Source organism: Astatotilapia calliptera, chromosome 1, assembly GCF_900246225.1.
Source record: "Astatotilapia calliptera chromosome 1, fAstCal1.2, whole genome shotgun sequence".
Lineage (NCBI taxonomy): Eukaryota > Metazoa > Chordata > Actinopteri > Cichliformes > Cichlidae > Astatotilapia > Astatotilapia calliptera.
Window position 1 is genome coordinate 29,469,064 of NC_039302.1, and position 144,179 is coordinate 29,613,242.

At 41.4% G+C, this 144,179-nt stretch overlaps 1 protein-coding gene across 3 annotated transcripts; it reads right to left on the reverse strand.

Annotated features, from left to right (window-relative positions):
- Positions 1–5,912: 5,912 nt before the first annotated feature.
- Positions 5,913–119,794, reverse strand: fto (FTO alpha-ketoglutarate dependent dioxygenase). Of its 3 annotated transcripts, XM_026173569.1 has the most exons (10): positions 119,465–119,792; positions 99,181–99,258; positions 97,943–98,978; positions 95,305–95,430; positions 91,652–91,731; positions 89,801–89,944; positions 83,563–83,682; positions 67,354–67,478; positions 7,271–7,411; positions 5,913–6,655 (listed from the first exon to the last, which is right to left on the reverse strand). In XM_026173569.1, the coding sequence occupies exons 1-10, from the start codon at positions 119,582–119,584 to the stop codon at positions 6,649–6,651; spliced, it is 1,977 nt and encodes a 658-aa protein (XP_026029354.1). In that variant the 5' UTR covers positions 119,585–119,792; the 3' UTR covers positions 5,913–6,648. The 3 variants fall into 3 exon arrangements, with proteins under 3 accessions (XP_026029354.1, XP_026029371.1, XP_026029363.1); XM_026173586.1 differs by lacking the exons at positions 5,913–6,655; positions 7,271–7,411 and adding an exon at positions 43,441–53,745 and having other exon boundaries at positions 119,465–119,793; XM_026173578.1 differs by lacking the exons at positions 5,913–6,655; positions 7,271–7,411 and adding an exon at positions 62,838–62,956 and having other exon boundaries at positions 119,465–119,794.
- Between the last annotated feature and the right edge of the window lie 24,385 nt (positions 119,795–144,179).

Sequence of the window (144,179 nt, forward strand, 5' to 3'; positions counted from 1 at the left end):
GAACTGACTGCTGTCAACATATGTATAAGTGGATATGCAGCATTGAGCTGAGCATGTATGTAGCAGATTTTATTTTAATGACAAAAAAGCATTAGCACCTTAGGGATGAATAGATGGATGGATGGATGGATGGATGGATGGATGGATGGATGGATGGATGGATGGATGGATGGATGGATGGATGGATGGATGGATGGATGGATGGATGGATGGATGGATGGATGGATGGATGGATAGATAGATAGATAGATAGATAGATAGATAGATAGATAGATAGATAGATAGATAGATAGATAGATAGATAGATAGATAGATAGATAGATAGATAGATAGATAGATAGATAGTCTTATGTCTGACATGAAGCTAAAGCTCTCTGTAGAACTCCTGTCAGAGGTCATCTCCATCATCTCTCCATCATCTATATTAATAAGTCTTTATCATCTACCTGCACTGTCTGCCAGCACACACCAACCACAATTGAACACAGAACAACTCACCCCTCCCCAGTCACCCCGCAGCCCCCTGCACAGGGACTGGCTGAGCTGTAGTGAGCCAGCGCCTTAAACCACCTACTGCCGAGGCAATTAAGAGTTTAACCTGGATGCAGCCTGGGGAATCCAGAGAGAGACTCCACTCGAATAGAGCAAGACTCCACAGAAAGACAGGCAGGCAGAGGGAAAAGTGAGGTAAGGATGTGTGAGAAATAGAAGACAAAGATCCTGCGAGAAGGGAAGGAATGGATGGAAATTGACAGAGAGCAGGTAAAAGTAAGGGAAGAAAACATGTCTGAGTACACAGCTAGACTGGAGAATGGCTGGTGGAGGCAGAGAGAGTGAATCTCAGCACAGTGTACACAGCCCTCTCCTCCAAGAGAAGAAGGTCACCAGCTCTCTCTGAGGACTGCCTTAAATAAAGTCCCCCATCCTGCACTTTTCTGGGCAAACAACCTCCTCTGCTCTTTATTAACTAAATATGAGGAGACTTTGACCGGGGGACAAAAATTCAATATTTTTCCCCCACCAAATATTTAAACCAAGCAAATAAACACACAAATAAATAGATCTCCTCTGCCACGGGAGAGGGGGCCAGCCAGTCCCCTGGATGTAATTTGACGGCCCACTTACTTGGAAGGCCAGAGCATAGTGCTACTCAGACACTCATTTGAAGGGCTGTCAATCAAGGGGCAGCAATGTTGGCGTTGGGGATATGTGTGTGTGTGTATGTGTGTGTGCCACCGAGTGTTTGAGTGTGTGTTTAAAGAAGCTGGCCAGCAATTCATTCTCAAGGTTGGAACAGATAAGGTGAGCATCTCTCCTGTCAAATACATCACACCTTCCTGCTTCCTTTACTACCCTTTTTAACTATTCCTCGTCCCTCCTTATTCCAATCTCTCACCTCTTGTACATCTAATGACCTAATATTTGCAGTTTTGTCTTGTCTGCCTCCTCGAGAAACATTAATCAGAATGACAGAATTGAAATAGAAAAATTAAGTTCGAAGGCCAGTGTGCTCCTACTTCTATTTTTTTTAACCCAAATATTTCTGCCTGCTATTATTGACTTTGAATATTCTCTTCTTCATCATCATCAAGATTTTTCTTTCATCTTTTTTTAAAATCTACATATTTGTCTGACATTTGCTTGTTGTTTTGTTATGGTCTATATCTTAAATATGACAAAAGCTGCAATACATGGCAGTATTTGAAAATAGACTGAATTAACTTAAAAATTGTCAATATGACATGTTTGTCCTCAACTGCCTCGAAGTATAATGCATCTCTTGTAAGGTATTTATTGCCAGCTGTGGTTCTTTTCATCTTGTGTTTTCATGTAAATGAAACTACCCTCTCTAGAAAAACACTATCACTGGTCATTTGCGCAAACAGCTTCAAACAATCTATATTAGTAGTTCGGGCCAAAGCTGTGTATTACAAGGTTCTTTGTAATACAGAGTACAGTGACTCAAAGGACGTTGTGAAAATTAATAGTTATAAAATGATGGTGCACAGGAGCTGCTTGCTGCTTGCTCTAAACCCCAGAAAAAAAAGAAAGAAAAAAAAAACGCGTATGTGTTCGTGTGTGTGTTTGCATGTGTGTGTATGAGTGGGAGAGGGAGTGCGATATCAAAAAGTCCTTTCATCCATTTTAGATGAGATGCAGATGACTCAATTATACTTGGCCTGACATCAAGACCACTTGGCGGAGAAGCTGCTAACGCTGGAAAACGATCTATTTAATCCCACTGATATGAATGGCATGGTGCTAACAGGGCTCACAACGACAAGAGAGGGAGACAGGTATGAGTGGAGACGCTTTGGTACCACTCTGGAGAAACAGGCCTCAGTGCGTGCTACGGTGAGACAGTGAGGAGGGGGATGATGTGTCTGCAGTGATGCTACGTGCAATATTTTCGTTTATACCAAACATAATATTTGTCACTAGGTTCTGTCCGCAATAACCACTAACAAGAACTTAAGTTAGCTAAAGGTGAAGCTGAAATGATACTACCATTCAGGAGATAAAGCTGAGCACTGACAACCAAAACAGCTCTGGACTGGTGCCCTAAAAGAATCCAGGTGATTTCAAATAAACGCATCGCATAGCGGAACAGGCACTTTAGTCTATAAATACTTTTGATCTTCTTGCTTCTTGAGTGATACTATAACTTTGAACAGTGAGTGAAAAACTTAACCAGAGGTGTACAGGAAGACTCGGGTAAAGATGAGGCATGAAAGGAAAAAATGGGTCATCCACTTCAGATTGAAAATGAGAGTGGAAGAACTAAAGAGATTGTGGTCCTGCAGGACAGATGATTTGGGGGGCTGCTGGTCACTAGAGCCAGGGCCACAGCAACGACCCACAAACATGCTCTACATTAGATCAGACTGCTGTTTGATCTGCGAGGCCTCTCTCTCTCCCTCAAGACTGCCTCTGCACTTTTCATCTACACACAGATAAATACACACACATTCATCATGACATACCCGCTGTTCATCAGAGCTGCTCAGTTGCCAGGCCCCCGACTACATCAACATCAGCATCATGGCATACCCATCACTTCACTCTCATTCTAACACTAAGTGAACTGTGGCCTGGGAAGACGTCAGTGGTGATGAGACTTCTAAAAGAGAGGACAGGTGCTTTGCAGGATCAGATGCTTCGGATTTTAGCAGCTCCACTTTGCCTGGGTTTGGTCTGGTCACGACCTGAAAGGAGAGAGAAGAAAGGAAAGGAGACTTTAAAAATTCATACATTTACACTTTAGTACTTTCACTCTTTCACAGACCCAGCTATATAAATTGAACATCAGTAGGGACTTTACACTAGTATTTTATCTTGACCTTATTGAGTAACATTTTGTAACATGTAACATATAAATTCCATTGATAAATCTAAATAAGATGGATATAATCAGGAAAATAATGGAGGGTGATAAAGTCAAAGTCATAATTTACAGTGACAGTCTTTTCATGTGCTGCCTTGTATTTATGCTGATGTGAATCTTCTCCAGCCTGCCTTTTTTATGACCTTTAGTGCAATTAACAGTTGCAAAACATTAGGGCTTGTGTTGCTTCACATGTAGTCAATCAAGTCAGTGTTTTGTCGGTGTTGAGTGGTGTTTGTCTGTGTTGGTGACAAATGAGCATGGCCCTTCCCACTGCTGACAGCCGCCCCAGAGCTGCGATACTATCTTCAGCTCTTCAGCCTGCTTCTACAATTACTACTGCTTCTCTGGCCTCAGGGCTTCCAACCACAACCAGCACCCTGGAACCTTGGACACACACACACAAACACACTGGGTCAGATACATTACACACATCTATTTCTTTGTACAGGCTCACGTTCAGTCATTTATATGCATGTATTCATTCTTGAACATACATTTTTAGCATGCATTGCACATGTACTGATAATGCACAAAGTCTCATCCAAACAGACTGTGACTTGTTCGGAGGGTAATCTAAACAGATCATGGTTAAGGTCAGATTTCCTTAGTTCTTAATAGAAATAGTCCTTCGCAGACATTGGTAGAATAATTTCTCACTTATACACATATAGAAATATATGTGTGTGTCTATATGTCTATATAATTGGATATAGACATCTTTAAATTTGAACCCATTCCCTTATATCATTCAACTACACCACAATCAGTCCCAGCCGTTCAAGCCACACACTGAAACATTTGACTGAGATATGACCCCAAACTGATACCTTTCCCAACCACACACCTGGTTATTTTATCTTTCCCTGCGCCTATTGTTGGCCTAATTGACGGTGGCTTGGCTGCTTGGCTGGCGGCTGACCCCGGTCAGAACAATGCATACCTGTGGCTCTTACCAGTGCTGTGTAATTGTCTCTTCAAGTGGTGACCTTTTTCAGTCGACCCCTGAGGGGAGAACGCTCCACACTCATCCATCACTCAGTCACTCAGCCACTACAGGAAGTAGTTAACATAAGCAACCTTTGGGATGGCGGCTTGTAAAAGGTGTGGAGTTGAGGTTTCAGAGTGGAATACAGAATATTAGCCATCACTTCGTTGCAGGGAATGACATCACTCAATCAATCAAGTTAATCCATCAATCAATCTGTTGTAGAAGATGTTTGCACTGCTACTCAAACCGTTTCCTTTGAGGTCTGAGTCAGAGGAAAACAGATAAAAATACCCGACACAAATGCTTCCTTTTTTTGTCTATAGAGAATTATTGGGCTTATTATCTTGTTATTCAAATGTTTTTATTATATTTAAGGTTCTGGATACAGTGCTGTGCTGAAACTAAATGGGACTTTTTTCACACTCTAAGCATCTTCAATATGATTTTTTAACTTCTTACTTATCAGGAAATACTGGTAGGACAACTGTGCATATAACGTGCATGCTCCTGTCAGTGAGCTTCACCATTACACTATGGATCTCTCTCATTGCTGCCTTATTTGTCTTGTGGAATCCTGAGTATTTAGAAAGTGGCTGCTTCAAAGCTCAGTAACTCACCTTCAACCCAGTGGGAAGGCATTGACACACATGCCTGCATGGATTGGATTGGTTTAAAGGTCAAAAATATTAGTAAAACTACAGTCGATCGACATTTGAACCTCACACACACGAATGAAGAAACATGTGCACCATATTTGTTGTCCATTTGCAATTTAGAAAAAATGAGAAGAATGGAGATCATTGGATAAAACACTGTTTTTTTTATTTACTGCCATTCCTATTGCTTCAGACAGACAAGCTGTGGCGCAGGGAGCACAGAGTGATTCAAACAAGTCAAAGCTACTGCCAATCTACAAACAAATCTCTCTGACAACAACAAACAACAAAGGCGCAGCAAAAGAAGAAGCAAGAAGAACAGCGTTTGGCAACCATTAACATCTTGGAAAAAACTTCAGAAGTAAAAAAAGGAGTGCATTCTGCATTTTTAATAGTAAACAGCATCTCTACTTCATCATGAACTAGATAGAGAAAGAAATCAAACGAGGAGGGCTGCTACACTGCTTTGACGTCGGCCCCCTTTTCCACCCTTTTTAGCTTTTTTGAATGTGGATTTTGTCAGAAGTGCCGGATCTTTCTCTCACTCTCTAGATGGCCTGCAGCATTACAGGGGAATGTGGTGCTCTACACACTTTAAGAGTAATTAAAAGCGATTGAACAGCTGTAATTATGAGAAACGGCGGTTGTGTTCCGGGTCATTCTATCAATGCTGCCTTTCATCAGAGCAGTAGCAGAGGGGCCCTGCTGCTAGTCTCTGTTTCTCCATATGCACATCTTCAAGAACAAACAACTGGCAGGCTGCCTACAGGCTCACACACTATCACATTCGTACACACACGCCTTCATGTAGACATTTGGGAGAGTGAAGGCTCTTATGCACGCACGCACGCACGCACGCACGCACGCACACACACACACACGCACACACACACACACACACACACACACACACACACACACACAGTTACACATTAATATGGCACAAGCACACCACTGCACCATAAACACTTAACAACACATTCTTCATGTACTCCATTGGATGACATTCATAACCATCCTCTTATAATCGTTCTTTGGTCTTTTCTGGCTCATTTCACTTCTTAACACAATAAAAGGGTTACACTATACACAAGTGAAGAATGCAATAGCCTGTGAGCAAAGTGAGTTTTCTTACCATTCTATACTGTATTATAACACTGTGTGACAAGTAGAAAGCATATATGTATGTACTGTACTATGACTACTGAGAATGAGAACAATCCACTGACAAAAGCATGTCTGGGTTACATGAGATTAGGTAACAAAGTACACTGAAATAATAAATAGTAACACAATGTTGTATGTTAACACTGAAATGCGGGTTCCAAATATGTTTTGTTAGACCGTTGTGACACTAGTGGCTTGGTACTAAGCATTGCGTTTGTTAGCATGTTACTGAAGCACTATTCTTGTGTTGGTTTCCTTCCAGCCAATCCAAGTTGAGGTGACTGAGATGCTGGGGTCAGCTGGGGTAGTGGAGGGTGGAGTCGGGGGTGATGTAGATGCCCTAATCAAAAGGAAATCAATCTTGTCTGTCCCCTCAGCTAATGTGGGGATCATTCAGAAAAGCTGGTGGGTCATTTTTTTTCTTGCTTCCTTGTTTCCTCTATCCATATTTACATCCTGTCAGAGAAAGAGAAGAAATGGACAGAGGTCAAATTTGATCAGATATCGTGTAAGTTCTCATGTGAAGTTAACTTGTGTTTTAGATGCAGGTCAACGAAAGACTATAGATGTCTCCATGCAAAATCAGCAGGACCTAGGATTCATGCCAACAGGAAGACCAATTACACCCAATGTCATGTATTTGCCAATGCAAATAGCAACTCCAAGAAATTCCTCACAATTTTTACAAGGGTCTATGACACGACTTGCGGAGCAGGTGCGCATATTTAAAGTATGACAACATGTAAGGTGTCTAGTTGTGCATGAAGTGACAAATCCATACCATTTTAAAAGCATGAGATTCCAAAGCTTAAAACTGAAACCAAAATACCAGTGTCTGTCAACGCCAATTAGAATTATTTATTTATTTTAACGTCATTTGGTTTACTTAATCATTTGGACAATTTAACTAATATTACATAACATTAAACAACAGCATTGTTCACAGATGACCACAGCTGGGTAATGAATGAATAAGTGAATCCTCTGCGACTAGATCTATGCTGCATGAGATAGATACATGTATTCAGTGTGTACATAAACACATTTCAACATGTCAAATCTTACACTCACCTCCAGAGCAGTGACTCCACTCTGTTAATGATGTCAGCCAGATCAAAGGGCAGAGGCATGCTGGGGTCATCCACACCCCAGAAGGGCCGGTCCACTGGGGCCTCCTCAGGGGGCAATGTCTGGGCCAGACTTGAGTGGCACCTGAGGCGACAGAACACAGGAAACAAAAAAAATCCCATTTACTCCTCCCTCCCGTTAAAGCACAAGTAGGTAGAGACTCATCACCAAAAGGCCACGTCTCATCCCACTCACAAAACTTTCTTCATGTTTTTATTTTTTATATTTATATTTGCATCCTACTACAGCTTGCCAAAGCCAGGCTTTCACCTGAAAGTTTTATGAGATGTGTTTACAAGTAAATACTAACACTAACTAATACTTGTCAATGATGGTGGAACTCTAGTAGACAAAGATAAACAGAGATCTTTCTATCGTGTTTTTATCTAGTCAATGAAGAGCAATTTAAGGGCGTAATTTCCAAAAAAAGTCAAGTTGTTTAGGCAATGATGTCTGTGTGTGAGCATGTGTGTGTTTAAACTTGTTTTTAAAGCCAAAATCTCTATTGTGAGTTTGACCAGAAGCAAGTTTTTTAACAGTTTTCTGCCTCCTTTTGTTTTCATGACTCACAGTAATACTTTGTCCAGGTAGAACCAGCAGGACAGGAGAGTAAGTTTGTCTCTGTATGATCCACAAAAGAAACAGCATGCAGTTTTATTACAAATAAACAAAGAAATGTTTTTCTCTTCACTAGATATTGTTGAGGGCATTTAAATGATGTGTCTGCATGCAATTTGGTTTGAAACTACTGAAATACTTGGAAACTCCCAAGCCAGTAAAACTTGAACTGAATGGAGATGAGAAAAACAGAGATGTGACACATCAGTGAAGTGTTGCAACAGCATTAAGGTGATGGGAAACCATGATATCATGTATCATGATTAATGCCCCATTCATCTTACAAACATACAGGCACACACTGCAGGATGCTTTCACAAGAACATCACTCTCTCTTGTTGCAATAATGACAGAGCAGTGAGAAATCCTGCCTCTTCATGTCACTGCGTGATTTTTGTATGATTAACAATCTGAGGTTAGTTGTAATTTCCACCATGCTTGGAACCCCTACAGACCTTAGCCACATCTTTTGTTAGACCTGTGTAAATATTTACTGCTGTGACTCTGTGTTGCTCTCTGCTGTCATTGTAAATCTACCCTCCCTCTGCTTCTTGACAGATGAGGGTGACCTCTGACCTCGAGGTGCAAGAGGGAGAGCTGGAGGATGGCATTTGTATGTTGCGTGTGTAGTGTGTCCTTGTGTGCTTGTGAATAGTGACCTAAGATTTCCTATCTACAGAAACGGGGTCAGTTATATTTTCCATTCAATCATTATGCCAGGGTCTGTCTTGTCATATCTCTTTACCCTATGCACACCCTAAAACCCCCCGAACAAACCCATAACACAGACAAATGCACACAGTCACCACCACCTTGTGGTTAGTGACTGAAGGAGGGGCCACAGAGAGCTGAACAGCAGGATATGAGGATCGGTTGTGGATGGGATGAGGGAATGTTCAAGTGTTAGGGGACAACCGAGGGCTGCCACAATTTGTGGTTATATATATTCACATGAGCCACTTAATGTTTAACTGGCCCTCTGCCTAAGTGCTGCATTTTGGTGCGGTTAGCCCTTTAAGGATCTCCTGCATTATGGTGGTGAGGAGCAGCATTAACATCCACTGTCCAATATATCTTCGGTGCTCTGGATCAGGGCCTGATAATAGCATCTGTTAACATGCACTAAGTACCATTATGTAGCACATCACTTCATAAATAATACGATTAGGCGACCTTGGGGCTTTGCGACGAGCCGTGTGTTTAAATGTTCTCATCATTTATTTAGGGTGCGAATTAAAGGAAGCACCACTTCAGAGAAGGAGGAGGAGGAGGGGGACATGGCTGGCATACGTATCTACAGAGTGTGCAAGTGCAAACTGACCCAGACAGCATGCACACACACACACAAACTGTGGTTCTGCTGACATCAGCTTGAGGACACCATAGACCAAGGGAACCCAGGCTTTTGATTTGGTGTGATTAAGTATTCAAACTCCAGAGCTATGAGAGAAAACACTTGCTTCTTCTCTACTTCCCTGACTCATAATGAAAGGCTACATACAATAAAAAAAAAACTGAGTAGCTCACTTCAACAGAGATACTGCATTTATTTGACAACAGATCTTGCAGCATTAGCTTGCAAATAGAAGGTGCCAGGTTTACCAGAGATATAAAAGATATCGAGACTGGAAGACTATCAAAGATAATATAGTGTAGGTAATTCAGCACGCACTTTTACACAGTCTATCACTGTTCACAGAGTACCGTCCCCTGACTGCTAAAATGGAACCAAACAAAAAGTCAATATCAAGCGAGGTGCTTTAAGCTCTCGTGGGCTCTTGCTAGAAATTCTGTCTAAGCCACAGTGGCGTACAAACAAGGCTCACCAAAAGACTTTCCCATGGCAGAACAGTCCACCTTAAAGTTAAGGTCAAAGACAAAGAGGTGTGTATGTGCGTGTGAGGGTGTGGGTGGAGGAGGGAGAGGTTGTGTTTGTGAGTCCAGGCTGTTCCAATGGATTAACCCCAGACAGATATGGGCCTAACTATCCCATCTGGCGCTCGGTCAAGAGAGATTGGCAATACAATCACTCATTTCAATTTGCCCTGAAACCTTATAGCCTAGCAGGCCCCCGCTAAAATGGTATGCTAATGTGAAAGGTATCTAGCATTCTATCGCCTCAATTCTTCAGAGGCCTTTCCCTTCTTGCAGTACAGTGCACTTGAACTGCGGCTGGGGTGGGAGCGCCACGGCCCTTGCTGCAATAAGGGCTGGAGCCCCCTTTGCGCTCAAACTAACCACTTTAGCTAAAGTGAGTGTTAATTATGGACAGGCAAAGCAGTCAATAAAAGGTTAATGTAAAAGTCAAAGGATAAATTCCTTTAAGCATTGCATCATTCCACCATCTCTGCGACCAACACACTGCTCGCAGGTCTCCTAATCAATACGTTTTACTGTAATGCGCTCCCTATCGATTTCCTCCCCCCCGCTCCATGGTCCGAGCTCCATCACTTGGTTAAAGAAAGGAAAGGCAGAAGGAGAGGTAGGGGAACGAGAGGGAGAGAAAAAGGGAGTAAATAAAATGATTAACCTCAGTTTCACTTTGTTGTTTCCCTCTTAGATGCTCTCTGAAAGGCTTGTTAGAAGAGTGCAGGGTGGTCCAATATCATCACTGCCATCAGCACCATCCCAATCAACAGCATCATCAGCCCACTCAATCTCTGGCCAGTGTGTAATTGTGTAGCAGTACACTCAACCAGGGCCATACATTAAAAGGCCCTCTGCTCTTAACAGGATGGAAATCCGCCTAATAGACAACATCAGTGCTTCCGACTCATGCAATTACACTGATAAATGCACAATTGTGTCAGGGCAAGTGAAAAAGTACCCAGAGAATGTAGATAGGAGACAACACTTATTGCATTATTTCTACAGAAGGTCATTTGTAATGACATGGGAATAGACAGCTTGGGCTGTTTGATTCGGTACATTCAGGACATGATTAGGCAATGGCAGATATCTTTTTAAAACTTGTGAGAACTTGAAGTTATATTTTTCCTACTTTTCATATTTGTATCGTTAGCAACTAAAAGAAAAACACAAGCTTAGAGAACAGTATTAGAATGGGTGGTGTACCGAGATTCACGACCAAAGCGTGTGCCAAGCCCTACGCAACGTTCAAACTGGACCTAAAAAGAAGGCTTTTGTAAAGATACAATGAACATCAATCAATCATGTCATTGCGATTATGATCAAGGGAAACAGCATACCTCAGATCACCTGCTTCCCCATGCTTTGCCTGATGTTCATCTGACTAGGAGTTCTGTGCAGGTGTGAATTTTTATGGTTTTGGCAGCCTATGTGCCCGATAGCTGAGAATGCAATCAAACAAGTCATGAAAAAACAGGCATGTGTCTCATAAATCAGCCTGCCCCTGAAGGTAAGGCATGCAATCAAGTCCCAAGGAGTGAGAAGAAAGAAGTATATTATCCATCTACATTCTATATATACAATATTGTGTAAGAAATGAGTGATTAAGCACATCTGTCTTTGTATGTGATTTGATACGGTACAATGGCTAAGAGATATGGGCAGACAGTATTTATTCATGTGCTGTGTTTTGCAAGCTGCAAGGGCAACAGACAGTTTGGTATATCTTTGGAATTAAGAGAATTTCTCATCAGCAGTGATGTGATCTTCCAAATCCTAATTATAGAAGATCTGACTAAACTAATAACACGCTGTTGTACCTTTCATGTTTCTATTAAACATATTGAGCAATCGGTTATGGAACAGGCTGTTAAAGGTAAATGAAAATCTGAATGTACCTGCATTTTTCTAACAAAAAAGAAAAAAAAATCCATCATTTTTTTTTCATCTGCAGTCAGCACATTTCCCTAGAAGATCAAGGCAATCTTGCACAAACCTGAGCTGTGTTGCAGTGGTTCTAACCTTTTTTGTGGTTTCTTTCTTTTGTGGTTTCTTTCACTGCTGTCTTTCCACTGACATCAATCTTTTTTTTGGTATGAATCTTATCCTGGCAAGATTTAAGTAAACCTATTAATGAGACAAGGATGAAAAAATGAACAACAAGATTATTCCACAGGAATAACCTTGTTGAAATCTAAAGACTGTCTTCCATAAACAAAGCATTGCAGTAGTCTTGGGGCGTCTAAGCCAAACACTGGACTTGAACTCAAAGGAATATTTCTGAGGAGACCTGAGAATGGCTGTGAATCAACATGTTATCAAATTTGGTTACAGAAATTCTTTCAAGAAAATAGGTGGAAACCTCCAACAAAAGGTTTGCTAAGCTTGCAGCTTAATGTGCAAGGAGACTCGAGGCTGCTACCACCAAAGGTACTTTATTCAAGTACTAATAATGGAAATGGGATATTTCAGCCTCTCATTTTAGCAAATTAGTAAAATATTACAAAAACCTTATTTTTGTGATGTAATTGTGGAACACTGTTGGTAAACTAATCCATGTCAAAAAGATTCTTAAATCCTTGAAAAGTTACTGGCACAGTGGTTTACATATTACATTAAGATTGCTTAGATTAAGATTGCTTAGATTAAGATCAGATTAAGGTTACAAGTAATTAACTGGAAAATGCAAAGGGTGCACAAACTTTTTCTTGGAAATTTTCTGTTAATGATGTTGTGTAGAGGCCAGTATAACAGGGGCATAATTTTCAGAACAACGTCCAACCTGTTAAGTGTCAGGCTTTAGATCTCAACATACACCACCCAGGACTCCAAGGTCCTGGGTGCTCTGAGGACTGTCCTCATTAGAGCGTGAACAGTGCCTTAGATCCCTAACCACCATCCTATTATCCCAATCACTGCCACATTCAGCGTTAAATGTAAAGTGGTGCAAAATGTGAGCCAGCCAGCCAGAAAGAAAGCGTGGGTAGGGCAGCGTCTTAACCGTTTCCTCAGGATCAATCAAATGCTATTGTGTCTGCAGACAGCTGCTGACTGTACACTTTGTGAATGTGTGAGGTGGGCAATTGTGGGGAGAGAAATGGAGAGGGAGGGGCATCATCAAATGCATGACATATGTTCCTTTCATTTTGATTCCCTCTAAGGAGCCTAGGCTAATAAAACTAACATCTGATGCACTCTTTTCCCCTTTAATTAATGGTTGCAGAAACCACGCAAAATTGCATGAGCAAGAAGGAGGGGCAAAAGATAAAGTGGGTGCCGCGTGGCCCTTTCAACACACCCACCCACTCACGTGCCACAATGGCTCTGCTGGTGCTGGGAACAATGATTCTGCCAGGGAACACGGGTACCTTCCTCAAACTCTGTGAGGTCTCCCTCTTGCCAGCTGCAGTCTGGACTGTTCATTAAACCACATGAAACAAATAAGGCTCATTACTGGTATCCCCAGCCAGTTGGAAACACAGGACCGTGAGCTTTCATCGGCCCATGTACTTTTAGTAGAGTTACTTGAAGTCAACAACAGAAACAGGGAAGTTTTGTTATACCTGCACAGTCTGTACCTGCTTCACACCCTAATTGTTTGATGCGGTTTGGCTGGCTGCCCCATTTAGAGCAGGGAGAACCAGATGTAACACAAAAACACACACAGAGTTAGGTAGCCTCTAAACAGACTTCATAATTGGCAGCAATAAAATACTATTGCAGTCTTGAGGTACAACAGAGGCAAGCCCCTGAACTACAGCTACTACTCTCAAAAACCAGGTGGATGTCCATTAGGTGCTTAACAGTGTAACAAATTACCAAACACCCTGGCCTGCTCTTTCTCCTCCTCAGGCAATGGGATGGAATGTGGTCTAATGTCAACACAGGCGCAAAATTTATGAGGAGACAACTATTGTTCAAATGCAAACAGGTTCCAATAAAAAAAAAAAAAAAAAGAGGGAGTTTTAGGACAAACAGAGAGGATCCTCCTGGCCGTTTCTTTTCCGGCAAGGGTTGAAGAGACAGATCACCGCTTAAGGCTGTGTGCATTTGTGTGTCAATGTCTGTGAGAGAACTTCACAGAGAGAAATTGTGTGTGTGTGTGTGTGTGTGTGTGTGTGTGTGTGCGTGCGTGCGTGCGTGCGTGCGTGCGTGTGTGTGTGTGTGAGGGAGAGAGAGAGAGAGCTAGAGAGCTAGAGAAACAGCAACAGGAAAATAAAGGTTATATATCTGTTTTGCATGCTCCACGTTGACTGGTTGTCCAGAGAGGAATGAGAGGAGCTGTGGCCTACTTGTACCAGGATACAAAATTGTTCAACAGGAAGAAAAGTAAAAAATACAAAGCAAATCAAAGAAAAAAAAGTTCATTCTGATCACTTTTAGTAAAACCACAAAGCTAACACTATGCAGGAATGCTGGCCTAGCTGAACACATGGACCAAAATCAGTTACACGTGGCTAAATACCAGGTTGAAACATTTCTATGTATACATGCAAAACCAATTAGAGATGGTTGTGAAAAGACACTAAAAGTTTTTCTTGATGATGCTGTTTATTTATGAAGCCCAGGAGAGAAAATGGAGCAACAAGGGGACTTGATGACGAGGGTAAAGAGGTTACAAGCCTGCGAGCAATTGCACTTTTTCGCAGCTCGCCGTTGGAAGGCTATAAATCTGCTGTCATGGAATACGGAAGATGGTTAATGTGGCATTGGGAGCGGTAACTCTTAGCTTTTCAGAGAAATGGCATACCATTGCTGTGAAAACTTGTTGTGCGGAAAGTGATCTTGTAAAACAATCATTTTTAACCCTTATCCCTCCCTACCCTGCACTGTATGCTCCCTCCCTCTTGGCCAAGTGTTAGTGCCTTGTGGGCATCATCTGAATGGTGCAATAAAGCTGATGATGAATGAGGCTTGCCTCAAAAGCAATACAACTGAGCCACTGGACAATACCTGACCCCAGTCATATGATAAGTTTGTTTCAGCCTAGGCACAATTCCCACCTGTCTTCAGGTGACAATGGCAGGGTCAACTTAGCAAAGCTAATTATAGTGTATTGTAACCTAAATTGCCTAGATACAAGTCATCCTTCTTTCTCTAGGGGATGTGTTGTTAAGTTTTGGAGTCTTTGTTTAAAGCACAACTGTGAGATAGAAGTTTTCAAACAGTTGCACAACAGATATTGGGTTTCATAAATGGGTATATTCCAGTTCTTTAAAGAAAGAAAGTGACTTTGCTATCCTCTTTAAACAAAGCATGGGAACAAACGAGCAACTTTTCAAGCGCAGGAAACATATTTGGATAAATATTACATTTTGTTAAAACTGCATTTAAACTGTCACATCAATGTTGACACAGCTTGTCATAATGAGATCACATAATAGGCACAGCAAACCAGTGATCGTAAACACGCCCCACTGAAACAGTCATAAATCTTCAAACTCATAAACTAGTCTAGTCCAGGAATAGGCTATAATGTGACAATCATTGAAACGTTCCTACAAAAACAAACAGCAAAGTGCTTGTTTTTAATGCTGTATGCATACAGCATTAAAAGCAGGATTTTTTTTTATATTTGGTAAACATATCTGCCATTTTTGTGTAACCTTTAAAATGAACAAACAAAGGAGTAGCACAAAGTAGGAGATGATGCACACATTCCCATATGGGCATTACTCACTCTGTTTACAGTAGAGGAAGAACTAATTCCAAAAATGTCAGACTGGGTATACAGTAACTAATGAGCTACACTTTTCCAGATGCCTTTTCCCACAGTAAACAAGAAAGTATGAACAAAAAAAAATTCCAAAAGTTGGTAAAGTGTCTAATCCAACCATGAAAGAAACCTCTAGTATTTGCATCACAGTATGTGAGTGTGTGTGTGCATTCATGCATGCACATGTGTATACTGTGCATCCGTGCCAGAGGAGTGCTTTTCGCCAGGTGTTTGAACTTCTGCATCACCTGGTACTCCTGCTGCGTGAACACGAGTTTTGTTTCACCCTATTAAGTAAATAGTGTAATTAGAGGGACTCAGCATTTAAAACGTTGTGAACAGCCAGCAATTTGTTTGGAAGACCAGCCAGGCTAGGCCCTGAGGCACTGCACAGAACAGGATGCAAAAGGTTCACACAGTGCAATACAATGGGGTGCATGTGTTTGGGTGGCACTATTCAAGTACCTGTCTATGTAGATAAGTTGATGCATGATGATGTGAATCACTCATTGAAATGTGTTCTGGGTGTTGAAAAAGAAGTGCTTTGTGGTCTAACAGGTACTTAATTATATTCTGTTTGTATTGACAATATCGGTACACAGTGTAATAACTACCACACTGGCAAAACTGAGGACTGTGTTTCATAGAACCTAACCCTTAGTCATAGTTTTATTGGTGTGTGAAAAAAGAAATATGCATGTGATGTTCATTGTTCAAGCAGTTACAAAGAAAAAATAAGAGCTGAAGCCAATACAGGTTGGGCTATCTGCCACAAAGACATCAAAGGTGATGAGCAGACTTCTTCATAATAAAAGCACAGGGATTACGGCTAACATGGTAACAGAGATCAACTTTATTAGTTTCCCCTCTTAATGATTTTTTTCACTCCACAAACATCCCCACTGTGTACCACCTATCCCAGCGAGGATGCTTCATACTAAATTCTCTGCTGTCACAGCTGATCCAGGGTCAGCTGTGGGGTGTAAGAGAGGGATAACCTCTTTCTGAGCCCCACAGACACCCAGATGGCTGTTCGGAAGCTCTGATCCAGAAACTAGCTTACAGCTCAATCACTGTGGCCACATCTCCAAGTCCACAGTTTAACCCTCGCTGATGTCAGCCAAGGTCACAGATGCACACTTGAGAGGCAAAAAGAGCCAGGAGTGAAGTGCTGCCAGAGTCGAAGGAATTAGATCCAGGCTGAGTGGCCCTCATCTGGCTAAGCCTGGTAAGTACCAAGACTAACAGGCTGAGGCACGGTGCTTTGGGTTTGCAGACACACATACTCACACTCATGCTTCTAAGCTTGCGCACAAATGGACACACACATAAATAGGGAGGTAAATACACACTGACATAGTCACACACACACACACACACACACACACACACGGAAGGACTCAGAGGGCTACAGATGGTGTGCCCTGGGCATGGTGAGTGGGGCTCTGATTGAGCTAGTTTTAGATCCAGTGTGGAAGCTGCCACAGCACACAGGGCTCAGGGGTTGGAAAGGAAGACAAAGAACAGCGGAAGGAGTGAATGAGGGGAAGAGAAGAGAGGGTGGGGACTAACTCTTTTCCCCACATGGGGGCTACTAACATTTTTAGTACAACATCAACATGGCACTGTCCATCCGTGTCCTTGCCTTTGTGACCATGTGCTACCCCGTTTCTGCACCTAACGCCTACCAGTGCAAGCACACATGCCATAAACCCACAGAAACCAACATTCACGTATAGACACATACACACGCACACAGAGCCAGCGGCCACTTCAGCTGTAATTCCGTCTGACTTCCGCTGTCTGACTGGCAGGAGACAGGGAGGGTGAGGACAACAAGCTGTGAATACGGGAAGAGACAGAAAATCATTGAGAACCTTGCCTTTATGAATCTTTGATGAGAAAGAGTGAGGGTTTGCGAGGGCTTTGCCTCTGGTTAAATCAGAGCATAGTGCGTGTGGTGTGTGTATGACTGCCAACAGAGGTTGAGATAAACAGGGCCTGGACTAGGCCCAGACAACTACAAACCCCACAGTCAGGAACATTTGTCCCTGCAATTAGTCCCTGTCCTCCCCATTCATGTTGCAGGTAAGTGCTATTGATAAGTAGATAAAAAGTTGCAGCTATGAGTAGCTAAGAGTCTCATATAAAGTGGAATGTTAAAACAGAGTTTTTTGAGTGCAGGTCAAAAGCATTCTCCATATTTCAATAAGTAGCATCTCTACAGTTTTACAGAAGATTAATATATCAATTAATTTCTATGTAGATGGTAGATATGATAACACTTTAAACAAAAGGGTCGAGCAGGGTGGCATGATTTTTAGCAGCAGTACTTGCCATGATCCTTTGACTGCATTTAATTATCATATTAATTACACATTTTAGGTAGTGTTAGTATCAGTGACTGATGTAATTCTTTCTTTTTAATACCTTCCATGTTTTCTGTTTTGTTTTTGCTGCTTTTTAAGACGTACTGGAATTTTGGACACTTTGGGTTAAATGGTAAATGGCCTGTATTTATATAGCGCTTTTCTAGTCCCTAAGGACCCCAAAGCGCTTTGCACAACCTGTCATCCACCCATTCACACACACATTCACACACTGGTGATGGCAAGCTACATTGTAGCCACAGCCACCCTGGGGCGCACTGACAGAGGCGAGGCTGCCGGACACTGGCGCCACCGGGCCCTCTGACCACCACCAGTAGGCAACGGGTGAAGCGTCTTGCCCAAGGACACAACGACCGAGACTGTCCAAGCCGGGGCTCGAACCGTCAACCTTCCGATTACAAGGCGAACTCCCAACTCTTGAGCCACGATCGCCCCCGGGTTGTCATGTGTAAAATGCTTCCAGTTTTGATTCAAACTATTATGAGTTTCGGTGCTTCTCCATTATCTTTTGTTGTGCGCATGAGTCAATCGGCATGCATTCTGTTTCAGTTGTTACATAATTTCCTCAGGGATGAATAAAGTATTCTGATTCTGATTTAATAAGAGTCCAGTAAAAATTGGATCAAAGGTTAGTAAAATGCTTTATGGTTCTACTGGTCACATTATTATTTTATTATTTTAATTGTGTTCAAACTACAGCATCTGAGCTGTTACTTTTGGCAGCTTTTGTTATGTCTTGACAAATTGCTGCAATGCATCGGAGAGAAAAAGGCAGTACATTTCTAACTATGCCACTGCACCAGAAAATATCTCGTAGTCTAAAAATTTACCATTCAAAATTATTGATATCCTTCATGATGCCTGTTCCATTCAGTTAAATTTTGCATGCAACCCTCAGCTACTGACATTGCTGGTAACAGCCTCAATTTCTCATCCAAGAGAGAACCAGTTTACCACACACTAACAGTTCTGGCTCTCTGCCATGATAAATGACACGTAACTAAGAGCAAAAGAAAAACAAACAATATGACAAGCTGGTATTTTGCTGTCCTACACTGTAGTTTTCTGATTAACAATGATATAGCATGTTGCAATGTCTTGTAAGGACATACTGGCTTACGATGCGTGGGAAGTTATGTTACACCCACACCCTTGTGGTATTCCTTTTCTTCACTGTTCTTTGTTTTACCTTCACACCTGTTCTGACTTCGGACACATGAAAAGCTGATGATGACTCAGAGGAGGTTGTTTTAATTAAAAATACAAGACATGCTACAACAGCCATCCCTCACATCTCAAACTGCTTTTTAATTGATGTCAAGCAGGTGCCAACTTTTTTTTCTCAACATGAGTTAGGTTATGTTACGAAACAAGCAGAGCGGCATAGTAGCTTTATCTCATCTGCCACCTGTGACAGCTCAGAATTCAGAGTCCTCTAGGAAGCTCGGCTCATGTTAATGTGTCATCGATGAAGCCTTTTGAAGACTTGATTCATCCATCTGTCAGTGAGCACTGAGGTGCTGCCGACTGACTTCCGATCACATAAGAACTTGGCAATGAGATGAACTGTCTTAGGCTGATCAAGAGTTGCCTTGGCTCCCATCTAAATCTGTCAGGTTCAAACCTTACACTTTGCTGCACATGTTGATCACATATACCAAAGTACAGGCACAATTTCAACTTACGGTTTGGACTAATCTACTTTAGGCTTGAATTAACACAGAATTTGTACTTTCTGGCATCCTGAAATGAAGGCGGATTGATTGACAGCTAAAGTCCCTTTTCTCACAGCTTGTAGACCTGCCACAGAATTGAACTCATGGCTTCCTACAGCTTCAGGATAAGACAATAGAGAAGTATGCTAGTTTAGGGTTGGGTCATTTATGGGGCAAGAGTGAGTCTCACAGTGCCCTGTGATGGCTTATACCTGCTTTATGCCATGGTTAAGTAGTGTTGGTAGAAAAAAAAAGTCTAAAGGAACATCAGCTAACATCAAATGGAACCAGTCTCCAGGATTTGTTTGCAGCCAAAGGGAGGTGAAAAGAGCAATACTTAGTAGAGCAGCTAACCTGTGGTCTTATCTAGTGGACAAATCAATAGCAGTGTCTGAGAGCAAACCAGAGTGTGCTGTGAGGGAGCTAGAGGGGCTACCCCTGGCCTGATGCCCCCAAGGTCCCTCCAGGGGGGTACCTGCTTGTCTCTTCACCCTCCATCTCTTCCGCATCAGTGCTCACACCCTGTGACTACTTGATCACACAAAGAAATACACAAAACAATGTATACTCTGAAACGGGCATCCAGTGACATATTATTGCACTAGCCATACTATGATAAACAGCAGGGAATCAACAATCTGTGTACAAGAGCATACAGAACCATATTCAAACATGTGCACACATGAGATTCAAGTGCACATGCTGTTTGTCCCCTGATAATCTATAGTACATGGACCTCAGCATTGATGAACTACAAATGGCTTTCCATTGCAGTGGTCTTTCACACAAGGGGGCAGAGGAAGCTGTTCCTAATGCACAACATAACGCCTACTCCCACCTGGCCAAAAGCCCCGGAGAACAGCCGTCCAGTACTGCAAGAACAGAATTCTTTAAAAACAGAGACCTTTCTCATCATTCCTCCTCCAGTTGCTGCTGCCTACTTACTTTCAATCACAGTTAACATCACAGAACATGAAGTGGAGGGATGGGAGGAGGCAAAACACAAGCCTGCTGCACAATGCACTTGTCTGGCAGCTGCTTGGTCTGACATTTGAGGCCATAGGGACCTTGTTGAAAGAGCAGATGCTCACTGATGTACAGGCACAGGAACATGGCAACTACACAAGTGGCTCAAGCTGAAAAAAATCGGCACAAACATATGATAAAAAAAGTACAAGGAGGAAAGCTGAAGATGGCAGACTCACACAGAGATGGGTATAACAAGAGTGTAAAAACAAGATCACAAATACACAAGCGGGCAGTGCCATATATTTAGTTCCATTCAGTTAAATTTTGTATGGGTTTAATTACTGACTCTTGGATCTCTCTAAGCAGCAACTCTCTTTTTATTTATTGATTTTGCTTTTAATTCTTCGCCCATCCTTATCAAAAATTAAGCTGATGTGTTATATATACTGTGTTGGGTAGCAATAAGTGATTCAAATAGATAGAAAAAGACAGAATTAAGGGGTTATGGCTGGAAGAAAGGCAAGAAAAAAAGTAGTTCATCAAGAGTTAGAAAAAAAAGAAACAGTAAATAAGGAGCGAGGATAAGATGAGAAAGGGAAAAAACCCCAGATAGAAACAAAAGAAAGAAACACAACATACAGAATACAAAGTGAGAGAGGTGCAGAACAGGCAACATCATGGTGCATCTCCGGCACAGATAAATTAGTTTCCGCGGAGGACCGCAGGCAGCATTATGGAAATGGGTGGCTGGTAGCTTCTTTGGCTGACTGTAAACAGGATCTTGATAAGGCATATAGCCTCTGGTTAGGCCTCTGGAGTCTGGCATCATCATGGTGCTGTGTTGAGCTGCAATACTCCCACGGTCGTCCTCCTTCTATCTATCTGGTTCCTTTACCAACCTGCCCAAACTCCAATTGTGAGTAATTTATGAAGTGGGGTGGGGGCGGTTGCGGAAGCGATACACACACATCCTGACACGAAATACATGACATGTTCCACATGTCTTCCCACAAAACTACAAAGAGCTCTTTTGTCTCTACAAAGAAAAGAAACATTAAGAAGTAATTTAGAGTGCTTGCATCACTTTATGCACTGCTGTGAACCAGGTAGTTAACAACAACCCAGGTTTAAAGGCTAAACTGGAATTACAGTATCCCTCTGTGCTGATGGATAGCTTGATTCCTAATGCAACTGTTCACTGAAATAATGTGACATTACCTGGCAGAACTGTCCTTTGACTATGGCAGGGCACAATTGTGATACACTGCCAAGTGATTGGAAGAAATACAGGCCAAATGACATGACAGGAGTTAAGGGACTTTCAACTTAAGAGTCATAGTCAGACTGATTCTTTTTTTGCCAATTGGTATTTTCTCAGATTACTTAAATAGCGCTCAAAACCAACATACAACAAAAATTTGTGAGAGTTATCATTAAAACATCCTTATCGTAAGTGTTGTTTGCACGGGTGTCAGACACAGATGCACAAGAGAGTCCCTACTTTCCTTTTCACAGTAGCTGGCACAAGTCTTTCTCTTTCCTCTCCCTAACAGCTGTAACTGGCACAATTAGGCCTGCATTGTCTCTTCCATTCTGCAAAACAAAAGTGTAGTGGCGCAATGCATGGTCTGACACAAAAGTAAACAACTTCATCTTGTGTCTGAAATATGTGTCACACTGATTGTGCAGAGCTGCCCATCGACACAGTCATGTTGGGTTGAAGGAGCATATCCTAATTAATGAGGGAGAGAAACAGAGAGAGAGAGAGAGTGAGAGTAAAAGGAAGAGAAACTCACTTCCACTGTTCTCCTTCAAACAAACACTTCCTATGGGACCCCATTGTTTGGACTGAGGCATCATGGGTAGCCTTATTTACAGATTTTAATTGCTCTGGTGATCTGTGGGTAAAACACCCTGTTGTAATCACCCCACAATAGAATTGTTACTCCTTCTGACAACTGTAATAAAATGCTCTACAGCGTCCAGGGGAAAACAAGGAGAAAGGAAACAGAGAAGGGCAGTGAAAGAGACACAGATGGAAGAAAAAAAAGAAAGAAAGAAAAGAAAACTGGAAATATAGTGAAAAAATAAATTAGGAGAAAATATTCTGGATGCAAATTTTCTTAGCAAGAGGAACTAATCCGAGCAGGCGGGAAGCAGGGATGAGGATGGGACTGTTGTCCAAGGAAATGATTGCTCTCACACCTCAAAGTGACAACCATGAGAAGCTCACCATTCCTGGACCTCCGAAGCGGAACCACAGAGGAGACATCCGCGGCAACCATCACACAACACAAACACACACATACACACACACCTATGCGCCGACAGATTTGGAAAGAGGAGGTAGGTCACCTACAGAAAGAGATTAGTGTCATCAGGCAGAGGTACGAACATGGGACCGTCAATGGCAGCTGTCCCTGATCTGGGTGGAGCTAGCACATCTAGCTCATATACTCTCTCATATATGCTCATACTCATGCAAGTGTCGGTAAAACACATTAGTTTTATTGTATAGAGTTAAGACAGAAGGATTTCCAAAATTTTAAATTGTTGAAAATATGAACAATCCTGAAATAAACAGTAGTAGTACTATAAATGTTCTACTGTTGTTGCAGCTTGTGTGCTCTCAACTGCAGTACCACAACTGCTATAGTTGTAGTAGTTATAGACGTTATATATTGTGCATAAATTACACTGGAGGTTTATTTTTTATTCGGTTATTATTATTCAGTTTATTATGTATTCAGCACTGAAAAATATAAATATTATACGCAGTTACAATGTAAGATGAAATCCATCACTGCATCTTCAGTACTTATTAGAAAGTGTAATCAACAAATTATATGAAACACACACCTATGCGCCGACAGATATATACATCTTTCTGTGATACCAATAGTATTGATCAGTTCAAATGATCATATGTCATATTGTATAGCCCATAAAAATATACTGACAGTCTATTGTGTTCATTTTTGCTCAAAAGAAGAGTAGCAATTCCTGTACTGTGAAAAAGCCTGTTTTACTTAAGTGAGTCAAAGCCTATCCTATTATTATGCCTGCTGATAAAGGTAATACAAACACCCAGTGCATCAAAGGTCCATGAAATATTAAACAGCCAATCAGCTGGCAATTATTCTCTTTAATCTCCTGGAGGCAGCCAATAGCAATGTGCCTCTGGTGGTGATGGCCTAGAAGGGAATCTTGCCTTCAGTTCTGCACATTTTTCAATCCTAACACTTTGCATTATGCTCAGCTCATGATAAAATAAAGTACAAGAAAACTTTTCTAGTTGTTTCACTTTTTCTTGCTTCCTTCAAGACATCGTGTTGTGTATTGATACTATTAATGCCAGATCAAGTGACTTTCTTTTGTTTCTCCTCAACTATATATCACTTAAACACATTTTAAATGGACATGAGAACACTGAGATTACATCATTCTTCAAAGGAACTAATCAATTGCTCATTTAAAGCTACAAGATGTGGTACCGTGGTGTTTATTGGAGGTAATGCTTATTGTATCGTCATCAGAGCTTAAGACTGCTGAGTAGGTGACACTGAGATCCAGGCATCAATGCCACTTTAACATTTCACCACAAAGTATTGATGTACCACAACAGATGCAGATCGATACTTAAAAGAAGTCACTTAACAGATCATTCTGTGTTGTAAATGCAACATTAAATTTGAAAATGATGATCAGCCTGATGCTGTCAAAAATGATTCCATTAGTAGAAGTTCACTATTGTGGTTGCATAACCAAAATTCTACTGTCTGTGCTTCTTCAGCATGTCACCAGACATTTCTTGAAAACTTCAACTTTAAGTTGAACTAGAGGTGATCTAAAAAAGACCAGCAGTGGGGAAACTGTGGACCATCAGTCTCCTCAATCTGGTGTGTCTAATGCTCTGGCTGTTTCCAGCAGTTTCACTCCTGTCACTTGTGTCCTCACAAACACCGACTCCTTCCCCATTCCAATCAATAGGTTTGTGGAGACGCTCAATGCCACCGATTCTAGCCTGATCTTAATTAGAGAAAAGCATCAGATACAAACGACATCTCAAATCAATCGACAAGTAGAGGCTCGGGGAACTGGGGTCACATATAGAGATAACTTTTTGGTTCCTCGACAAGAATTTAAAAACCAAACTCCTAAATTTGAACTAAACAGCATTTAGCTCTCATATGGAATATAAGCTGCCCCATGTCAGGGTTTTCACTGGATTGCAAATTAGTCAGAAACTTGCACAACATAATTACCAAACAGAGTTTCTAAACGTGCTGATGAAATATAGATGGGGAGAGATTCTGTTCAGTCCCTCTATGACTCCTCCACGCAACGTTCTTTCCTTTCCTCTTTATCTCCATTTTCCACTCCATCTCTTTCCTACTCTGATAGCAAATGGATGCACGGTGGCGTAAAAGCAGAAACAGGCTGACAGGCTCCTTAGCTGCATGGCTGGTTGTATAACTGGCAACACTGGTGAACACCTAGACCCAAGGAGCCCATTAAAGACAAGGATATGTAATGTGGCTTCTAGGAAAACACACTTGTGCACTCACACACAGGCACAAACAGATACAGCTGTGTGCCAAATGTTAGTACGCACATGGTCATTTTACTGGCACGTGTACATATCACACAATACGTTGAAGGCACACGCATACACACACACACAAATACCACTAAGGGAGTCAATAGTGGTGATTTTCCTTGTCAGCTCCTCAGCAGGCACTGGTTTAAAGAGACATCAATCTGTGATGTCAGCACTTACCTAATGAACCCTCTCAGATCGATGGAAGCACTGGTCTGCTACACAGTCCGCCTTCACTGCCTGGCCTGTTTTTATGTATACTGTGACTCTTTTGGGATCCATGTTGGACTAGGCCAAAACATGTCCAGGTGTGTGTGTGTTTGTGTGTGTGACCGTGCGTGCATGATGTTGTATAACTGGAAAAAAAGTCTTCTGATAAACCATTTATTCTTTGAGTGTATTTGCATTTTAAATTAACAGTACTTGTATATATATATGTATATTTGTTTGCAAATGTAAACCTTTGTAATAGCACAATTATTTGGGTATTTATTGCACTTTTACTCTTTGCATTTATGTCATCTATGTCCTATTCTTTGCTGAGGGATGTGTACGATTGTGTTTGAATGCAAATGCTCTAAGTTCAAGCACTTTCTTGTGTTTACGGAGCATATGTATGGTAAACACTACAATCTTGCTTTTCAAGCATTGTCTCTCTGTATGTGCTGAACTGAATGTCTAAATACGTTTGATGACACCTAAGCAAGTGCATATATGTGAAGCCAAAAATTGATATAAAACCTCCCCAAAACAAAACAGATTGCTTTGTTTGATTGTATACATGTGCAGCACCTGCCTTTATCTGTTCAACAAACACGTTAGATACAGATCAGCACCTAGCCACCTCTGTTTCTGTAAACCTGTAGTTGTGTCTCCTTCTTTTCTTCAAAATGCATCAGTTTATAAGCCGAACAGCGATGGCAAGGTCTACGGAGGTGGCAGCAGCTTGAGATGCTGTACAATTAGATTAGTTCCATTTCCTTTGATCGCCCTCACCCCGTCCCATCTTGCATGTGACACTTCAAATGCAGGAGCCTTCCTGTGCCACTTAATTGACCAGAATAAACATATTATATTGTGATAAGTGTTGCGATTGTAACAAATTGTACGGCGTGACTGACACAAATCACGGCATTAGCCTTGCCTCTCTTATCGGCGGCCTCCTCGTGCTTTTTCAATAAACAATCTAGTAGACGGGAAAAAAGAGAGAAAGGCAGAGCAAGGGGGAGAGGGAGGGATTGATGGTGAGTGAGGCAAATGGGAGCACTGTGGCCATGATCTAACGTTTACCCACTTAACCATTCAAAAAGTCATCTTCTTCCATCAGCGCCTCACTCGGTGCTGCATGGGAAACATTATCTTTCCATAGGAGCTATCATTCACAGATGGCCTCCCTGTTCTCAGCAGCCTGCCACCATGCATTTCCAAGAGTGGCAAGGTTGTGTGTGTGTGTGTGTATTTTAGCGTATGTACTAGATGCCTACCGGTATAAGCTTGTGAATGGTGTAGTAAATTTCAAGAAGAAGAAAAACAAAAAGAAAAAAAGGCTTTGCAAGTCATTTTTTTGTATAGTCAGATTATTGTGTGTAACTATGAGCATAAAGGTTTGAAGGTACAGAGGAAAGAGGTGAACTGAGGGAGGCATGAGAGGGGGGGATGTGGGAAAGGCTGACGTGTTAATCAGTGAATCAGCATCCATCCACTAATGTGTGCCAGTGTAAATAAGGCCCTCATCTCCTTCCGTCACATAAGCTGGCTTTCCAGACCATTAGGCCCGAGCTGGCTGGCGGAGGCAGCCCGCCACTCGCTGGAGACTCATTTACGTGTCTATAGGCATCTGTGGCTGGTGATAGGGAACCCACGTGAAATTAATGGGACTATGGGTGCTGCCAGCCAGCCATCCAGCTCTCCCGCACCCATACGCGCACACACAGACATGAACCCACACACACGAAGTGGTTTTTATGCATGCTGGGTAAACTAACCTTTGCAGTAAAGATTCAGCAGCTTTATTAGTTTAGGAAATGGCTGTAATTAAGGATAATTCATAATGGCTGCTTCTCCCCTCTCCACGGTATTAAAAGGAGGTTGGCCTAATTTAGCTTGCTTGCATTGTATACTGGGGAAGTGAGTTTAGTGAAGAAATACATAGACACGGACAGCGGAATACAAGGACACAAAAATCTCTGCAAGGCCCCAATATAATGCATTCAAGAATTCCCATTAAGACAGTAAAATACCCCAAACTCACACAATTCATGAGAGCATTAAAAACTGTACAGTTTCTGAATGACTGTTATCTGTGGGGTTATGGGGTCATAATCAAAGCGTAATATTTTACAACTAGAAAAAAGGGAATCGCTTTATGTTTAATAATCCATTAACAACAGCAACAGAAAGCAGATCTTTCGAAATAACAGATAACATGACAAAACTTCAGTATCTCTAAATCACAGCAACACAGGGCTCTCAAGACAAAAATGACGCACCAAGGTCTCAGTGCCTGGGAAGAGAAACATAGGGCTGGCCAGATCTCAGCTCCTGAGAAGAGATGTGCATCTGGGCTGAGCTCACCTCCTTTCCTCCACCCCCACAGGAGGTAAGGCACGAAACCAGAGGACAGGATCAATAAGCCCACAGATCCTGCCAGCTCCTCTCCATCATTACCACCGATGAATAATAGAGGACAGTCCCAACCTCCTGAAGATTTGTTTCTGAATGTGCAAACAGAAAGAAACTCACATGAAAACTGATATGGAAAAGGGATAAACTAATGGAAAAATAGAAATCAATCTGAGTTCAAGCTCAGTTGCCAAAACAGCTACTAAACAGCTTAATCCAACAGGACAGATATAAGATGCTAGAGCGTTTAGTTTGACGTGCCCAACTCTCACAGAACGCAAAGGAGGAAACTAGTCTCTGCACCCTATCTAAGAAACTGAAAAGAAAAGAGCAATTGGCAAAGTTCTGTAAGACAGAACACCACACTCTGATCACGCCTCTCTTTGGGCATAAAAATCACATCCTACAGCATACCTTTCACCTTTTGCCGTTTTAGTGCAGGGAAAAAGGAGCACTGAGACACTAACCACCAGCTTTAAAGTAAAAAAGGTAGCTGCTTAAAGCCAAATCAATTATGAAGTAGTAACCTGTCCAAAATGTGATTTCCACACTGTCCGCCGCATCTTTCACACTTTATCGATTACCTGAGCTTGTAACATTTTCTGTTAATTCTGTTCACTCACACAAAATCTATATGTGTGCATTTCAAAGAAGGCATCTGAGCCGAGCAGAGGCTGCCTCAGCTCTGCAGGCCAGACAATCACTGTCAATCTACCTAATGACCAAGTGTCTGCTGATGCATGCTAGTGAAGTGGGGAGAGTCTCTGGGTGCAACATGAAGCAGAATGTAGAGCATCCCCTCTTCTCAAAGTGTTGAAAGGGTATGTAAACCCTCCTGCTGGAGCTTCCCCAATGCTTCTCACTTTTCTCTGTAACTTTAGTTCGATCAAAGAGAATAGGACCCTTAAATAGAAGTAGTACAGATCAACTAGGGTTGAGGAAAGTCACATACGCAAGGATGCGAAGGGAAAGTTGAATACTAGAGTATTCTGTCAGAGTGCAATTCCCTGGCCAAGGAGTGTGTGTTTTAACAATGAATGGTGCAAGAAAACACTCCCTGAAGGTTGTTGTTAGTGAGGAAAGAGCAAAGGATGAGCAGAGTGCAGAAAGTTGCAGGACACCACAGCCTGATGTTCCTACTGTTAAACCCTGCCCCTCTTCATTTCTGCGAGCACTATCGCACTCTGTCCGGTACATCAGCCTGAGGATGTAAGAGATTGAATCAGACCTGCCGGTTTGCTGGCCATTTCAGCAGCAAAATAAATGACAAGGCAAGTGCTGGTGAAGAGGGAAAAGGGCAGCCCAGAGGTGTGACCCCACTGATGAGATGAGAGACAGTCCAGACCTGCCAGACGAACTATTAGAATGTGAGACAGAGATGGGAGATGGAGAGAAAGGTAGAGATAGTGGGAGCCTGGTGTCACTTTATCAAATTCTTCCCTGGCACATGGTAACACAGGTCAGGGGAAGAAAAGCATGGGGGCAGAGTGTAAAGCTGAGTGAAAACACAGTGCTGCTCTAATACCTTTCATAAAGAGAAAAGCCTCATCATCCGCCAGCCATGATTAAATATAACCTGAGTGCTGGAAAACTAACCCCCACTACCCTGCCCAGGCCTAAGTTTGTGCGTGTATTTGTGTGTTCATGTGTACACTTGTGGGGTGAGGAGGGTAAAAGCAATTTGTGGAGAACTTGTTGGGTGAGTGGAGTGTATGTTTTTGTGGCAGGGAGGGGGAAGTGGAGAGAGGAAGAAGATGCTTGATGTGCACCTTCTGGCCTGAGGCTCCCTGACACCAGCTAGGCAACGGTTGTGTTAGATTTCTCGCCCACTGAAATTAATGCTGTCATCAGCAGCTGGAGTTAAAGTGAGATGATGGTGATTAAGCTACACAGTGGTACTGTGGCCACGTGTGGCAACTACAGATTAATGGCTTTCAGTATTCTCTTGAATCCACTGCTCTGAAGTCAGTACGGTGTCACAGCGGGCCTTTTTACTGTTTGTTTTTCCATCTAAGTTGTGATTTGTAATATGAGATGTTGTTTTCAGGAGAAATGGCACATCACACAGACTTTCAGTGGGTGTCACTGTTAAAGACTACTGTTTAACATCTAGGTTAAACCTGCACTAGGTTTCTTTGACTCTTACATACAGATAATGTGTAGAAAATGCTGTGTGTGAAAATAGCAAAAATGTAGGAATAAGGAGGCATCCAGCCAATTTTTACTAATGTTAGATAGCATTTGTTACCATGAGCAACACTAATACCATGACAGCCAAGTAAGGTTCTAACGATAAGAATGCTAATAGTGTTATTTCCATATGGATGGATTTGTTTGGTTATAAACTGAAAATCTTTTTGGAAAAAGGAATATTATATGGTTTCTTCGGTGCAAAGGTCAAATAGTTTGGTTATACGTACACAGGTATGCATTAGACTTAGCATAAAGTGGACAAGTGGCCCATATAAAGCCAGTGAGTTTAGTAAACTGTCCCAAAAATTTAAAGATAACACAATTGTTGGTGAAAAGAGAACGTGTGCATCCATCAAGCTTTGACAACCCCTTGACAACTGCCCCAGCACCTAATATATATTTTTGTCTGAGGCAGATGGAATTGCCTCATTAGGAATTCTTAAGCGCATCAAAAGAAGAGCTTAGAAATCCAAAAGAAAAAGATGACAACACCATTAGCACTCAGATATGATGAGCCAATATAGACTATAACCTTATTTTATATATGCCTACTGTATGTGGTCTTTGGCGATAGAGAAAAATTGGGCCATCAGTGTCACTCAGAGTCCCAGTGTGGAGCCTTGTTTTTGTGATCTAATAGAAGGTAATGATCCAGAGAGCAGAGCTAGGCTTCCTTTACCACAGAGCAGGCCTCCGGGGGCTACTCCACCCCTGACAGTGGCAGTGGTCGTGGCAGTGCAATAAGAATAAACACATGCAGGCGGGGAGTCTATTTGGCTGAGAGTGATGGCTAGCTTGTTGCTTATCCCAACCCAATAAATCTCCATACAGGGCCACGAGATGAGCACCGCTTATCTCATCAGCCTCGCGACTGATGCCTCCAACTGAGCACCGCCGCTCACACCCCTGATTTATCATGAACAGGGGAGGGTATAAGTTCCTCACCACAGTAAAGCTAAAATAGAGGGAAGGAGGATGGAAGAGGATAAAGTGGGAGGGTGGGAGAAAATGAAATAAAAAGGGGGAGAAAAGAAAAGACATATTGAAAAGCAGAGGGCACAGGCAAATAATGCAGAAATATAGAGAGCAAACAGAAAGGTTTTCAAGGGAAAACATGGAGGCTTTGGCGTGAGGCAACGCAATAAACTAAAAATAAAAACTCTCAAAACCTGAAGAGGAGGAGAGGGAAGCGTTGGGGTAAATGTCACCATCTCCATGTCAGGGAGTGGTGGTGAGGGGAATTGCACTTGACATGTGGATTCTTAGGGATTCAGCATATTTTTCAAGGCAGGGAAAGTACAGAGAGAGAGACACTGGGATGTTATATTTGAAGGGATCCAAATGCACCCTGTCTCTTAGCAAAACATGCCCTTTTCTTGACTGACACTGGTAAAACATCTTTTGCTCTGCTCTCAACGGCTGCTCATTATAAAAACAAACGTGTATAAAAGGAAGCTGGTTGTTGCATGTACTTGTTCAATGTATGCATTTAATAAATCTAATATAAATTAAAGTTTAGTTTGGAGGATTTTTGAATGGTTAATGACTTAAGAACATCTCTACCACAGATAAAGACCCTGCATCTTCCCTCAACCTCAAACATGACCTTTTTTTTTTACGACGAAACGTCAACACCAGGAATGCTTCTCTGCCCCTATCTGCACACCAGCTCCCCAAAATAATGAATTCTTGGCCCAGTAACATCCGCAAATTAACCCAATAAGAAGTGTTTGTAGCAGCAAGAGAGCTGAGGCCCAGAAAATGAAGAAACGGTTTCTATGGTTGAGCTGGCAGTGGTGCTGGGAGGTTGGTTTAGGGTGGGGGGACAATAAAGAAGAGCAAGAGGACCAAGAGAGCTATGTCAGTATGACTGTCAATCATGAATGATGGACAGACAGCAAAAGTCGAAGACGGCGAGCCAGAGGGGCGGCCAGCCTATTGCCTTATCTCTCATTTTGCTTTGCTCGCTCCCTCTCTCTCCATCTTGTGGCCATGTGAATTAGTGTGGTGAGAGGAGAGAATGAAGAAGGTGGGAGGGGAGGATGGGGAGTGACGGGAAACAGACGGGCATAATATTCTCATCACTCTTCACTCTGCAGTTGTTGGTGAGGAGCGTGGCCCAGGGCACTCAGCGGCCCAGTCAGCCGCCTCACAGACCCTGCAAATATTCCTAAACCTCAATTTTTCATATTTCCCTGTATGCATAAGGAGATGAAAAATCATCCGATCATTTGTATTGTCTGACTGAGGTTATACACAAATATTAGTTTATCTACCGCACCTAAGATTGCCTCCCTAAGCAAGACGGATTGGTCTTTTGGAGAGGGCAATATTCCCCAGGAACATATTCAGTCCATCTTTTATGTGCTGCAATTCACAGAGCAGCAGGTATGAGTTCCATCTCTAGACAGGCTCGATAAAGCTAAACACCCAATAGAGACACTGCTTATTACACACAATACACTTTAATTGCCAGACAATTTTCAGCTGGGTGAAATTTATAGTTTTCAAAACTGATCTCATGCAAAAAGTCTTGACACCTAATATTCATATTCTCTGCACATTTACTGAACACTTAGCTAAAATGAATATTAAAGCAAGCAAGCAAAGGAATCAATTTGACTTGAGAGGAGGGGGAAAGAGGAAAAAACAGAAAGAAAACTCTTCAAATCACGGTCTCAATTGATTTCCGTTACCTCTTCTGTGAACTACCAAGTGTCTGGTCCTCTGCTCCAAGGGAGTGAGAAAGAGAGAAAGTGAGAAAAATGAGGGAAGGAGGAGGTGTGAAGAGGAGTTCTGGGTCAGAAATCACTGGGTGATTATTCACCACTCAGCCATGTGTAAAACTCATTAGACAATGCGTAATGCCTTTAATCAAATCAATGGCACAAGTAACTCCAAACTGATAGCTCCCATCAAAACTTACAAAAAGCATGGCAAATTTCTCATTTACTGATAAAAATAAGTGAAGACTGAGGAATTATCCCCAAAATGGACCTAATTGTTCTCTGCCTTTAAATCAATACTGTGGCGGGAAATAAATAAAGAAAAAGATAAATTAGAAAAGTAAAACGTGAGAGCAAAGAATGAGTGAACAAATTTCTTCTTTGAGAGAAAAATCTTTTCCGGTCACTAGCATGAGATAACAGCTCAGTTAAAGGTAAGAGAATGGATACAGCTGTTAAAGGAAAAAAAGTAGCAAAGTGAAAAATAATAGCCAACTGTCTTTAATGCTAAAAAAAACAGAATAAACGAAATATTGTACAATGTAAATGTACACTGGAGACCAGCAAGACCAACTATTTTCATCTTCTGCTTTTCCTCCTTCTCTCCAGTGAGCTTTGCGTTAGTGACAGACTAGAAAGCGGTGGGGCAGGGGTGCTGTGGGTAATTAGGCGGGTGGAGGTACAGATGTTGAGCTGTGGAGGACCCTTACCGGGACACTGAGAAGCACTGGAGCACAAATAACCCTGCATCTGCCTCTCCCTACCAGCTCTAAGTACCTTTCTTTGTTAGGGTATGGGTCTTCATTTTTTACTGTTGACAGGCAGTGTTATTTTAGTTATTTGGTGGCATCTGGTTAGGTTGGGTGTGAGAGAAAGGGAGCATTAAAAAAAAAGAAAACTGCTAACACACACATACACAGGCCGCACTTTAATTAATTGCGGGGAGATTACATGGTCTTCCAACCGTGTAGTTTGTCATCAGAGCCCATTACACACTTCTATTAGATGTTTCTTCACAGTGTCAAGTGTAATTTGAAGGAGAGTCTTGGTGGAGGATCTCTAAGTACAGTGAGTGGCCTAATCAGGGTGACTTAGGTTCATTTCAACTGAGGCAAAAATAAATTCTGCCACACCTCAATTAGCAGAAAGCAATGTGTAAACAAATTAGTCTTATTGGAGCGATGCCTATTTCATGGTGTGTCACTCACTCATGCTAGTGACATGGGGCTGTAGTCGTTTCTAGGCCTCGTGCTGGTCTGCCTCTGTGGCCCTAGTCCCATTGCTCTTCATTTCAGTGGGAGAAGCTTTATTTTCATTGCCAAGCAATGAAGTGTCTTTGTATGACTGCAGAGCACAGCACAATCAATCTTACACCAGTGGAGTTAACAGGACAGAAACCAATGCAGCCGTTACTCGGCACAGAACATTACCAGTGTATGGACTCATTATTCATCAGAGGCTCCATTAGACACTGCTCACTATGCCCGCCACACTGGATATGAGACAGACAGACAGCAAGTCAGTGCTGCGTCACACACAATACTGGTCACAGTGAAACAACACAAGATGTGCTATTGTATAGGCTGCAGCTGCTCTAAGAAAACCTCACAATTCATACATTTGTTTCATGGTTAAACTGAGCGTCTCTGCAATCCTCAACAAATTCAAAGCACGGTTTTAAGAGACCCGTAGTTAGTTTAATCACATAATCGATGCACTAGCTATTATGCTTTTCAGTCATTTAATGTGGTTTCTGGTTTTTCCAAAATCCCTCAGAATACTGTCACCATTTTGCAAGCACATTCCTGTATCCCATTCCATGTACCCATATTATAATATGTGTGACAGACTGTGTGCCTTCTTGGACTGCCACCACAGTTGGTAAAGTAACTAATGACACAGCAGTTAATGGTCAACATTAGGGAAGAAGAAATAATAGACTATAATCCATACATCAGCCTCATAACCCCAGCTCTAATTGGCCACACATACTGTGTAAACTGGGAGAAATGCATTCTACTTCAATCGCAGCATCACATTCAAGATTTTACAACATCAGACAGCCGTTAAAAGTGGTGAGGAGCCAGACAGGGAGTGCTTGCCGCTGAGTAGTACCAAGGAGGCAGCGCACGAGCCTGTCTGCTTTTTCCTTTTTCTCGCTGTCACTGCCGTAGCCGTAACCATCCCCTGCCATCACTGCCAGTGGGGCCCGGGACAGCTGCTCACCAGAACAAACCCAACACGCACACAGCCCGACTACAACTGCAGCCAGGCACTGGGACCCCAGGTAATTGGGCCTTCTCCCTCTAGCAGCCTACAACAAGCAATGGCACATTCCTGTCTTGCCACAATGGCAGTTAAAAAAAATGGCATAATAAAAGACAGCACAAACAAACATCCCAGAAGACCTCAGCTCCAACATTCAGATGGTTGCATACACACAGGCGATAAACAGCAGCCTGAGCAAAGACGACTAGAACATGGTCAAAAAAAACAGGAAGTACTTTTGCAAACAGGAAGTCACACTGGCCCTCTAATCTAGATCTTCTAGTTCAATCATGTTTGGGAAAAGTAAAAAGAAAAGATAATGAGAACAACAAAGACATAGGTATGGATGTTTACAAGTGTCTGCCTTCAATTTGAGAGGGAACTGAAATGGAAATTGAGGACAAACAATCAATGCCTCATTATAATCTCACAACATGTACGCAGGCTTGTTTTTATATCCCTGTCAGTTTATTGTGGGAGACTAATTTTGGCTTGTGTTTGTTATGCTACCGCTATTACGAGCTGATGTGTCCTCATTCTTAATTTCTGTCCCAGTTACTTTTTTTTTTTCTTTCGCGTCCTTGTTTATCTTCTGCTCAAATGTTTCCCATTGTACTTTGAGTCTACTTTGTATCTTCAGCTGGATCCATGTGAATCCCCCAACAGTGAAATAGTTAACCGAATGGCATACCAGTCTCATGCTTTATCTGCAGCATTATCTTTTTATTCTCATTTTCTTCCCAGAGCAGGGGGAGTGTTGATGTCTGCTAACTCCACTCCTACCCTCAGTCAAACCTGCAATTACTGCAATGTCTATCTCTACCTTAAACATTGCTTAACAAGAAAAATATGGCAATATGCCGCAAACGCTTTCATTTGGACTTCCAAATTAAACAAGCTGTTTGCAGCTGTGCTGTAAATCATCCTGAGGAATTTTCAACTGAGTGCATACAAAAAGAGCACCTCACTTACACTCCCTCAATAACAGACCACTTATAATTTGCAACATTTCAAACATATTTATTATTTATATCAGCACGATCTATTGTCGCATTGGCCTTTTGTGGCCTCAGGGTTAAGCACATATCTAATTAGTGTGTCATGTCAGAGATTTTTCACAAAGCTGTAACATTGCTATGTATTCACAAAGAAGAAGAACCACTTCCTTGACACATGAAGACATGAACAAATAGTACAGTCGTTAATCTGCAGGGGAATTCCACTGTTAAGCGTCTGACAGTCTCTCAGTGACATTGTACATTAACTTTAATAATGGTTTATGTACGTAAATGTGCATTTTTAGGTGTGCGCGCATTACAGTGCCACTTTAAGGTTTTTAAATTTATCAGACAAGTTTTTCTGACTGTAGCAAAGTACATACTGTAAAATCAACAAAGGAGAGGCTGTTACTGCAGATAGAGGAATCCTTCTTATTCTAATTACGCTTAGACAACGTGTTGAGCAAATTCCCAAAGTGTACTAAGCAATAAATTGAGCTGTCAAAGTCAAATCACGTGGCTGCATTTTTGTGCAATGCCAATCTTCCAACATAGGCTTTAGAAAAGTCACATATAAAAAAAATAAAACAACATTGACCGGAAGCAGCCTGAGCACGGTTGGTACTCTGTGCTGGTTAATGCTGAAAATTGCAACTAGATTCCAAATGTACATTTTCCATGTTTGGTGGGTTGGCTTTTGGTGCATTCTAAGTCATGTTCTCATGACCACTAGCACTTGAATGCAGGATTGGGTCCTAAATAGGGTTTAAAACTTGGCTCGTTGTCCCCCCTGAGGCTGCTGTCAGTATATGACGGATCAGGCACACCTGATGGCTCTATCTCTAACAAGGATTTTTGAATCCTCATCAGAGCACTTACTGAATCATGATTAATTCCCTCCAACACTGCTGACAGAAAAGGTTCTTCATCTGTCGCTGTTCACTTGCCTGGCTGGGCCTCGAGCAAAAACAGACAGGCGGAGATGGAGCATTACAGACAAAGAGAAAAAGAAGGTGTAATGCAGTTTAGCTGCTGGTAAAACAAACAATATTGAGAGTAGTGTACTGTAAAGGAGGAAGAACAAAGAGTTTGATTGATCTATTGGCAAACCTTTCATTTAACAAAGGGAGTACTGTGAGACCAGCAGCTGAGAGTGAAAGACGCAGTGCAAGAAAGAAGGAATGATGGAGCGGTAAAGAGAATGACAAGAACAACGTAGGAGGCCAAATAAAGAAAATGGCTGGCAAACAACAAAGGGATTACTGGAGAGACATGATGAGACAGGGAGATGTTTGTTATGTGGTAAGTGAGAGAGACAAAGACGATCATCTTCTGACACCTTTACACTTTAATTGACAAAACAAGAAATTAGTGATGGCTCTTTTTGCTCTCTTTTGACAAAGATGGGGCAGACAATAAAGAGTCACAGATGAAAACACACACATTATGAGGAAGATGTGTGGGGGTGGAAAGTGGAAAACCTCTTTCTCAAGATTTATTTGTCACATGCAGTCCAGTCATTGCATGGCTATTGTAAAAAAAAAAAATGTAACTCCCTGCTTGCTCGGCAAAACCTGGCAAACTGTCGAAACCATAAATGTAATTCCATGCATTCATTATGTGTTATGGTGAAAAACCTACTAGTCCTCTTAGTTAGCATGTATAAGTATCAAACTATCAAAATCCCTTACTAGTAGTATATTAGTGGTTATAAGAGATTGTTGTTTACAAACGGCTTCCTGGTAGTGACATAAGATAAGATAAGATAAGATAAGATAACCTTTATTAGTCCCACACGTGGGAAATTTGTTTTGTCACAGCAGGAAGTGGACAGTGCAAAAGTTATGACGCAAAAATTAGAATACAATAAGAATAAATACAGTACACAGCTGTACAGAATAGAATAAAATAATATACTATATACAGTAGAATAAAATAGAATAAAAATATACAATAAGATAAAAATAGAATACGAATGCTATATACAACTGAGTAAAAATACAACGATGCCAGAAAGGATTATTGCACTTAATGTTATTGCACATGTGTGGATGTGTGTGTTTGTTCAGTTAAAGTCTTTGTTGTGGAGTCTGACAGCAGTGGGGAGGAAAGACCTGCGAAATCTCTCCGTCCCACACCGTGGGTGCCGCAGTCTCCCACTGAAGGAGCTGCTCAGTGCTGTCACAGTACATGGCCAGTTGTGTTGGATTAAAAAAAGGAAGGACTGGAGTATCCGGTACCTTGGTGCTTAGTCTCCAAGGTTGAAACAGAGTAAAGCTAAATCAATGCTAGCTGCTCTACCCCTGTCATCATTGATATCATAAGAAAGTGCTAATTAACTTACTGCAACCTCTGGAACAGCTCTGACCAGAGGGCTAATGTAGCCTAATCGCGTGTGGGGCCCTGTGCTTACTTCCCTAGGACCTTCTCCCTTCCCAGTCAGAGTTAATCGATTGTAAACTACAGCTGAGGTCACGGCAGCCCACAACTTCCCCTGCTGACCCTTCCACACCCCCGGGCAGGACCTTAATGGAGCCATGCTTCCCAGAAATCAATACTGAAACAGGGCATAGATCACAATACGTGCCCCCCTCCTGATGAATTCTGACAACAGGGCTGAGTTTTGGATGTCTAAATACAAGATGCAGTTACTAGAATTTTGATGTGTCAAATTTTCCATCCACAAAAAGACTTTCCAGAAAAAGATAAATGGAACTGCAGCAAAGATGAAAAGCAAAAAATTAGATGACACATTTTCTCCTCTGATTTGATTTGCTTTGTTTTTTAATCTAGCTGCTTCCTCCAACTCGTGTCCTGGTATGGCACATGAAGAAGAACACGTCTGCTACAGGGCGATCTGGTCTATCGAGACTTCTAAGCTCATACGCTGAGTGGGGAACGACTTAAACGACAACAGCAGTAATAACCAATAAGGCAACCACATTAATTCCTCCTCACCTTGGGAGGACCTGTTTGAGTGGTTGTGTCCCGTTAAGATTAATTCCCGCCTAATACTAATTGGTCCTTCGACTGGGAGGGCCCTGGGGGAACGGCTCCCTTTGGTCCACTCTCACTGGGGCTTGCCACCATTGGAGGGGTGCTGATGAGCTGGCGTTTTTATCAGCTGCAACATTCCGCCAGAGCCCCCCCAGGGCTCTGCACAAGCTATAATTAAGTCTCGCACAATCCATAATTGCTGTGTTTACAATTACTGTCGAAGAAGAACACAGAGACATGAAGAAGACAGGAGAGAGAGTGCACAAGGAAATGGAATAAAAGAGGGGGGAAAGGATGAAACTGAGAAAACAACTAGCTTTGCCCTACATAAAAAGGTGAAAAATTCATATTAAAATTTCTTCTTCTACTGCCCGATCTCACTTCACTTTGCCTTAATAAGCTCTCTGGGCTGTTTGGCAGTGGTAAAGCCCATCACTTATTTATTTTTCCCAGATAGCCCTATTAATTTTCCCCAGGCCTGGAGTGCTCCAGTAGACAGTGATGTGGACTGGATCTGCCGTCCCTTGGGTGCTCCTCGAGGAAGAGCCGTAAATGACCCAAATAAAGGGTACTTTTGAAGGCTGCGTAGAGGCGCCGGCACCATTAAAACTAAATGAAGTGTTTATTAGCCGTGCCGACAGCACTCTAAACACTGCCAGATCAAGGGCAGTTACAGTTAATGTGTCTCTCCAAAGCATTCGCTGTTTGTTTAGCCTCGCCAGTGGGCCTGAAAGAACCAAAGGACAGACTTTTTCATGCTATTTTTCATGCATTTCGCTCGTCCACTCTCCCTCATCCTCATACCTGGTCTTCCCCCCCATCTGTTTTTCTACCTGTTATTTTTGTGCACACAAACCATGCAAAATCTTCACCACCAAGCTCTCTTTTCTGTCTTTCTGGAAGAAGAAAGCCTGTATATTGTGGTTTCTCCTTGGATCTGGAACACACACTAGGAGGTTAGTATAACAGAGGTGTGACAGTAGCAAAGCACACACACACACATAAACTAAAACGTGTATTTCGGTGGAAAAGAGGCCCATTACACACTGTGTACCGATACTGTCTGGCTGGACAGGAGGCTCTATGATGGGGGAGCAAAATCTGCTTTTATGGCTCCGATTGCTCGGCATCCTGAAATTCCCCTTAAAAGTTTCCCTTCCCTCTAATTACATTCTATGTTTCATTTCAGCTTTTAGACAAACTGCCAAAGAAGCTTTTGGACAAGGCAGAAAAAAAATAGCCTCAACTTCACTTTGTTATTTTTTTTACAAGATTTAAGTCTGTAATGAAAAAAACCTGCTGAAATTCTATAAAATGGGGAATAAACTCTCCATTTATCTTACTTATGTTTTCCCACTAATAGGCAGAGTTATTACGAATATGACTTACAACAGTCATTTACATTTAAAGATATACACTTCATAGCAAATACTGTACCTAAAACGCTTCTGTGGCAGTTCTGATGATGCCTCGAAATCCTTTGGTGAGTAGTATTTTCTCATTAACTCATATTTAACATTTTAATGTGATATCTTTCCCCCAAGTTCTCATATAGTTTCCTCCACAATAATACCATGTGTGAGAGAGAATAATGACACTCATTTAGAGCTGAATTAAAAGTTCAAACAATGAAGGCTGTGAAAACTTTCATATACCTCAAAACACATTTTTTTCTACCACACAGATCTCTAATTATTTTTCATAACCTCAAGCAGTGTACAGTAATATCACAGCGCCCTGTTCTAACTTGCCTGTCTATGGCTGACACCGTTTAAAGCAACCTCCACCCTTTTGCCCCCTCTTCTCCTTAACACTTCACTTCTCTTCCTGAAAATAAGTTGGAGACCCAACAGCAGTCTCAAATGAAGTTCTTCACCAAATTGTGGGGTTTCACATGAAGATTGATGTTGGACACAGTACAGTTCTGAAGTCAAAGGCTGCAATTACAATCCAGAGTGATTATCCTTGGCCATTAATAGCAGCAGATAGCATGTCACAATCAGGGATGTGCATAATTAATCAGTGGTTACTCTTTGCATCCCCCCCCTCTCTCTCCTCTTACCCCTTTTCCTCTGGGCTATTTTCAATGTAAAACAGGGTTACAGACAATTCCCAGCAGTGCAAGTAAATGCACCGCCCAAAGCTTACAAGACGATGTGCGTCCTCCTATTGACAAAACATCACTGACTAGTAATGAACACACTGAGGGATCTAACTAATTCTCCATTCCTTCATTTATCATCTCTACACATTATCGCAAACACACACCTTCGCCAAGGTCAGTTAACAACAAAAAACACATTCATTTCCACTTGAGAACAGTTTTTAAAACAATATAATTTATGTTCTTTTCTTTTGATAATGTTACTGAACTCTTTTTAATAAGAACAGCCTGATTTTGTAATGCAGCGATATTTTTCTCTATTCTGTCAAAATAAAGCCCTTCAGGCGAGGCAAAACACAGGGAAGAATTTCACACAAATTCGACTCCTTTTAAAATATATATATATATATATATATATATATATATATATATATATATATATATATATATATATATATATATATATATATATATATATATATATATATATATATATATTTATTTTATCTTCACCTGTCCTGGTCTAACACACTGTTTGTAGATCACTATCAAAGCTTTCCTCTTTCTTTATTTGACCTTCCTTCTCAGAAGAAAACCTCAGGTTGATTCCCTTCACAACAAAACAACACTGTCAAACCTAAAGCCTGCTGACTTTCAAACTTTCCCTTACCATACACAAGACTTACTGCTCACTAGTCCTCTGGAGAACCAGACCTTCCATCAATGCCAAGCCCAAAACGAGGAGCTCCGGCTCAGTCACTGTGATTTATATAAGTTATTATAGCCCATTACAGAACAAAAACAGGACAAAAATCCACTTCACAACAGAAGCCGGGCCAAACAATGGGACCACAGTGGTGAGCGCTGGCGTACGGGTGGGTGAGGTCCAGTACGTGCCTGAGCCGCCACTCACCACACATTGTCTTTAATCTAATTCTACACATGGTTTCGTTTCAATCCGAATCAAAAGCTCTCATGTTAACAAACCATAACAGATCTCCCTTAATCCACCCGGCAACAAAAGATGGATGCAAGAGACACTCCGCCTCTCCATCCCTGAAATCACACCTAATTTGCATACAAAACACTCGCTGGAGGTAAGGGCATATATTAAAGCCATTATTTTCCGTTGTTCTCAATGAAAAAACTGTTTGCATAATTGTGTTTAGCATTATGTGGGATGGAGACTCGGCTATCCAAAAGCAACTTAGCAAATCCTTCCTGTTGCTGCTGGCCATCCATACTCCTGTATTCTCTTGATAATGCAGTAGTAGACAAATAGGGACATGTCTCTCTCTCACAATATCCAATTTGGAGAAAGCGTTGCTTCAAAGGCTTGCATGCTGCAAAATTACTATTCATGCCCTTCTTAAAAGTGCGTCCTCTATAATTTTTTTATAACAAATGCACAAAAAGTTTCCTAAATAAATATGCTACACAGATTCTCTGGCTATACAAAATATGTATATCCACAAATAACCAAATACAAGCCAACACGCTCCAAATTGCCTAGCTTAATTTTTTTTAAAAACAAAAAACTATTCATTATTTATTAATTACATCACCATATATACTTTCCAAAAGCTAAAACAAACAATCGTAACAGAGATATAGGACATAAGATCAATTTTCTCTTGCACATAAAGTTTAAGGAACGACCAACATAAAGTGTCTCAATAAGATGCTGGGCTACCACGCATGATGACAGCTGTGGAAAGTACTGCTTAAGCAGTCACTACACAATATCTACCAACTCCATTACTCCCATCACATATCTTAACAGAATAAAAGTGACTACTGAAATACTGATAGGTATGTGTGCCCAAATGATGCCTCTTTGGAAAACAATGTGGGAATAAAAAAGGATCCAGAGGCCCAACCTTTACAATTACAGAGAGACGGCAAGCCTCAGGAACGTGTGCTGTCTCCAAACCCACAGCCAAGGGAATTAGTGAGTGCTAATGTGGGCACTTTGCTAGATCAAACGATAGAGAGATTATTCACTGGCAACAGGACTGTGTAATAAGCATCCAATGGCATGTCGGCGCAGGAGGTCTGATTTGCACAATCTTCATACTCAAGCACTAACAGTAATGATGAGAAACTGACTTGTACATCTGTTCATGACAGCCACCTCAGGCAAAATATGCAAGGGCTGAATCAGAACATAATTCATTATGTTGATATGATGTGTTTTTATCTTAACAACCCCCCCCCAACTCGACCTTCTACACACACACACACACACACACACACACACACACACACACACACACACACACACACACACACACACACACACACACACACACACACACACAAGTGATTCTTTATTCAGGTGATATGACGTTTGTGTTAGTTTCCAGCGTATTGCTTGGGAATGCAGTAACTCACCCAGTCTGACTTGCTGGGCCCTGTTCTGTCCCAGGTGCCTCCAGGGGTTTTACCGCACACCTGCGTGTTCAACAGGGCTTGAGCTGTCCTGAGCGGCACTTTTCAATGTTGTCCCTGCCTCCTTGTGGTTTTAAGAAGCAGCACTAAACTTGAAAAAACATAAGCCCGAGCTCTCTTCAAACGCGTACTTAAAGGCCTCGGCGGATGCTTTTATCATGTTGCACATTAGCTTTGCTCCATTCGTACATGTGAGTGCATTCCCTCAAAGGTGTGCTCATATCATATGTGTGCAGCCCTGTCATCTGCATAGAAGTGCACACACACACACACACACACAAAACACATACACATTAGCATGTTGACATGGGTGTGTGAGAGGCAGCTGGGTGTAAATTGCACACGGGTCTAGCGTAATGAGGACTGATGGCTTATGCCTGCTGTATATTCCAGGAGGGTGTCTTCTGACAGCTTTGGGAGCCGATAAAGTAATAACTAATAATGTGCAGATAGCGGCGCCACTGTGTGACAACTGTGCTGAGAGTGTGAGGTTGTGTGCTAGAGAGTGAGAGGCAGAAAAAGAAAGAGAAAGAGAGAGCGAGTGAAGGTGGGGGATGAGAAAAGAGGGAGGGGGACTGTGCTATGGGGGCTTCCTTTCAAGTTTCTCAAACAACCTCCGGTGATGGTTTCAAACCTAATTCACTACCTCCAATAAACATACAGGCAGAAAGAGAATACATAAACTGTTTAACAATCACTCACTTTGAAAAAAGGGAAGAGAACAGAAGAAGAAGAAAAAAGAAGAGGTATTGGCATTGCTTTTTTATAATCCATCAAAACTATAAACAGAAACTGAAATAAGAAGAGCTAAGATAGGTGTGTAAAAGGAGCACCAGGGACAGAGGAGACTGCTCTCTCCCATCTCTCTTCTTGGAGAAGTGAGTGATCCTGCTCAGGTTCTTACAACATGGAGACTCGTCCATAAATCATAGCCCCCACTGCAAGGAGACTGAAGAGTGTCAGAGTGACAGAAGACTATGCATACTGCTGACTGCCTCTTCTTCTTCTTCTCCATCGTCTTTTCCACTATAGCTTTACAGGAGTCACAGCTACAGTAGAAAAGTGACAGGGTCTTCTGAGTCGATAGCGCAGAACACACAACTTCAACAGCAAATACAGCAGAGTTCTGTGTACACTCAAGTAAGAGTTGAGGCGAGCCGTAGGGTTCTCAATATTCCACAAAGATTCCACAAAATGCATTTACATTCAAACAATTTATGTGGCTAGCAAAAGACAACATATAGACCACAGAGTAGCATCCTTACCTTTGCACCTAACCCTGCTGTCCTAAGAAGCATCTGCACACCCAAATCTAGCAGATTGCTTGCAGTTTCTAAGTTTAGCACAGGAAACCTGCATCACACAAGCTCTAAAGCATGTGTAATAGAAATCATAACCTGAACTTATATAATAGGTGAGTATAAACACAGAGTGAGAACAAGAGACCAGTATTTCTCCCTGAAGCATGAAGGGAACTGCACTTGATACTTGTGAAAAATTCAGAGCAAATTAGCATCAAGCAGACAAACATGTTCTATTTGTAGCTAAATATTATACCAATATTTACATGACATTTCAGGCCTTCTTTGGAAGTTGCACAAATCTCTCTTTCCATATGAGGGAAGGCTAATTTCTAGCATCACGCTAACTGTCAGGCCAAGTTTGGGCCATTGTGTTAATCTATTTATTTTCACATCTGTGTTGACTTTTGCAGCTGCGCAATCAACTTTGATCATGTTCGGTTGTAAAAGAGAAGAATCATGACAGGAGGTGAAGGGAACGACGGTGGAAGAAAAAAGAAAGGGGGAAAAACAGAGCAGAGGAGTGTGGTTATGTTTCAAGAGGTAAACCACAGGTTCGGTCTGGTGTAGCAGGGCTGATCCGTGTTTTCCCTCTGTGTGATTGGGTCTCTCATTAAGAGCCAGGCCCTGAAACCGGAGCCCAGCCTAATGCCTTGCCGTGTTTAGAGAAGCAGAGAAACCATTTAGCTATAATAGCAACCTTTTCAAAAACAAACCTCTAAAATGAAAGGCGGCCAGACTTGCAAAAACCAACAGCCGATTATTTTGAAAAGGCAGGGGAGACATGACCATGAAAAATCGTAAACTGCAATTGAAAATAAAACCAGGCGTGCTGCGGGCACCACCCACTCCCCTCTTGCCATCTTTCCCATTTCCCTCTATGCTTTTTCATGGTTATTCATCTTTAAGTCTGAGTTTCACTCACCTTCAGCCTCACCATAAGATGTGTCAAAGGGTTAACTTACACACACCAGACCTTCATTCCACTCTGATGCTGTCACAAGATAAGCTCTGCTCTCTGTCACTTATCAGTAATTTACTGCTACTTCTTTTTCCCTTCTCTCTCTTTCTCTCTTTCACACAAAATGAGCTTGTTTCGCCTGAAGCCATTCAACTGCCGTGAAAGACAAGCACGTATCCTGAACTCTGACTCTGACACACAGTTTACTGACATCAACAAGCGTTACCTAGGAATTTTTCCATATATATATGAGCTCAGTAAAGAGGAGTAGTCAAAAGCACATACATCTTCATGCCCTAACCTGCACCAATCATCCTAATGAGCGTGACTCTCTTTATACTGCATTTTCATGTTAATTATCAGTATGCTTATTCCAGACATTCCTGTTACTAATAAGGTGAAAGTCAAGGGGTAACTGGGGTTAGGGGTGTTGGGTCCAGACCAAACCAAAGTTCAGAGCTCTTTGCTCGAAGGCACAGGGCAATCAAAGAAAGAAGGCCACCCTGTTCAGAGCAATAGCCTGGGCCTCACAGGTGACAGCTCCCATGTCACAGCCAGCCCTGTGGAACATAGGTAATGTTCCCTCAGGGTCTGCTAAGAGATAAAAAAGCACTTGGACACCTGCATTTGAAGCTGTAATTTGTCTTCTCTCATGTTCAAGGTGTTTTATGAGAGCCAAAGGACAAGGTGAAACAGCGAACAAAACAAGTGAGCCCACATACACCTTCCGGAAATCCTTTCTTGCCAACACTTCAAGCGGCTTGGAGCATGGTTTCAAAATTCAACACGTATACAAAGATGTCAAGCATGCTGCCCATCAAACCGAGTAAGGACTTAAATAATATCAAGAACTTCACTCTGCTGTAACTTGGGTGTATGAAATTAGTTACTGAATCGTCTAGTTTGAATGACTTACAGATCCATCAACTAGTAGGCAACATAAGTAAAAGTCAAAAAGTTCACTGAAAGTACTTTTCTGTTGTTGTCTAAGCAAGTGTGTATGTGTGTGTGTGTGTGCGTATGGCTGGGGGTGACTGGTGATCCTTGCCTCTTCCTGTATATCTTATGCTGGGGTATTAGTGAGGGTCCCTCCCAGAGGCAGTGACTACACAGGCTCTTCTGAGAAGGCGCTCATCAACACCCCTGCTTTCAAAGGCAGCCTTAGCCAGTGCCATTCAAAGCAATCAGCCCAGTCAGGGTCTGCCCATCCAGCCCAAATCCCTTCATGGCTATCAGAAGAACTCTGAGCTGGGCCTGCTGGAGGCAAGTCAGGGATGGGGGTGGGATTTGCTCATAAGGGATTGTGAAAAGGCTGTGACACACGCTTATTCATGCCCCAATAACCCCTAACAAAATATATATACTGTTCATGAAATAAATAATTAAAAAGATAGGAGTTAAGAGATACCCTGCTGCAAAAGTAATGGAGCCCATCTTGAGTACTGCACATATTTATGTACACAGGCGTATATGCAAACGAGCACATGAATGCAGTCACGCAGCTATCTACCATGATGGACGACTCAACCCTCTACATTATTCAAATGCCATAGGACATTGCTTTGGTGTTAGGGAGTCATAGCATGGCACAGGATAACTTCCATATAGAGGAAACTACTGTGAGGCTACGTGTGACTCAAGGTTTTTAAATAATCTGGTTGTCGATAAGAATTTGAAAAAGTCTCAAAGGTGGTCTGGTCTGGTCACTCTTCTAGTTAAGTTACTGATTAACCAAACAGGACAACTTACATGTGACCAACAACACCTATTTTTGCCCTATTTGCATTTATGAGGTAGTGTGGTTGGAAACTTACAATCGTGGGTATTTCTGAACTGCTGCTTAATCCATTTATCCTTAAATGCATATGAACATAGTGAAAAGGGAATTTTTTTTACCATTACTCACATGTCATTGGCTAGATAGTTTGCCAAAGTTAAAATGGACATAAGGTACAGTAGTGTTCAATAATATTTTGCTAGAACTTAACCTATATCATGAGTAAACTGAGTGTTGCAACTTAAAATGCAACTGAAAAAAAACCCCAACCCAAGGCCGAATCTATTTCTGTCATATGGTACTTGCACAGAATTATTTTCTCACTAACATATGTTGCTGTAAACAGAAGCTCTACAATAATTCTTATTTCCTCTCTGACGCTTACCTACAGCATGAAGTGGGAATCAATATATTTAACCTGAAAAGCAACATGAAAGTTAGTAAGGTCAACCGTTTGAAAACAAAACATGAAGGTACTGTGATAAATTTGTAATTGTAAGCAAAGATCCTAATCTGATCCGAGCTGTGATATTCAGACAGTAGTAAACAGGATTTGATTTGTGTGAAAGAAAACTGCAACGCTCTATATTTTGCAGTGGACTGATTTTGGCTCTGAGTATGTGTGTGTGTGCGTGTGTGAGCACAGGGAGGGTTCTCATGGCATAGCAGTGGGCAGATTTTACCCATGAGAAACAACAACAAAAGATGCCTCAGAAGTATGTCAGAGTGCCCTCATATCTCTGTGCTGAGGGCAGAGAGGGTACAGAGTCCTGGGAAGGGTCAGCCAATTTTAGAGGGTGTCTTGTTTTCTATCTCCATCAAAATCCAGCGGTTGTCTTTAAGCAGCTGAATTGAAATACATAACAAAAGCTTTTGATAAACACAGAGCCAATCAAAGCAGACATCGGGACCTAGATGCAGCCAATATGAGGCAGTTATTTGAAAATTGAGGGATTTTTGGACCCAGATCATGATACATTTAAAATATTTAAGGAAAACACACAGAAGACCTAAACAGTTATGCTTTAGCTATGCAAGAACTAAACCTGTGGGGTCTGACTGAGACTGACACCAATCAGGGTCATATAAATTAAGACAACATATTTAGCAACTATCCACTGCCATCAGCGCACGAAATTCAATGTTCTCAAATTCAGTTCAGTAGAAAAGTGCCTGACACAATAAACCATTATGCAATGTTCCAGTTTTGAGCTAGATAAACACGTTTAAATAGCCTTAAGTTAATAAAAAGTAGTAAAATGCTCTAACAACATATTACTAAGTTCAGTGTCCAGTTTTTAAATCATCTCCTTAGATGTCTAAATGCCTAAAGTGCTAAGACAATCATGACCTTAACTGTAGATGGTGGTCATTTAACTGTTTTGAATGAGCCAGCCTAAGAACCCTGTCCTTAATTAGCTGCAATTTTGTAGAGCTGATCCACTAGTATAATAATAAGGACCAAGCATTATCCTGTATTTGGCAGCCCAACACTCATCATAATTACCCTAGCAACTGTGTTCCCCCTCTGAGCATTGCTAATCTGTGGAGGCTGTGATCCTGCCGTCAGTTTCATTCGGTCACTGAAAGGGAGGGAGGCGCAGTACTGTACCACGTACACGCTTGTGTTATGAATCATAATGCATAAACGGAGCAAAGGAACAGAGGACATCTTGACCTAAAACAGGATGAGGGACGAGGGAAAGTACAGGAAGGAGGTTATTGGTGTAAACTTGGAAAACAACAATCAGCATGGGGGGGTGGGGGGGTGAGAGCATTGGTGCTTTTAAGCCCAAGAAACTGAGGATATGAGGAAGGTAAAGGGCCTATTGAGTGCCAAGCTATCTTGCCCTGGCATTTAATCAAAGGAATTAAACCTTGGGAAACCAAACCCACAGGTTGTCCTCCAGGAAGCATACCAAGTAGTTATCAAAAACAGAAAGGTTCAAAGCTGCTCAATTTTCCTATATTAGACAAGTTTTGGTCAGAGACCTCAGGCTTCTTTCAGGGTAAAAGAACTGTGTTAGAAATGTTAGTGCTTGCATACTTGGAAAGCACGAGAAGTAGATAGGTCCTTGCAGTTAAGAAGTAATCAGTGATCTGACCAGATGCATAACTGTCTCCCAAAGACATGCATCTGGTGGTATAGTTTCCAAAAGCTGTCCATAGTGTCTCACACTTATCCATTACATTGTTTACTGTTCTGAATGTTTAGTAGGAACGTTTGATCTAACAACTACAAAAAACAATCTCCTTTGTTCCTACTCATTATTGTTAATTGTAAGAGCTCAACAAGAAACAAGCTCGAAGAAGTAGTATATAACTCTCTAACTAAAGGATATAGTCCTATAACAGCTTAAGGGATCGATGTGAAGTTGACATTTATAACTGAGCAATCACAGTGTCAGCATTTTTGTTGTTGTTGTTTTTTTCCCTTCTATCCTAGTCTAATGCGGGGAGTGTGAACATGAAAGCATGTGATAAATCCCACAGTTTCTCAAAGCTGCAGTGGCCTCTAAAGTACTGTGGCCTTTTTAGTGATGTAATATTAGTAACTCAATCTGAAAAGGGTTTTTTCTTTTACTGAAAGAACATCCCTTGTCATTTGATTGAGGTGTTAGACTAAACAAACAAAATATATGAAAATGATATAATTTGCTTGGATGAGCTAAAGGAATATTAGCAGAAATACTATGTTATTGCATATGCATGCGTGCTCAAGGCCTTTATTGCTTTGCTTCAGCATGACAAATTGTCACAAGGAATACTAGACATTTTTCTCTGGCCATATATAAATCTTGGTTTGTCAACAATAACACCGTAACTGCACCACTCTCATGAAATATAGGCATAGCATGAATGAGACAAGTCCCAATTGCAAGTGAAACTTAAAGCACTAGTGGATAAGTCCTGTTATTCTTTTAGACCACTGCCAAGGCTAAAGTGCAACAGCTTAACTTAATGTAAAACTATATTTATACATTCAAGCACCATGCAGGATTGTTATGATGAAATCAGACTGGTCGCATATTTAGCATGTTCATTACTGAAGTATCTGACCTGCCAGGATCCTGGTATGGCTTCAATAGACAACCCCATCTGTGTGACGTTAGCACCATTGAAAACAGATGGACCTTTAATTGTATTTTTGCCCAAATTGCAAAATAGCTACTTGGGAAAGAAGCTAAAATAACATACAAACAACAGCAACTATGATAACAACTGTGCCTGGAATGGAATGAGTACAGTAAGAGATCAAAAACATAAGGCGCACACATTCAACTCTACTCTTTGAAAGGGGATCCTCCCAACATTACTAGCCTGGTATTGGTTTACTCTGCAATTTTGTATTTCTCTCCCCACGCCATCTCCAAAATCTCCGTCATGCAGGAGGTCCATGCAAATAACACTCATCAGACTTTCCAAAACATGAAAGACTGATACCCTACCTCTTTTCAGACAAAAGCATAAATGAAGAATGGCTGAAACTGGTATTTGTAGAAAAAAAAACCCACTAAAACCAAAAGTAGAGCCCCAGAATTAGTTTTATGAACTGTAATGGGAAAATGCTGCACAAAGAACACGTGATGGAAAATGTGGACCTTGCAACAAGGCCCAGGTCTATCTAATACATCCTTCAAATAAAATGCAATGATTACGTGGACAGCACTGACACGTCTGGTTTAAATAGTGATTATGGATGACAGGAAAAGCAACATGAACATTTAAAATTATACTTATTGAATACATTTTACCAGTTTAAACCACTGCCAGTAGTGTGCCGCATCTGAATAGCCTCCCCCTTCCAAAACCCCGCAATTTTCAACAATGGACGAAAGGGAAAGAACAGATAAACAGGCTTTTTTTATATTTCAGTCCAAATCACATCAAGGTATAAACAGTGAGCCCAGAGCACATCTCCTATTCTTTTTCAAAGTAAGTCCTGCTGTTCCATTTCAAATACCTTGGGGTTATGGGTCATAATGCTGCTTTCCAGCTTCTGAACACGTTTATTCAGGCATCCTACTGTAAATAGGGGGAGATTCAACATCAAATATCTCTATTCCCCATGCTGGCCCTTTCGTCTGTTCTGAGTGGATGTGTGCTTTTAGCTAACAAAGTAATGGTTTCTCCTTTTCTCTTACCAGACTCGGAATACCAAGTGGCAATATAATTGAGGAAAGTATTGAATACAGTTTTCTCTGGTTTCACAATGCATCAAGCAGAACCCTAAAGGGACTCTTCTATTGAATAAGGACAAATTGGTCTCAGATAATAAAACAAACAACATTAAAATAATAATAATACTACATATATAATACAATATTTCTTACTTATCTACTTTTTGATATTATAAGCAAAGTTTTAAAATATACAAATTTATTTTTTAAAGTCCTTATGCCCATTCCATACTCCCATAACTAGATGGCATTTAATACGATTTTTATCTATTTTTTTCAGCAATAATAACAACAATAATTAAGCTAATTATCTTTGGTTCTTCTTAGGACCTAGGCAGTGTGGAGGCCAAATCAATGTGGAGGGTTCTTTATTGTGTTCCTAGAGCAGTTTGTGTGGCAGGGTATACTGTCATGCTTAAGGAGGCTGGTGGGATCAGGTGCTTTGCCATTGGAAGAATCTGTTGGTCTGCAATAATGATTACTGCTCATCAACGTAAAATACACATGAATGTGAGGACCTAAGGTTTCCAGGCAGACCAGTGCAAGCTAATTAGATAATCAATGTTATTCCCTTCTCTTCTGGTTGTTACAACATCAGGTTATTATTGTCTTTTGGTAGCCACAAATCAGAAAATAAAATATGAGAGTTAAATAAGGTGAATGATATACAGTTTGGCTTTTCAAGATGTTCAAGATATTTCATGAGAATGACCAAAACACAAATTTAAAGATAAAGTCAATATATGTCAAAAAATGCAATTAATGTAGCTTAAGTTAAGGCCTGATGCTCCTACATGTTATAAGGGGTAATAAATGTGTTATAAAGCTCTTACAAGCCCCTAAGGCGATTAGGGGCTGAGCTGCAGAGCTGTTTACGAGATTGTTTATTACAGGCTAGGCCTATCACTTACCACACAGCAGTGGGTAAAATTGAACTAACTAAAAATAAACAGTTGATTCATTGGTACTCAGCCAAGGCCACTATCAGACCCTTGTTTAGCTAAATAGAGTAATATGAAAGCCACGACTGCATGCAGTGGCAAGGTATGACAAAAGTAGAACAGAGGGGGGAAAACCAGAGAGGAAAGGAGAGAAGGAGGAAGGGTGACTAGCAGGTGGCTTCATATTGTCTCGATCCACCACATATGTCCCGTCCACTGCTGAGCTGACAGGTAGGGACACAATTTGTTGACCCGAGGGCCTGTTAGAAACCTGCAAGTGGATAAATATAGAGCAGTGGGAGAGCATAGGTGTCTTAAATGACATATCTAATGAAGCTCATCCTCTGCAGTCTATTCACCAGTCCAGAAAAGGCTTATGAGAAAACAACTATTGTGTGGTAGAAAAGATACAGCTCTAACCACCCATTCTTTAAAGTAAACACTGATAGCAGTGGCATCGAGTCTTTTATTATATCTTTCATGTGCTTCGACAAACATCCTCCATCCTTTTCTAGTAGTAGCATACACAATATAAACATAAACAGCCCTATGCCTCATTTGGATTTGATGTGAGAGATTCATATTAAGCCTTTGCAGCTGTTTGTGTTCCATTTGCATATGAGAAAACAGTTTCAAAAGGCTTGTCTATAATGCATAAGACCCTTTTAGGCTGTGTTTACAGCAACACTCTATTCCACCCACTGACAATCCATGCACAGGTTTGCATCATTTTGTGAGACATGCCAGTTTTGAATTATTCAGTCACTCATCTCTACCACAGCACCGCATTTAACAAACACATATGCACATTCATATATAAAAAGAAAAGCATTGGTCTACAAGAATACTACAACAGTACCTCAGTCAGTCCCTTTGGAGAGGTGGGAATCCTATTAACTAGCCGTCAGAACCTGTCGGATGCCTTTCCCGATGCCAGGCCCCTTTTGTTTGAGGGAATAGGATGTACACCACCAGTCCATTTACATGCTGCCTTCTCTGTGTACTTTAATGGGCCCTGGGCCTTGAGTGTCATGAGCAGAAGAAAACACAGTTCAATTTTCCTTCACAAGTGCATAAAACAAGCATCTTCACTGTACCGGCCCTATGCATAATTCACTGGCGGTGATGTGTGTTAAACGCTACTGAAATATACATGGCGGCATATGCAAATTCGACAGTCCTCTCACATGTGGTACTTGCTAAACAGAGAGCAAGGGAATAGCATGCCACAGACAGCCCAATCTGGACACAGACATTACGCAGTACAGTATGTAATTGGAATATGTGTTCTTGTTGCATGGGAGCTAGTTTCATATTTGACAGCGGATTTTAAATGTGTAAAGTAGGGTATTGGTAATTCTTCTCAAATGTCCTATAATGCCACAAAGTATCATGTAAATACTGATGTGAATAACTAGTAGTTTCTGTGAAGCTGCATCCCAATTTCTAAAGATGTGTCATGTCAAAAATGCTACTTTTAGCCAAAGAGGCTTGATTATAGCAGAGATGAAACAAACACACATTGTAAAATATTCCTTCTTTAATATGAACTTTTTTGGGAGTTTCTAGTAGTCATCAGATAAACTGCAGATCGACTGCTCCTTTTCCCTGCATGTGTAATTATCCATGTGTCTGGTCTTTATGAAAGGATGCTGATGTGAGCAGACGAAAGGACAGACTGGTGGTGTCAGATATTATAAATGAGGGAAGAAACGTCATTATCCCAGGTTTGGATGCCCCCCTTCCACACGCGTTCATTTTCCTTACTAACCTCCTCAGTGTGTGTTGATGTGTGTGTGTTCATGTTTTGGACCAGGCACTGGCTCAGTTCGATTCCCAGCAGTGTATCTTTAAAAGAGCCTTCCCACTGGGCTGCCAGGCTGTCCCCCCTAACATGACAACAGTCCAGCTGACACCCAACAGCTCTGCCAACACACCCCACACATTCAACCCACAATCTGCTCCCAAAACCTTGTAGGATGGGGAATAATTAAAAAAAAAAAAAAAGGAAGAAGAACAAGACAATATAGATATAGGGAATCCTCTACTCAGGTATGCCACGAAATGACAATGACAAACAAAGTGTAGGCCAAAGGTTCAGTAGATGGTGGTTCAATACCTTTGCACAGTACTGCAGATTCTGCTATATTTACTTGACTAGGAGAGTAATGTTCAATTGGAGCTCATACAAATGTTTGACCATGCAAATGGATTTGATATTTATATATACAGTGACTTAAGGTTTTATAAGCAATAGTTTTCATGTGAATACAACTTTTTTATTTATAAGTTCATTTATTTAACCCTATTTCAACCTTTCAATATAAATAAAACTATTAGTAATAGACATTGCTACATATGATGTATTTACTAAAATCCTAAATGTATCAAGAATGCAACCAAAGAGCAGAACACAATCAAATTTCATGCATATTGCAAACACAAACATAATGAAAGGTGCAGTGCACATTTTTGTTTGCCAACATATGTACAGTAAATCTGGCCCTCAGCATAAATGTCCAGCTGCCAAAGCTGTGGTGTCACTGGTGTTGAACACTGTGTTAACAGGATGTGTAATGTGGTGTGCTGCTCCTGTACTGCAGCCAGGGCTGGGTGGCAGCAGCACTGTAGGCTACAGTAGGGTGGTTATCATGAAGCAGTTATGTAGCTGCTCTGCTGGGCCAGTCTAATTACAGGAGAACAGCGTGCACCAGTCTGGGCCTCCAAATGGCACCATATGTTTTCCCAGACTAACCGGCTGAATAAATGCCATTTAACCATTCAGGATGCACTGTGCTCTGTGTCTGGAAATCAGTCACTCACACTTATATAAAACCATTCATCCCGCACCCCCACATGCACTCACACAAAAACGTACCACCCACCTCTGCCATATAAAACTCAGATGTCGGCCATTTACCCTGCTTACCCCATCATGCATACTCACACAGCATCCTGTCCCGTTTAACCATTTACAAATCCTATTGTAAGTTTGTCTGTGTCGCTCTAACACACTCACTGCACACTTGCATAATGGTGTTCTTTATTTTGTTGTAGCCAGTTTAGTTAACTAAAGGGTCTGGTTAATCAGAAACAGTGTTTCTAAGAAGACAGGTTTAGGGTGATGTGCAGTGAGCGACCCATGCAGTGAATGTGATCAGTAAGTTGACAAGGGTCGACACAGGTAAGAAACAAAAGAGCAGAAATATTTCTTTAATTTAAGTAGCGCATTCTGCTATTCTGCTAATGCCATAGTTTATTGAAAGCCAGTGCAAATATTGAAACTCAGAAAATGTATTTAGACAGAGCAGCAGAAACATATAAGCCGAGAGTAATTTTCAAATTCTCTGAGTGCGTAAAAATGAAAAAATAAAAAAATAAAAAAATAAATAAAAACATATACATGACTTTAGATAGTAATCTCCAGATCAGGAACCTTGTATTAAAATTATTTTTAAAAATAGACTTTGCAACGTATTCCCCAACCAAAATTCACTGGCAAAACCACACAACATCGCTGATAATAGGAAATTATTCATTGTGATTGCGAAAAGCTGACAACATTCGTATCATGACCTTTTTTTTTGGGAAAAGCTCCCTCTATCATCACAAGATAGACCTTTCACACATCATCAGTTTGTTAATGAGAACAGCCTAGAAAGAGGCACTCACAGATGCCTATCAAGGGCAGAAAACAAAAAGAGAATGTAAGTAAATATGGACTGTAATTAGTATGACAAGGTTGAAAAAACAGATAACACACCGCAGCAGCCTGAAGGGCTACACTTCCACACACGCGCACGCACAAACACACTTGCTCGTGCACGAGATGCACACAGGCATCTGAGTTCACACTTACACACACACCAAGAACAAATCAAATGTTTTAATCAGCTTGCTACAGCACATAATGAGGATCCACTAAGCTCCAGCTATCAGCTGCCATCGGCCACTTCGTTGTGCCTTCAAAGAGCTGATTTTTCACTTCTTCTACAACAAGCTTAACACAGTAGCTTTCGAGAGTGAACACAGTCTGGGCGCTGCAATAAAACCTGAAAAAAGTAAGTGATGTTTCAGCAAGTGATATATGTGCAGTAAGGCAAAGAAGCAATTACGTGCAAGTGGACACGACAGCAAAACCTCTGGGGAAAATGCGTAGGAGCGGAATGCACCCTATTTGTCACCATTGCGATTTACAACATGCAAATATTAGTGCATAGCTGGATGTGGGCTTGGTAGAGATGAAAGTCTGTGATATGCAACTCTGCAAACCATAAATCTAACAATACATGCTTAAATACCTTGCATAACCCAACTCGCTAAAGTACGCTAACAGTTACAATATCAGTTTACCTCTCACCTTGAGCGTAAACACACACAGACACCTGGTGATGCAGTATACACCTGGCCTAGCCACACCTGCTCAACAAGGCGGTCAGATGAATCAGTCAATTCATTAACACACAGCGCAGTTTCCACAGAACTGAAAGTATTCTTAAATTCTTACTCAACTATTCAGGTATGTGCCCGCGAGACAGAAATGTACACACAGAGATGCACAGAGCGTGTGCAGGTGTGCCTCCTGTTGCGGTTTCTGGCCTCCTGACACAGCTCTGACCTCTGTGAGAAAGACTTACAGCTCCAGCCCTCCAGCTGGAGAAGTGATGACCTGAGAACCCAACAATCTAAGACATTCATCCTCCTGTCCTTGTCTCCTTCCTGCCTGCCTGCTGTAGTGTGTCTTGAATGGGAGACATGCAGAGGTAGGTCAGCCTGCCTGACTGGACAAATTTGCTATCTTTCAAATCACTTCTATATTTCTTAGCTTGATATTTTAAAACTTTTTCATTTGACATCTTTTACCCCTTACAACTCCTTTGATAACCAAATTAATACATGTATGTCTGACATCTTTTTGTTACAGGTACCACTGAGAGTCAGGGCTCTGAAGCATTTAATAAAGATTCCCGTAATTTAACACAGATTTTTTTTGAATTGAGTATTTTTTTCTTCACATGTAAAAACATGTGCTGGGCTCTTGCTTAACTCACAAGAGAAACTGAAAACTGAGGAGAAGTTGTTTCCCTATAAGAAGGATGGCCTTATGGGTAAATGGTGTGACGTCAGTTCAGCATTGTGGTACATGAGGGTGTGTTTAGCACAAGAAGTGCCATTAACAGTTTTGATCCACAGATATAGCTTGCCTATATTTCACTCTGTTCTCTGTTTGAAACCTAAAAAACAAGTAAGTGTAGGCCTCATCTGTGCACAGTTACACAGTTGTTCTGCCTATTCCAAATAAATGCATATGGTATAAAAAAAAGAAGTAAAAAATATGTGACAGGCCATAGATGATGTAGTTAAGGGCCAAGTTTGATTTCATTCATACCATCTCTAATATGTGTTGACGTACTTGCATCTCATTCATTTCTGTTTTGCACTTAAAGACTATGTAACATATAAATACCACATACCCTTGAGCAAATATGCTCCAACTAGCATTAAGAAAAGCTGTCCCATCTGCAGCAGGGGTTGCCATACATGTCAAACGTAAAGCAGGGAAACTCGAGCCTCTGTTGAAACATCCGGTGCAGGCTGCTGTAAAATAAATGATGCTGTTAGCTGCAGTCTCGCAGGTGAAATGTGCTGCTGCTACAATTATTCTAATGCCAGCATGCCAGAATGCTAGTGCTACCAAATGCTGCTGTCAACCCAGGGGTTTAATTAGTTTGGCACGTGTGCCACTTATAATCACCTGCCATTACCAGTTCTGGCTGCATCTGCTTACACGTCTGTCAGTGGCGTGCAGGCTGTATATGTGTGTGTATAGGTCTGTGGCTGGGTTCATAAGGATATATTTTGGCAACAGAAAACAGGCCTGAACGGTTGCTGTACTTGTACGGGCTCTCTATAATGTCTATATTTTAATATACAGACATAAGGAGGAGACAGATAACTAAAAAATACAGGAGTCCTTTCTTTCAAGTGTATATTAAAAGGCTTTCTAGAGTATCTGTCAACTACAGCGAGGACAATTTTATTAGTGGTACAGACTTGTCAGTAGGCCATCTGTACACATACATTGTGAAAACAGAAGGGAGCAAGGCTTGGTAGTGTCAAACTGCATTGTGAATAGAGCTACACCTCAGGCTGAATACATCACATTGTGATTTCATGAGAGCTGGAAGAGGAGGAAGAAGAAAAAAACTTCAGGGCAGCGAGTGAATCTCGACCCAAAACAGGAGAAATGGAAGTTAAAAGTGAATCGTTCACTCCCCCTGGCGTAGCAGTGGCTACCTCTAGGGCTGGAGGAGGAGGAGGAGGAACAGGAGGAGAAGAGGAGCCCTGTGGCTCCCACAGTCATGTGACTACTGAGCACAGTATCTGAAGGATGGACCCCAGGCTGTGTACTTAACAGCTCATGAGTGTGTGCGTGAATGTGTATACACATGGTTTCACACATTTGTGTGTAATGTATGTCTTTGTGCAGCAGAGCACATACACAGATTCCCACTGACTCAGTTCTTGAGAATCACCTATGCCTGCTACAATACAATAGCTCTAACTATCCCTATTATTTTCAGAAAGTTCCCATTTAGCACTAAACCAAGGCTTTAATATTGTGCCCCCTCAAAAACATCTGTTGGGGACTTGTGTGGCTACACTAATTACAAATATCTCCAGTAATCCGCAGCTGATAAGAGAGCCATTACTCCACAAGACATTTATCACTATGGGATTGATGACCCATTTCAGAAGCTGCCTTTGTACAGGGAAGTGAAATCGCTGATATCCCTTTTATCCAACATCACTGCTGAAGCCTTCCATTCGTCAGGAGGCAAGCTAGTTAGAATTGTAATTAACAGCTATGGACTTTGGCCCTAATAGAATTTTTGCAGGAAACTGCAGATTGACATAGGCGGGGATGGAGGGGATTGTACAGTGTTTTTCTTTTCTTTTCTTACTAATTGCCACTTTGAGACGCTGTCTGTCGAGAGAGAGGCGCTCTATGCTGCGTAAAGAAAGCGTCAAAGCAGCACAGCTTCCCATTTTCCAGAAGCATGATTTATGTACACTTGTAGATATGTAAGCACGATTTATGTACACGTGTAGATACGTAAGCACGTGCATTTAGCCATGTGCTTTCACAAATACACAAACACAATTACATAGGTCAAACACAAAATGCACATCTCTAATCGAATTCACAAGTTACAGGTTTATTCTGAATCTTTTCATTCAAGCATGCATAGTGGCTTGCACACCCACCCACCTAGACATGCAAAAAAGTGGAGCAGCAGATGATCACAGTAGGTAAGGACTAAAGGTCTGGCCACCTGCCGGCCACGTCCCGTCTTTGTAGCAGTAATGAACACAGACAGCTTGGGGACGGCCCTCCTAGCTTGTCCCCCCTTCTAGCCTCCCTGCTTCAGGGCAAAGCTGGGGGCCCTGGGGTGACAGAAACGCCAGAGATGTTCCACTCACTGACAGGTAGGTCCTACCTGGCCAACCTGCTGTACACATTTGCCACGCAACACACACACAAACACAGGGACAAAGACGTGCATGCATTAGTGCCATATATATATGTGCACGTTGTAACTGCTCACACGTGGTAATGTTCCTATGCATATGCACAAACTGAAGAACACACCAACACACATACACACACACACACACAAGCTGACCCGGTGTAATTCCTCCAGCACACGGCTAGTGACAGGAGCAGCTGCGGCCGCTACGGCAGACAGATGAAATTTTCATAACTATCTCCTCCAACTTCCATCCTCACCTTCAGGATAATTTATGACCTGCCTGCCAGCCTTGAAGAGACAATATGCTTGCTATGAAATGAAGTGTTCCAGCAGTGTAGGTTATAATTAACAGAGAAGGGGAGAAAGATGTGTGTATAAGGAGTGGGAGGGCTGGAGGGCTCCCCAGGTGGGGTGGTTATGGTAGATGGGATCAGGGAAAAAGGGAAAGGATGGAGCATGTGGCGTGCACACATGTAAAATCTACATATGTGTGTATTTAAATACCGCATACATTGCTGCAGTTAGCTCTGTGACTCCAGCATTAAACAGCAGCACAAAAGTAATTAACCTCCCAAAAAAAAGTGCCTGTAATAAACAAAATCCAAAACACAATGAAATCTTAGAAGCATCTGTTAAACAGATTGTCTCTGTGTTAAATGAGGCCTCCACATCCCATTATTCTTTATCATGGTTCCCAGTGGTACAGTTTCAACTAACATATTGATTTAAATAAAACTGGTTCGTACAGAGGGCCAAATAAGCACCTTCACAGTACTCAAAAACAAACTCGATTTAGAGCAGATACACAGTAAAAACTGTGATTTCTGTGAGCACAACTTCCATCTTCTCATAACGTTATGTTCTCAATGTTTGTTTCACATGCATGCCACACATCCTCACCCAATCATGCTCTATCAGCTCTATGGGATGTTGGGTTTGACCAGAAAGAATGTCCTGGTTTTCCTGACTACCAGTAAAACAGGCCCAAAACTACCCCACCCCTTACCACACTGTCTATTCCAAACACAAATCTTGTTTCCATATTAAAAAGGCAGCTTTTAATGGGCAGCTGTCTGTGCAACAAGTGTGTTTAAATGGCTGTGGGACTTTTAATGACATTTTCAACTCTCTCTTTCCCGCTTTCTATGCCGCATTTCTTTGCCAAGTTCTTACTGTGAAAGGCATAATTATGAAAATACTGTTTTCATTTGTGAATCAAGTCAAGGATAAGCAGAGGAATTTAACAAAAGAGAGTATGAGTGCGATACTGACTGCTGCTGATGTGAGCCTTCTGTTCCCACAGCAAACCACAGAATGAGTGAAAGCATGTACCTTAACAACTAATTACTAACTCGCATGAGAAACAGGCAGCATAGAGATAAGTGCATATTTACATGGGTAAAATTTGTTTATGCCGTAAGTAGAAGGTAAATAAATACAATCACCTGTCATCTCGTTCAAAACAAATTAATGCAAGAATAAGGCATACTCTGATGTACTTTCTAGCCTGGGAGCAAACTAAGATGGGAGGACGATTACTACGGAAACAGCAGCTGTGAGGTTCTGCTGAGGTCAGGACATGTCATGCATAACTGACTGATTGCTTAACAGGGGTGGGTGCATGAGAGAAGAACTCATAATTTACAATCAAGCGCACACAAACACACACCTCACAAACACCCAGGCCGCAGACAATCTCGCTGCACGAACGTAACTGGTCTAAGGGACCACACAGACATGTTTTAGATAAAGACAGACAAATTAGATGACAGAGTCTTAGGCAAACCACTGCGCTTGCGCTAATTACAGGCTGGCCGGCGATAAAAGAGGCAGATGACATGTCCTTATTTGTTTTCTCCCTCAGTGCCCAGAATAAAGTAAACACAGCGATGTAGATGACGGCAAAAGTAGGTGGTACAAAGAAAAAGGCACACAGACAAAGGTACAGAACACGGCTGCGGGTTGGGAGTTCAGCCCACCACACACACAGGTGTTTACCCACCACTGCAGGAGAGAAACCCTTAGGGTAAGGAGATACAAGTATGCACCCAGCAAAACTACTGGCTTGTAACACGTGCCAAGGAAAACAAACTGGGCCAGCCCTGTCTGTTCTGTTTGCAAAACAGGACCACTGTTGTGAGAGTGATGAAGATGTAAATGTGGGGCTGTTGTCTGGGAGATCTGATTAACCTGTCACCTCGAGTTGCAACTTACATCACGCAGGCACAGTTGACAACATGCCCGGATTGACCTGCCCCAAACCAGACCACTGGTTTAATGCCAGTACAAACATCACCACCGCACCGCTAATTAAACCTATTTATTTAAGATCTGATGCCACCTTCTCTGCACTGCACCCTACAATCTCTGTTTTCCAAAATCATGCACATCATAGACATGTGGCTGTGAAATCAAATGAAAAAGTCATGTAATGACAAATTTTTTAGAACAATAACACATGGACACATGGCAGATTTGATAGATTGATGGGAACTTGTGTCTGTAAACACTTGAGTGAGTTATCTATGTCATGAGCAATCCCAGTGTGGTGCCACCACTTCTAAAACTTTTAGTAGACCTGTTTGTCTTTATCATGGACACGAGACTGACAATCTTTCCAACTCCCATCTGGTACAGAGGGACCTCCATTGTCTCCGAGCTCCCTCTCTTGCCCCAGCACGGGAATCAGGGCGGGGTCTGTCAGAGACAACACAAAAGAAATGTCACCACTCTGAGAATGAAGTGCCAGCCGAGGAAGGTCTCTCTCCTTTCTCTGTCACTATGCATCTCTACAGGGGTGCAACTGGTAGCTGACAAGACTGTTGGGGTCATCCCTGGCTGGGCACAGCTTCAACTTCAGCTCTCTAGCCCCTGCTGGCCCTGAGTGACCCGTGGGTTTGATGACAGACTGGACCTTTTGTGTAGAAGCGGCCTGTCCAGGTGAGGACAACAGTGGATGACAATGGCAGGAAACATAAAGCCGATAGAGGCTGGGAGACAACCCTACGGGGTCATGGGTCAAACTGGACAGCTGAGTGATGAGTGCAGCTGTGAACACGTGGACCTCCTTCTCTGCCCTTTTAACTCTGCTTGCCATGTCAGCTGATGTTTCCTTTGTCTTAGGATAAAGACCTCACTAACTTTCAGCACACTGGAGAAAAGTAGTAAACACAGACAACAGATGTATTACGCCACAAATTCTGATTGTACAGCTATGACAATGACATCCATCCCAACCTGTACAGTGTTATAAGCTCCTTTTCAAGAGGTCACTAGAATACAATTACAACAGGACACTTGTCAAAAATTATTTTTAAACTGTGAATTAGTTTATTTTTGAACTAAGGTAGAAACTAAATATAAAGAATGTTACTAAACATACAAGAAACTAGATATTATCTAACTTTAACATAAAAAATCTATTGTTTAAAAGAGAGAAAACCTAGTTGTACGCATTTATTTATGTAGTCCATTATCACAGCAAGCTTTGCAGTGTAAGATAGTGTATGTCCGTCATTGCTTATTCTCATTTGGTATGAATCCAAAATGCTGCTAATTTGCAGCAGTTTCAAGGATTCAGTAACAAATTTGTTCAGTCTTTGTTGTCCTCCATTCTATAATCCGAGGAGAACAGCAACTGTAGCATAAATAAAGAGGCCTATTTTAAACCTTGTAATGTATTACCACCCCAGTGCCTCCAAACTACACCCTGTTCACACATCCTGAGCTGTCCAACTGTTTCCAGTGCCAAAGGTCAATGACTGCCTACTCTCCTACTGGCCCACACTCAGAGATGGGAAGACAGGGTTGCCAAGTCAGGCACAAACCCTGCTTTGGATCATAAACACCTCCGTCTGTCTACCCTCCTCTTTTCTACTCCACAGAGGTGAGTTAGGTTTTCACTCTGTTAATCTTTCACTTCAGGCCTTCTCGCTTTTACATTGGCCCACTGGAGAACATAGAAGGGGAATGAAAGAGGGGTAGTAAAGGATAAGAATGGATAAAAGAGCAGGAAGAAAAAGCCATAGAGAGGGCCAGATGGGCACCTTCACAGTCCATTTATCAAACCCAATGTGGCCCTCCCCTCCCCTCCCTACTGCTCTCATGTCCTAAACCCCCATGTAATTCTGTAATGATTTTCATTATCATATAATGACCTTACAAAGCCTACAGCAGTTTGCATGGTCAGTACAAAACTCGCAGCTGTTCCCTTCAGTATTTGCTTGCTGGCTGTGACAAAGCTTTTTGTTGTTGTTGTTGTTATTTTTTCTAATGCCCAGAGCAGTGACCTCTAGGTTTTGCAAGGTCAGCATGAGGTCACCTCATCCAGGATATTCAACAGTAGCCACACTGTAAGCACACAGACTGAAGACAGCGTCTAAAAATGCATAATGAGCATTGACAGCAAGATAAAACAAAACAATTCTCTAAATATACTGCAGAAGACTGCAGGCTGAAGAATTTTCTGTGTATGTACTTCCAGTGTGGATCCTTCATTACCTTTGTTAAACCAAAAACCTTCCTGGTGCCACTGGGATGTGCCATTTTCTATCCTAATGGAGCTGCTCCCTAGAGGTTGCGTCTTGCTCTTCAATCTGCACTTCCTGTGTGGCATACTGAACTGCTCTGCTGCGGCACAGTCACCCACCCATATAATAATCCATCTATTTCCAGGGTACTCACGGGGCATTTACCAAAGGGACATGGAGGGCAGCATCTATCAAAGAATTCACCATGTGCATCAGGAAAACCCAGTTACCAGAAAAGCTCATAAGAATAAAAAAGCTCTCATAACTTCGTTGGCTCAGAGTGAATGAATGGACTGCTTCCACTAGCACGGTGAGAGCAGGCATCACTCACTCTGAGTGCCTATAAGTCAATGGTGAAGAACCACTGGTCACCGGCTCCAATTCCTCTTTCTTTCCTTCTTGCTTGTACTAAAAATGGCTCGCAGGCAGACAATGGCAGCTGGTAGGCCGAAGTTCCACAGCAAAGAATGCTACTTTAACTGGTGTTTTAGAAACAAAAGTCAGTGAGAAACTTAATCAATCAGCGCTGCTTGTTTATGTTTATGGGCCTCTAGCAAAAGTCATCAATCATGCTTTTTTTTTGTTCCTTTTTCCATTATATTTTTGCAAGTATTATATGCTGAATGGAAACCATGGAAACAAAAGGCAGTGTTATGATGAAAGCTTGCCTGTTGAATATTGTGTGGAAACCTAATTAGAACGCTAAATATAAAAAAGCAACAAAATGAATCAGCAAATTAATTTTAGTCCTATTTTAGTGAATGCTTTTATGAAAATAAATGATGGTTTGAATACATCTGACTGGAGTGCACTACAATTCCCTCACTCTGCGTCTTCTGTAATAAAGTGCTTCTTTAATTCAAAATAACGACTTTGCCTCTTAGTAGTATGCATGAAGAAATTAAAACTTTTTCATGCTCAACAAAGTCGAACAATCCCTGACCCTCATCAAATTGCTTATCAGTACCAGTACTTCCCACTTAACATTGCGCATAGCTATGTGTTTAGTTTTGTGAAAATGCTATCTGTTGACAGCCACTTGACAGCATGACCCCTGGCTTTTCTGTAAGAGAGGGTGGTGTAGTTTAGGGATAGACATAGAATGTGTGTAAGGGGAAGAAGAGGTATCAGGAGCAGCTGGAGTTCAAACATATTGTGTGGGACATGTGCCTTCCACCAAAACTAATCTAATCAGTCTTTCACTGCTGATAGAGTAAACGTCTGTCTGCTCTGCCGGCAAGGGCTGAGCATTTCCTGTCCCAGCCAGTGATGCTGGTTGTCAGCATCTTAGGGTGGGCTGAGCAAAATGTAGGGTCAGACATTGTTAGCTGGTGGTAACATCACATTGTGGGTGGTGCGGGAGAACTGCGATGGTAGGGGACAGTTCTGATGTTCACTTGAGGGTGGGGGTGGCGAGATGGTTTCTAGCTTTCAGCACATGCCGCTGGAATGCACTATCAGAGCAGGCCCTACATCAGAGTTGTGAGGCACTGGGCGTTGACACAGCAAAGCAAGGTGTGTGGAAACAGCCTGTTTACAAGACTCATCTGGATGGGACAAATCTAAGGGTCAACTAGAGGGGACAATGCAAAACATAGAACAGAAGAATAGAGTGCCTTAGAAATATGAGGGCGTAAGCACAACAGGAATTTAACATGAAGTTTTCAAAAGAAAATGGATTTGTAGCCTTTGAATTATCTTCCTGCCGCTTTGCTTTCACTAAGGTTTAGTGAAATGTCTATTCTCACATATGGGTTCTTGTCCGCATGTAACTCTGAGGTCAAAACTATTGAAAGAGACAATAAAGAGTATAGCAAATGTGAATGTAGTGGTCATGTGTATATGTAGTGTTTGTATGTGTCCGTGTATGTGCTGGCGGAGAGAGTAAATGGCTAAAACTAACAGCTAAAACAACACTGGTGCATGTGTGAGGCCCTTCTTTATCTGAATGGATAACCGACGTTCTAACCCCTGTGCTCTCCTTCTTTATCTGGAGGGAAGGAAGTGATTGGGCCTATCCAAGACACATGTGTCATTGTGATAACTGTGATAACCGCCAGGCCCGAGGACCTCAAACCAACACCAACCACACCATTGCATATCTCTGGAATTCACACCGATTCACTGAAAATGAATGATCAATGCACATTGAAGCAATGTAGGCCTGATGTGTCACCTTTTGCAACTCGTTTTTATTTTGTTTGATGATGTGATCACAGTTAATAAATCTCTTAACTGAGAACTAGATATTGACACATTTTACTACTGCAACAACACTACACGAGCTATAATAATAGCTCTGGGTTTGCAAGTGAAATGAGGTGAAATGAGATATTATCTTTGCTTTCTGCCTTGGTTTGTGTAATCTTGAGGAAATCACAGCAACATGCATGCATTACTTATATTTGATCAAATCAGTTTAGAAAATTAATAAACGTTATTATTGGAGTGTGATGGCATTTCCATTTAAAATAGGGACTCATAACTGATAGACTACATATCAACAGATGTTTGTTTTTTTTGAAGATCAATGGAAGTAACAAAGTTGGTGGTATATTGTGTTACCTGTCTCTCCATGTCTGTCTTTGCTGGTGTCTGTCTGTCAAAGCAGACAGCAGGATCTCTGCCATCTCCCTCCTTCCTTCTTCTGCTTGGTCTTCCTCCTCCACTGCAGCCAGGAAAAGCATAGTCTGGATAAAAAAACAGCAGCAGAAGTGGAAATAGGCGGTTCAAAATAGAACTGAATGGAAATATGTGAAATACCAGTAGAAATGGGAAAACTTCAGTAGAAAGTGGACAGGTAGAGAAGCACCATTAAAAAGTGCTTTAAATAACAGTGGTTGTTTAAACCCCACTACAGTGATTTACTCTATTAAATTCTACCCTAAATACTAAACAGAAAACTTGCAAAATTGGGTAGAAAGACCTGAAGTGAATCCTGGCGTGCTTGTGCTTCTATCCTTAGTTTAGAAATTGCACAGCTCTGAGCCAAGACTCAATTATACCATCCCTAGGATGACAGCATGCAGTAAGTCTAGTATAAAGTCAGTTTCACATCAGAGGATGGGCAAATTACACCCAATATTAGAGTGTGAGTCAATTAATCACGTCCTGCACAGCACAGTGTAATGTGTGAGTATCCCCCTGTTGAACATGAATTACAGGCTGGCTTAAAGTGTGACGTGGCACATCAGTGATAATCGGAGACATCCCTGCAAACCTTCGCCTCCAAGTCCTCCGCAGCCTCTAAGCTGGTTGAGAAGGAGTCAAATGAAAAAGGATCTGGCAGCCCAAATTAAATGCAGTGCTGTCAGCCACACTCAAATCCCTCTTTCCCCTCACCGTCTCCCTCTTCTTCTCTACCCTTCACAGACTCTCTCCCTCTCTGAATATCCTTAAATGTCTCCCCCCTCCTTTGCCAAGCCTCTGAGAAGTGATGGATCTGTAACTCTGACTGACTCTGACGCCTTGTTAAGAACAGTCTCTTCCTGTCACATCCACCAGTCAAGCACGTTCATTTCTTCCCATTAACAGTCACTCGCTTCCCCAGTCATCCAACCTTCTTTTCAAAAAACCCACTATGTAAGGGAACCTTCATTTCTTCCCCTCACCCTGTTTTTTAATCCCTTTCTGACAATACACCTGTCTGTCTTAATTCATGTGAAGATACGTTTGATTGTCTCTCTGTGTGTGCGTTTCCAAAGGAGAGCAGTAATATGCTTACTTTCTCTACAGCACACAGGACAGGTGTCAAAACATGTGGTGGTGTGTGACTGATTATACCTGACTCAGAGGAGACACCAAAGATTAAGGTGACCAGGAGGAGGCAGGGCCGGCTGTACTCCCTATGGAAACTGTGCCTTTCAGTTTGGATCAAACCCTGTCCTCCTGGGATGAGTGACAGGCTAAGAAAGTGCCAGAAAGTGTATTCAGACTGTATCACCATCTCAGCTGGTAGACATCACATTGCCATGCTGACCGTGTAGCACAACGCTGAAGAGAAGTGATTCACAGTTGATCTGAAACTTGCTCTAAGGTGCTTCTAAGCTTGCTTCAACTCTTCCCAAAGCTGACTTTGGATCAAAATGAATAACAGGGAAAGACTGCACATCCATCCATCCTTTTCTGCTTCCAACTGCCAGGGGTTGGAGCTTTCATAGGGCCACAGGCAGGGTACACCCTGGACAAGTCCAGCCTATCGTAGCCACATTTTCAAAATGCTAAATTATGTTGCATACACTTTACTCAAGTGAATCTTTGTTTTTTTCACCCAACTCAATAATTCCACTAAACACTACCTAAACAACCTCTGCTTTTGTTGGGGTGTGTATATATTTATGAGTGTGTATCGAAAGCTTCTATTTGTTCTCTACAAATTTTTGTGAGTACAGTGTAGATTTTTGTGAGTAGAGGTGTCCCTCTTATAATTTAAATCTGTGTTAGCAAGTCTCTTCCCCACAAAAATCGGTGAATGTCTGTTTGCACGGATAACTTTGTGCATGTATGATCTAGTGTTTAGAAGACCCAGTGCTGAGAGAGGCCTTCAGGTTTAGCCCCAGGCTGATCCCCGGGCCATTTAGACACCCTGCTGGTTGTTTACTGGTCAAGCCCAACCTCAGTCAGACTCAGCCAGATCACAGTCCTTTATCTCTGGGTCTGTGTTAGGACTAATCAGCCCCCTCTTTTCTTGTATTTACCCTTCGATGACAGTAGCTGTCCTCAGTCTACACCTCTCTCAACCTGACGCTGACCACAGATGTCCCCCTGACCCAGGCCACATTACAAGGTGAATGAGAGGACAAGACGTTCCTTGGTACTCTTTTCATTGGTCCCCAGACCCCATATTCAACCCTGTCTATTTTACTAAAGTTAGGCATAAACATTTCCGGGCCTGTGCAGAGGTGGGGAAGATAAACAAACATGCAGCCAAGCTGAGGTGATATTTTGGTTAGTGGAGAGCTAGAGTGATGATAGTGTTCCAAGCGAAGGCTGGCTGGAGGGCAGCCTGGGGCAGCTCACTAACACCTCGAGCCAGGACTGTATCTTAACACCAACAAGCATCTGTCTAGTCTATCACATAAGGGCATGTCACTCATTCAACATAGAATAATACAATAGGAAGATTGTTGCTGCACATAGAGCAATATGATTTAGATCCTTTATAATGCAACAGAGGAGCTGTGAGTGGTCACATAAGAGCTAAGAAGCTGAAAGGCAAGAAGGTTAAAAAAAAAAAAAAAAAGATGCATGCACAACTGAAAGTTTGCACTCCATAAACCAGACCTACTAGCTGACCACCAGAGTGTCAGAGAAACTCTTAACACCCAATGAAAATGCCTTAGCTGACTTTATCCCAGGACTTTCCGGGTACTCCAAGTACTCTTAAGCTCACTGGCACTCTCTTTTAGGGAACCTTTCATGTCTGCAGGCCACAAATGCTTCAATTCCAAAATGAGCTCCCTTATTAACTTGTTTAAAAGACAGAGGTGAATTCTAGACGAGAACACCATCTAGATGATGACTAGATACCTAAAATAGGAAGGAGGTAAACAAACTCACAAGTAACACTAAACATTCCAGAAATTTGGCTGGTGGCTGGTGTTAATTTGCCACAATAGTGCCTCCCAGCCTAACTGCACCTCTGTCATACTGGCAACCTCCCCATAGGTCTCCTTGCCACTAGCATGTGTAACAGCCCAGCAAAAAGCCAGCAGACTCCCCAGTGTTTCTGTTTGCCAACATCTCACTGTGCCCATATGGAGGCAAGAATGGAGATAACTAGTAATCCTACTGGTTGTGACTGTTAAGCCATCACTGTGGACTTTAAACAAGATCCGGTCTCTATTACATAGTATTTCTATCATTTCAAAGGGTTTTTTATTGAGTGACTCATATTTGAATACTCCATGTGAAAATTAGGAAAATAATGAAAAAATAAAGGCGGTGCGGTCTGGGTTTGAATCCAACACCTGGCTGGTGGAGTTTGCATGTTCCTACTGTTGGTATTCCGGGTTCTCTCTGGGTACAAGATTAGGCTAGGTTATTGTCAATTCTAAATTGGCCATAGGTATTAATAACACTAAATTTGATAAAAGGAAGAGTATGGCTGGGTGAAAAAAATTTATATTTTTGTTGATAATTAACAGAAAGTGGTGGAACTCTTGCAAAGCTAAATGTTTCTGTTCAACAGGACAATGAGTCAGAGATCTGCTAGTTTGAATTCTGAAAACGACTGACTTACAAGTGATAATAGTGCCGAGGGAATATACTTGAGAAACATACTAATATTGTATAAATGACAAAGATCTACCTTTTCAGACACACACAACAACAAGAAAGTTTAAAGTCAAAATTCATAATATAAATGTTGCTATATGCCAACATTTCTCCTTCTCGCGGCTGTATGTTACGTGTTCTCTTCTGTTCTCTCTCATTTGTCTTCTTTCAGATATTGTCCCCTTCCCTTGTTCATAAAAAGGTGTTTCTTTTTTTATTGTCAGTTTCTCTTGCAAGCACTCACATCACTTTGACGCAAGTTATTTTAAAAAATGCATTAACATCAACGGCTCACACAAGCACACACACACACACGCACACACAAAACCACACACTTCCTTTTCTCTCAGCTGTTTAATTTTTACTGTCCCCTTCCCACACCAAATCCAGCATAGCACTCCCGTTGCATGGTTAACACATTAGCAAATATATCAGGTTTTAAGATTTAACCCTTTTCTCCACATCTCCAGACACTCCATGGACTTTTGTGACAGTTTAAGTTCAGCTGCTCTGACACCTGATTTCATAGGCCCTAGCAATGAGAGTATGACAGACCCTTAGCTGCTTTCATCTCCCTCCTTACTCTAATACAAGAAACCAATATCACTTTGACCGCTGGTGGAAAAAGGCATTGAGCACCTTGCTCACAGGAATGGATAGTTTCTGGTCTCAGATGTAAACAACTGGGGAGCTGTGATCCTGGTAGGGCTCGCTCCAGTCTGGACAAGGGATCTGTGTATGTTTGCTGCATGCCACCAGCGAGTTACTTTGCACTGGAGGGGACTCTGCACCGGTGGAAAAATTATATTAGCCAAGGAAGAAATAAGCCCAGACCACATTCACTTTCCTGTGACATCACATTCAAAGTCATAAAAACTGTGTGTGTGCGTTAGTATGTGTGTGTATGTTTTTTTTTCCTTGCTTTGTGCCTACCATCACACGATTACAGATGGCTCAAAATTGAGGCATACCTGAAATGAAATTTACTCAGTTTCCATTACATAAGATTGGTTGATAGGGTGTGTGTGTGTGTGTGTGTGTGTGTGTGTGTGTGTGTGTGTGTTCGTGCGCGCTTGTGTGAGAGTGAGAGAGAAGAATGAAGGGTGTCAACACTGTTGATTGGGGTTGCTAGTGAATAAAATGAGAAATGCTTTATGAAAATGTTCACTCAAGAAAAATTTAAGGAAATCTTTATTTTGTATATTTATGTCTTTTTAAATCATCTGAGCAACGGTTAACAGTTTATACAATTGAAACATTCACACTGGCGGATTTCAAGGCTTTAAATTTACTCCCAATAAATTATTTTAAATCCTTTTGCAGACCTATAACAATAAAAAGACTGATATATTGCACCTTTTGTTTTCTATACAGTACACATTATGACTACTGCAATTTATTTTCTATGCCAAGATCTCTAAAACATTCAATTGAAACCTTAACAAGATTTATTTTTTTGATAAAACAAGATATTTCCCGCTTTGTGTGTGTGTTCTCGCAATCTCCGTGGTGACAGAAACCTAGGCCTTTCTGCCAGATTGACCTTTGCAAGGTCGCAGCTACCATCAATTATAGCAGCCAGTAAAATGGGGTTTGCTACACACAGCAGATTATATGGAGTGTAAAACATTAGAAAAATGTGTCTGAAACATCAGAGTAGCATGTCTGAAGTGACAAAGGGTGAGTGGGAATAGAGACAGTCCCAAAAAGGGAAGACCCCTGACAAGTGGTTTTGTTTGAAGGCATTGTGACACAGTCAAGTGGGCAGGGATGCTTTCTATGGGCCCACGGCAGTCCATCTTATGGACAGAATACAAGCAGGATGGAAGGACATATGCTTTGCACAGGGTCAAATGAAGCAGAACTCTCGGGCTTTTGTGGTGATCTCTTTTGGTGGCAAGAAGAAAAGCAAATCTGTTGTCAAGTTGTAGCCCAATGGGCCCACAAATATCACATAAAAATTCACCGGCCTGTTTTTTTGGGGGTTTTTTTGCAAGGCTTTTGTCTTTGACCCATGGTAAGGAGTGTCCGTCCAGTTGGCCTTAATGGCTAAACCACATAGTTCTTAGTCTGAATGAGCTCTCCAGCACACTGTGGCAGGGGCTACACACGCACTTGTGAAAACGGCACACCGGCCTGGCTAGAACGCATAATCCATCCATCACAAGAAAGCTTTGAGAGGCGCTTTGACTAATTCAGGACAATGAAGACAGAGCTGGACAGAGATATTTGCGATGAGCGTGACACTCAAGCACCTTCTGTTCTGTTGAAACCCCCTTTCTCTCTTTCAGTATATGAAAGCTGAGTCTAGATTCTAGCTAGATAGCAGATTGTGATCGGCACCTCACTCTCCTGCCAGTAAAAAGCTTTTTGCTGACTGGGGCCAAAGCCAGCCTTTCTAAGCCCTGAAGTAACAGCGTTACACACAGCACCATACTTCAAGTCTTCAAAAATGCTAAACCAATAAAAAGGATTTCCATCCATCTAAACATGCTCACATAGAAGAATTTTGTTTGAGAGGGGGGATATGCCTGCAGGGGCTGAAATGTTCTGCTAACAAAGTTTTGATTGAGTAAGAGAAGTCTGAACACTAGTGATTCTTCAGTTTCTGAATCTGCCTGACAGGGCTTCTTATATGTCCAGTCTGACATCAAATTTGAATTACTGGTAGATGTACAGTGAAACAATGACTGTATCTTAAGTAGAACAGATTAAGATCTGCAAAATTATAGGCCATAAAATACAATTTAAGTGTTAGGTCTGTATAGTATCAGCCATGAAGGAAAGTTAGTTTTACACATGCCAGTTTTGTTTTTTGTTTTTCAACGTAATGGGTAATCAATAAATTCCCTTTTGCATCACTGTCTGTAAATAACCTGTCTGTCTGTATTCTGCTTCATTCATATACACAAGAGTGGTACTGCGCATGCCTTACACAATTCTATACATACCACATGGCGATACAGTAATCGTAAATGCCAAACACATAGCGCAGCGACATATAAGTAGATTATGGACTTGCATACTCTATAAGATTCTGTCTACTTCAAGCTGGCAGGGAAGTCAAAGACACCGTTGGAGCTTTTACATTCAACAATTTATGTTCAATAAAGCACCTATGCTCTTAAAAACTGTGGACTACACTGATATCATCTAATTAAGTAAAGGGAATTAAAAATGCACCTATCGTGTTCCTAATTATTGCCATGAATCGCAAATCTATTTTACATTGTATTCAGATATCAAAAGGCAGTCAAGTTCAAACTTCTTTTTTATGACATTTGTGTTTGCTTTTTGGTTGTATTTTTGGTTTAATCTTTCAACAAAGTGGCCCTCGCTGATCAGCGGCCAACCATTATTGCACATGTTGTGTGTTGAACCTTTTGATCAGCCCCAGAGGACTTTTTTAAAACAATCTGTTCTTTCAAATGCATTGCCATCAACTGGCAGCAGTGAAAAGGGAAAAAAAATAAAATACAGACTGGATCTAATATGTGTTTTTTCTGATTATCGCTATGGTCATTTATAGCTAAAGAAGTCATTTTAAAACTGCCAAACTTCTACAATGTTTAAATTGCGCTATTATTTTTCGTTTTGGAAAATGAATATGCAAAAATTACTTCTAATATGCATTTTAAAAAAATACATTCTAAACATGCTTAATTTTCTTTTTTTGCATATTTAGTATATCTTCCCTCCCATTGTGTTATGCGTATATGTGTGATTACTCCTCACCCAGGGAGGCTGATTAGAGTGGCTAAAGGGTGTTTATGAGACAGTTAGCCGGGAGGAGATGCCACCCTGCCGCTCTCACCCAAATAAAAGAGCCATTTATTACATCCAACATGACCCTCTTATTACACACAAATAGGAATTAATGAGTGCTATATCGGGCACTCCCAGCAGAGCGAGGCAGGGCCCACTAAAGGACTAGCTTTAATTACACTGTCCTACATCTCACCCATTTAACACCACCCATCAGATCACTCTATCTGCACTGCAAGGGTAGCAGGTAGCAGGGTGGAAGATTAGTGTTACCTAAGAGGACGGCCAATGAATGTAAAACAGGATCTATAGTTAAATCACATTTAAAAAAAAAGCTACCTGTTACCACCAGTACACTTTTAGGCTGTTTAATACAAAAACACAGATCTCAGGTTTTCTCTACTAGGATATCCTCTTCATACTGAACATGGCAGTTTTGAAAGGTGCACAGTAAAGCACTTCCCAAAATGCTCCCAGGACTTACGTGGCCTTTTCCAGTTTCCAGCATCAGCTTTTCATTTCTCTGATTTACTTTAACTCACAGATCCTGATACCAACTTCACTGTTTACCTTTATAACTTTCTTCCTCAGATATCAGGAAAAGTCACAACCACCCTGTCTTATTTTTCCCCCTTGTTCCACTTCCCTAAACCACCTCCATCTTCACCCCCCCCCCCCCCCCCCCCCCAAAAAAAAATTATACAATTATCATCCACAATCTTTTCCCATCTTTTCTCCTTTTCTTTGCGTTTCTTCAAGCGAATCAGGCAATTTTACAGCGTCTTCCCACCAGAATCATATCATTCTCTCCACCCTCTCCACACATATTGTTTTTAAACAGGACTGTGTATTTTAAAACCCAGATTGCTGCTCCAAACATGATAGCTGCTCCAGTGATTTTGAAGAATTAGCGAGGTACCAAGGTATTAAATACTTGTTATTTTCCTGTAGTAGTTGCGCACTTAAACAAAGGAAGTGATCATGGATTACATTTCCACCACCTCTGATCCTTTACATTTAAGCTTGCTTTGGAGATGAAAAAAAAACTGTTATCTGAAACTTTTTAAATTTATTGCATGAACAGTGTATATCAGCTTAATTCCGTAGTTTTTGACCCCGCTTGTGTGTCATAATAACAAATAACAGACTGCTATGTCATAACCTAAAGACTTTAGTTTCCATTTTTGCTCTTAGTTAGGGTCTTAGGGGATTTTTTTTCCATTGTTCACATTGAGGATCCATAGTTGGGGTGGGCCGTTTTCATTTTCATTAATTGGTTTCATTTATTGTTTCACAATGTGTGGGCGATATAAAGCCCCCTGAGACTCTGATTAGAGACTGTACAAATAAATGTGAAATGAATTTGAGCTGACGTGTAGATAAACAATAATAAGGATATCAACCACATGACCTGATGAAGATCTAGATTCAGATTTAAATGATTTTATTAAAAGTGTGTGCACAAAGTTCAGAGTATGAGAACTCTATTTTTGTTCTCTGCGGCTTACAGAGCTCGGCGCCACATTGCAATATGCATACTGCTATTTCTGAGTGCGGCGAAGATTGTACAAGCTGTCTTCATATATTCAATATTCAAAAAGATTAATATTTTCCTAAAACGACATAAATTGAACAATTTTTTTTCTTTGCTTTTTACAAATCAGAGTGTTTTCTTGTGTTTGTGCCAATATCTTTTACTAAACCATTTTGACATGATTGCCTGCAAGAGTAAACAATTACACCTGGATCAAAGTGCAATAATTTTATGTCAGGTGCTAGTTAGTAGTGATGTCTATAACAGATTGGGGGTTTCAGTGAGATGCCCTGAAATCTCTTTCATCTTTTTAAACTTTCTTTCCCATCAAGGCACTTTTCAACAAATACTCAGTCCCTCGCTGCATCTCTCCCTCGCCCTCTCTCTCGCTCTGTTGGTATGACACATGAAGCTGGGCCCTGCAGCCAACCCCAGCGTCCGCACAGAATGCGATTAAGCTGAGCAGTGATTAATCTGGGCTGCCCCATAATTCCTCTTTACCACTTTAATGGATGTTATCTCCCCTCCTCTGAAGGCTTATCTTGCTGATCAGGGCCAAGGATGAAGAGAGGAAGAGGAGGGGGTGGCTATGAGTAGAAGGAGAGAAATCAAACCAAATCCATACAGAGGTAAGTAAATGAATAAGAAAGTAAATAAATAAGTAAATAAATAAATGTGGGGATTGAGGGAGCTGCTAAGCGGATAAGGCAGATCAGTCTCTGTAAAGTGCTCATTTGTTTTCTAAGAAGACGAGACAAGCCGCCTTCAGAGCCCACTGATACAGTAAAAACACTGTCAACACCACAATTCACAGACAAACAAAAATAAATTATCCAAACTGCTGTCAATAAAACTCTCCATCCCCGCATTGTAAAGATGGGGCGTGCACAATACTGTTGCTGACAGTCAACGGTACAATGACCAAAAAAAAAAGCCATTGTTTCATGTGCAGCTTCCACATTGTCACGTACAAGTCCTTGTAATAAATTCCAATTTTAGTCATCCACATTCCTGAAGCAAGTTTACTCAGGTCAGCTTTATGAAGGAAAAGGCAACACCTCTTCCCACCTCAAGAAGACTACAATGAGCTATCTATATCCTATTTTGGGGAAATAATTACGCATATAAATGAGGACTCATAATCACTTTAAACTGGAATTCATCAAACAGTGAGCTGCATTCAGATTTGGTTCGCTGTCACACACTAATATGTTGTGAAACACTATGAACTTTGACAACAAGATTGCAGCTCCATGCAGACATTTTACCACACCTGTGTGTTTGCCACTTTTATTCTTCTACATAACATTAAAAAAATATCTGAATATTGCATTACATAATAGCAACTTTGAAATATATTCAGGAATAAAAAATGAAAAACTGTAGCAATAGTCGCCATTTCGGATATCACCACAAAGCTTTTTAAAAACTTTTCTAAATGGACACCGGCGTATTTTTAAGTATGTGTGTATATCAATGCCTGTCCTAGTGTTTTTTGTCCTTCAGTGTCTGTGTTCAAGTATATAAATGCGAGTGTATGAGCCTAGCAAAAGACTGACAAGGTTAAACCTGTTCAAAGCTCTTTTTTTCCCCGCTTCGGCTTACAGCGATGCTGCAGCGAGATTCTGTCATAGACAAACCTCTGTGGGATTCCATTCAATACTACTGTACATCTTTAGGTACAAAGCTGCGGGCTGCATTGGCTCCAGGTAACATAAACGCTCCCTTCAAGCCACCGCGTATCTGCCCATGAAAATTCTCTAAAGGGGTTTAAGCATTTACGCAGAAACACTATCAGGCACTGCCGAAAATTCAGCTTACCCTGTTGAATAGGGACTTCAAAGAGAATTGCAAAATACCTTTCCACCGCTACATTTCTCCCCACTCTTTTTCCTCACTCTCTCCATGTGTGTCTTCCTGCTTCTTTTCATTTTATATTTCCAAACACAAGCTGCTGCATGATGTAAAATGTATTATCAGCCATATATTTCCTCTTTAAATGAATAATAACAATAATCTCTGAGTAATTTCTTTTTTATACAGCTCCATTTTAAATAGGGCAAAGCAAGCAAGCTTATATACAGCTGCAGGTAAACAACGCCAAGCAATTATGAACGTGTGGATTAGGCCTCTACTCTATGTTGTGCGATAAGGAGAAACAGCTGCTACTATCCAGGTAACAGCACATATTGACTGTCAATGAAGGATAAACTACTGTGCAGCTGCACATTTACTTCCTTCGCACACACTGCGGCCACACTGCACCCCCCACACACACAGACACGCGGACAGAAACATACAAATAAATCTGAAGCCATACACGCAGACACACATTTCGCACACGCACTATCTGTGCGTAAGAACCGCACAGAATTGAATATAATAAAAGTATAAGCCTATTTACGTAGTGTGGAGCTTTAAATGCAAAACAATATGATGCATAAACCCAGTGTGATTTAATGTAAGAGATAATAAATGGCTTCATAATGAGCAATAAAAATGGTCTTTAAGCAGTTTACTGCTTAGTTCACACTTATAATTAATCTGGGTTCCATGTGTGCATATAAAGTGGATATAAAACTCTGCCTAACTGTGCAAGTTAAGCGGCAAGCAAAAGAGAAAAATTACTGCTGGTAAACATCTGCAACGTGATTCAGCTTTAGCCCCTAGCTTTTTAAAATATACTGCCTTTTTCTCTCACCTGGACCAGCACGGCAAGCTCTCCAAATAATGCATTACAAAAAAATTGCTCCCTAAAATTATTTACGGCGTAACGCACAACAGAAACCATAACATTTATAATGTTTTACAAAGCCATCAAATAAGTGGAGAGGGGATTAATTGCCCCGGGCCGACCTTAAAATAATTATTTTGAGCGGTGCAACTCTAAACTCCAATGAAATTGATACACTTTGATAATTAGATTCTTGGCACTGACCCGCTGAAGTCAATAAAGGTTATTAAGGCCAATTGCTGTCTAAACGCATTACGGGCAGAGTAAACTGTCCGTGGGAGGCCCCTGCTACTTCAGCGCCAATATGATAATCCATTCTCCGTCCTGGGGGTTTCTTCCCTAGCGCCTGTGTCTCCACTCTGCCATACAAAACCAGATTGGATTCGCTTAACCTTTCCAGGACTTTGATCAAATGAGCTCACACAGCAATAACATTTACATTGACCCCTCCACTCTTGCTCCCCCCACACGCACACACACTACCAGCAGTTTTTTTTTCTACCTCCCCCTCTCCCGCATCCCTCATTCTCCAACCCCTCCTCAGCACGTTTGCTCAATAACCTAATCAGCTACTGATGGCGACCAGGCCAGGTTCTGTATGATTGCAGTGCAGCCCTCCTCGGCTGCCCAGATTGTTTCCAAAGACTGCTATTACAGTGAGGGGAGAAAAAGAAATGGTCGCCAAGCGCATCTCGGCTCATAAGCATACACATGCATGCAAAAGCCAGCCTCCATTATAAATCAAAGAAAGCAAATTTTGTGACACAGGGAGGGAAAAAAAGAGAGTGTGTGTGTATATATATATATATATATATATATATATATATATATATATATATATATATATATATATATATATATGCACGTACTGTATGTGTGTGACCAAACCATTGAAAAACAGGGACTGACAGGCTGGGTGAACGGTGTAGAGGAAGACATGGCCCCGATACCACTTCCTGTTTTGTACATCTTGAAGTATACAAATGTATTCAACTGAATGGATCCCGTTTATTATGAAAGCAGATTAATTTCCTTGATATGTGTTGAAAAGATTTCCATCTACAAGGCTCGTTCTTCTGTCAAATGAGGGAGAAAGTGTGAGAAAGAGAGAAATACAGCAAGGTAGCGGGAGCGAGAGAGAACAAGAGAAAGAAAGAAAGGGAGAGAGAGAGAGAGAGAGAGAGAGAGAGAGAGAGAGAGAGAGAGAGAGAGAGAGAGAGAGAGAAGACTGAGTGCATTGAAATCTCTTTGCATCCGGTGGCTTTTGAAGTTGTGAGATGAGCAGCCACAGAAGTCAGGAAAGTGACAAATTAGGGAAAAAGCTGTACTGTGCAAGCAGAGCTGCTAAATCAATTAAAGTCATGCCGAGTGCATACATTAACATCAATGGCTCACACATACACGCAAACACACACACACACACGCACACAGGACAGGGAAAAAAGATATGCTCGTGGGCTCGCTGTCGCTTCTCCCCCACAGTGAAAAGAGAAAAGATAAAAAAATACCACACCGGTATTTAAAATATTCTGCATAAAGCCAAGACTCTCTGTCTATTGTCACTCAGATGGAAGCTATTCATTGTTGCTAGTTTAAGGAAATGTCACTATTGTATGATAGCCATGATAGCAGAGTCCTGGGGGAACAGAAGGCTGCGAGCCAGGTCTAAACGGACTTCGGCACCCTGGATCACAGGGGAATGTAAAACCTTTGAGTTAATGCCCTTCTTCCATGCTGCCGAAACAACCTTTTACCCTACGTACAGCCACACCTTCCAACATACACACATAATATAGTTTTGCCGTTCATTCACATAGGCATGCTAGAAGAGGCGGATTCTTTGTTTCTATCAAGGAACCACGTGAATTCATGAGGCACCAAAAAGAGTGGACTTGTTTTGTTTCGGGTCTTTATTTATTTATTTATGTATTTTATCAGAATGTCATTCAAATGGAAGGATGAGCATTTGCATGACAACAGGCTGAGGAGCAGAGAGGGAGCCCCAGGGAGAGACAGTATCCATAAACAGGAGCTAGTCACCCCATATTGCAATATTCTTCATACAGACTAACAAACACATACATAGCCCAGCGCATCCCACGACAGTGTGTGCTAAATATGACAATAAAGAGGGGAAGGCTGGCTGTTTGTATTGCTGTTTTAGCAGGATAAAACAATGCGCTGCTTTATTGCTCAGCACAGTGTATAAAACAATACAGTGTCATTTTATAAACCCTATTTAAAGAGACATATATTTGCTATTCTAAAACACCCATGGTAATATCAAATTTGACAAAAATAATCCTGTATTAATATATACTCTGCAGGCAAGAGAAAAATCTAAGTAAATACATGGTAAACAGCATCTGCACACAGTAGGTCACTTGTATTTCACTAAATTATACTATACTGTCAATTGCCAGCTTCAAAGTGTAAAATATATGCAATAAAGAAATGTGAGGGGAACCCACATAATTTAAATAACTCAAAGTAATTTAGAGAAATGTGTTTTAATCTAACGGCAGAAAAGCCACAGCTTTCAAAACCACCGAAAGGAAAATCTATAAGTCACATCTATAAAGTGCTTTTCATCAGCATATCAGAGGTCGATGCATGTATGTAAATATTGCTGGCAAGAGCAATAATGTTGTCCTTCATCACGATAGTGAATCATTACCTTTATGCATTCACTAGTGTATCATTTTTTGCACGGGTTCAATATGCATTCCTGCAGAAGACATACTTGCTTTTGTGTGATGTGACACTGTGATTAATTCAATTTGGTGCCAAAGTATTTAATCTGTAAAATTAATGTTCTAATAAACTCGTGTTGATGTAATTTGTGATATTTAAAATACCCATGCATTTATTGTTACACATGTATTATTACCTTATTTTAATTATTGCATTTTGTTGATTTAGCTTTTTATATTTTTCTAAAAACAACTGGTTTACTTTTTTTTCCCCCCCGAATTGCATAAGATCTGACATTAAGTTCCAACGACATGGCGGAAATCCATATTTGGTCACACATATTTTTTTTCTAAAATGCATAGTGGACATGGTTCACTTGCCCATTAGAGAGACATGGAGACAGAGGAACAGAGAGGGAGAAAGACCTCACATTTCACTGATGCCCTTTTCTAAACACAGGTCCAAATCACACACTTCATCTGGGCACGGAGGTAAAGCTCTAGATGAGTTTAGCCCCTGTCTACTAACACCCCCACCCACTCTCTGCCAGGCTGTTCAACTGTGTGAGAGAGAGGAGGAAAGAGAGACTATGACTAGAGCTGAGCAGCAGCGGCACTGTTCTCCTCCAGCTCCAGTCTTTATCCCCGCCTGAGCATTAGATGTGATTACTGCTCAGCGCTCGACACTGACAGAGACAGAGAGCTCCCAGAGACAGCAGGAGTGGGTGAGAGACATAAAGAGACAGAGAGTGAGGGAGAGCACAGAGGAAAAGAGGAGCACAGCTCTCTCATTCCCTGCGATGCTGCTACAGTGATACAAGAGTGCCCCCTGCTGCTTCTGGTGTCTGGGTGTTAAACACACACACACACACACACACACACACACACACACATATACATACATGTGCACGCACTCTTTGAAATCCAGCTACGAGAGTGGGACTGCATAGAACTTGTGGGGGTATACCAAAAGCGAGACCAAGCATATGACTGTGTGGCTTTCCGCGCTGTGTGTCTACAGTGTGAGTATGTCTGCGGCACACAGAGAATTTACAGAACAGAGCTGTGACTAAGGTGACTTAATTATGAGTCTGACATTACTAAGTGATTCCTTTACAGTGGTGTCTAACTAATAGCTACGCACCCACGTTCCGCTCCCATAAAAATTCTGTGAGGCTACGATTAAACACTTGACACATCCTTAATAGTGTGGCGTGGTAAGAAGATAGACAATATACCATGTAATTTTAAACACACCCTCTCTGGTGAGGGGCATTATTGGACAGCAGATCACTTGTGTAGTTTGTGTAAGAAGCACAAGTAGAGGCGTGTTGAGCATTTAGTTGAAAGACTTATTTTGTGTGACAGCCTTACTACACTAGCAAAGAAACTCTTCATATTTTGGATAAATGCTCTCATTTTTATGTATTCCTATATTTTGAGGGTATTACCTATAAAGCAATAGTAGTAGTGTTTTAATATACATTATAACATATTTTTAATATAAGGAAAATACTTAAACTAAACCTACTAACTGTTTTCATCTATGTCCCAGAAAAGAAATATCATGTGTAAAACCTAGAAAGCTAAACTCGCACAAAAAGATTTTATGGTAAACAGCCTACAAACTTAAATTTAGATAGATTTTATTTAACCATCAAAGTCTTAGTAAGTAATCTGTGTGACAATGAGTCGATGCCAAATGCAGTAAAAGTCGGGAAACCAGAGAGCAAAGCTGTCATGTGACTAGCAGTGTGTCCGAGCAGTCTCACCATGGTCTCCATGAGCTTCCAGTCCTTCTCCAGCTGCTCCATCGGTCTGGTCCACCAGCTGCAGAACCGAGCATAACGCTGGCCCTGAAACCAGTACTGCCGCAGCCACTCAAACTCCACCTTCACACACAAATACACGTAAAACAAAAACGTTGTTCAGAGAGACAACTTTCATCTGATATTTACATAGATTATATATGCATTCCTTTCCCTGTTCTTTTCACTAAGTACATCTCTAAGTAGAACACTGACTTTTCTGTTTAGATACATTTACCTGTCAGAGTGTGAAATTATATGAATGCTTTTACAAATACAAAAATAAATTCTTAGTCCCTTGTAAGAAAATTAATTGGACATGATTTTGCACTGGAAGAAAATGACACATTCCCTTGAAATCATACTTGCTAATTCCATCTTTGAATTGTTGCACATTCTGTTTGTCACGAAATAGTTTCAAAGCACGTTCACTCATTTTTGACACGTAGATAAAAAAAACATCCTACCACAAATAGTACAAACATTGGTCATGTCTTTAAGTACAATCACACCCTCAAAACAATTTAGACACAAACAAGCCTACTGTATGTCTGCTCACACACACACACACACACACACACACACACACCCACCATTGAGCACACCTGAAAACTCCGCCCTCTCCTTCCTTTCCTCATTCCCTCCATCCCCTCCTCTCCTGCTCCGTCTGGAGATGACAGTCTTTACTGCCAAGCCGCTCCCCTCTCCTCCACTGGGAGTGTTTTTGTTTCCTGCTCTTTTGAAGTGCTGATTTAATCCTCGCACGGATGCTTCACGTAGCCAGGTGTAGCCTTTCTATTTCCAAGTGTGTCTTTCCGTGTTTGTGTGTTCGTACCTGAACTGTATGCGCATCAGTGCATTTGTGCCCTTGCAAGTATCTGTCTGCATAAATGCGTGAGCGTCTTTGTTAATGCGTATACAATCGCCAACGTAAATGTGAATGTCAAAGATTGCCCCAACTGCCACCAACGTAAATGTGAGACGCTGAGCTTCCCTCCCCCAAAACATTCTACAAAGCATCATCCACTGAAAACAATGCACGCTCCATTTCATGTTGACGTAGACAACTGTACAACACAAAACGTAGTTTCATACAATGGAAACGCATATAAAATAGCACGACGAGAGCCATTGTTCCTTTTCTGAAAAGTAGTTTGTTTATTGTTCTTCTAACAGAGCATTAGGCAAGCAGAGCTCTTTTACAGCTATGAACAGTCATCGAAACAGTTTAAAACACATTTATTCCAGCTGAGCGCTCCCATGAAATAAAACTATAATTTGGGTGATCCAAAATTGTCATCCAACTTTGACAAATTACGTTCATATATATAACTACGCTGCACTGACTAAAAAGTCACGGAGACCCATCTTCAGTTTGAGTTTTATTTTGAGCGACATCCACTGTAACTTTCTCTCTAGCACAAAAGTTTGAACAGGCCTGCAACTGAGCAAAAGACTGTCAGAAAATATAGCATAAAGTTTTGTCTCAAAGTATATTCGCAATTAGAATCAAGAAGTATGAATTATACTTGCACTGCATTGTTAAACCTGCAAGTGTATCACAGACAAAAGCAAGTATAGATTCAGCAAGAACTTTCCTGTCCTGTCTTCACACTTCACAGTGTTGGAATCCATATAACTTCCACAATCCAACATTTATAGTAACTTTATATAAGGATTTACCAGCTGTCGTGAAAAAAGAACGTTGATTATCTTCAATCTTTAGTTCTAATTTTTCACTCTTGAAACTCTTAGATTCAACTAACACTTTAAATTACAAAGCTTCGTAAGAGTCATGTGACCAAGAGTCACATGACTCTTACATTAAACTAACTTTATTAGCAGTAGCAGCATTAACATGGATTATATGTGTCTGAAGGATGTTTCCCTAAACTGAGTTTGTTTTTACAACAACAAAAAAAACTAATAGTTTTGAACTCAAATTAAGTTCCCAATATCCTGAACTCTTCTAATAAGAGCCACTGGAAAGTTTGAACACTGAACTTAAAAGATCCTGCGATTGGTGACATTTTTTAGTGGTTACTGCTCTGCAAAATGAGGCAAGACATCTTCCATACAGTCGCCCAAAAACAAAGGGCAAAAATTATTTACACAAACAACTTGAGAGGATTCTGTCCTGGAAAAAGGCTCTGATCACAGTGGGGATGACATGCAAGGACTGGGGCATGTCAGGGAGAATACACAGCCAGTGGCACTGCTCAGCAGCCTCTCAGTCACTCCATACAACCCACCCTTCAAAGAAATGTCATCCTTTATGGTCCCTTCAACACAATCCAAATCCACTCCCCTTCGATCACTACAGCTCAAACACACAACAAAGCCACACGAGCCAATATCGGACGTCCTTTTCACACAGTCTGTCCATCCTTCTATCTCTCTGATTGTCTGCCTGTCCTTTAGTGAGAAGAAACCAACCTGTGTCTCCACTTTGAGCTGACATGGCAGCCAGTCCCCTGCTGCGCAGGCCAGTGGAAGCCACAAAGCACGCCATCTAAAGCTACTGAGGAGTGCTGGCTATGTGGCATTTGGAGGCTAGCTACCCAGCTGAGAGTTACCAAGTAGGGAACTATGACTAAATGCCACCTATTCAGGTAGACAGATCGAAAGTGTGTGCGAAAGAGAGAGTGGTTGTTAGGCCTAGTTTTTCTATGAGATGGCGTGGGGGAGTGAGAGGGGAGTTAGTGACTCCCCTGAGGCAGTCGCTGTCATCTGTCCAGGTGATGGACACACCAACTACACATTAGCTGCACATTAGTTGACCGGCCTCCCACCATGGCAACTCTGGAGTTAAAGCCAAGTAGCCCCTTTTTTCCCCCCGATTTAATGAGGTACTTTTTTTTTTCCACACCTTCACGGTAGTCCCTGAGCGGGTCCAATCAATTTCTGGGCTGGGCCCTGAGGTGAGAACTGATGAGAGTGTGATCGATCCCACTCTGCCGTCCTCTGTTTACCTTTCCTGATCTCCTCACATATAAGCCTGGTTACCGGTGAGCAACTAGGAACGCAATTTACACTCATCACACATTTGCCAGAGTAGTCGCACACAATCTAGGTCATAACACACAGATTGCTATATATGTTTTACTTTCACCCTACAGGTAGAAAAAAAAACTTAGGAATGGTCAGGTTTTCTAAAATGACTACTCATAAATTATAGAGGCTTTTTCTCATAACATTCTATCTTCAAGATAGTGTTTGTCACTTCTTTCCTCTCAGACTAAAGATTAAAGAAATAGTCATCTTTGAATCCTAAAATCTGTTCGTGTTAATCGTCTGGTCGCAGCATTTTTGTACAACTTGAAGGCCTGAAAGAGACGATTTGTCCAAGCTGGTAAATCGTAATACAATTGATCATAGAAATTCAGTTTGAAACCTTTGTAAATTTCCAGTTAAGTACGGGGCTTAAATTAACAAACGATTCTATTAATTGACATTTTACACACCGTCCCAAATATTTTGAAAGCAGGGTTTTAAACGAATAAATGATATACTCAAAAAATAAAACAAAATCTAAAGCCTAAATCATGGCATTGCAAAATTCAGAAATGGTCAAAAATGTTGCCTTTTATGGATAGATTTATTTCATCAATGTAGTATTTTTTTAATAAAACCAAAGCACAGAGAAATTAAATAACCCATTAAATCAACCAATACGATGAATAATTAGAAACAATGTTAACAAGCAGTAAAGGTAATGCAAGTAAAAATAACAGCAGAGATAAAAAGTACAAACCACAATAAACTGATCTGTTACAAAAAATAATTTGAGTACTTATTAATAAGATTACTTTGACATTCTCATTGTAAGCCCTTTTAAGAAAGCCATTTCAAAGCAAAGCCAACACTGAAGCAGCCTGTGGAGACATTTTGGCCATGAAAACAGAATATCAGAAGGTCACACACAACTACTTCCGTACAGTTCACTTTCTGCCAAAGCTTGTGGGAACCTCCCCACCCCCCATCAATATTTACTGTGGGGGAACTAGCATCATTAGAGGGGGTCCCTCAGGGCACTCTGTCACACACCCACCTGGGAAGTGACACAGTGGCTTTAAATGAGACAAGACATTTGCGTCTGGGATTAGCATTTCAAAGCCAAACCTGCACATGGGGAAGGTGCGGTGATGCTGTGTTAGCCTACCTCCGCCACCTAAAACAGGAGGTGAGATTAAAAGGAGACAGTGAGAGGGACCAAACACACAGGTGGGAAATTTTTCTTTATTTCCATCTCTGTCTCCATTCAATTTTTACTTCAATTAGCTATCCCGACTGACCCCCAAATGCTGACAGCGATGGCAGATGCTCTACTTCATCTTCGTCAAACCGGGCCCACACCCTGTGACAAATGTCAACCTCCACCTCCTTGCACCACATTGCACAATATCCCTGGAATGTCAGCCAGTGCTAGCTTGCTGTTTAGCACTTTTTAAGGAAAGGCCCATAAGGCACAGCTCAGGTCAGGCTGCCTGCGTGTCTCAGGCTTGTTCACTCCTCAGTCGCCCATGTCAAACACGACCTGCGCAATATGCACCCACCAAGAGCCAAACTGGGCCGCGATCATAAATAACTCCACCAACAATACATCATTTAAGTGGGTGTTCTGCTCTCGTGGGCAACTCCAAACAAATGGCCACATCGATCATTGAGAATGCCAGGTAGGGTAGGCTTGAGCCCCCGAGAGTACCCCTCCTTACTTAAATACTCACACACACACCTGCTCTTTTATAAATTGTGCACTGTTTTCCTGAATAAACCAATGTTTAGTAATCCTGTGCCACAAGCAAGAAACTAGCAGTTGCTAACTCAACTAGCACAGCAGTTCTCCCAAACCAGACAGCGCTATTGTTTGGCTCTGCTGAATAATTAATATTGTCTACAACCTTTAAACAACCTTACGTCAGACTCATCTGTCATGGTATCCTGCTAAGGGGTCTGGGTGCTAGTGTCAGCTTGGATGTGAACTTTGGGCCAAAGGGTGTAAAAGAGGGAGAGGTGAAGTGATATATTAACTGCTGGCCCGCAGCAAGTGAACACAGTATGCTGGTGGCTCTGCAGCACAGCCACTCGTGTTCCTCTTTTTTGACCTCCCTCTATCCCTCCATATCCCAAGCCAGCATCACTCATTGTTCTGTATAAAAAGGGGTTAAGGAGTGGAGAGGGGCCTGACTCCATCTTTTAGAAAAACATATGGAGAGGCTATTGCTGTACAATCCATCACAGGCCAGGACAAATGAAAACAACCTGGATTTCATATTGCAACCATTTCCCTGAGCAGAGACAACAAGGTACGTAGAAGTTGGTAAGCTGGCAAGCGTCCATCCTGCCATGTACAGATGTTTAACCTGCTATCAGATTACTTCCAGTATGGTACACAAGTCTCATAATGCAGATAAAATAGAATCAACCAGAATCCACCAGGATTAAAATGTTTAAAAAAGGTTTAAAGCACACGATTTTCCTCTTTGTCATATTTGCTTTTCATTTCAGATTTTAAGAGTTTTTGTTGGAATGTGTTTTGTCGTTTTTGTTGTCATGTTTTTGACATCATTTGGCTCATTGGGAGACTGACATGGAAAGATATAACACACTGATACCGTAAAGTTACGTAGGGTGATTGTCCCATCAAAGAACACAAGGTCAAAGGGCTTCATTAAATGTATGTTCACCAGACTCTATCCACAGGTGCACAAGTCTATACAATGCAAAAGCAAAATAAATAAATAAGCAAACTGTTATTAATCATGGATAATGGTTTCATTGTATTTCCACAATACTTTCTGTGATACTGTCTTGAAAAATCCTGTCATATTTGCAGATGGTTCTTAATTGTTTTTTGTGACCAGATGGAACAATTCAGATTGTGCTAGGAGGGCCATGAACTCTTAAAAAAAGTAAAGGAATAGTCTTTAAAACTTAAGACTGGAATCCTATTGTCTAAACTCTTGGCACATATTCACATTAAGTAGTCTCAGAAGGCCCTAAAAGTGAAGTCAGATTTATAAAACTGATTCAGATGTGGTGCATACAGCTCATCTACGCTAGCTTAAAAATGCTAGTAAAACTACATGTAAAAAACGCAAATAAAATCAAAGAATGGTCCAATGTGCATAACACACATATCACAGACACACGTGTACATACATATGCACATTCATGTGAACACACACCACCGTCTCCCCACCTCATTGTGAATCTCCTCACAGTCCTGTAGCGTTGCCGGCAGCAGAGCCACAAGCCTATGGGATCCTGTGTCGGGGTCAGTGTGCAGGTTGGACAGGGCCTCCTGGCAACGTGACTGGATGTAGGTCAGGGTTCCACTGGAACACTGATCGGAACAACACAGACTGTGTTACAAACAGAGCGTAACTGCAGTGCTTGTGAGAAATTTAATACATTTAACCTAGGTGCATGCCTAGAAAATATGCATATACTGGTCAAACTACCCAACTAATAAGCTGTCTACTTGCTAATATTAAAACCACAGACAGAACAGGTAAACTATTTGCAATGTTCTGTTCTGTTGGGAAAATTCATAAGGACACTGCTTCTAAATGAAGCACCTACAGAGAGTTGCAGAACAAGTACACATCCCAATGCCAAGGGCATTTTCTAATGGCATGCAGCCTCCCCCAGCTTGACAATTTGCCCTAGCTGGATTGCTCAACAACTTGAGAAACATCAGTAAGAACCCAAGGCATTCGTATGACCTAAAAACTGATCACATCCTAATACAAGTAAGTCCATGGGCTTCGCTGGAACATGCACATTCCATGACCCCAACCTATAAAACCCAAAGGATATCCTATGGGCATCCTGGGCCAAGGAAAACCTGTTCCCTAGATGTTGGTTCTCTAATGGGCAATAGGTGCTTTGACAGCACGAGTAGGACCTACACAATGTCAGGCAGGTGGTTTAACATGCTAACATACTAGCCTAACATCTCTGTGGAATCAGAGGAAATTAACATTATTTTATGTATGTTCACCACCTCATCCTGCACGACTGCATCACTATTTGCAGAAGAATTTCTGTTTAAAAAGGCTTTGGCTGGACTGTAAGTAGTTCTTGTGAATTTCTCTTTAATGTTAATTTCTGCACATGTAGACAGATTTGAAACAGACAGTAAGAGATTTGTTATTTTTGCCACAGTTTTAATCACAGTTAATCGCCTTGCTATCACAAACAGATTGCATGTAACGTGAACCCATTCACTCGCAAAGTGATGACAGACTGATAGCAGACGGAGTATTGCCAATTTATCAGTCATGACACACAAAAGTTGCCTGGAAGATGGTAACTTATTGCAAGCGATCACAGACCTGGTCCCTGTCTTTGAAGCAAACACTTAAATGGCAAAAAAACCTGCAAGTTCACTGAATACTGTAACTATAATTCCTATCACGCCACATTCACCGTTTTCACTACTGTGGCTGTAACAGAAGGTTGCTGGCTGTTTCAAAGACAGTGTTGTACCGAAGACCATTTGCTTTCAAAGTAAATTTGATCTACTTGAAATGTTTTAATTGCAGTAAACAATCTGTGTTTTCTGTTTTGCCTTCTACTTTTCCAAGTTTCCACCCCAATCAGGACTGCAGCAAACAACAAAGAATTGCATAAAGGTTTTTGGTGCAGCATGGCATCTTTGAGACCAATTTCAACTAGTAACTACTAGCAACCACTCACTAACCAACCAGGGAAGGCACATTTTTCCTTAGCAGTCTGATGATTTTTTTTTAAAACATTTTGTAGTATATTTGGATATACTGCAGTGGCTTTACTTACATCGCCAAACCCTGCAGGGAAAGACCGTTCGTTTTTCTGTTTTATTTCTCAGTAAAAGGGTCGTAAGAGGACAACAAAGTTCTTCAGCATACAATGTTGAATATTATTTACTTATTAACTTTTTACAGAGTCTTTCAATAAAACAGCATAGCAGCATTCCTTATTAATTCCAAAGGAGGCTGTCGGTAGACCATACAGCATTTTACGAAGCGATTCAGAACAGAGTTTAATCTGTTGTCTGACTTCTCACCTCAGCCACTCTGTGTGTGGAGCTGAAGCGTGCAGTGTCTCCAGCTAGGACACAGTGCTGGTGGGTACTGTTCAGGTCATCTGGTAAATACAGTTAAGAGAAAACTATCAAAACACAACGACATTACCAATGAGAGTTATCAAAAGAGCAGCGAAGAGTAAACAAGAGCTCACACCAGAACTGAATGTTCATCCCATACTGATGTTGTGTTTTTTAATAATTAAAATAAAGAGTAGAAAGGAGCATAAAAGGAAAAGATTATGACAGAAAACACAGGAAAGAAGGAGAGTGAAGAAACATGACAACTACATCATCTTATACTCTCAGACAGATTGCGCTTGGTCCAGTACCGACGAATCAAATAGAGTGAGCAGCATTGTAGTATAATTTTAATTACCAAACAAAACCAGATCGAGCTCAATCTGTCAAGATGGAAGAGCCATACCAACAAACATTTGTCCAATATCACACAAGCTTTACAAAGAGGCCTTACTGCTGTTTCTTGTGTATCCCTCCATGTGTTTCTTTGTGTGTATAGATGTTTCTCAGCTCTGCCATTATTTGCCTCATAACAATAATTAATTTAGCCATGACAGAGCTGTCATTCACAGCACATGTGCATATTTACACCCGCCTTGAGCAAGAGTACACCGGCTAATGCCTGTGATTTGAAAGTCAAACAGCCAAATGCTTTGGGAGGAAGATATTATTGTTTGGTGGGAGAAAAAAAAAAGATGGTGACAAACAAAACAACTTGCCGGTGTTTTCTTCACCCTGATGAGATTGTGAAGGATTAGGTCTCTGGGCAGAATTACTCTGCGTCTTTAAAACTGTTTATATCCAATAACAAATTATCTCCATCAATCTGCTCTTTTCTTGGCGCGTCTGATGCGTCAGTGGGATCAGGAGGGAGTAGAGGCAAACTCAATAACTGTAATAAATATTTATCTTTCTTTCAACCCCTGTGCCTGCTGCCACTTGTCCTCCTTTTCCAGGAAGCAGGCTTTTAAATATATTGGGTCAAGTCTTTTCTCCAGTCCCCCTGTGCATTGGGAGCTGGAAATCAGATTATTGAACAGGCCCGGTGTCAAGACTTGCATTGTTCTTTTTTAACCACTGAAATTCCATTTGGGTGGAAATGATGGTGATTCAATTTGCCTCCAGCAGCTCAGACATTAGCAGTTCAAAGGGGCCAGCCGCCGACAAATGGTGCTGAAAATACATTACGGTGTCTGTGGTTATACACCATTGTAGTTTTCTTTTAATACCACAAAACTACTTATCATACGGTGTATGTCACCAAAACACTGGTACAATATATCTTAACACTTGGTTTAACACTGGCCACTCTGCCTGTGTGTACACGAGTGGGCTTGACATGGTGAGGTGAAACATCCAGTTTTTTATTCGTACGTGTCGGTTGCCACCCAAAAAAAAAAAAAAAAATCATGAAAAACTTAAGATTCAGTGACAAAATATAGAGTTTGTGTGTGTGTTGCATGTCTTACAAGACTTGTTTGTCTCGCGATTGGTTTAGTTTTAGGATTTTAGTATGTAAAAATAATGTTGTGCAGGAAAACTTCTGAGTATTTTAGGACACAAAATTGTGTACTGTATATAAAACAAATCTTTTCTATTGAAGAACGAAATAATTTTAAGTTTGTTTGGGTTTTTTTCTCCATATGGCTGTGTTTGTGCATTGTGCCAAGCATTTAAATCAGGTAGGCCGACAAAGCCACAGACTGCCGAGGACTCTGTGAGCTGCTATCGTCGTGCAGCAGTTGGCCTCTCAAGGGCGTACTCACCAAGTGGAGCATAAATCCCCACTGATCCGCGACAGTCAAGTCCCATTAGAATGGTCTGCACAACAGCCCATCACTCTATTATAATAGCTGGCCTGAAACTGACTGTTCTATTGTAAATCTTATCCAGCTAAAAGAGGTCGGCTTCAAGCCCTGTCAGACTGAATATTAGGTACAGACATCGTTGCTCTCAGATGAAAACATAGCATCTTCAAAGAGTCAATGTCAGGAATTCATTAAAACCTTCCTATTGCTTACTTTTTAGTGGTCCATTTGAAAAGACTGACGATGTTCTAAAATTACATTGATACAGTAGACAGGTAATCTGATTGAACTTTAAACTGGAAAATCAGACACATGTGGTACACATGTGCGTGCAGCTATAGAAAACACCTTGCTATTATCAAGGTAGTGGCAAACAGTTACTACACTTTACCACTGACACTATGAATAACTAGTTTATAAAACACCTGTTTTAGAAACAGTTGTTTTATAAAGATGTGAAGGGGCAGATAGAGTAAAAACTAGATTTTTATTTTATTTATATAAAAGCAATCCACAACAGTTGTCATTGCCCTTAGAGCAAGTATTTGTGAAAGTGAGAAGAAAAAAAACTCGCTTTTAATAGGAAGCAAACTCAGACTCAGGGAGGAATGCCATCTGCCTTGACCAGTTTGGAGAAAATATTTTACAGTGCTTTTTCTTTTTCCTTTTTTACCCCCACTATAGAATTGTGAAATTGGAGGCCTAAAGGCTTACGAACAACAATATTATTATCAAAGCACGCTGTTTTTAAAAAAAAAACAAAAACCAAAACATAAAAGTAAGAGCTGCTTTACTTCGTTTGTAATTAGTTGTAAATCTGATTTGTGACATATCTGCAGTACATAAGTAAGTTATTTATACCACCTTGTTCTGCGGGTGTAAAGAGATGGTAATCTTTCAATTAAAAAAGAAAGTCTCTCCAGACATTTGGTGAAGTATTAAAAAAAAATATAGAAAAGAGTGAATAACAGTGTCTAAATACCTGTATTTATTTGATGTAAATGTTGAGCATAGTGTTGTAGTCAAGTATGTTCTGATGTATATCAGTTAAAATATTTATTTTCTCTACTCTTAGTTCCAAACTACATGAATTAGTCACTTATTTAAAATACACAAAGTACGGTAATACATCATGCAGATGAAATAAGGACCACCTTAAAACTGTACCTTTATATACTTAAGAAAGCAAAGTGCCTCTATAAAATAATAAATCCGCCATTTTATAAGGGCCGCTAACTTCTTGTCCAGCTGAACACAAGCTCTGTTGTGATGTGGATAAATGTCCTTGCGCTCAGAAAATATGAGAAAGCTTGGAAAGACCCGTGGGACCAAAAAGAGGAGGGTGGAGGTGTCTGCTGCAGCCAAAAGCATTAAGCTATGATTTACACCCCTGTGGCTTGCTGTCTGTTCTCCCCATAGAGACATAGTCAGGAATGGGTCACAGGACTTCAAAAAATAACATTTGGGTTTCTTAACCTCTCTAATGCACACAATTTCATGGAACCTTAAAGCTCACTTTTCAAGCCAAGTAACCTCTCTGCACATACACACGCATGAACACGCATGTCTCAGCTCTGTTTTTCCTGCAGAGAGAATTAGAAGAAAAGGACTGAGCATGAAAGTGAGAGTGAAGTGCATCCTGCTGGCATGGGTCATTGGGGACAAGTAACACTAAAACATGGGGTAATGAAAGTGTTCCTCCCTCCAAAGTCAGACATAGTGGCGAATGCGGTTAAGCTGTGCGAGCAACATGTTTACATGTGCATGTGTGTAGCTCCGAGTGCGTTTATGTACAAACGTCTGTACCTCTCATGTAATAGCAGTCTCCAGACTCCAGCGGCAGCATCAGGCCAGGTGTGTGGATGTCCCAGGCTACCTTGAGCCCAATCCTCCAGCAGGCCTTATCACTGCTGCTTCCCTCACTGCTCTCACCTGTCAGTCAAACAGAGCCCAGCACACTGTAACATTTGCATTTTGCATTTATATTCACATTTGGGGCTTTGGGTTGACAGTTTAACCCAGTGTGACTTAAGTGATTGTAAAACTGCAGCATCCTTAAATTTAAATCTCTTAAATATTTATGGAATTACATGTTTGTTATGAAGCTGTTTAAAAAATACATAACACTTTTGTCACATCTTTGCCTGTATATCTGGGTAATGCAGTGGAAAACTGCTATAGCATACTACAGCAGTGGCCATCTATCACCAATGATGTAGCCAGAAAATAAAATTAAATGAAATTAAATTAAAGAAAGGCTTAACACATTAAAAAAAAAGAGTGCAATGATTAAATCAATACCACCCAAACAATGGATGTAAGATGTAAGCCTTTGTCTACAGAAAGTAAGAATCACTTAGCAGCCAAGCAAAGATGATACGTGTTGCTGTGGTCATATTGGCTGTTAGCACAGGATCTTTATGCTATCATTATGCTGTGCAAGAGGAAATAGTTGGATAAAAGCCCCTGATGTTGTTTAGTGAGTGTGTGAGTGTGTTATTGGACAGTATGTATCCTATGATATTCCTGTTTCTGAACCTATTCGCTGCAAGCGCCTCCCCTGTCCCTCTCTCTCCTTCCACTCTTACATGGCATACTAAGAAAACAAGATTTGGCTTGGCTGGCCAACACCCTTCAGCAAAATCAATACTAAACTCTTTCTGGGCCTCTCTGCCCCACAGCTGCCTTTTCCTTTGCTCAGCACGGATAAATAGTAACTTAATTTCCAGCCATTGTGCTCTGAGAGCCAGCTAATGACAGCTCTCCCCAAGGCCTTAGGAATGGTGGAAGATCATCCACTGTGCCGGAAAACACTCAATTGTAGCAGATTCCTTTGGATCTGTGCAGGTATAAAAAGACCAACTCTACATTTCTTTAGTCCAAGCAAAAAAAAAGGCAATTGAAGTGAGAAAAAGACATCTCAAATGAATGCGTCATGCAAAATGTTTTATATCTGTACATCTAAGCTGCCTAATGTGCCGCGTTTCTGTCTTCTCTGGAATAGGTACCTTTTTAATCCACCGGTTCTGGGAGTTCTCAGAGCCATCCACTTAAAAATACATCTGTAGAGCTATGATCAGCCTTTCAGTTCTAAGTCTGGAGATGTGGGGGTCACTTGAAACTAGAAAGACAGCTGCCAAGCACAGAAAGGTGTTGCGCCACAGTGTTTCAAGCTTGTGTTCGCAAGGTCAAAATTGAAATGGCCCAAAAAAATATCATTAAAACCAACCTCTTGAGCATGTGTTTCTGGTTAAGAAACAACAATGAAGAAAGCCCAGCTGTGTGGTGGGAGAAGTTAGCAGTGCACCTGCGTGATACTTTAAAATTACAGTTTTAAGACAGAGACAAAGGCTCTTAAAACTGCAAAGCTCCCACCTTCAACAGTACGTTTTTTTTTTTTTGCTGGACTACAGCTGTACCTTTAGCTCCATCTGCAACAGGAAAACACAGTTTGCTCTCATTCCACTATTTAGAGAGTGCAAGTAGTGATCTAATGACTGACTGCACTACTTATAATTTATGCTAAAAAGCACTCTTCTGGTTTGTTGGGTTTCTAAAAAGTGAGATGAATAAAGACATCAGTCATTAATGTGATCCATATGATAAAAAATAAGGATTTTGCATTTTACTGTATTATGTACAAAAAACTATTTTAAAACTAAAAACAAGTACTTATAAAAACATAAAATATGGAGTAATACTCACTATTGCCTTCCATGGGGTTTTTTTGTTTGTTTTTTTATTCATACACTAGAAAGCAAAGTTCTTTTTTCAATGAGATTTGCCTTCAACTCCACCAGCAAACGCTATCAGCTCTTGAAAGGGTTTGCATTCCATAATTAGGAGACATCGTATTCATACAGTACAGTCTAGGAAACACTTATCACTTATCAAAGCAGGGCTCATTATTCCATATCAGATAATTGCACATCGATCATTTCTTGAGGAAATGATTTAGATGAGATGCAGCACATGTGATAAGCCTTGTTTGTTTGACTAAGCTATTGAGCATGCGTTTAAGAGCTCGGATCCAAACGTCTGTGATCTCCCGACGCACTGTCGGTGATAAGGCTGTCAGCAGTGAACTGGTGATGACATTTGATAATGCTCTGACACTATCGCATAGATGGATCTGATGGTTGCTTCACCAGAGGCCATGTCTACAGCTGCTACAGTGCTGCTGTAGGGCCATAACACACAAGGTTAGCTGCATCTGATCCACCATAAAGCAACTGAGATAAAGTAATGAGATGGATATTGAAGTGAAAGAGAAAAAGGAATCTTAATTTTAAGCCAAAAATGTGAAAGATTATCGTGATAACTTTGAATAAGAGTTTTGAAGTATTAAGTAAAAGCCTCTGAAGTGTTAATTTTATAAATCTGAACTGCAGTTCAAGCCACTGAGCACAGTTATGACAAATACCATTTTAACTTTGATCCTTACCTTTGTCATCATGACAGCTATAGCTGTAAACAGCCACTGGCGAATGAGTGATCAGGTTCTCATCGTGGTGCCACCCTACTGCCATTTTCCCCATGCCATAGTACGGCTCCTCTTTGAGTTGGCTCATTGCGGCTGGGTCCATATAATTGAGTAAGGTGACATTGAACTTTACTGGACCGCTGCATACCTGTGGAGGACTAGGTTGAGAACAGCCCTGGCCACTCCCGTGCTCCTCTCTGTCCTGAATGTGGTAATCTGATAGGCTGTGCTTTAGTTCGGCCACAGGTTTCTCCTGGGCCTTTAGTCCCACAGGTTCAGTCTCTGTGCCACCACTGGCCTTCACTCCCCAGTCAGGACATTTTCCTTCAGCATGCTCTGAAGCTGCTGCAAAACTGGTTTCACCTGGCTTTACTTGGGAAGACTCTCCCTCCTCGGTGCTGTGTTTGAACTCAGTCTCCCACTCCCCTTCCTGTTTAGACCCAGAGCAGCCTTCCTCACTGTGTTTTGACTCAATGTCCCACTCTTCGCTGTGCTTGGATTCTGTGTCCCCCTCCTCACTCTGCCTGGACTCCGAGTCCCCTCCTTCACTATTTTTAGAGTCTTCACTGTGTTTAGACTCTGTGTCCCCCTCTTCACCTTGTTTGGCTTCTGCCTCTCCCTTCGCCCATTGTGTTAGCCTGTCTCCTTCTTTCAGCTGAGACACATCAGTGCAGAAAAAGGTGTTAAGTTCCCACAATGCCTTGCAGGCAGCTCTCAGATCTGGGTCACAACAGTTTTGTCCTTTGACATCTATGTCCTCACTGTGCCAGGGGATGGCAAAGAGCCGTGTGTCCAGATAGCGATATGTATGGCCCGGTTCGCCCAGCAGGGCACGTGACACAGCGGTGAACACATCTCGGTCACGAACACGAACCAGATCCTTCAGGAGGCATCCCTTCCTTCTGAGGGTGAGCAGAGCTGCCTGCACCCGGCTATGGAGCTCAGCAGGCAGTGAGCATGATTTCCTTAGCACGAGACCAGAGTAACTGGTGTCCCACTAGGAAACACAATTCAGTGTTGTCATAACATGCTGACCATGACATGCAGAAACATACGACATAAAAATAGAATTATATTTCAAGCATGTTTGTCTGAGGAAAAAAAATAACTTTGAGAGCAGCAGTTAGAAGACATGTTTTTGCAGTCCTGTTAAAGTTAAGGTCTAAATATCATTAACAGTATCTAGAAGTAGGTCTTACCAGCTGCTGAAAACCTCGATCTGAGGGTGCCAGAAAGGGGATCTTCTGGTCTCCCAACTCCTGCAGTAGCCTCCGCCTCTGTAAAAAGACAACACAGTAAAACAGACTGATAAGTAGCTGCAAGTATGGTTGCCTCATTTTGTTTTGCTGTCATTTTTATATTTAATGTCTAAGCAGCCTGAACCTTCAAATATACTCAGCATGCAGCTTTTCTGAGACAGTCTGCACGTCGTTTGAGGACAAAGGTTTACACAAATAAAATAAGCGATAAACACATAAAACTAAAAACTATAAATCAGTAAATCTAATAAATCCATCATTTAGATATACAGTATAAGGTAATAGGAAACCAAAATCTAATCATGATCACTTCAAACCGAACCACAAGCTATGCAGCCCATTTTAATTAATGCATTTGAACAAATGATCCTTTCAAAACTGGCCGAGGTATGACCGGTCACCGGTTATTTTCATTGACTTCTCACATTTTTATGATTTTGCGAAGGCTGCCGGTGGGTTCCTCACAACCTTATAAAAGATGTCCTGCGCCATGCAGAGCTCCTCCAATAAAACAGTCAGCTCGGAGGATGGATCAAAGTACCTTTCATTGGGCCACATTCCATTCTGACCTGTAAATCCAATGGCAACTAGTATAAAAAATATATACCCAAATAAATTTCACAACAGTCTCCCCAACCTGCCTCTTCTTCTGCTTCCATATGCGCTTGTTTGAAGGTATGTGTACCTGCATGCGTGCACAGTACATCATCATTCATTCCCCGCAGGTGCATCCATGTACAAACACACACACAGAGTCTCTATATGGCTTCTCTGCAGCAGGAAGCTGAAATGTACCCATCATGCTATTGTCTTTTTTACATCTTTCAAACCTCTGCATGAATGACTTGTGCATCAACAATCAAGCAGTTGTAATTGTTGAAGAAAAACCAGCCAGGTGTATATTTCTGAGACATTTACAGCACGAGTCTCACATTACTTCTCCACTACTAATGCCAAAGACTTCACAAGGAACACAGGTACTGACGTAAAAAACAGAAACTTGCCCTGACTTTTAGGGCTAAATAAAATGTCCCAGTCATAACAATAAACTGCAGTTATAAAACGATATATGTCCAGACTCAAAAAGAGTATGGATCATAAGGAGGTCAAGTGGAAGAAGAATGCGTATTAAAGACAGCAGAGAGGAAACAGAACACAATCACAGAGGTGGAAGAAATGGGAGGGCATCTGATCTAACGCAGTTTGGTGAATTTACCTTCAGGGCTGAAACTTTACCTAAGGCTAAACAACACAACACCTGCTGAAAGTTTTCTTAAAGGATGCGCATGAGTGTTCAGGCCTTCCAAGTTATTCTGGAACAAACAAAAACAGACTTGCAGACAGTTGGAATGTAAAAAACAAAACAACATGCACTATTCATGGCCAGACTGCATTCAAAGGCTGCTGGAAGAAATTGACAACCTGACACACATTCATTGGTGTCAAATTCTAACTTATGACAGAAACTGAAGATATCAAGGTGAGGCTCTGGGCTATTGTTGTGTGCGGATGCCGCTGTGTACCTGTGTGTGTATTTATTTGACTGCTGCTGTGAGACTCTACTGTACACATCCATATAGTGGCATCCGTCTGTTTTATATGTGCGCATGTAAGTAATACATTACACTTTGCTTCATTCATAGTGCAAAACCACCATTGTGTACACAAGTGCAAAAGTGGCTCTTATACACACACAGCGCATGGCCTTTTCTGAAAAACATGTAGCTGTGGTAGTGAGCACCATGCCTCAAGCCCAATCACACATAACCAGGTCTGTCACACACGTGTCAAATACATCAAGATACTCAGAAATTCCAGAGAAAAAACGAAAGACAAGAAGTTACCAGAGCCCTCTGAAGCAGATGGACTCTCACAGTATCAGAGAACTGCTGTGTCTGTCTTCCCTTTTCTGTGTCTGCACCTGATTCAAGAAGGAAAATCACAGGGAAAAAAGGTCTGCGTTTCCACTCAGACCCAAGAAACGAGATTACCAATTCCATAATAACACGGATGCTTCACGGTAGCCGTGCCAACCGTCTGTACTGAGTGATATATCTGATTTTTTTTTTTTTCCTTTTTTTAATCTCTCCCTTCCTTGATGGGATTATTCCCTCAGCCGGACTGTTTATCACAGCAAAACATATTAGGTAGAATAGAACTCAATTGGTTTGCTTTGATCTTGGCCTATAAGAGATATCAAACTGTGTACCATATATTTATTAATTTCATTTATTTCCCATCTGTGACACTTCAACGGACACTTTCTTCAAAGCGATCTTCACAGAGTAGATTAATGTCCAGCGCTTAGCATCAATAGCTCAAAATAGTGAGATAACTCCACTGCTGCAAGGATAAAAACACCTCCAGCCTCTTTTCTGCCCCTGAAGGTCCACTGGAAAGCACTGTATCTACAAATGCTGACAGAGGGCAGATGAGTTCCACTGGACTTGTCTAGATTTGGCTGATGCATCATAAACTACAGATATGTAAAAGCACCAGTGTTTAGTAAAATGTTCCAGTACGTGTCCCCCTGTTTGAGATATGTTCACAGAAATTCTTCTTGGCTCTATCCATTCATCTATTTTCTCAGCTACTTATCAAATTTACAGTCACAGTGAGCTGGTGTCTATCTCAGCTATAAAAGGACAAGACGAAGGGTTCACCCAGGTCAGGTTGCCAGTTTATCACTGGGCTAACATAGCGTAACAGTCAACTATTCAGGCTAACGTTCATGTGTAGAGCCAGTATAGATCACCAGATAACCTAGCATACATGTACCACAAAGAATCGGTGCAGGCACAGTAAAAACATATGCAAATTCTTTAATACCAGCCAAAGGAGGGCAGTACTGCTATCAATGCACGAATTTCAATATTAAAACAGAAAACCATGGATCTCAAGCAATCCTTCTGCAACCCAAGGATGACGTGATGAGAGATAGCTCTATAATAGAGCACTGTGTTTAGACAGTGTTCTCCCGGTACTTGTGAGACACCCATTTCAGAACTGTTCCCTTTCTGCAAAAGTGATGGGGAATCAACAACTTTGACAAGTCGGCTATAAAACGTCAGACTCAAACAGACAGCCTACCCATGTACATGAAAGGCGTTTCCGCCCAGATCCATTTGGCACCGGATCGAAGAATGTAGGGAGCTCGTGTGAAGCGACACAGGGCACAGAGAGTGCCTACTCCACCAAGACATTTGTGTTTGCATGTGTGATGCATATAAAAGCTGTAGAGGTCTTTAGCAAAGCTTTGAATTGGCAAAGCTTAAGTACAAATATACAGATAATTGTAACTGTTGAATACAATCAAAAAGGACCTTTTGGCTAATTGTAGCACAGTTTGTTTAACAAAGATCTGTGCAGGTCAGGGACTACACCATCTTTAGATATGTGATAGTGACTAAATCTAACATGCCACCTAGGTGCCATCACAAAAAAATGAGTCGCTGACAGGTAAGAATTTTCGAGGTGATGCGCACACACACATAAACACAGAGCTTCTATTTTTGTGGTTCTGGCTATAGTTTATTATTTCAGTTTAAGTTTATTTTATGCCTTTTTAAGACAATATCTATTCTAAAAAAGCCCATGCTGCAAATACATTAATGAAAAAAGAAGCTCCATCAGCAGTTACAGCGACAAAAATGACCTCTCTTGTTTTCATCTCTTGTTTTCATCATGCATGCTATAAAAACAAAATTCAGGGGGAAAAAAATCCCCCCCATTCTGACATTTTGTTTACAGCCACTTGTGGTATTCATTTATTTTATGAACACCAGCTCGAAGTTTGGTGACTTAATGTGATGACTAACTGGGCAGACTGGTAAATGGGTAACTGGAATGTGTGGGAGCTGACCTCAGAGCGAGGGCATTGGTAATGTGTAACCCCTTGTGTCCATACTCCTGCTGAGGACTGGCCTATGAATATGAATTGGACTGTGAGAGTTAAAGGTCAGTAAGAAGGATGCTGCCAGAAATATCTCAAATAAACAGACTTTCAGCTACTTTCTTGTTAATATGTAAATTTTACTGGGTAACGTGTATTATCCTGAGATGCGTTTACAGATTCAGTTTGACATGTGGGTCTAGCTTACGTTTGCAAATCATGTTTTATGCAAGACAGTCTCTTCAAAGTAACTTATTAAGAACATAATCAGTGATACACAACAAAGGATTGAGACATGCTGAAGTCATCAGACTTCTTTTGGGGGTTTTTTTCTGGTTTTGTTTTCTCATTTCTGGTTAGAAACAAATTAAGGAGAAGAAAAATAATGGTCCAGAAATAACTGAGAACAAATGCTATGTCATTAACTATTGCATATTTTTTCAAATCAGTGAAGTGAACATTCTGTATATATTGACAGACATGTTTAGCACGTGTTCGGCGGGGGTGCACAGGTGGAGTAAGTGATGACAAATGGCAGACAGATCGGCTCTGGCCCATTAATTGCTGTTGGAAGCTGAAGGCTGCGTTGATCATTTCACCTCGCGACAGGTCAGCAGGGGACGTGATCATTAATATTAGAACATTTCCATCCATCTACCTGAACAAGAGGCCAGTCATTTAAAAGGCTGGCGCTGGGCAGACCTTTCACGCCCTGTTTATAACACTGATCTAAGCACATTACCAGAGCTGTGGGGGACCACTGCCAGTCATTAATTAGATGTACACACTTACACACACACACACCACACACACACACAATATGACCACCTCTACTGGAACCCAGTCACATTTGAAAAATGCCACATGTATGAGATAAGGTACAGCAACACACACTAGGTATAAAAATTTAACATCAAAAGTCCTGTTCTAGGCTAACTGTGCAAGCCATGTGTATACTTTCACACTCACATACTTACCTAAAGTTACTCTTCCAAAGATCCCAAGGTACGTGTAATTCTTTCAGGTGGAGAGTATGCGTACACGTGTGTCAGAGATCAATCATTCAAAAGTATTTACAAATGCACAAAGCCAGACTTAGAAAGGTTGGCACATAGCCACTCTGTTTAAGTGCTTTTCAATGTGTCTGTGGTGTCAACATCTATTTCACACTTATCTACACCTCAAAGGGGAAAAAAGATGTTTCTGTGACCTTTAGCAAGTGTCAGATCTGGAGAGGAGAGGAGAGGGAAGAAGAGAAAGAGAGGATGGGGATTTAAGAGATCTGTCGATGCATGCCTTACATAACCTTTTTTTATTTGTCCGGGAAAGATTGACTGAGCATGCTCTTTATCAGAAACATACTAGCTGCTTCACACTCGCATACCCACAGATTTTTACACAGAGGAGCTGCTCAGTACATCTAAAGTTTTCTGGTAGACAATAAAACAGTTTCTCTGTTCTCCCACTGGGGTAACTGAGGGTTAAAAAAAAGTCTGGTTCAAGGGCATTTTTAGTTTTAAACACTCACCAGGATTCTAACTAGCAGCCTTACAGTCAAAACAGACCATGTGCCATGTCTATGAATTGGCTAGCTCCACCGGTACGCGAGGGCCATTTGCCTTTTTGCCTTCATTGTTGGTTTGTGGCTGGGCCTTAATGTTTCCATTAAGATTATGTCGATCGAGCAAGCTTTTTAGTTTTCACCTTCAAATTACAACATGCTTTCATGAGGTCAGCTGTTTTCCATGTGGAATGGCCAGTTTTAATGCAGACACAGTCCCTCGGTATTCAGGCTGGGTCCAGTTCAGTCAAGGGAAAGTCAGGGGAAAGAGTGAGAAAATGAGGAAGGGAGAGGGATGGAGGGAGGAAGAGAAGAGAGGCAGGAGAGCATTGATTGAAAGACTGTGATTAGCAGTTTTCAGCGGGGCACCAGGGCCACTGAGTTGTTCTAACAGGGTTGTCGCGTCTAGAGGTGCAGTCAAGGAGAAGTCACTGCTTTAGAAAGCTCCCTCGATTTTCCCATTTCCCCCTCCCTCCCTCTTACACTCTCACCATCCAGCCACACTTTTCCTTCCCTTCCAAAAAGTCAATATGGCTGTGCAAAGTGCAGCATGCCCCACAGGGAGGCCCAGTTAGCTGGAGGGGCTGGTAGGGGCTTACAGTGAGGACAAGAGGTGTCCTCCAGGCCTGTCCCATAGGCAGTGTCAAGGACAGACCTGAAGACCAAAGGACCAAGGCCACCAGACTGCCCTTCCCCTTTGCAGCTTGCTTTCTTTCTTTCACTACATTTCTCTCAAGCTTGGCTGGCTCGGCGAGGCAGAAGAATCAATAATCAGGTGGAGCGTTTAAAATCCCCAGCTCCAAAGACCAGTGCTACGGTCCTCAGAGCCCAGCAGACCAACACATCGCTCAGGGCGGAGCAGCTGATGGACAGATGAGTGGGTGGACGGTGGACGCACCTGGTCATTGAAAGGTTTGTGATTTGTGACAGTAAACAATTCAATAGCACTTAGCAATACACAGTGTCTAAAGGGTGTAAACCCAGACTCTTCACACACACTACCATCACCTCAACATGTCAGAGATCAGTAGGATTCAGGCAGGTCAGGCAGCTGCATAGACAAACACAACCTGGTGTTGTAGCTCCCTCTCTGCGGAAGTACCTTTATTAATGTAGATGACATTAGTTGTAAAAATAAAGCCACCAAAAATATATTTTTACAAAAACAGACATGTACCATCACTGTCAACAGCAGTGCTTCTGATTTCCATACAGTAGGCTTGACGAAGAAGCCTGTACATGATCTGGATGAAGTGTGCGAGGAGGATTTCAGTCCTGCCGCGTGTCTTCATGTGTGAGTGACTGATCACAGTCGAAGTGGCTTGTGTCTCTAATCCAGTACCACTGTTAGACAGTGCAAAGACCCGGCTCTGTGTACCGCAGCACGGGCTGATCAAACCCATCCTGTGACAAGCAACCTCTTCAAATGACGATGATTTCCCAGCTCTGTGTCCTTTTGGTTCCATATTAGATCATCTCCTGACACTACGGAGTCTAGTACTTCATCTGGGATAAAGATGATGTGCAATAAGACCCAAGAGGCAGGAAGTAAAGGGTAAACGAGGGGCTAAGACTGGGGTGCTGTGCCTGATCGGTTGACAGCTGTGACAATTATGATGTGGTATATTATAACCTTATGCTAACCATAAGATTTAATACAGTATGTTGGTTGACAAAAACAACTCAAGATTATTATTCCAACTTAGCTGTATGCCATGTTCACATGCAACACAAAAACTGAAAAACATCTTTCCACTATCATATATATGCAGCAAAACTAGGATAACCTTAATAATTATTCGGTGACCTATATGTTAATCCAGATCTTTTTATTACAGTATTATTAACAAGCTAGGCGCATGACCCAAGTTTAAATCCTGACAACCATCTAAGCCACTAGAAAAACATATGCCTCTAAACAGATGTGACCAGAACATCTAGGACAGGTCTAATTCTTTCTAATGTACTTTCTGACCCAGATAAACTGGAATTATCAGATTAATATTAAATTATGGGCTGAATATCATTTGTGGCTGTTTACACAACAGTCTGTCGGTCTTCCTGGAATGCTGGGACAGATAAGTTTGCTATAATGGCATTAGCCAAATCCTGAAATGTAGCAGACAGCACTTGTCTTGCTTGAGAAACCACCTTATTTCTTTATTTATTTTTCTTTCACTCATTCTGAACAAAGGAAAATATTCTACCAGGAATTGAATAGCTTAATCCTCTTTTCACTCTTCCTAGTAGCCTGAATAGTGACAGATTAACATCCTGGAGGTTTACAAACCCAGCCATTTGAAAATGTAATTGCTGATGCCACACTGCATGCATGTGTTTAAAGTTAAGGGTTAATATTAAAGCTTAAAAGACACACACACCAAGTCGAAAGGGATGTTGGCACGCTGGGCCAGACCCAAGTCACTGAAGCCTTTTCACGTGTGTATTATAGTACATTATAACATACCATAATAGTAATATAGTAATAATACTGTAATATACTCACATATCTATATTATTGCTAATATATATTTGCAATATATCTATATCATGGCTAAAGCACTTCTGGATGGATGCAAACTGCATTTCGTTGCCTTGTACCTGTGACATGTGCAATGACAATAAAGTTGAATTCTATTCTATTCTATTCTATCAAGGAGTCACAAGCTGTTCCAAACCCTCACTAGGTGTCATAGTTACTGTTCACTTCTGCTAATTATTACAGGCAATCAGAGGGGTTAACGGGGCGGAGCCTGAACAGACCATGTTCCGGGGCATTTAACAGCTGGCTGGAACGGAGGTGAATGCATTACACACTGCCCTCATCCAATAAAAATAAAACACCCTGACATCTGAGGTGTACTTAGCCCAGAGGGGAGGGAGGAAGAGGGTGGTGGAAGGAAGAGGAGAGTGCATCTGATAATATGATGTCCAACTGCCACCTAGTGACAACTTTCCAGGTTCTGTGATCTTTCAGGCTGCTGATCATCAAGAGTTAGGGGGGACACACCAATTAATCACAGGTCAAAGGGCTTCAGCATCAATAGCAAATAATTTGTCTTTAATTAAGATCTCAATGAGGCCCAATGCTTTCCAGAGAACAACCCAAATTATTAAAGTTTCATGAAAAAATAAAATAAAAGAAATAATTGAATGCAAAAAGTGTATTTTAATCACATGGTTTAATTTGTTGAAAAACCAATCACTGTACCACCCTTCCTCAGATGACCACACTGCCCATACATTTGGGGGAACATGCCTTAACACTAGACTAGTAGGCCGTTGGCTCCGGGCTCCAAGGTTCCCTCCCCTCATTAGCCCAGGTATAAATCACACTCTGCCGGTGCCCAGAGGTGAGAGGGATGAGAGTGGAGGTGAGCTTGAAATAATGCTTATGTCATGGCAGGTCAGCCCTCCATTATGGCCGTTTCAAAAACTATTAATCTTGCTTGTAGTCAGTGGCCTAGAAATAATTACTTCATCTAACCCATGTAATACAGCATGACCAGCAGTCGAGCCTGGTCAATTTGAGGCTGGGGAGGCAGAATAGAGTTGTGGGGGGTGAAATAAAGAGAGACAGAGAGAAAGGGAGAGAGGAGGGGGCAAAGCCACAAATTATCAGCCTCCTGTCTCCTGCTACTGGGTGACTGATGTTCTGCTCACTTCAGCTGTGGCCTTTTGCACTCTCAACACTGATTTAGATAGATAAACACGCACGCACTCAGATCATCACTACAGGCACACATATGGTATGTATGCACACTGCTGCATGATTAAATAAGTATTTTTTCATCCAGGAACACACAAATCACATTACTTTAAACAAGCCGCCCAAAAACCATTAAAAATGAGATATAAGGAACAGAAGAGATAAAACAGATTCAATTACCAGGCAGCACTCAGTCTTTTTAAAATTAGAAAAATCACAGAATGCCAGCAAACACTACATGACACTGCCATATATTTGTTTTGCCACATGATTAAACGTGGTATCTAAATTTACAGAAATATATCTGGAAGTTGTTAATGTTAAAATAATGCTGCCAAAATGTGCAAGTATTTTATTATTATTATTATTATTATTATTATATGTCAGAGGGATTTCACACCTTTGCATACGTTAAAATTTTATGACTTTACACATTTCACCCCCACATCTCCACTAGCCACAGCTCCAGGTACAATCGCCTATCCTCCAAAACGGAGGACAAACCCGCCTTACCAAACATCAGGGCAGATTCAGCCACAATAAAGATGGCTATTGAAGTAAACCACAGTGCAAGTCAACAGAGGAGCTAGTGCAAACTCAGCCTCCTAAACGTCACAGGAAGTATGCAAGGAGTGACATAAATAAATGTAGCCCTCCAGTGGCTGTCACAGCTGGCATTGCAGGTGCAAATTTAATTAGTCAAGGTGAAGTCTCCGTTGTTGTCTGAGAACGGGGGTGGGGGCTGGGGGTGTCCTCGCCATGCACGACTGTAAACACGCGCTATATCCTAATCAGGTGTCACCGCAGCGTTTGATCAGCCCGTGAAAACTTGTCATGAATCCCCAGCAGTGAGTGGGCCGACGTGGAGAACAAAGGAAAAGAGCTGTCATAAAAGAACAGGGTAGTGCCGGTGATGGCACTGGCAGTGGATAAAGAGAGTTTGCCCATTAGCAGTCTCTGTCACCTCTCTCTTTCCCATTTCCCTTAACGTATCCCCTAGTTTTCTTTCTTCCTCCATGCAGCAACCTACAATATACCTTCACTACATCCCACTGCAGCGCATTGGCTGAAAATCTCAACCACAGCTGTCGTACTCATGCTTCAAAAATGCCATAAAAGCCTCCAAAAGATAACCCCAAAGTATTACACTGCTTTCCTTTACCTCCCAAAGAACCGCACATGTACAGAGATACAGGATGTGATCTTCTTGTTTTTATCGAGCACCATTCTAAATAGTTGGGTCCTCCTGAAAAGCCTGGGAACTAGGCGCAGATGTACCGTTCTCCTCCCCCCCAGCGACTTCAGGTTGTATTGAGGCAGTGCAGGAACACATGCACCATTAGATACTGTTTACCTTTCAGTTTGGATGATATTGAATACATTAGCCGATTGAACCTCATAAGAAACACAGGCGAGTGACAAGGCCCAATCGTCTTTGCGACTACCATGGTAACTGAGATTACAGGCTAACAAAGAGCAGACAGGGAGAAAAAATATTTAAAACCCGAATAGTGATACATAAATTAATTAAAGGACAAAAAAACAAGTGGAGAATTAAAGTTGGAACATCTGTCAGCGACTTAGCTTTCCAACGTAATACCAGTGTTAGAACATTTATACCCTTGAAGTTAATGATCCCCTCTTTAATTGACAGTCAAGGAAAACTGGCTGCGGCAGCATCCTGCCAAGACACCGATAAGAGGCCCCCCCCCACACAAAAAAGAAAAAAGAAAAAAAAAAAACAGTTTAAAGAACCTTGGCACTAATCCCTATTGTCATCCCAGTGCAGCAGAAGGACTTACAAACACAGATAACTCTGCTGAAGCTGTCTATTTCTCAGGAGTTATGGGGACAGCCGAGCTGCCGCATGCCTCAAATCAGTCACTCAGATTAGCCCAATCCCTCTGTGCTGTCAGTCAGCCGAGACACTAGCTTGTCACCACATTTACATGAGTCCATCTCATATGTGACAATGCCCCCTATATATGACAATGGTTGCGCGGAAGGGGTCCACTCACTCACAGATAGCGGGTGTACAGTATGGCAGGCAGGCTGTTGTTGGATTAAGCTCATGGCGTGTGCAGTGCTCATGTCTTCGCTGACACTCAAACAACAAATTTAAAGAGTCTTAACCATTTGCTTTTTTTCCCCATAGTGGGAAGAATGTGGGAGATGCATGTCAGATGAAACGCACACATGCACCTAAAATGCAAACACAGATACACAAGCACACACACACACACACACACACACACACACGCACTCACTGGGATGAACTTCTAAAACTTGTAAGTACAAAATAACTGTTAAAAAAAAAAAAAAAAAAAAAAAAAGTCTTTCTAGTGTATGTCGTCTCCAAAGTTGGCTTTGAGAATGACTTTAATCCACCTACTTCACTTAACATGATAAAGCTCAAAGAACAAAGAGGCAAAAAATATATATATAACAGTAACGATGTGCTACGGAAAACATCAGGATCAGTCCCCATCTTCAATGTATGCAGGAATAACAGAGGTTCAAAGTGCAACCCCAAAACAAATCGCTAAAAGACAAACTGGATAAGACAAACTTTGGCATGTCAAATTAATAAGGGATTAGCACCTACAGTGTTTGAGTTTGTACTTTTAAATTAAAGTGTGGTACGTCGAGGCACCTGAGAGCTTACACTCTGCTGACTACTTTTTATGCTTCTGCGGCTCACTCCACTTCAGACAGTCCTGAAACAAATGACAGTAGATGCCCTCTACATAACGGGGCCAGGGCAAGCATGACACAGGGGTTGACAACTGAACCCTCAAACTCCCTAACCCATACTTCTGCCATGCCACATGCACACACACATGCACGCACACGCACGCACACAAACAACCCCGAAAACAGCCCTGACATGACCGCTCGGCAGCCCTCCCTAACCCCTTCTTGTGTTTTTTTTCTCCCTTCATCTCACTGGAGACAACCCTCGATTCAGGACCATTTTAGCCAGCCAAGTGGATGTGACCCGCTGCCCCCCAGTCAGGCTCATCTGAATAAACAGAGTTGAAGAAACAGGCAGAGGAGGGAAGATCTGCCTACATTATGATAGGAAGAGATAGGATGGGATTCAGCCAAGGGGCTCCTTTCTTTATGCACGTTTGATCAAGTGCTTGACAGCACCAGTGGATGGAATTACAGACTGTTGAACAAAAAGTTGCGGTGTGGGTGTAAGTGTGTGGAAATGAGTGTGCGCAGTTTGGTCTGGACAGCTGGATTTCCGAGGCCTGACAGTGTTAGGCTTGTGACAAGCCTGCCGCAGCACACCACCACCACCACATGCAAAGCGCAAGCCGCCTACTAGCCTTCGCAGTCCATCACTCAGGAAGGCCGAGGGAGGCGCCGTGAGAAGAGGTCAGACGTGGTGGAGAGAGGGAGGGAGGAAAGAAGAGAAGAGGATGAGGAGCTAGAGGAAGAAGGGAGGGCCGGTCAGGGGTTAAGTGTAGAGAAGACAGCGATGAAAGGCAACTGTCATGCACCAGTGCTCGCCCAGAAGCACCTGTCTCGAGAAGAACATGCAAAGTGTGCCGGTCACGTCCTGACAATACCCCCGCTTTTTCTACACACACACACACACTCACGCATACAAGCACTCAGTAAAGGGCTGATGCTCCACCATTGGAAAGGCATCACCTGCCTGACAGCATGCCAGTCAAGCTGTCGTTGGCTCCCTCGCATATGCAAGGAAAAGTTAGACTGATGAAGAAAAAACACACGGGGGTTCAGAGAAAGAATCACTGAGACATGAACAGACCACCTGAAGTGAGCAAACACTTCTCAAAGACTTGATGCCAAGTAAATGCTGGAATGAGCAATACAAAGTGCTCCATGAAAGGAAATGCAGGATAACTCAGACAGCTACTCCAGACTGCAAGTTGCTCTAGTTACTAACATCCTCTGGTGGAAGCGCTAAACCTAATGTACTAAGGATGGAAAAGTTATTTTTAAAGCCATTTGTGTGTTTTCACAAAATTAATTTGTCTTTTTCTGTTTTAACTTTTAACTGCCACCGTAAAATTATCACCGTCTGATAATTTAACAAGACAGAAAAGAGAACGCCTACACCTGACATCGTTCCCATCAAACTCTTCCCATAGTAACACTAAATTACTACATATTATTATGTTGGGTACAAGCAGAAAATAACTAAGGGTATTCCATTTAAGATGGTTAGAAGAGGAGACTAACTGCAGCTCCAGCTGACTACATGAATAAAGCTGAAATCTGCCTTTGGTTGCAGGAGGCACTTCCTATGTTGAGCTTCTGCAAAGAAACAAGCGAAATGCCAGGTATTTTAACACACTTTCATTGCTCACGTTTATGGAAAAGAACTTATGATGTACAAATTAACAGTTAGTATTTACAGCACCTTGTGAACCTGGTCTCCTGCAGCTTTTGTGAATGAAGGGTTTTGGACTTTCCATTGAAACCAGATGTGGTGCAACCACTCCAGCAGTAGGTACTTGTACTTTATTGGAAAGGTGAGTCACTGTAAAGGAAAATAAATTCACAAATAAACAGCATGAAGACTGCTCTGTCCTATGCAGGTGGCGTTGCACAGGGAAACAGTTTTTAATGGCGTTAGCTAAAGTTAGTAACACCCAGTACCAATAGGACGTATTCTGGGTAACACTGATTATTAGTCATGTCTTTCACTGAAGACTGAATAAGTGCAGACGGAAGGAGGCATTATTACAATCGCAGTTGCTAATCTTTCCAGCCTCCATGGTGCTTATTGATTCCTTGTGTCTTATGTTCTCCGAGCAGTTACACCAAGGGCAGCCGCGACACACAGAGATAATTATTAGACAATATTTATTCAAAGATACGCCCAACCCCAAACCACCTACCCACACCTAGTGCACATTCGTACAAGTGCACAAACACACACACAGACACCAGAATGCCAAACAAACAGAAACAAAGAATAACAACTCACTTGGATCATAGCCTCGGGTGGCTAATGAACCCCCAGGAGGCTCTAGCCTCTGTGTATGAGTTGAGAGGGTCATCCCCATGTTTATTCAGCATCAGCCCGATGAGCCTCCAACATCTATTGATTGAACTGATTATTCTATGTCTCTTTTGTGACAGGCCACATGCTTGACAGGTGAACCCTACTTGTGCAGGTCACAGTTGATGTAATCTCATTGAATCTGAGGGCTGACCAAGTCGGCCAGTTTGCATGATCCACATCTCAGCCTTGTTTTCAAATATGATGACATCTTTGGCTAATGCCTCAACACTAATATGAGGTGATCGGTAGGGGGTGACAGGCACCAAAGTTGTCGGGAGCTGTTTGGACAATCCTAGTTACTGCATCCATAGGAGAAAAAAAAATGTCTACGTTGTAAATGCTAAAGATAGCATAGCAAGAAAAGCATTGGTTTATATATACATATGGGTGTAACACATCAGCTCATCAACTTTCCAAACAATATGTATGACAAGTAGCTGTAATACACCATTACATTTTTTTCAGTTCTAACAGTCTAACAGTTTTCTTTTCCTAATGTCTGAGTCAATATATAGGTATACAGTACTATAGTTAAAACAGTGGCTTCTGTCAAAGCTTTATAGAATATAAAAACATCCAAATGTCATCATGAAATAGGGATAAAATAAAAAACACACAACCAAGTCAATACATAAAATATTCTCCTGTTCTGTTAAGAAGAAATAAATATTTTGTGCAATGCTGTAAAGAGTCCTCCTGTCTTAATAGGCTGCCTATTATACTTTTAGGCCATTTAAATATAGTCAACATATGGCTCACTCCCATTAATGTTCCCACAGCAGAGCTGCGAAGTTGGGCTTTTTAAAAAAAAGCTCAATTTTGACTTATTGTTCCAAACTTTGGGGCACAAAATATTCTGTCGTTGGAAAAACCCCTATTAGCCTTGCATAATCCTCAATCATCACCCCTCTGCTTGGTTCCCAGTTGCTGGAAGGATAAATCTGAGCCCGCTATTTGCCAGTGTAAAAATCTTTGTTAATTTAACAAGACAGAAAACAGAACCCCTAAGCCTGACATCATTCCTATCATACTCTTCTCATAAAGGGTGAGAAGACAAAAGCAAAGAAGCAGCGCACCCAGAAATGACAGCAAGAAAGTCACATTTTTTTAAACCAAAAACCTTCCAAACTCCAGATAAAGTTCTTCTTTTGGTCGGTCACTATAAGTCATTATAATGCAAGCCTCTTTTCAACATTTGTCTAGTCTGTTCTTGCTATTGAAGATGCTTGTGCTATAAGACAAGCTAACACTCTGCAGCATGCTGTTTGAGAGCGATCTTATAAGAAAACTTCGTTGTGGACTATTAACTCTTCTATTAATTTTGATTAGAACCATATGTAAAAGAAGTACACAGTTCAGAACAACAACATTATGACCACCTAGCAGCAAGTAGCAACTAACTAATCTGGATGAGCAGGTTGCAGCTAGTGGTTAGAAGAAACCACTGCAGATGCTTCTTTCAGTATGACTGCAGGATTGCATTTTCAAGCAACACCAAACTGTAATTTCTACCATATATAGGAGTCCCCATCAAGTCATTTAAACACATACCTTGGCACAGTACCGGTGGACCATAAAAGCTTATATCCTTCCACATGCAAGCCAAATGTAGACATCATGCATCATCATGCTGTTTATTCAACAAAGACTACTATTATAGAATGGATGAAAGGTGAAATGAAGGAAAATTAACCAGGGTTTTTCACGATGATCATGATTTGCTAATCAACTTTTTCATTTGTAATAAACAGAAACTCGTTAAGCCATTCTTAGAATTTCTGCACTTGTAAGCATTCATGCACAATCTGTAAAATCTAACATTCTACCACATACACATTACTGTGGTCATAATCTTTATCAATAACAATAAGAAAGTAGCAAATACGCTCAAAAGTTAAATTGACTAAAGTGAAATCATATTTAAACTAAATCACTAACACAACAGCAATATTTTTAATTTGTGTGTTATCTTAGGTTAACTTTAGTACACATAATGACATAAATCCTTGGAACAGTTCTGTGTGGGCTGATTTAATAAAAAAATGATGATCTGTAACATCTCCAAACAAATATATGAGCAAAGATCAAATAGGCAAAACAGTGTAAAGACATGTAGAAGAAAAGCTCAACAGCAGTCTAATCAGACCCCTCCAACACTCACGCAGTTGATCAATGAAAGACCTGGGGCCGCCAGCCTGCGCTATATTACACACCAAACTTCATATTCATTCATTGATTTTACTTTTCATAATAGTATATCACTGAACTCCAATGGGAGCAAAATATGGAGGCCAGGGCTTAGGTCAACTCTCAAATGGACGCCTGGACGAATGTTTGCACAATATTGATGGGGCACGCAGAAAGAAATGACTAAATACCTGGATCAATAGCTAGTTTCCCTAGCTACGACAGGTTATTCTAGATGGAAATATATAAATACCTCTTTATGGCTACTGGAGAAGTCCTAACGAGCAATGCTAAATGCGCACCCTTAAGGTAAACACTTTGATTAGCCAAGGCCAGAGGTGACAAGAGGGGTCTGCTAATGCTAGGATGCCACACTTACAATGGCCTGAGGATGTTAACACACACAGGGCCCTGATAAAGAGACCGTGTATATGACAGGTCAAGCTCTGGGCAAAGAGCCCTGACCATCCTATTTATTTCTGATGTTTATGGACCCTGGCTTCACCATTCGCAGTCATGTTCGACCAATGAATGTCATTAATAATTGAAATTTCTTTTTTCACACTAATCAGAACCAGAAGTGGGAAAGTCTTTGGCCTAATGAAACACATTTGCACACAGACTTCTTAAAACAAAGTTAAGTACACAGACATCTTTATAATCAAACCAGGCGGACATATCCTGCTGCTGCTGCTGCAGCCCTGTTTTTATTTACTGCACAACCAAATTACTGAGAACAACACCCAACCTTACAGCTTTACCAGCTCCACAGTGTCCAGTGGGGCCATAAAGAGGGTGGAGCCACATCACTGCCTGCTCCTTAATTAAACCAAAGCTGTTAGGTTAATTTGCCTCTTTTTTACACACATTGAATTAACCAGTCCATCGTTGAAGACCTCCCAGACGCCATCCCTACTTGCCCCTAAATCATGATTGGGTGAACGGTCCAGTGGGTCCCTGCTGGACATGCAGCAGCCGCCCAACGGCAAGGCCAGCACAGGGCATGTGGCAGATCGACACCTAGCCAGCGATAAGTAATTCTGTAGGGGATTAGCAGCATGATAGCCTGATCAATACTGTGTGCTCAGGCCATTAGGAATGCAGCGAGGAAATGACCCCCTCTGGTAATAAAGCAGGCATCTGGGTTCTCCTTCATTTGCCAGCTCCATTAGTGTAATGGTATCATTATCTGCCACAGCCGTATTTTTCTGCGCCTTGGCTTTTCCACAGCTCGACCAGCGGGGGTCTGATGAAGCAGTGAGAGCCCCCATACTGACTGTTCCCCTTTCTACCATTCTACACAGGACCTAGGTGTAAATCTAGCTCTGCTGGAGCTTATGTGCTACCCTGCCTTAGGTATCCATACCCATGTTTTATGTCAGTACCTAACACTATTTCTCCATTATTGGCTCATTAATAGAGCAAGCAGCATGTAGCTTGGGTTTAGAGGGAGAAAAAGATGGCCGGCAGAGCGCAAAGCTGCTGAATGCGCTGAATCTGACACCCCCCTCTTGCTAAAACACCAGGCTTGACATGACAGGACGTCGGCATTAGTTGCCATAAATCGTTTCCTTTACACTAATTCACCAGCTAACATTTTGTGGGGGAAAATTGATTAACCATGTCTGGATGTGTGGCCACATAATCAGCTTTTACTTCAGTAGATGTTAATTTAACAGAATCGCCAAGGGAAACACAAACCATTTTAATGGGTGTTTAGAAATTAAATACCCTAAACAGCTTGCACTAGGTGCCACAACCAGAACAAACCAATGAGGCTGATCTAAGCAATGGGCTGGTTTGAGCCCAGGACCTCACAACATCTGGTGACCCTGTGTGAACATTACTTAGCCTGCTGCTCACGCACACAGACACACTTCCTGTTTCACCACAGCACTTAATACTTGTCATCGCTGTCCAAATGGCAAGCTTGCATCAAAGACAACATTAGAACATCGGGTTAAGGGACAGGGTCGGTGCTGTTTTCACACTTGCCAGGGCATGAGTGGAAATTTATCCTGTGATGACAACACTGATAAAACATACTTAAAAGTTTTAAATTCATTAGCGTACTAGAGGTTAAACATTAGTATGATGAGAAAATTCAAGAAATTGTAGCTACTTGACAACCTAAGACAAAGTACAAATCTATAAAAACTTTTTTTTTCTGATACAAACAAAATGAAATCTGATGAGTGAGTGTTTTCACTAGCCTGAATGATGAAAAACCTAAATAAATGACATAAATGTGAATTGGTGTGACTAGGTGGGGATAATTCCCCTCGGGGACTCAGACAAATGTTCTCTTTCATTTAAAAAAAGATATATAGAAAGAAGCCATGGCACCCCACCTGTCTATGCTATACTGACTTGTTGTGATGGGATTTTCTGAGGAGACTGTGTATTCATTTGGCACTAATCTGTTGGGGCTTGCATTCCACAACTCGGAATAACAGTGCACCCATCACAGTGCATCTCTCACTTTGGGCACTATTGCAGACACACTCATTTACTAGATAAGACAACCATCATATCCAAGGTATTAGTTAACATAATAACTGTGTCTTTATACAACCAGTGATATTGTGAAAACCGTTCAAAACGCACGCAGCTTTCGCTTTGGCCGCTGTACAGTTTTAAAGAACTTTTGCAGTTACTAATTCTCTCGCTCATCCTTTTATTTATCTAAGGAGAAAGACAGCTAAGCCATTAGGTCTGTGCAGTACTGCCTGAGGGCCAACTAGAATGAGTTCTCTCTCTGAGCCGCTCATCTGGCTGCCATGGCTGCTTTCATAAACAGGAGGAACCACGTCCTACATAGTTTCACTGCTGTCTAACATGATCCAAACACATGCGCCACAGCAGACGGCGTCCAAGTCTGGAGATATGAGAAGAAACAGACAGGCAGATAGGCAGATGCTAAGAGAAATGACTGTGATGAAGCAGCCCTGGATGCCTAGTGCACAGCAGTTTCCTCTCTTCCATTAGAATGTCCACAAACTGCAAAGTTCCAGCTTTTACAAAGCTCGACACATCAGCACACACAACACATAGGTACCCATCTCTGCTCACATCATGTGACCCTTATTTAAATCCTATTTTTTTCAGTATCAGGTTCTACAGCTGGCACATTAGCACAGGTTGTTCTTTAACAACAGCAGTGGCAACATTAGCCAATAGGTTATCATTTCTACTGTATGTCAGAGCACAAACCATTATCCACTGCATCTGTAGTAAAGCCTGAAGCAGCTGGAGACTGCTGGCCTGGCAGCATGCCAAATCCCGGCTACACTTCACACTAACTTTACCTTTTGTTTTTACTGTTAGACTGAGCTGCACAGCTGCTGATGCCATACAAGTGATTCATTGTTTATTCTTCACACCAGAATAACATCCCAACTTGAGCCTCGACTCTGTCTTTTGTTTGTTTTAATTTAAAAAAAAGAAAGATATCTATGCATTGAAATAGTTGCAATGTCCACTATTTTTTCATAATTGTGTAGCCTGCTGTAATTCATATCGTATTTCAACTTGATGTAGGATGCTGTCGAGGCGTTACTCTGCAACCTCTATTTTCTCATCGGCAGTGTCTCTACGTGGCAAAACACCATTTTAACGTAACTGTAATTCTTCATTGTGGCAGACTGGTGGGGGGAAAAAATGGAAAACACAATAAAGGAAACAGGCAAGGTGAAGTATGCGCTGACATTCCCGGCTTTCTAGCCTTCAAAATGCAGCCAGCAGCATCACATACGGAGCATTAGATATTCAAAGAGCGACAGGGCTTAGAAATATGCCAGACCTAACGGAGAAAAACGCTATCAATACCTTTCTTCTCTTCTCCCCCTCACTGTCACCCGATCTTTTCATGTTCCTGGAGTTGTGTTTACACTGCCTCGCTTTCATTAGGGGCGACGTCGGTCGTTGTAGTGCACGAATAAACTGCATATCCCGCTATTTTCGTGCCAGGAAGAGCGTCTGCGAGTGAAGCCGTGTATTTCATTTCTACGAGACTCCAGTCTTCAATTTCTCCAGTTTAAAATGAGTTTCCGTGGAGAAATTGTTGGGGGAGATTTTAAAAGCGTAACACTTAGAACTACAATTCCCAGCTCGAGCGTGAGCTCGCGGCGGAAGCAGATTCGGCACGCTCAAGACTTTGCACTACGCAGGTGTGGCGCAGGTACAGATCTATATATTGCACATAGGCCGGTCAGCATGGCTTTTAAATCGGTGTTTTAAGCCCCTAAAATGGCTGTGGCATTTAGAGGAAAAATGTGAGAGACATAATTTAAAGCGAAAGCAAAAGTCACAGACCTATTCGGCAATTTTGAGTAGTAGTATTGCTTGTACTAGAGTCGAAATGTCGTTTTTAATGAATTTATTGCTTACCGAGTTTTTTCTATTATTGATATCATTATTTAAAAGTCTCAACAGAATCTTAAGGTCTTTATTAAGGCTATTGCATGTACTTTCCTCATTTTTTAAATCAAGCACAGTGCCACTTTCATCTTCGATACGTGTAAAAATAGCAATCATGCTTTGAACGGGCTCCACTTCAAGTCTAGCCAACTTTCTTTCAACTCTTGCATGCGTCTCAAATCCAGGTGCTTTTTTTCCTGCCGGTGTGGGCCTTTACCACGTCAGCCCTTTTCAACTCGCCAGCAATCATGAAAGTGCACCGTAAACGCACAGCGTCTGTGTGGCTGCCTTTGTATATCACCCACAGTTGCCTTTCAAGAGTTGAACCAGATTGCTCGTAACATAGTTTGAATAGTGCTGAAATATGTTCTGTCCATTGTTCCTATCAAAGCACACGTGAAATACATGAGAAAGTTTCACGGATGAAGTGGCTTTGGCGGCGGGAGGGCAGTGCAGGGGCGGATTGCAAAGGTCTGAAACACCTGCTACACATTACCATTACAGACTTTGATCAGTGTCTTCATTAGTTTCCTTTGTAATCTCTTTTCTTTTATGGTAGAGCTGACCCAAGTGAACCGGTACGATGATTTAACACACATGTTTCTTTCACCTGTCTTGTAAAATACTCAAAAGATGTCCCACTTTCAAAGATGCCACACTCTCTTACTAATAATCGGTGGGGGAGTTCTTTTGATTCCTATTTATAACCTACATTTCCTCTTCTATGGCCTGGTCCTGTAATGGGGAAAATGTCTGAAAAATATCCTTGGAACCATTTTGCGAAAACTAGATCCATGTGCATGCATGTATATGATTTTTTTTAAACATATGTCAGACTAGAGTCTTTTTTTTATAGCTACTTGCATGGAAAAAAAATCTTACGGCACTGTAAATAATTTCTTTTAGATCTTACAATGTCAAAACCTGCCTACATCCAACCTCCATCACCCCATTCCATCATTAAACTATGTCCCTTTTATGTGTCAAACTATCATTCACTAATTCCCACTGTCAGTCATCTTTATGGTTTACATTTTAAAAAAGTAAAGTTTTTCTGCTTGACATTTTTGGCTTACTTTGTCAGCTCTTTTGGCTCTTTGAATGAACATAATGTATAGGGCCATTAATGGCAGACAGATCCCCATGCCTTGCCCAATAATTCCCAGAGAAGCTTTTTTTTATTACTGTTGGCTTATTGGTGGATTGGTGTCAGATTCATTGTGACTTAAGAATTATACTCCATGCGTATGGTGCATCCTATCAAGTTGTTTATTAAAGGTATATCATATGGTGAGATCCACTGTGTTGACACCTAGGGTCAGGAGTAGCTTGCTCTTAAAGTTCTGCCTGTCAGTGAGTGCGAAAATCACAAATAAACACCTTCTGTCTTGTTTCTATCAATTTCTGAACACAATAGGCTGCAGTTTTGTAGTTGAGGGGGGGGCAAAGACTGTATATAAAAGACAGATATGACTTTTAGTCTCAAAACTGTGGAATTGTTCAAATTGACATCAAAAATCAGAATTTCCTACTTCTTGGAATGGCTCATCATGTCTTGGAAAGGTAGACTCTCCCCACCAACCCTGACTTAACAATCCAAAATGGCATCAGTGCATGTAAACATTAGTAACACTCTGAAAGTTGCAATCTGTACTACTGTTGTTATGCATTTGTGACTTGCAATTTAAGTCCTTACCACACTTCTCAGTTCTTAATGAGGATATACAGAAGATCTTTGTTTTGCTACTTAAGTAATATCACAAAGATAGAACCAAAGTTAACAAAAACCAGCCCAAAGAAAAAAGTAATCTAAACTTTGCTATGTAAAATACAAGGAACCGATTCATCTCTGGGTTTCTGTAACATTAAATATCCAACTTTGTTCATTTAAGTGGGGGCAACATGTCGTCCCATTAAGCATTTTGGGGCTTTTACTACTAGCTTTATAGTAACATGCCTTTGCAAATGCTTAGCAATACTTGATACCATACTTACTCAACTTGCAACACATTCAAAGTAGTATGCATTTTTCCACTACTCAAAACGTACTCTGCTCTGCCATTTTTGTCTTTCCTTCTGGACACACTGATTTCAGGTAACTCCTGCACAAGTGAACCTAAAATGCATTTGTGTTTGTTTTTTTCCATCCATCTGGATGTGAATATTGAAGGCAGCAATCCAAGGAAAGATGCCCAGACCTCCCTCTTCCTAGCCACTGCATCCAGCTTTTACAGGGGGCTACTGAGGCATTTCCAAGCCAGCCAAATTACATAATCTCTCCAGCGTGTTCTACGTTTGCCCTACATTGAACATGCACAAAACAACTCGCCTAGGAGACGTCCAAAAGGCTTTCTTGTCAGATGCCCAAACAACCTCAACTGGTTCCTTTCCATGTAGAAGAGTGACTAAACTTATCACCCAGACATTATTCACAGGAAGCCACTTGACTATGTGATCTTATTTTTTTGTGATTACCCATAGTTTATGGCGAGGGTAAAAATGTAGATTGATCATCTCTCCTCACGATGATAGAGTGGAATGGCATCTGCAAATTCAGCATCAATCCAGCTGCCAATCTCTCACTCAACTCTCCCATAACTCGAACACAGTTTTCTGACATATCTGAAAGCCTCCACTTGGGGCAGTGACCTCTCCCCAGCATGGAGTTGGCAATCCAAACCTTTCCAGCCAAGAACCAGGCCTCAGACTCATAGGTGCTTATTGTCACCCCAACACAAATACTAATATAATTCTTTGATTACTGACTGTTAGATTGCTCAAACAGCGACTGTACTCTACCAATGACCAATTATCACTGCAAGAATATTTGAAAATGGCTGAAGAGGTCAAATACTGGCTGCACAATAACCTGTATAGCTACAGAGGCCAAGGCAGAACATGGAAACAACAGTAACCTTATCAGCAGCAAATCTGTTTATAAGGATTCTGCCCAAAGTTAGCCTTACAGTTTCTGATATCCTGACTAACCGCTATCTCATGGTCAGCAAGTTTAACAAGTGCCATATGACCTTTGTAAATAAGAGCATGTGCAGGTGTAACTCAATAAATACTCAACTCATCTAAATAGTTGAGGTTTTCATTTCTGAGCATGTAGTTTAATAGCAGATCACGGCTAGAAAGGACATGCAAACATTACATAATGTCATATTTTTGTACACTTAAAAATGTCTCTTACTGGCACCGTTCACTTTCAAAACATAAGTGATGAATATTTTTTTATTGAATGAAAATCACTTTTTGGTGTCCACCTCAGGGCATTCACACTAATTTGGACGTACCTTCAGTTGTTCTGGACCAGGACATGTCTTTACTATCATTCACATGTTCTCAATATCAGTCGTTGTGATTTAGACAGAGTGGAAATTTCTCTGGCTTTTTTAGTTTGGTGGTCAGGTTTTAGGATCTGTGAGCAATCATAATGTACAGACTCTTAACAAAAAGACAAGCCAATTACCTTCCTCAACAATGCCTGTCATTTGTTCTACAAAAAATCAGGCTCTAAAGCAGACACCCCTCCACTTATGTCTGACCTGTGGGGTTCAACATAAGGCAAGATCACCACTGTACACTCTTTGATGTGGTATCATGTGGAATGAAGGGGGGAAAACGCTTTGAACTTCTTCTATCATCATATACCCCTCTTTACTGATCTGGCCAATGTGTTTGCACTCACAATGGGGGTATGTTTTCTGTTATTATGCATTGCATCAGCTCCGGATGACCCTTCAACAAGCTTTTCTTTTTGTGATAAAACTAACATCTAAAAAATCTGAGGATGAATAAACGATGAGGACAATGCAATGCCAGAATGTACTAAAGACAGAGACTATTGTGGTGGGCCTGTATTAAAACCAGAGCCCACAGCCCTGCAATCATCTCTTCCCCTGACTTCAAACTATTGTATGCCCTAAAAAAAATCAGAAATACAATGGACATGCCTCTTTCTGAGTAATAATATTTTTCCGTTGCAGGAGATTCGATGGTCCACCTAGATTTTATTATTGCGTTATCAAGTTGTGGTTTCTGTGTGAAAGAGAGGAAGCAAACTACTGGAAAAAATGAAAACAACACAGTCAAGCATTGTCCTGCACCACACAGGACCTCTGCTGAAGGTACTTTTAAAAATTGTAAACAACATTTTTCACTCACCACAACTTCAACTAGGGACTGTCCTCAGCATTGTTCTGCCTCCACGAAGACAAGCTCATTTTTGATTTTTATTTATATCGAATGAACATATGGAGCAAGTATGTGCCTTCTCCGCTTGCTAACCTTAGCCTTAGGAAACTGTTATTTGTCAGTGCTGTAAAGCAGATTGCTGCCCAGTGGTTTCAATTTACATCAAAGAGCTTTTCACAGGCAGTAATAGTTATATCAAAACCTGAAATGTATTATTTAGGTTATGTGCTGGATTCCTACAAATGATTATATCCTTGTTCTGAGTAGGGCATTTTTTTTCCTTCTTTTTTTTTTTTGCTGACTTTTTCCATTCCAGATACTCCACCGCTTTTGACTGGTTTCTTTGAACCACCCCCACATCACTCCTGTACAGTCTCTTTGTAGCACCAGGGTACCTGTGTGGCTAACACCCGGTGGCCTATTAGTTACAGGACGTAAAAAGTGTCTCTAAATAGCAAGGGAAAAATTCTGTGTAGAGTTTCCAAAGTCTGTAATGTGTAGTGGTTACATTTCCACCAGAGCCACCATTCATTCTTATTCTAATGGTCCTGTTATTTGTCTTGCATAAAAAAAACAACAAAAAAAACTGTAAATGTTCACACTGTAAAAAGGGCCACGTTGGCAATTGGCATTGTCAATTTTTAAGATATTTGCCAGAGTAGTATGTAAATAGGGGTCAGCTGTATATGTTTGTTCCTGGACTTTGAATTATTCAGCATTTGAAATAAACCACATACTGTGACCCATCTCTTTATACTTCCTTTTCTTTAAGACAGCTTTTTTCTGATTGACTACCCCTTTGCAAAGAGAATGTTTCAACAACAAATGTGCGAAGGTGCGATCCGATTAAGGATATTCCCTTTCTTTGACATTTTGAAGATGTAAGAGAAGAAAAAAAGCCACTCAGAAATCTAGTGTTTAGAGGAGTCTGAAGCCAGAGCATTTTGCACGTACACCAGCTGGTTTATCTAGTCAACTGCTCATTAATGCAAATATCTAATTAGCCAGTCACTTGCCCGCAAGTAAATGCATTTAGGCATGTAGACATGGTCAAGATGACCTGCTCAAACTGCGCAATCGAATGGGCAAGAAAGGTGATTTAAGTGACTTTAAATGTAACATATTTGTTAGTGCCACACAAGCTTATCTGAGTGTTTCATGAGCTGCTGATTTGGATGTTTTCAAGACAACCATCTCTACGGTTTACAGAGAAGGGTCCAAAAAAGATTTAAAAAAATATCCAGTGAGTGGTAGTTCTCTGGGAGAAAAAGCCTTGTTGATATCAGAGGTCAGAGAAGAATGGCTAGACTGCTTTGAGATGATAGGAGGGCAATAGTATCTCAAATAACCATTCTCTTCAAAAAAGCTGTGCATAAGGACATCTTAGCATGTACAGCACATAAAACCTTAAAGGAGACTATAGCAGTAAAAGGCCACTCCTGTCAGCTAGGAACAAGAAACTCAGGCCACAATTTGTACAAGCTCAGCAAAAGTGGACAAAAGAAGATTGGAAAATGTTGCCTGTCGGAATTTGGTGTAAACAACATGAAACCACCAAAATCTCAATATAATACAGTACCTTTGGAGTGTGGTGGAATAATTGACAAATCTGGAGCAACTGCATGATGCTATCATGCCAGCATGGACCAAAATCTGGGAGGAATGTTCCAAGCACCTTATTGAATCTATGGCTGGTTTGAAGGGGGTTCAAAAAGGAGTTCAAGTTTGCACTAGCACCATGTAAGTAATGTGGTGGCTACTGATTGTAGAAAGATCATATTGTCTGAAACGATTAAAAAAATAAGGTTAGTAAGCTGCACTGTGCTTATTTTTTTTAATTTGTTGAAATATAATTATTTTACTTGTACTTGATATTTTTTTCACTTTTGATTTCATGATTTTATGTTCTTTACTTATTAAAGTAAAATACTAAAAAGTATTGTAATGCCTGAAGCAAGCCATTGATGTAAAATATGTGAAGTTTAAAGCAAAACTTAAAGGTACAGAATTACTTAAGTACCACCTGCTGTTTGGTTAATATGCTATAGCTAACTTTCCAAAGAAAATAGAGCAATGTTGCCAGTATGAAAAGCAGTGCAGGAACTTTTCTTGACCGACAGGAATCGTTAAAACCCTTGCAACCCTGTGGCCGAGGCTTAAAGTGCACAGAGGGGATTTTAAAATGGTTCAAAAAGTACATACACCATTCAATACATGTTGATTAAGCCTCAATAAATGATCATACAGCACCACAGGAAAGAGCCCTTTGGTTAGCAAACACAAAGAGCGTGCAGCTCTAGTTTAAGATGTGGTACACCTCCTTGCCTGGGATCTCTTCCAGACCCCAAAATGAGGAAGCGCTTTCCTATTGCTGTGATTTGAATACCATGATCACTGAGCACTTTTATAAGAACCCCATTAAAAATGAGGTTTTGACATACAAAAGAGCCCCTGTTTAAATCTCACGCACATTGTCAAGCTGAAAGATGTTATAAAAACCCTATACGGAAGCATACATCCTCTGTGTGTGTCCTTGCCTCACGTATCACCAGGAGGGAATCTCTTTTGTAGCTGGAGACATAACCTGTCCCCTGGAGAAGCCTCTGGCCTATAGCTCAGTACCATTCTGTAGATTAATCCCACATTTGTTCATGATGATACAATGACCCACACTGGACTTAACTTTTAACAAAGACATCTGCCTGAAATATGCTGATTTGTCAAAATGCTCCAAGACCTACAAAAATAAGTCGCTCTGAGTAGGACCAGCTGAGGTGGACGCAATGGCCCAGCATGACCCCTTTGCTCCACCTGCTCTTGACAGTGTTTATAAAGTGCCAACTCCTCTCATTAGCACTCCACTTAGCCCAGAGTTATAGCAGCCCTGCAGATCAAACGCAGCCAGGGTGAACAATGGCTGAAATGGCATTAATATGATATGTAAGAGTTCAACAAATATTGAGAGAGCTCTCTTTGATGGGGACTGTTTTATATTAGAGGCTTTTTATTAGGGCTTTTCTGGTCTTTAATGTGCATGTTTTCCCCTTGAGTCAGTGTTACCAGGTTTAGGTCTCGTTCTGTGACTGGTCTCTGGATTCAGTACAGGACACACATACGGTGCACATACGACAGCGTTCGTTAAAACGCACTCAGCACACATATTGCAGCTAAGGGTCTTTTCATGTGTAAATCAAAATTCCTTGTGGGTTAATAAAGATCTATTGTATTGTACTCTGTTTTCATTGAATTATTCCAACCATTTGTTACTAATAAATGTGACACTGATGAATGTGAGACTGATTCAAGTAATCAAGTATTCATCTGACAGCCCAAAGGATACCCAACCCCACAAGTCTGACCACTGATATGAACAGTGAAACGTGTTTATTTATCCACGCACATTTCTCCTGGTTTCTAAATTATGGAGCGTGCTGATGCTGACAGGTACATTTAACACTGTTGAAAAGTTTAAATCACACCCAACTTTCTTTATACAGAGCTTCTTAGGTCGCCTTCATGTTTAATTACCGTACATCAAAATGAATGACAAGGTGGTTTATGGTAGAACACATGCAGTTTATATTTCTTTCCCGAGACTGCCTTCAAGGGTTAAATGGAGAATTTGGTATATTTTATGTTTTGCCTTTTGCAGATTGCTTCTCCTTTAGTTTTTGTCTTGTATTTTTATATATCATGGAGAAACGTGCAGAGATCAAGACACACTGAGCTGTATGTATGTACTAAAAAAGCTAGCATGTCCACAAAATACACAAACTGTTAAAATACTGCTTACATTCAGTAAAGCAATTTAAAAAGACTGAAAGCTGTCCTTTTTCCATGAAGTCAACTGTTCTGACAGAGATGGTCATCAGTAGGTTTGTAAGTTTGTGGAGGGGAAAGATGCAGATTAGACTAATGTAGCTATAATACGCTGAGCAGTATTGAAAGTCTTTTGGATGCAGTGCCACATGCGTTTGCATGTCTGTTTGGTTTGGCCAGAAACTGACAGCAGCTTCTGGTTATCCAAAACCCATTAGAGGCTTTGATCCCAAATGGACCTCATTTCCATTTGCTGAAAGTAGTGTTCTGTATTTGTGCTGCGGTGCACGGATTGTATGTCTGTGATTTGTTTCTAAGTGTTACACATGATGTCTTTCAAGATCATTTTAACAGGAAAAAGGATTGCCTTCAGCTTCATCATCGCTGTTTATATTCTAATTTTCATTACTGCCACCATGTTTTCGTTGATGAAATACTTCAAGAAAAAAGTATTTTTTGGAACATTAGTATCTCGGGGCGCTTCTAATGAATCTGGAATAATTTAGAGCGCCTGTCAAAAGATCATCTTGCACTCCATGTATAGTTACAGATGCTTTGATGATGTCACAGTGTTAGGGGTGATGTCCTGACTTCTGAAAATCTGTTTAGCACGCATTACAGAAGAAACACACGCGCTCTGCTCAACAAGTTGAGGTAATACTTTCCATGCACCTCTAACACAAATCAGCCTCAGGCCGAAGTTTAAAGTCATTGAAGAAATCTGCAAATTATGTTGTTTTGCGGTGTATGGTTAAAGCAGATTAATAAAGAACGTACGGTGCCTTGCTATAGGCTGCGGACAAGCAAATGGTAATGTTAAAAAAAAGAAGGCCGCAGCTTTTTTACACGTTTAGATCATACGTGTCACTGAGCCAAATCCCCATTTCAACACTGTGTCAAAGGCGGCTCTGGACCGCATCCCAAGCTCTTTGCTTGTTTGTCTTTTGTAAAAAAGAACAACTATCCCGGCAGTGCCAAAGTACCCCAGGCTCTTTGATATGTGAAAGCCTAACAGTGGGACTGCTCCCTGCTCAGCTGGTACACAGATGTGTGTGCGTTGGTGTGTAGGGGAAGGCCGCTGTCTGAACCGAGCACAGATTAGTGACTTCTTTTTTTTTATTCCTAATAAATAAACCCCTGTGCATGCTGGGTTATGTGTGAGAGGAAAATAACATGCCACTAGCCAATCAGAAGCAGGTGGTATAAGGCTTGGTGGCTACAGACCCTGCAGCTCTTATCATAAAACAACTGCACTTTTAACTTTAATTGTAGTTGAGGATAGATTTTGGGGTTTGGGTTAGAAGTGTTTTATTACGTCGGACTAGAATCAAAGCAACAGCAATATAATTATGTTAAAAGCAGGCAACAATTTTGTAAGGGACGGTAGCCAAGTTTTGGGCAGAACTTGCTGATAAGGGTAGTGCCACACACAGAAAATTGGAAAAACAGTCTTTACTTGATGGCTGGATCGGAGCAGTACAGTTCTCTTTACAATATTTACTTTGTCCCTTCTGCTACTTCAATCCACGACTATACGTACCCTGCATTTATCTGCAGTCTGAACTTACTAGTTACATTTAAGATGCGAGTCTTACAACAAACACTTGGATTCTGTTATAAAATGAACAACATTTATAGCATTTAGAAATTAGCTCCACCTTGCAAACTTGAAAAATAAATTCACACTTTTTTCAGTAACAACGCTGTTGTATTTAATACTGTCCACTTGACCCAAGTCATTCTACTGCATTTTGAGTACCATATTTTTGCTTCTAATTATCAATATCTTTTAATGCATAAAGACTGTACTGATCCATGTATTTTGGATATATTTTCAAAAATAATAGTGACACAACCTAAAAACGTAATCTTCTGTTATTGTTGTATTTTGAATGGTATTATTTTCAAATGTAAAGCTGCACACTTCCTCTTAACACAATGCTTTAAAAAAAACACAGTACTTTAATTTTCATTTTTGAAAAAATTCTTTACACCAAGCATTTTTACATTTAACTTACATCTACGTTAATGCTTTTAATTATTATATATTTCCAAAAATGTGAGGTAGTTCTCACACTTTTCTTTGATGTGTGTTTTTAGCATTTTAGTGTGTGTTTTTGTGCACTGCCTGTCAGTCTTCAGTTTGTGCAGAAAATAACAGCTGCACGGCAGAGGAGGCACGTCTCTACTTCAGTGGTCAGAAACTCACACGTGTACGTTAATGCAACCACTTCTACCGTACATTTTAGTCACTGTACATTCCTCCAACTTTAAGATGTTAGCTAAGCTGACTTTATAGTGAATCGCTAAAATAGCGCACACTGTAGGTAGATCTTTGTGTGATGTTCTGAGCTGCGGTTCAGGGCTGATGGCCTCCAGTGAGCTTTTCTCTGAACATAGTGGGGGTGATTATGATGAAAGGAGCAGAGAATGAGATGACACACCCTGTCTCCATAATTCACTGCTTCATAGTGAACAGAGGCATTAAGCGCCCCCTCTTTTTTTCTTCTCCTTCCTCTCCGGAGAATCGTACATGTCACACTGCACAGTGTCTCTATATGAGTCAGTCACCTCAGGTGTTTCGCACGCACATCAACGTCAGCGTGGCATGTCATCAGATTACTTTATCCACGCCATTGCAGAGAAAAAAAGAATGATTTATAATGCCAATCAATGACGCTTCACCTCATCTGTTTCATTTTTAAGAGATTCCTTGTTTCTGACTTAAAACGGAAGCGATCTCCACCCTGACAAGAATGCAGTTCTTGTGGAAAACTGCTTAACTGTACATATGTATGCCACATTTTGACTCATTGCTACATTATTGCATTGGCTATCTTACAAAATAAAGCACTATGAGTCAAGCTAAAAGCGCAATCTGACCACCAGTGCCCACATTTAGACAAATTTACAAGTGTTTTAAATTAACAATGAATTTTTTGTGAGCTAACTTTCACCACTGTGAATGATTTGATTTAAGATTGCCTCTACTGATGGAAATGAATAATGCTGTGCTTGCGTGTCCTTGACACAGTGAGACCAAATTTTGGAGTTAATAATATCATATAAAACCCAGCTACTAATATGCAGCGTTAAATGATTTTTTTTTCAGGCTCTACAGATTTTTGCATTTGTACATTTTGTAAATATTTCAAAGTTTTTTGCACATTTACAATTACTTATGATTAAAATGACACTAAATTGACCCCAACTTGACCTATCTGATGTCTGACCCCAGTTTCACACACGATAAATTGACAGACAGTAAAAAGAAAAAGAAGAGCGATACAAAATGCTGAACCACAAAAGCATCAGGCTGTCATTCTTGGGGCCTTTCCCATAACCCTCAGCTCTTGGTAATTAGTCAGCAATTGGAGATAAAGCGTGTGATTGGGAGTGAAAACAACGTGGGGATTGCAGACTGTGGTTTGGAATGGCAAATTCCTCTGGGAGACACAAGTCTGTCGCAGAAGGAAACTCTTGATTTAAAGGCAATGCATTATGAGAGACAGCACAGGAGTTTTTAATTGCAAACATTAAATTACAGACCGAGAAATTGTGGTGTGTACTGTGCAGTGTGTATTTAGATAGGCTCACAGCTTTTGTCATGTCAGCGTCATCAAGACATCGATTTGTTGTTGCGTATAATGTGTATAAAGGATACACTTAGGCAACACTTTACAATTATTTTGGCCATATTCACATTATTTTCTTTTTCTGTTACTGTTAAACCAAATGTTTTTAAAGTGGTTCAAGCAGTTTTTAAGAAATCGTCATACGGAAGATTTTATGTGTGTAATATTGTTAAATTATCACACTGAACCACTCAGCTTCCTTTGTATCTGTCGCATATTAGTTGGCGGTAACTCATTTGTATTGTACAGTTAGTATGTGGCATATAACTGACTCACACGTCCTTTGACCACACTGAACTTCTCTCACACATGTACAAGTTGTGATACCCTGTCCCCCAAAATGTCTACATAGTGTTTTTTGGTTTTTGGTGTGGTTTCTACTAATCTCCCAGTGGCACCAAACAGATTTGTGTCTCTATATTGGGCTCAGCAATGGTTACCACTCAGCTATGTTGATAACTTTGTGGACGGATGTGTGTTTCTTTGTGTGTGTGTCTGTGTGTTTGTGAAATCTGCATGTGTAGCATGTGTGTTTGTGTCTGAGAGTTTTAGAGTCTGCAAATACAGCACGGGTGCTCCTGCGTGTGCGCGCGTGTGTGTGCGTGCACATGCAGTGGTGTTACACATGGGTGTAAATGACTTGGTCACGATCGCATGTGACTGAATGTGTGTGTGTGTGACAAGCATGTTGTGGAGGAGGAGTATGTAATGTCAACAAACAGGAACAACAACAATAACAGTTACGCTGGCTGCCACTGAGCCTCAGCTATGTTGTAATTAGAAGTGGATGAAAATGTGGAACAACAGTGCCTTTAACCATAACCAAACATTTCTCCCAGGCGGAGGATTACAGGCAGAAATTGAATGCGGTCTGCTCTCCCCTCTGCATGCCACATGTCACTGCTCCTCTGGCTCTGGCCACGATCCTGGTCCTCTCCTCCGCCACCGGGCATTTGGGGCTGCAGCCCAGATGTGTGATATGGTCACCTTCAAAAGCTCCAGTGACAGTGACTCACTCTCTCTGTAGACATGCATGCAAGTCGGTGCATGTGTGCCCATGTGTGTATGCCCGTGCGTGTGCACGTGCGTGTGCATTATCCTCCAGTCTGTGCTGCCTCCCACTGGTTGGGTATTATATTGTCACTAAAGTGTGCTCTCTTGGCAAGCAAAAGAACGTAGACATCGATGAAAGCAATCTATTTTTGCATTTGCGTTAACCTGCTTGGACTTAACTTAACCAACATTTCAAATCACCGCTTGGTAATAAATCACTTTAACATACCAGCTGGAACTCCAAGAAGTTAAATAAATTCTAACAAGGAGGTGCAAATCCAATGTTGCCTCACATCTGTATTTTCCACTGTCAAAAAGTGAATGATTTTTCACTGCTGCTCGGTCTAAAACAAGACCACCGCATGCGTGAATGAGTTTCAGGCTCTACCACCATGTCCTGGCACAGAGAGCACATCTGAGAAAACTTGTAAACAGTCAACCATAATCATATGTACCCTGAACGGAGACATGATTAATCTAATCCCTGCCTGTCTGAAAATGCCAGAAAATGTCTCCTTATTGGAAAGCAATCAAGATGGGCTTGCCCTGTGGATACACACTGCAACGGCTGTGAAAAGATAGAAGCAAAAGAGTTTTATCCAATTTGCTAAAATGATCAGGTTACACTGAAGGCATGCTGCGTTCAAGCCAGTGAAAGCTGCAGTCGGGGGATTATTAGGACCTGTTAACTGTTGCCCCTTCACTGCTTCCCGTGCACATGTCAGGCTGACCTCTGTGCATCCTCTGAGAGATAGCTATCGAGTTTAGGAGTTAATTGGTTGCAATAAAACAGCACAAAGGCAGCTTTGTTTTCCAAACACTCAATCCAAATAAGAGAGTCTGCTGCCAGCATCCTGAGCCCTGCATGGGACTGGATCACAGCAGGACAGCAGAGCTTCAAGTTCAGCTTTGGGCCTGACCTAATACATTCCTGTTCTCCACGTTTGACCTCCTCAGCTTCCTCTGAGGTTCAGTCAGGTGGGAGAGAGTCCCCCCCCCCCCCCCCCCCCTCCCTAGAGCAGCAGCAAGAAAGGGGGTTCGAATGTGGACAGAATGGTTTGCTCAGCAGCCTGTTGCTTCGGTTTGTTTGGAGCTGCGGTCCTTGCTGGAATATGTAACCAAATTCTTTTCCCTGTCCCACAATCGGAGTTTGCTGCCAGCTTCCCTGGCAATGAGGCCCTGAATTAGGGCCAGTCCTCCTGCTCATCCCACAAAGCCTTTCATGTTCCCAAACCGCAGCCTGAGCGAGGCGCCTCGGTTTCAACAGCAGCAGACCAGCATATGTTTGCCTAATTCCTGAGACATGATGACAGTGGTCTCCCAGCCACGAAAAGACAGCTTCAGTTTTTTTTCCTCATCCTGCACTTTAATTAGTATTTTCTGTTGTTGATGACTTCCAATAGTTACACACCACATGTTTTCTCATTACACATGTTTTTATTCTTTTTTTTACGAGCAAGCCCCCACACCCCTAAACTTTTCCTCCTCCTCCACCACCTCGGTCACCCCTCTCTTCCCACAATGCTTTGCTTAGCACATGACCTTGCAACTGGAAAAAAACAAAGAGCAGTGGGGGAGGTTTTTCATTGCCCAGCAGGAGATGGAATTATAGTTGGTTATTGCCCACAACTGCTAGGTGTAAGGAAGGATCACAGCGCTGAGAGATGGACACAGTCATCCTGCCACAGGTCACAGCAGATTACGCAAAACCAGACTTGATCTCGTAAAGACAGGGCGTCAGGGAGCAACACCCAGCACTGCACCCAGCGATGCCCCCTTGAACTTCTGCTCACACTTAGTGGCGCCTCAAATACTGTCAGAGCCTTTGTTTTTTTACTGTCTGCGCAGTTTTACTGGTTTAATATTTTTATAAAATAATGAACACTTTAATCGCATAATCTCATTAGGAATATGAATTTGGTGTTCTGGAAGTGGCTGCCAGCTGGAGCAGGTAGGTGCTCACTGCATGTCTTCAGTGACAAATAAATTGCCTGTTGCTGGAATCAAACTAGCTATCTAACAAATTTCAAATGTTGCACCCACTCTCAAGGAGTTATTGCCATAAAAACAAGAACAACACCCCACAACATGCCATGATCTCTTGATGACCTTCTCTCCACATTTGCTGGCGCCTGCAGAAGTTGTACACTTCTGTTTTAGACAGTTTGACTTTGGTGCCAGATTAGGGTTTATTGATGGTGTGATGATCCCAAAACCCACAAGAAGCATTGCTTTTAATGCTCACACAATCTGCAGCGCATTCGCTAACCTCTGTCTTATTTAGCACAGAGTATATTTGCTGGTGAGGTGAAATATAGAGCCACAAATCTGTTGCAGAGCCAAAGAAGAGCTTCATGCAGCCAAGAGAAATAAGCACCAGAATCCTCCTGAAAATAATCAGAATTTAGTGGTGTATAATGGTTTGCTTTGAAGGAGATGGTATTCATATTTTCTGCTCTTTATTCCACTTATCAGTAGCCCTGCTCTCTCTCGCCTCAGGCCAGTCTTTTGGGAGTTAAGACTCCTTGGCTCACATTAACTGCCTGTGGCTGTCATTGCATGTGTTTAGTTTCACCGCTAGTTTCCTACGGCTTACTGCGGCCCTGCTATCCTCTCAGATGGCGTGTGACACACACTTATCCCAGGCAAATCTGTGCGTCCCTTCCTGCCAAGTCAAACAACTCTGTATATTGCTGACGTCTAACCCAATATCTTTGGACGTGTGTTTTTTTCCCTGCTTTTTCATGTACAAATCTGACCATAGTTTCAAATACTCAATCATTAAATTCTCAGCACTGCTTGCTGAAACATTCAGAGTTTATTTTATTCCTGCATGTACAGACAGCCGCAATACATTTTTAGCAGCCGCGGCAGGAGCCATGTGTATTTTAACACGCTGGCCATATGTGGCACCCTGACCTCTTTCATAAACAGAACAGTCTGCAGAGCACCATTGCTCTGTTTTACCAGTTTCTGAAAAAAAAAGAAAGAAAAGGGGGAAGTGAAGGGGAGCTTTAGGAGGGGTTCTATCGGGGTACTTTGAATGGAAGTCATGTTGGAGCTGTTCCCTTTTGAGGAAAGATGGGCAGCACTTGAAACTGCATTTAACTCCGGTCCAGCCTATTCTTGTATTATTTAAGCCAAAGACTTCATCCGTCTGCTCACCAGAAGGTTGACAGAATTATCTTAAAAAGGATTGCCTGTTACTAAACTGTCAGGCAACATCCAATCCTTCAGGCAACTCCAAATATATTGGACTTTTTAAAATCCAATCCTGCATCCTTTGTGCTTTGTAGCACAGTCTTGGATGCACTACAGTGGCTAGAAACAACAATTAGCTTTCCATGAATAAACAGCCCTTTCTTTCCAAAACAGATGATCAGTCTCTGTGTTATGGGTCTTTGATTGATGTGGGTGGCCAGACTTGAATGGTAGTCACTCTAAGCGGGCCCTCAGGCCTTGGAGGCCTATCATTGCAAAGGCCCCCCTGTGGTGCTCTACCTGTGGGTATCAGGTGTTGTGAGAGGTTTCGTGGGAGTGGGGTGGGGCAGGGTGGGGTGTAATTACACATGCATGTGGAGGAAAGGCCTCTGAGGGTAATGAGGGTTGGAGGATGCTGCCTTCTCAGCGGGTGGTCCCTCCCTCCTCTCAGACACCGATCCCCCTGCCTCTCTGTCTGCGGCTGCTCACGCGAGTCGCCCAGGTCCCCCAGTCCCCACCTCCCTGCTTGCCTTGACAATCGGATGTGCTTCAGTGGGGACCTGGAAGTGGCGCCCACCCCAGTCGCTCCAGCCAAGCAGGCTCCCAGAGCTGCTTCCAGGCATTTCATCACATTACATCAGATCAAAAGCAATAAGCTAATTACAAACGACTGTGGGCATGCAAGCAGTAAATACAGAATCAACATAATTGATTTAATCCTCTCAATGCTAAGTGAAAAACTTATCAATGCCAGAGCCAAAATTAAAGCCTGTTTTCCAACGCAACAGTGACAACCGGATGAATTGAAAGATCACATGAAGTTCATTTAACCAAAGTAAACTCTACTGAAGCCCCGTAGCCATGCACGCATGGCTAAATGGAAAGGTAGAGACATGTAATTTTTGGCCTAGGCGTTACGCCTAGGACACTTTTAGACTTACTTGTTGTGTTTGTTCATCTGTTTTCTTTTTGCGATGAAGAGGTTTTGGTGTGCACAAGTTTCTTCCATCGTTCATTGTGGCAGCAAAAGGGGGGAGGAGGAGGATGTTTTATGCATGCCCCAATATGCATCTTGAAAGCAAAAGCATTAGGAACGATGGTGAAAATGCAAAAGGTTTTTCGTAAACGTTTACTTATTCATGATGCTCTGAGAAAAGCAACGTATTTTAGAGCAAATCCATGTTATCATTGGAGAAGCTCCCCCACAGAAGTCATTTTCCACCTGAGGACATGCGCTTTAATGACAGTTCGAGGTGGTGCTGCTTGAACAGAGAAACAGACTCCATGTTCACAACACATGCAATATCAAAGCAGAGAGGAGGAGGGGAATTTTCCATATATAACTTTGGCTGGATGATGAGGTTATGCCTCTGTGCTCTCTTATCATCTCTATAATCATCCTATTGGGATGAATATACAAAATTGATTTTTATTCAGTTTATTTATCTACCCCTGCCTTCCTCTTCTATGTTCCTGTATCCTTCCAACAGGACTACTCATGGATTGTCCCATACCTGAACTCGCATTCTTTAATATAGCTTAATGCACTTTTAAAAATTCTTATTTGTATTTTCTTCTTTGCAAATTTGTATTCCAAGTGAAAATGGTAAAAACAGTACTTTTTTATTGATTGCTGCACATCCATGCATGTATTAACAAATGTTTCAAAGCATAAGAGCTGTTCATTAATTGTGCTTTCTGATTTTTTTTTTAGATATTGGGGTTTGGAAGTGAAATAATGTGTATTAAATTGGCTTGCCACTTCATTGTCTGTTGGCTTCTTGCTCTGCAGTGGCAGCCCTTTTTCTGACCTCTCATATGTCTCAGTGCTCTCTAATCCAACATTGTTTTCCTGGAAGACGTGGACCACGTCAGCCTAATCATGAACTATGAGCCCCTCAGATATGCTGGGAGTTTGTGGTACAAGTAAGCCATCTAATGGACAACAACGGGAAAAGAAATTGCGTTAAGATAGTTTTTCTATTTGTCAAAATCTCTATCTATCTATCTATCTATCTATCTATCTATCTATCTATCTATCTATCTATCTATCTATCTATCTATCTATCTATCTATCTATCTATCTATCTATCTATCTATCTATCTATCTATCTATCTATCTATCTATCTATCTATTATAAGACTAATTAATTAGTGGAGTAATTGTAACAAATGAATGTCCAAACAACAAACACTGTCCTCTGCACTTCTGACTGGGGCTCATTATTTTCTTATTTATCCTGCATAAATAACCTCAAATTATCCATAAAACCGTAACACTTTAGATTTCTCCCCACTTCATCTGGCTCTGATTAATGTTTTTACAGCATGGAATTAAATGTGCTGGAGAGACGACCCGTGCATGTATGGGCCCCAGAGGAGGAGAGCTGTGACTCCTTAAACCGAGAAAAAAAAATTCTCTTTGTTTTCTGTAAAGGGACACGTCGTTCTAAATTGCTTCCATGTGGCCTCAGTCAGTGTGGATCTGAGGAGTGAGGTGGCAACAGATAATAATGCAAATAAAACGCATGGCAGTTAAAGCGAATATACCAGCTGTGCTGTTTGAAATCACTCGTCGTCACTCAGCCGGCTGTGTGGGCGTGTGATTGCTGGAATGGGACAGAGTGGAGCATGATAAACTTACAGTCTCACTTATGGAAATGTTTGCATGAGCTCTTGACGGATGAGCGGCACTTGTGTTTGCTGCAGTCTGAAAGAGTTCCCTATCTGTATCTACCAAGACCACAGTAGCAGGTGTCTAATGTGACCATTTTGGTTATTCAACACATGAGTCCATTATGACCGCTGAGCCGTGAGAAGAATGGGGGTAAGGAGGGCTGCTCCTTTAAATGGAATCTTTAATTTCACAGGCCTCTTGATATCCTGCCGCAGTTGCAATTGTGTAACAGAAAAGAGGAATCAAGGCTTTTGAAAGCACATTAAGCAGAAAGCAATTAACCAACACACAGTAGTTAATTTTTGTATTAATACTTCAACAGCTGGTGCAGATTGCTTCCTCATTTTTATCTCTGCTCCAGCTGTTCTTCCACCGACAAGAACATTAAAGAGGATTTGTCCATAATAAAGTGGCTCCATATATAGATACCTCGCTGAGAAACGGAACCCGTGGGGAATGTGGATTTACATATAGAAAAAAGTTTTCAATACCCCGCTGGTCTTCCTTTCAGTGAGCACCTCAAGTAGGAGCTGTTTCAAAGCCCCCTTTCCTTGTCTACTGAGTGTTGGCGTTGGTGTACATTTCAAAGTCCTTTATTGACATCCTCTACAGATGTGCTGCTCGGAGGAACATTTGTTATATTGTGAAATGGGTACTAAAGGCAAGGCCCATGAACATTTGATTAATGCTCATACATATGGTGTGCCGTGAAGTGTCTCGGTTCTTTTCTAAAAAGCCAGAAGGATGGGGATTTAAAAAAAGTAAAACAAATTAAATGACATTTTTTGAAATACATTTCTCTGGGCAACATCTTTCCATATTAAGGATTCCATATGAGGATAATGTGGCTTCTATTTCTTTCTCTAAAATAATAAAATCAATGTTTTATGTTTTTGGATCAACCCAGGCAATGAGAGGGCCTGCCTATGGGGTCTTAGCTGACTGTCAAAACAAACAAACCAGGAACAAGTTGAGACAGGCTGCCACTAGTGCCACATCCATCCTGTCTTAAACCAGAGTAAACCACAAGACATGTACTTATGCACCCAGGCAGTTGCCACATCATGCCACATGCCTGCTTGATTAAGTGAGTGCAAGGTATGGCTCAATGGCAAGCCTTGGGCTGGGAAAGAACTTTTCTCACGTTTTTGTTATAAAGAGATAAACTGATACAGATTTTCAAGTCATTTCTTTCTTTCTTTCTTTTTCTTTTTTTAAAGAAAGATAGGTTTAGACTTACAACATTCTTACCTGACAGGGTAAATTCTCCTTTTTACAGCAGAATCTATGCATGATACCATGAACTGAGCTGGTATAATAGAGAGATTTGGAGGATTTATGTGGTGTTCTGTGATTGAACATAATTGAGAAAGTGCTTGACACTTGATAGGGATTTATAGTGCCACTTACCCAAAGAAATGTTTTTCTTTTGGCTCATATTCTAAATTCTGGTCTTAAGCGAGATGACTGATTCTGTGCATGAAGATTCACGACACTAATTAAAACAATATTGCTGTGACTTTAAAGCCGCCAGATTATTTAAACGCACTGGAGAAATTGATTTACAAAGGGGCAACTAATGTTTTTTTTTTTTCTTCCATTCTCACCGCACGCTATATTTGCTGTGTTGCTTAGATACTTCGTGTTAATGAGTGATGCACAGAGAAAAGTGCACTGTTGCCACTTTTTGCAGCACAGAATTAGTGGCAAACATTATGAGAGTTCAAGCCATTAAAATAAGAAATAGGTCTTAATTTATAGCTTTGGTCTGTTTGTCATTTGGCTTGGCTACTGCTTTGTTGCATAAGCATGTGTGGAATAATTACGGACACAGTGAGATGGGATTCATAATAAGGGTTGAGGATTATGAGGACTGTGCAGGAGGAGGAGACTGCGGCCTCCTGCAGCAGCGCCTCCAGATGTGCAGATAGGGGCCGCAGCTTTGTGTGGTTCCACTTTTAACGCAGTGGGAGAGGAGCACGTCTTGTGAAGTTGATGCGCCAAGTCCAGCGTGTGCTTCCATGTGTGTGTAATGGTACCACCTTCATGATCAAATATTTCAACTTGCATGTCATATGCGTGTGTTTCAGAAAACGTGTTGGCTGGACTTTTCTTCTTGTGGCTGACAGTTTTACAACAACTGCCAGAGAAAGATGGGCTGTCTGTAAAGCATATGCTTGGGACGCAACGATTTATTAGTGACAGTTTACCTGATTTCACCCTGCTAGTCCTGACACACAATCAAAACACAGTCTTTCAGACACACACAAACCCATTCCCCCATGTTACCCCACCTCTGACCTAGATGTTTAAATGTCATTGCTAAGTGCTTCTTGCCTCAGATCATCTGCTCAGCTGGTTGTTCTGGTAACACACTTCAACATCCCTCATGCCGCAGCCGAGCGGCACACGGGCCATTCGGGGTGGCACCGCACAGACTATTCCCATCCAACTTCCTCAATGGGGCTCCAGGGAACCAGGTGTTACTTCCCCCTGCTCTTTCTCTTCTTTTCCAGGGTGTTTGAAGCCGCACTGCACACTAGAAGGGTGGAAGACATTAAGGTTCAGCTACAGACTTCGAGTCAGCTCATTTGCCAAACTGCTTGACATGAGAGTGCGGCAAGACTGAAGAAACCATAAGTCGTATCAAAGGCATAGCAGCACATTTATTAGCCTGTTTCCTTTGTCAGAGAGGAGCCACATGGTCAAACTGAACTGAGATAGCTTTGTTGAGAGCACGAAATGTTATTTGTGTCAAAGCCGTACATTGTTGGTGGGGGCACCAAAATTAGATGGCTAAAGATAGACACTGTTGAGTCTTTTTGTTTCATTTTTACGATGCATTTTGGTGTTTATTGAATTATTTCATTGGTTCTCCCTGAACCAGCTGGTCTCCTCACATGTTAGCTCTGGTGTTGTTAATAATAGAAATTCTCATAGCGTGTTGTTGTCTGCCTCTGGGAAATGTCTTTGACACTGGCTCAATGGCCTGCCACCGCACACACACCCAAGCATGTTGGCCATTGACAGTACCATAGCTGTATATTTCTGTGTTCTGGCTCCGACAAGCACGCTGGATAAATCCAATGTCAGTGTGAGTGCCATTGCCACTGTTTCAGCCACCCACACAGCTGTGGACAGCTGTTGGGACATGGTAGCCCTACGTCTCAAAGTATAGGCCGTGCACCGACTTTTTCCATAACTCCCTAGTGTTGTATTAAGTCTTTATAGCCCTATATTCACTTATATGTGAACCTAGGTTTTACATGCCAAAACAATCTGCCCTCTTTGTACTCTGTCAGCAGCTCAGACTGTACTTTTTCCTAGCCTGCTTTTATTCACCGAACATGTCTTCTGACTTTCCTGTGATCACCTATGATATAGTAATGGAGCACACAGCCTTTGATGGCCTGAACCAATAGCTAAAATGATGATAATAGTCCATGCCTGGTCGGTGAAGAGACAGCAAGAGAGTTCACTTTTTGTTCCAAAAAGCTTTGCTTTGATTTTTCCATTTCAAAGTCTGGTATCATACAAATATGTCGGGCAGAGATTATGCCACCCCTCCCTCTCCCATTTTGTACATGCTGCTCTCATCATTGAGAATAGAATGGATCCATAATAACTTGCACATGTCCCATTTTTGTCTTTGTGGTTTTCATTCGGCTATAAATTGAAGGTAGACACTTTTTCTTTGTGTGATGTGTAAGACAGGTTTAAATGGATGTAATTTCACTTTGAAGCAATTGTGACTCATTAAATGGTGCCAGTTAGCGTGTACATTGCTGGTGGTTGCTGGAGCAGCGTAAGGGCCTGCCGAGCCACTGTGATTCAAGCCCTTCAGATCAGAAAAAAAGACATCTGGCACCCATTCGGGTGAGAAGAAGAGTGCCAACACGAACACATTAGGCGACGGACCAAATGCTCGCAACCCCAGCCTAACACGGAGCGCATGACAACCAAAATCGAAACCTTTCGGCGAGCTTCAGCATTTGCACTTCATTCTGCTTTGTATTCGCTCTAAAGATTTCCCTTCCTTGACGCCAGTGCTCTCTGTAGTGAAACTGATCCTTATTGAATTATGAAGGAAGCAGCGCACAGCCGTGTAGCCCAGCAACTCTCAAATCCGCTGTGGTCGGCATAAAGAGAATGGTTAATTTTTACATTAGAGAGACTAAAGCTGATTTGGTGAGTGGCGTGTTGTCACTACTTTACAAATGACCCCTAAACCTTCTGGTTCCTATTGGTACATCCCTTCCCACCCTTTCACAGCTTAGCTGACAAGCCACATCTCTTAGGAACACAAGCAGTATGTCATTTGATAACACATACAATTCATGTCTGCTAACATTCTCAGCAGCACTGGTTTTGCTTACTTATCCTCAGTTCTTGAAAAAGTTGCTTTTCACTCTGAACATCTGCATGAGTTTTTGATGGAAAACAGCGCTGTAAGAATACTAGTTTGGAATTTTGTTGGGCTGACACCCATCCAGTATTTGAAGGCCTGCTTGTGGTTCCAGATATTGCAATGTATCTGAACATTATTTTCATAAAAAAGGGCAATAAAGGCTCGTTTTGGGAATGTAAAATCCATGGTTAAAATTACTGCATTACATGTCTTTAAATTAAAGCAACAAGAGATTTAAATCTTTTTTTCTCTCTTCGGGTTTGGGTCAAGAATGTTTAATTAAGACGCCACAAAAAACATACCATATGCTCATTTTTCATCTCCATGTTTTACAAGCAGCATTAAATTTTTTAAATACTATCTGTCAGCCAGGTTTGTGGTATTTGAATTGATACATGCTCTAGAATATATGCACCCCACAGATTTATAGTACATCATTTGATTTAGCAGGCTCAGCACGGCTTGCCAATAATGGCCCGGAAAAGTGACCATGCTGCCTCTTAGTTATTTTTCAAAACTGTTGAAGAACTATTCTTTGAAGCCTTTAAGTGATCAGCTGTAAGTCGGTGAGGAGCATATGTTTTCAACTGGGTTTTCTTACAAGTAAAGGCAAGATAATTAAATAGTTTTTTAAAAAGGCAATACTGCTGTGGCACTTAGTCTAACCTGAAATTGATTTTATATTTTAATCCAAAGAATTCCATTCATACCATATTGTCTATTACTTTCTCCACAACCAGTCCTTTTCCAAATCAGTCCATCCTAAACATCCTGCTGTCAGGGCTGTGGGCAAGTAAATCACAGTTAGGCATTATTTCATTCAAATAGTAGATATCTTGTTTCAAGAGTAAACTGCAACATCTTGACTGCGACTCTTTACGGAAAACTCTGGAGCGGTGGTCCACGTCTGACCTCGGGGATATGCTAACACTGCGGCTTCACCGAGATTTAACAGTTGTCATGAAATCATTAAATTGAGACCGCCGCATCTGGCAGTCAGACAATAACGGCGGTACATCACAGTGCAGCTTTTTAGTGCCAAGGAGCTGTGACTCATTTCTGATAAACATCTGCATCATAAAATAAAAGCGTGGCCTTGCTTGCATCTTGGTAATGGTACAGTGAATATCA

What these genes read in the sequence shown, in the direction of transcription:
- fto (XM_026173569.1), bottom strand. Translation starts at nt 119,584, where the DNA reads ATGCAGTTTATTCGTGCACTACAACGACCGACGTCGCCCCTAATGAAA. An exon ending in AGGGGGAGAAGAGAAGAAAG is followed by an intron (nt 99,259 to 119,464) that starts GTATTGATAGCG and finishes GTCTTTTTACAG; the next exon opens with AGGCGGAGGCTACTGCAGGA. An exon ending in CCACACACAGAGTGGCTGAG is followed by an intron (nt 89,945 to 91,651) that starts GTGAGAAGTCAG and finishes TGTTCCGATCAG; the next exon opens with TGTTCCAGTGGAACCCTGAC.